At 44.1% G+C, this 139,035-nt stretch overlaps 2 protein-coding genes across 5 annotated transcripts; both read left to right on the top strand.

Moving 5' to 3' along the window:
• Window positions 1-36,644: 36,644 nt before the first annotated feature.
• BUB1B (BUB1 mitotic checkpoint serine/threonine kinase B) lies at window positions 36,645-74,839 on the top strand. The gene is made up of 23 exons (XM_037900493.2): window positions 36,645-36,802; window positions 38,012-38,162; window positions 39,259-39,318; window positions 39,589-39,733; window positions 42,053-42,249; window positions 42,354-42,532; window positions 43,630-43,829; window positions 47,307-47,401; window positions 49,975-50,201; window positions 52,421-52,533; window positions 53,729-53,874; window positions 54,202-54,254; window positions 55,060-55,144; window positions 55,570-55,672; window positions 58,824-59,110; window positions 59,657-59,835; window positions 64,164-64,307; window positions 65,230-65,342; window positions 65,613-65,774; window positions 66,878-67,020; window positions 68,475-68,646; window positions 69,227-69,333; window positions 74,250-74,839. The coding sequence occupies exons 2-23, from the start codon at window positions 38,023-38,025 to the stop codon at window positions 74,437-74,439; spliced, it is 3,240 nt and encodes a 1,079-aa protein (XP_037756421.1). The 5' UTR covers window positions 36,645-36,802; window positions 38,012-38,022; the 3' UTR covers window positions 74,440-74,839.
• Window positions 74,840-76,157: 1,318 nt separating this feature from the next.
• On the top strand, window positions 76,158-138,344 carry PAK6 (p21 (RAC1) activated kinase 6). Of its 4 annotated transcripts, none has more exons than XM_043549860.1 (11): window positions 76,158-76,224; window positions 108,160-108,484; window positions 109,585-109,659; window positions 122,979-123,187; window positions 126,578-127,201; window positions 131,123-131,614; window positions 131,938-132,071; window positions 133,160-133,286; window positions 133,590-133,715; window positions 134,652-134,786; window positions 137,123-138,344. In XM_043549860.1, the coding sequence occupies exons 4-11, from the start codon at window positions 122,984-122,986 to the stop codon at window positions 137,288-137,290; spliced, it is 2,010 nt and encodes a 669-aa protein (XP_043405795.1). In that variant the 5' UTR covers window positions 76,158-76,224; window positions 108,160-108,484; window positions 109,585-109,659; window positions 122,979-122,983; the 3' UTR covers window positions 137,291-138,344. The 4 variants fall into 4 exon arrangements, with proteins under 4 accessions (XP_043405795.1, XP_027687309.1, XP_027687307.1 ...); XM_027831506.3 differs by lacking the exon at window positions 76,158-76,224 and adding an exon at window positions 89,165-89,454; XM_027831508.3 differs by lacking the exons at window positions 76,158-76,224; window positions 108,160-108,484 and adding an exon at window positions 87,877-89,454.
• The last annotated feature ends 691 nt before the right edge of the window (window positions 138,345-139,035 follow it).

The following is a 139,035-nucleotide window of genomic DNA, read 5'->3' as shown; positions in this document are numbered from 1 at the left end:
GAAAAGACTTTGGGATTTGGGAAACAGTCAGCAGTTTACTATTGTTTTACTTGCTTGTAGGATTGCTTTCCTGGAGTGTGCTCCTGCTTCCATGGAAGTCAATAGTAAAACTCCTATTGATTTCAAAAGTGCAGGATCAGACCCTTAGATACAAAATGACCGTGTCATGCTGTCTTTAAAACCTAGGTAACAAGATCACTTGGAAGGGAGATTTTAAAACCCAGCTGGCTGCTGAGTAATGTTAATTGCTGTCAAGACTGCCACAGAGTTATTGAGGTTTGTAATCTAAACTCAGGAGACGGGTTAGATTGGGAACCGATTACCAGAAAGGTGAGGCAAGTTACTGTGAGATCTTAATATAACATTCCCCCTGACTGGGCCTTGTGATCCTCTTTAGTTTAACACTCCAGACTCTCAGTGATTTTTGAGAGGCTATTTACAAGTGACATGGCTAGATCTATGTACTAATAATGTGCACTCTCTCCAAGAAACACTGATACATTTCTTTATGGCTCCAGTTCCAAAGTCCATTCCATAGTCTTTTATTTGCCTGATGAAGGGTTGATCCTGCTCCTCATTACAGAGGGATTAAGGCACCTCTGCTTGGGTTATGTATCCTTATCAAGTGAGAAAGAGAAAGGACTGATTCCTTTTATTTTCAATAAAGGACTGAATCCTAATTTAATTAAGCCTACTTCCCCACTTTAGAAAATCAGACGACCTGGAGGAAACTGCTACAAAACAGCAACATAAAGCTTTTTATTTATTAGAGATGTACAAATTTTGCGAAACCAACGGTCGGACATTAGCAACTTGCCAGACACCTGAGGGATGGATCTAATTTGCATGTGCAGTGATATAAATAAAAAATGAATCCACAATTCCCATAGCTTGTATCTTCCATGATAAAAAATGCTTGTTGATTGTTCTTATTAGCAGTAAAAAACGGTATCAATCTACTTTACCCTCATCTTGTGGGCGAAGGCGGTTAGGGGGCCACATTTTAGATCCCCCAAGGCTGCACTTTTGAAACCCCAGCAGTGCAGAAATGTATGGTAACTGAAATTCATGTCTATAATCCAGCTAGATGGTTATAAAGCTCAGGAAGGATATTTGTGCCTTTCAGTGATTTAAAAAAAAGATATGGCAGCGTATCTGAGAGAATGGACTCAGAGGGATTCCTTGAGGAAATTAGACATTGTTAAGAAATGGCTCCGAGTAAATAGACCGAAACCAAGACAGAGACAGAGAGTCTGAAATGGAAATTTGTGAACTGAGGGCAAGTTATACCAGTGACCTTGCTGCATTCTGCTAATAGAGCTGCCACAATAGCACTGAGACAAACTCCTTACCTGGGAACTGGACCCCCTGGGGTAGACATTCTGTCAGTAATTTCTGCTCATTAACGTACATGATGGTATTTTTATACACGGAGGTTTATCTGGAATCATATGTGGTGGCGTCCCTGAGACATTTGTAGGAAAAAAATGTCCCAAAATTCCATTCTGATCAGTGGAGAACAATCATTCAGTGGTAGACTGCTGTGACGCTTAGAAAAGTGGTGGGAGAACAGCTTTTTTATATATCTACTGCCCATATCTATTCCATGATGTGTCTTCAGAGCCATTTCTGCTTATTTTACTACAATAAACATGTTGATACTACTGTCAGCACAAAATAATTGCAGAATAAGTTGTATTCTTAGGCCCCAGTCCTGCAAGCTTCTCTGCATGGGTGGATCCTTACTTCAGTGGGGCTCCATGCAGGCACACAGGTCCTCTCACTCAGGTGAGCTTGCAGGAGCAGGACCTGAAGCTGTCAATGCCATTTGGATTGGGCCAAACTTATTGGTGCTTTATTATCTGTTAAGTAATAAGTAATGTTATTATTATATTATATTAATCAGTGTGACTAAGTTTCATGTTTTTATTGCACATCTTGTGATTTGGTGTTTATTCTTCAAGCCCCACCTACTGGAATCAAGAGATTGCATGTGCATCTCAGCTTCCATTGACATAAAGAACTGTTTAGCCCTCACGGCTGTGGTGAGAAGCTTGAAAACATGAACTGAGTGTAGCTTAAAGCACTCAGAAATCAGAAGGCAAATACCGCCCCATTATTTTTTTAAATATCTCTTGATTTTTAAGGAAATTTCATGATTTTAGTGGGTCTGGACCATGATTTTTGATTGCTTGGGGTTGGCAAATACTGTTATGCTCTGCCTTATCACAATCAAATTGCCATCTGAGTTCTGTCACTACAGAATCTTTGTTACTTGTGTTGTGGGAAGCAGAAAAAACCCAGCTTGATTTTCAGGCTTTGACCCTGATCATGCAATCCTCACACAAGCTAAACTTCCATCCCAGGTAAGGGAGTTTGGTCTGTATTAGACTGCAGGGTTCATTGGGTTCAGCATGGCTTGCTGATAGATAGAAAAAAGTGTTGCTCACTTTGAACTGAGCAAGTTTGATAATGAAGTCATTTACAGAGAATAAGCATTCACTGAGATGGTGTTTCTGTTGGGCCTTTTTCTGAACGTAGCCACATTTTAAAAGACATAGGTCTCAGGGGCTTCTGTCTCTTTAAATGTTTCTGACAGCAAAATAAAAACACTCTTTTCTTCCTAGGGGGGCCAGGCATCTGGTTTTTGACCAGAACCCTGTCAGTTCTGGTCAGCACTGCTGACTGGGCCGCTAAAAGTCCAGTTGGCGGTGCAGCGGGCTAAGGCAGGCTCCCTGCCCTCTCTGGCTCCGCGTGGCTTCCGGAAGCAGCCTGCAAGTCCGGCTCCTGGGCGCACAGGCGACCACGGGGGTCCGTGCGCTGCCTGAGCCCTGAGCGCCAGCTCCGCAGCTCCCATTGGTTGGGAATTGTGGTCAGTGCGAGTTGCAGGGGCAGCGCCTGCTGGCATGGGCAGCGTCTGTGGGCGTGGGCAGTGTGCAGAGCCCCCTGGCCCTTCCACCTACGAGCTGGAGGGGGGACATGCCACCACTTCCTGGAGCCGTGTGGAGCCAGGGCAGGCAGGGAGCCTGCCTTAGCCTCGCTGCACTGCTGACTGGGAGCCGCCTGAGGTAAGCACCATCTGGCTGGAGCCCACACCCTGAACCGCCTCCCACATCCCAATCCCCTGCCCCAGGTTGGAACCTCCTCCCGCACTCTAACTCCCTCCCAGAGCCCACCCCAACCCCTGTCCCAGGTCAGAACCCCCTCCCGCACCCTAACTCCCCCCTCCAGAGCCCTTACCCCACCCCCCCAGCCCTGAGCCCCCTCCCACACCCAAACTCCCTTCCAGAGCCCACACCCCTCATCCCCTCCCACACCCCAACCCGCTACACCAGCCCGGAGCCCCCTCCTGCACTCCGAACCCCTCAGTCCCAGCCCGGAGCCCCCTCCTGTACTCCAAACCTCTCATCCCTGGCCCCACCCCAGAGTCTGCACCCCCAGCTGGAGCCCTTCCCCCCCCTTCCCCACTCCAACCCCCTGCCCCAGCCTGGAGCCCCCCTCCTGCACTCTGAACCCCTCATTTCTGGCCCCACCCCGGAACCCGCACCCCCAGCCCCCTGCCCCAGCCTGGTGAAAGTGAGTGAGGGTGGGCGAGAGCCAGCAAGAGAGTGAGGGGGGATAGAGTGAATGGGGGTGGGGTCTCAGAGAAGGGGCAGGGCCTTGGGGAAGGGGTGGGGCAAGGGTGTTCAGTTTTGTGTGATTAGGAAGTTGGCATCCCTAATTTTTCTAAGGCCATGGAAATCCCCTTGAAAAGCCATTCATTCTGTCCCAAGGAAGGCAGAAAGCCCTGTGATAAATGAGACCTGAGGAGTGGCCCTCAGTTTGTATTGTCAGCTGGGCAAACATAAGCTTGTATGTCCATTCAGCATTTCTCTTCTTCTTTTGCAACAGTGCAAGCTCACAGCCTAAAAAGTCTAAAAGCAACTTGTTGAAGGAAGTTATACAACTCTGATTGTGGTGTGTGTGTGTGTGTCAGGGTGGTACATGTCATTCATTGCCCCCTGCGGTCAGATTGATTTCCCTCCTCTGCCTATTCTTTCTCTCCTCTCTATTCTCACAGACTTCTGCTGTAGAATTCCATTTTCTATAGGGAACTGGCCCAATTCTGTAGAGACTTTCTATAGAGAAGAATTTCTATAGCATGCTACTGATTTCTGTAGAAAGTAAGGATTTCTCATCATTTACTTCACCTATGGAAAAAATCTGGAATCAGAAAACGATTCATTTACATTTAACTTACTGTTATATAAACTGCAGTTTATTCTTCCCCCTCCCCTTTCTCATCTATCTCCTTCTGTTTCCCATCTCCTGTCTTTACCTTCTGCTTCTCTAAACCTGTCTCATCCTTTTTTACCATCCCACTTCTCCTTCTTACTAGCTGTCATCTCTTTTCTCATCTGACAGCCTATTCTGTCCCCACCTTGCTGTTGCCTGGACCCAGTCCCGCAAGCTAAATTCATTTTATGCCCTAATCCTGCAAACACTTACATAAGGGTTTAACTTTGCTACCATGATTTCAAAGAAACTACTTCTGAATTAAAGATAAGCATGTGCATAAATGTTTGCAGGATTGGATCCTCCCTCTCTAGGTGCCTGATTAGATGCTTATTAAAGTCAATGGAAAGACTCCCGCTGCTGTCTGTGAGTATTGCATCAGGCCCTAACTGTGGTACTGTACAACAAATAATAATAAAAAATTAAAAATGGGAATTGTAGGTGCTTAGCACTTGCCAGAGGCACTCTGCACCTCTCAGGATCAGGCTCTTTACATCTGAATATAGAAAAATACATTGGTGTTAGGTGTCATATTTGGACAATGCTTAACATATGGGGCCTGATGCTGCACCCCGGACTTTGATTTCCATGGAAGTTTTGCCTGCATAAGCTCTGTAAAATTGGGGGCCCAAAAATTCTTCCTAACTGAAAAGCTTGTTGGAGAGAAAAATCTGGTTTAAGAACAGTGACAGGCTTAAAGGGAACAATTGGAATATTTTAAATAGATTTTTTAAATTTCCCCAGTTTACTTTATTTCCCTCCAGGTCAATTAACAATAATAACAGTTAATACTTTGCATATCTATAGCACTTGCCTATAAACACGTATGTGGCTGCTTAACTTTATGCATTTTGATTAGTCCCAATACTACTCACAGTATATAAAATACGTAAGTGTTTGAAAGATCAGGGTCTAATGGATTAAACTTCACCTCACCCCCCCGTTAGGGTAAGGAAATGTTATCCCCATTTTACAAATCAGGAGAATGGTAGTATTTTGCTTTTTTTGGTAACCATTTGCTTTCAGATTGACTACGATAACATTCATACCAGAATATATATTTTGGTTTTTAATGACAGCATTGCTGTAGATTCCTTCTTGTAAATTTAAAATTAAATAATAGAGGCTCGATCCTGGGAAGTGCTGAGTACCCTAATTTCCTACTGAAGTTTGTGAGCACTCAGGGTATTCAGCACCATGCACAATTAGGTCCTAAGACAATAAAATCAAAGCCAAAGTGAGACAGCAAAGTAAAAATAGAACCATTATTGCCCAGTCCTGCTAATATTCTGAAGGAATCATCTATCTCTGATACCTGCCAGATGATTAACATTTCTGGTCTATTTCTTTAAAGTGAATATGAAAAGAAATATGTCATGGTTTGATTTTGTTGCAATGATCCTCTGTTTTCCTGACAATTTCACAAAGGAGGGCATCCAGCCTGTTGCATAGTCTATGGGCCCGATCCTGCAAACCAGTCACAGGAGAATTTGCTTAAGGCTTTGTAGGACCTATATTTGTCCATGTAAAATTATCTTCTCTTTTTCCTCACCTATGGGCATCCCTTAGAACCTTTTTTTAAAAGTGTCTATTGCTTTTAGCTAATTGCAGTATTTACTCTATGTAGTGTAGAAAATTTTATTATAATAGAGGTTTTAAAGGTTGATTATTAAGACACTATATCTATTTCTGAAGGGGCATAGGGAGAGATTCTCATTTTGTTCCTTTGAATTTTTGTGTACAATAATGATTTTATCCACCTTTTTCAATGTAAATTGAGTATAATTTTCTCTCAGACAGATCATTAATAGGATTAGCAAAAAACTAGGGGCTTAATCCTGCTCCCACTGAAGTCTCCCCTTAAACTTCTATGTGAGAAGGATCAGACCCTACATTTTTAGAGGAACTGTTTTCCTACAAAAATCCCCAATCCTGGAAAATAAACTTGAAAAACAAAATTAAAAAAAAAAAACAGATCAAAAATGAAATCTCAGAATTCTCCTGCCTGTATGTTTGCAGCTAATATTCACCAACTCCTTATGAAACCTTTCCCCCCTCATGAAAACTTCGAGCCTCACACAGACCAAGAGGAATAAGCAGCAGATTTGCTGGAAATTTCAAAAAGTTTTTCTTTGGATTATAATACTGAAGCTTCTTATCAGCAGCCCCTGTGCTATACCGTATATATAAAGGGAAACTGGATATTTCTTACATGAAATATGCTAAATATCATAGCTTACCTATTCCCCTCTGTACTCAGGTGCTGCACTTCTGATGCCGAGATCCCAATGGCAGCAATGCTTTCATCGGGAAAAGGTCCTTCGCTTTGGCTCCTTTCTTCCTCTTCCCTTTATACTACCTGATGTTTCTAGGAAGTGGGTTGAAAGGCTGAGACAGATTTTCATTTTTAATAACTGAGCTTCAGGTTCCCAGGGAAAAAATGTCCTCCATTGGAGACAAGAAGGTCCTGTGTCACCCAAATTCTTTATTTATTAAAGAGACGAGGAGATCCTCTTACAAAACCCAAGTAAAGACTCCTCCTTAAATCTGGCGAGAGGTTCACTGGGCCTGCTTCTTTCTTTCAATCTCTTTTCATTTCCACATCTCTGTCATGCAAATCTTAAAACATGTCCAGTAATGGAAGTGAAGTTTCCCCACGCAAGAAGCATTGTCCGTTGGTTAAAACACAGGGCCCCGGAGTCAGGAGATGTAGGTTCTGTTCTGCGCTTTGCCACTGATTCGCTGTGTGATCTTGAAAAGTCACCTATTTGCTTTGTACCTCAGTTTTGCCATCTGTAACATGGGGCTGATAATAATACTCCAAACCTCTGCGTGGTACAGTATAGAACACTGCTGATATAAAAGCACATTGAGGATCTGATGATAGGTCTTATGAAAGTACAAAGTATTATTGTTGTCATCGAGATTTACCAAATGTGGTGACTGAGGAATGGGAGGTGATCTTCATTTGAACTCCTTCCCTTCTTACTGCTCACTGGTGTGGATGTACAGATCCAGATATATGCTAGTAATTTGAGAGGATTATAGAATCATGTGGAAAATTCACAATGAAATGTGAAACCCTCCAAAGTGGTTTTCATGTTTTGATCTGAATTTTAAAAATGATCCATTTTTGTGACAAGAACAATGAAATGTTGAGGGGTTCTTGCTTAAAAGTAGGGCCATCTTGGAATGGAAAATGAGCCTACCACCACTCAAAAAAGGGAGTTTCATTTAGAAGAAAACATGACATTTTCAAAATATACATTTCTAGGCAAAAAACATTTTGCAAATGAAAACCTTGCTGCATTTGCAAAGAGCCACATCAAAGAAATGTAGCAAAACCCAAAAGGTCATATTTTCAAATATGCATGTGCAAATTGCCCAGCACATAGGTGCAAAAATGTGGGGTTATATGAGTTTTCAGGTGTGCAGTTTGGACACGTACAAACATGCACATCCATGTTTGAAAATCTGGCCCCGAACTTCTAGGGCACGAATGGCCTAGAACAAAACAAGAACATTTTTGTCTCTTTTCTACAGTTCAGAGGAAGGCTGAAAGCTGCATAGGCACTTGTGGGCAGCATTCACTAAAGCCTTGGCAGGGGGCTTTACACAGACTGTGGAGTTACAGCTGATTCCAAAGGAAATAGGACAGGAAAGAAGTGATGCCAAGGAAGAAGTCAAATCAGACGGTGTTTTGAATCCCACTGCTAGGTGGTAATGTTGGGGGCAGAGATAATTGTAAATGACAATAAAAATGTAGAAACTTCTCCTTCTGCTTTATTACTCACAAATTGTTTATTCCGCTTGCCTGCCTTTTGTGAAGCAATCTGGCTTCTCTGCTTGCTCCTGCACTTGTTGACACCTGACCTCATCCATCATGAAGCAGAACTACTCCTGGGGACTAACATTAGGGGCTATTTCTGGCCAGATACATTTTCACATTCTTTGTTCTTTCTCCCTTTTTCATAGAGTTTTCTCTCAGTTTTTCTCTCCTGTGTCTTTTCCTCTGTTTTCTCCTGCTGTCTCTCTTCTCTTCTGTAATTTTTTGTCCTTTCAACCCCCTTTTTTCCTGGTCATCTCCCTTTTCTCCCTCCATCTGCTCAATTTTTCACATAACCTTTCCCTTACTCCCAATAATTTTTCCAGAGATGAGGTTGGGAGATGCTCACTTCCAATGTTACTCTCTGGGTTAATGATAATACTTAGTGCTTTCCATCTTCAAAGCACTTTACAAACATTAGTGAAACCTCACAGTGTCCATGAGAGGTAGTGATGCAAATATCTTATCTCCATTTTACAGATGTGGAGACTGAGGCAGAGAGGTTAAATCTTCAGTAGTGGCCACTTATTCTGGGCCTCCATATTTGGATGCTTTAATTGGGCACCCAAAATAGTTAACCACTTTTGAAAATTAGGCTGTATCTATCTGAATTTTTTTAAGGTTCCTATCACCTTAATATCTAAGCACCATAAGTGATTTAACTGACTTGACAACTTAATGGCTCTGTGGTAGAACCAGGATTAGAAAGTAAACAGTGTTTGGTGATTTCCCTTCCTCTTGCCTCTATCTAGGATTTGTCTGTCCCTAGATTGTGAGCTTCCAGAAGCAAGCACTCAAATGTCTGGAAAGCACCTAGCAAAGTCTGAGTGCTACCAAAACCAAATAAATAATAACACTAATGTAGGGATTTCTGGCTCGCAGCCCTGTGCTCAGTTCAATAGATAATGCTGCCTCTAATATTAAACCTTTAAAAAAATATTCCAATAGTCTACTGGTCCAAGCTTCTGTAGCAACACTATTGTAAGCTGGAGTGTTTGGATCTTTACTGTAGAATAATATATTTCTTTTTAAAGGGAAATTACAATTGAGCGATAAGATGACTTTTGTCTGAAACCCCATTAAGATGCCGGGTACCTGTAGAATCCTACTTTCCTTTGTGTTGCATAGTGTTCTAGGAAAGCTAAATGACAAAAATCCAAAAGCACTTGCAGTTTGATTCAATAGTTCCTTCTGATTCACATGAACTTGGGGAGCATTTACTAAGGAAAGGGGTGTGTTTTAAGACTGGAGGAAGGTTAAGCTCTCTCTTTGTACTGAGTCAGTACTGTAGCTGTACCCCCTAGTTTTGGAAGGTTTGTTGTCCTCCAAATACATGCGTAAATCCTTTTAAAATAGTTATAAACCACGTGCTCTTCTTGGAGGGCCCAATCCTGCAAACCCTCTGCATGGCTAACTTCCACTGAAGTAAATGGAGTTCTGCATGCAAAGACCGTACAGCATCTAAGTCCATAGTGCTTAGTACTTTATCTTAATGTACAATAACTTGGGGATGATTCTGAACAGTCAGATATGAGGTCACTGGTATAGGTGAGGGGAGAATGAGGCCTAGTGTATCCAATGGCTAGAGCAAGGGAGTGGGAATCAGGAGACCTGGGTTCTTTTCTGAGCTTTGTTACTGAACCTCTATGAGATCTTAGAAAAGTCACATCACCTCTTCAAGCCTTGGTTCCTCCATCTGTAAAATGGGGATAATTTTACCTACCAACCTTTGTGAAGCTCTTTGAAATCTAAAGATGAAAGGTGATATATAAGTACAAAACCTTATTGTTATGATTATGTCACTGGAAAGGTAATTTTTCCTAGATTTGGAATAAAGGGCCTGATAATCTTCTCACTTACCGGAGTTTTATAGCAGGGTAACTGTACTGACTTCCGTGAATCCTGATTTACACTAGTCTGAAAGGAGAATCAAGCTCATGGTCACAGATTTTACCAATGAATGCAGTGCCACAATAACACATGCATTCTCACTCCATCCCTTTCACAGATTAATACCTCCATTAATTCTATGTAGTCTTTGTGCAAATATTCTACCTAAATTCCATTAGAGTCACAGCCTTTCTAAGCTTAAATAGTCTTACAACACTTATCCTCTAGTCCCCTCAACTTGTATGCTCTATTTTGAAGTTCTTTTTCAGTTTTCACTGTGTTGACTAAAGCTGGGAGAATCTTGCAAAAAATAAATAAATCTACAAATATTCACTAATATTTTTAAACAAATTCAATTTGGTTGTGTTCGTGGCCCATTTGTGTCTACTTTCTTTATCTAATTCTTGTCTGCTAATAGTTGTATGATTCAGTTTTTCTAACACAAAAACTCTCAGAAGATGAAGCTCATGCATTTGAATACTCATGGAGAGTGGATTATAATTTCCTCTTCTCTGAGAATTTATACCAGAAACCTGACTACAGTAGATGACTTACACTCATGCAGTCAAGAATAGAAACCATACCATGTATCTTTGGGAACCAATCACAACTAAGCAACGTAACTCAAGTACCACGCTATGGAGTAGAGGAAAATTGTGGAAAATGCTACTGAATAATTTCAAATAACAAGTCCATTTGAGGCCATTGCAAAACGACATCCCCTGAATAGAAAAAATGACATAATGCATCACATTATAGGTTATGAATTGTTTACTCAGTTTTAGAGTTGGTATGTTCCAGAGGGAGCTTCCTTCTCCCCTGAAGAGCATGAGCCTTAGAGTGAGCTGGGAGATCCTTGGAGGATCCTTGAGGGAGGTGAAAAAACTGGCATTCTAGTTAATGGGTTCAGGACTTGAGAGGCTTATCACTAGTAGAAGTCTTCTAAATATGGGGGATTATGATCTTATGATGGATAAATAGGATTTGCATAAACAAGCTTTGATAATATACTGTAGACAGACACACTGAACTAAATTCACCCCAAGTGTAACTCCCCTGCCTTACACCAGGGATGAATTTGGCCCATTATGTGACCTCATTCAAAGTTACCGCTGCCTCCTCTATTAACATTGTATTTGCTCCCTGCCTGTATTATACATAACTCTTTATTTTTAAGTGGGTTTATATAGCACTGTGCCTTCCAGAATATATGAGCTAGGATTTTGTGTATTCACGTGTGTACACACGTGTGTACGTGCAGCATGGCACAATCTATGCTCTCTGCATGTCTATATATGGTAAGTAAATATAAGCATCTAGGCAGAAGGGGCGGGGGAGCCCTTGGCCCTGATCCATTACACCCAACCTTTCTAGAACGCTATTAAAATTTTATGTTGTTTTCCTCCTGTATCTCCTGAGTTCTTTGTTCCACTCAGGCCAGTGCTGACCAGCACGACTCCCAGACTAGACAGATGAGGGGAGGGGGAAAGAGAGGGAGACAGAGAGAGAAAGAGATGGTCTGTAGTTTGGGTTTCGCCGGTCTTGCAGTTTCTAATGAGCTGTCAATCAAATGAGCTGTTTCTCTAGAGCTTGTCTGTGACTGGTGAGAAGCGCCAGCACGAAGGATTCATTCTAACCAGATAGAGAGACATGGACACAGATGGTGCATTAAAACACCTTTTAGCTTCACAACCAAGATTTCTCTCAGAATTCTGGTCATGTTCAGAGTCTCACATTAAGAATATTTACGTAGCCTTATAGCATATAGACAAACTGTGTGCCCGTATCACAGAGAATAGGACCAGCGTCCACTTTGCCACAGAATTGGGTAGGCAGGATTGATTCAGGCCTTTTATCAGACAGGCTTGCAGGTCAGGGCTGGGTTGGCTCACCTTTTTGGTAGTCACAGTGAGGAAGCTGATTTCTACAGATGAGTCAAAACTGGGACCGTTTTGTGAATCCACAAAAACTTTGGAGGTTTGATTAGAAAACAGGACCTGGCTCTACATTACTCTGGGGTTTGGTTTTGCAAAGCAAAATCTCAGTTGACAGATTTACAAAACCAAAGCTCTGTGGTTTCCTTCCCTTGCAGAACACAGAGTGAACTGTTTGGAGGAGTAATGCTATAATATAGCCCTGAGCTCAGTGAAATAGTCATCACTTCCCAGGATCAGCCCCTATGGTTGTCAAGGTCTGTTGGCATTTTTCCTATTAGCCTTCATTAAATTTGGTATCTTTTGAAGCCATACTGAACCATGTGAACTGACTATTGAAATCTTTTCTCTCCACATCCTTCTTCACTATATAGTTGTAACCCACAATCATTACTGACTCTTGAGGGAAGAGAGGTAAATTGAGAGCCCACCAATTCGCATCAGCCCTGCAGCTTTACACTACACCTATTGTAGCTACTTTACATTTGTAATCAACAATAGAAAAATATTTCAGAACAGAATATTTTTTAAAAGACAAACAAGTTTTCCTTAAAATTCATTGTAACATATGTTTCTTGGATATTTTGCTGCATTTTGATCTGTGCTTTCTCTAACATTCTGTCCCAACCATTTTCCTTACTCTCTAGAAGAAGAAGGGGCCTGAGCAGGGTGACCAGTGGGGTGACCACATGTTCCAATTTTATAGGGACAGTCCCGATATTGGATTTTCATACTTGCTATCTGGTCATCTTAGGCCTGAGTCTCTTTCACTTATACTAGTATAAATCAAGAATAACTCCACTGAACTCAAAGGAGTTAAGAACATAAGAATGGCGTTACTGGGTCAGACCAATGGTCCATCTAGATCAGTATCCTGTCTCTGACAGTGACCCATCCAGGTGCTTCAGAGGGAATGAACAGAACAGGGCAATTTCAAGTGATCTATCCCCTGTCATCCATTCTCAGCTTCTGGCATTTGGAGGTTTAGGTAATCTGGAGCAAGGGGTTGCATTACACTGGCTTTACATTAGTGTGAGTAAACACTGAATCTGGCCCAACAAGTAGATCCTGCCCCGGAAGCAATAACCATCTGAGACACATGGCAACCCATTACGAAGCCCATCAGAGCTCCCAATGTTTGGCAGACTTTACTAGCTGAGATTTTCTTTTGCATTAAAAAAAATGAGTGCCTGTTATTTTGTGGCTTCCTGAGTCATTTTTAACATGAGGAGCAGTTTTTGGTTTAGATGAACATCTGGAACTTTTAACGGTCAGTTATTGAGTCTGTGATTGCCTAATCTAGCCAAACCCTGAGTCTCCACATCTTACAGTAGGATCTGAATTACTTGCAATGTTTAATGTATTGATCCTCACAACACTCCTTATGTGGAAGGGAAGTGCTATTATCCCCAGCTTACAGATGGGGAAACTGAGGCAAACCTGTTAGTTGTCTGATGTTACACAGGAAGTCTGTGATAGATGAGTGACTTGAAGCCAGGTCTCCCAAGTGTGAGGCCAGCATCCTAGCCAGTGGACCATTCATCTTCTTATGTTACTTACACCTATGTTCTGATCCAGTATTATTTTATACCCACTTTGTACAGACGTAAATGGCTATATAACCTAGTAAGCAGCTACACAATGTTGTCAGCTCTCATGATTTTATTGCAAGTGTAACACTGACAGACCCCAGTCGTCAGCAGCCAGGATCGAACCTGGGACCTCTGGAGCTAAATGCATGAGCCTCTACTGCATGAATGAAAAGTCATGTGACTATTAACTAAGGCTGTAGCAGACTCATTAATCTGAAGTGGTCTAGGTGCCGTTAGAGGGGGACAGAGCATCACACCCAGGAGGTGTGTGGTTACATACTTCCCCTAGCTGAGGAAGCACGTCCTGCAGTTCAGAGACTTCCCAGTTGAGCCCCCACTTGTAATGTCAACAGACCTCAGTTGTCGTCGGGAAAGATCAAACCTAGGATCGCTGCAGCTAAATGCACGAGCCTCTACTGCAGTGTTCTTCACTGCAAGGCCCATGAGCCAGTGGCAGCTCCCATAGACCCTAAGTCCGACTCCTTGTTGATCCCACTCTCCGGCAGTGCAGTGGCCTGCAGCTAAGGCAGGCTCCCTGCCTACCCCTGCCCCACGCCACTCCTGGAAGTGGCCAGCATGCCCATGTGGGGTAAGGGGGGGAGCAGAGGTCTCCGCGCACTGCTCCTGCCAGCAAGCACCGCCCCTGCAGCTCCCATTGGCCGGGAATGGGGAACTGTGGCCAATGGGAGTTGTGGCGGCGGAGCCTGCAGAGAGGGGCAGCGCACAGAGCCACATGCCCCCCCAGGGGCCGCAGGGCCACATTGGCCTCTTCCAGGAGAGGCGTGGGGCCGGGGCTGCACGAAGTAAGTGCCTCCCCCTTCAATGGGCAGGTTCTGAACAGCTCTTCTACCACCCAACCTACAGCCTGCCAGAGCCAGCCCCTCATACCCCTACTGCACCCCAAGCCCCTGCCCCAGCCCTGAGCCCCCTCCCATAACCCGCACCCCATAACTCCTCCTGCATTCCAAGCAATATTACCAATAACAGTAATATTACCATAACAACCAACAAAGAACTCGGAGTGTCTGTGTTGGGTTGATGTGGCTCTCACATTGAAGGTTTTTTGCCTAAGTGGCCCCCACTTCAAAAATAGTGAAGAGCACTGCTCTACTGCATGATCTAAAAGTTACATGCCTGGTAGCTAAAGCTGTAGCAGACTCATTAATCTCAAGTGGTCTAGGTGCCACTAGAGGGGGACAGAGCACTACTTCCAGGAGGTGTGGGGATTAAAAAAGTCTCATGATATTTGGTGTTTTTCTTAAAGGTCCCCTCTTGGAGTCAAGTGATTCTGTGAGAAGCTCAGCTTTCATTAAAAAACAGTAAGTTTCTAGCCATTGTGGTTGTGGAGACAAGCTTGAAAATATGAACCCTATAGGTGCAGACACTGAAAGGCAAATAAAAAGATCCCCACATTTATTTTTTAAAATCTCACGTTGTTTAAAACAATCTCATGACTTTTTGTGGCTTGACTCATGATGTTGAATGCTTGGGGTTGACAATACTGTTTTTCCTAGATGTAGTCCCAGTAAAACTTAACTGTTTGAGAGAATGGGCCCTAAATTGAAACAAGAACAACAGGAAGAGAGAGATTCATAAAGTCTAAGGCCAGAAGGGACCATTGTGATCATCTAGTGTCCGACCTTCTGTATAACACAGGCCATAGAACTTCCCCAAAATAATTCCTAGAGCATAGCTTTAGAAAAACATTCAATTTTGATTTTAAAATGGTCAGTGATGGAGATCCACCATGACCCATGGTAAATTGTTCCAATGATTAATTACTCTCACTGTTAAATATTTATACCTTATTTCTAATCTGAATTTGCCTCGCTTCAACTTCCAGCCATGGAATATGTTATATCTTTTTCTGCTAGATTGAAGAGTCCATTATTAAATATTTGTTCCCCATGTAGGTACTTATAGACTGTGATCAAGTCACCTTTTAATCTTCTCTTTGTTAAACTAAATAGATTAAGCTCCGTGAGTCTGTCAGTGTAAGGCATGTTTTCTAAACCTTTAATCAGTCTTGTGGCTCTTCTCTGAACTCTCTCTGATTTATCAACATCCTTCTTGAATTGTGGGCACCAAACCTGGACACAGTATTCCAGAAGCAGTCACACCAGCACCAAATATAGAAGTAAAATAATCTCTCTACTATTCGAGATTCCCCTGTTTATGCATCCCATTACAAATATGAGGGTAGGGTGGCAGAAACAATCAGATTGTGTGATCAGTTGGGTAAGCAAGACATGAATCATGGGTGTTATACAATATTTTGTTTTTTATTCTTATGTCCAAAGCAGGCAGGGTGGGCTGGGTGCACAGATTTTGAAAAGCTGGAGATTTAGAAAGAGTTGCTCTAAAAATCCCAGGCTTCTACCAAAAGCAACATTCCTTCAGTTATTGGGCAAGTTCAAGTAATGCTGGGCAGGAGGTGTATATGAGAGTTGAGCTTTACTTAGTCTGGGAAAACTGAGTTAGCAAGAACTTCTGTTCCAAATACAGGAAAATTCCTGCTCCACCTCATGTTATTCCAATATCATTGTCTATACACAGTTTTGAAGTGAACTCTACTTTTATTGGACTCTCCTCTGAGGTACTCTCATGGGAGCTAAAACAAACTTTGGTTGGAGGTCTAGGGCTGTGCCAGATCTGTGAAGCAGATGTGTGCTGCTGGGATTCAAGCACACTGTACCATATGCTTCAGTTTACCCTCTCTGTACCTCACAAGCTGCTCCCACAATGCTGTCCTCTTATTGACATCTGTGATTTGATCTGAAGTGGACCTTTGGTCCCACTGCTGCTCTCCTTCAACAGCAGACTTCATCTAGAATAGAACTGGACATTCCATCGAATCAATTCTCTCAGTGATCCCTGTTCTACTTGGAGCTTGTATGTGTAGAAATACACCTTCTTAGTCTACAGAATATGATCCCAGTTTTCATGAGAGACTTACTTCACTGACAAAAGCAAGTTTTAGTCCTGGGGGAATTCTGCGACCCTGCGCAATGCAGAATTTTGCAGAAATTAACATAGTGCATGCAGAATTTCCTTTTCCCCGGACAGAAATGAGCTGCAGTGTTGATAGCTGCCACTAGGGGCCACTGGACTCAGCAGAGCCCAGCCCGAACATAGAAGACACAGCTGTGGGGAGGGAGAGGGAACTAGAGGGTTCCCAGCAGCTGCAGTTCCCAGCATGCCCTGAGGGAAGGAGAGGGCGACAGGCAGGAAACTCTGCGCAAACCTGGGACTGAGCATCAAGCTGTTTCTCCCTCTGGATCCCTGGGCTCTGGGAGTGGGGGAGGGGTGTCTGGGCAAGGGGGGCCCTGCAGCGGACTTCTCGGGGGGAGGGGATGTGGGTATCTGGGCTGGGGGGCCCTGCAGCTGGGCTGTGGGTAGAAGGGGTGTGGGTGTATTGGCTGGGGGGCCCCCGACAGGTGGGCTCTGGGGGGGGGGAGGGGTTGTGGGTGTCTGGCCCCCCAGCTGGACTCTGGGGAGAAAAGGGGGCAGAGAAAGAGGAACTGGGTTGTCAAAGGGGTTTCTTGAACTCTCTACTCCGGGGGGAATTTTTGTGTGTGTGTATTGTTACAGACATACTTGCTGATAGGTATTTTGAAATAAATTACCAAAATAATTGAAACTGACTTGATTATGTAGTGTTATTTTGACAAATAAAATTTGCAGAATTTTACAGAACTTTCAAATATTGTGCACAGAATTTTTAATTTTTTGGTGCAGAATGCCCCCAGGAGTAAGTTTTTACCCATTAGTCTTGCACAGCTGAAAGGGCTAGGGGCATGTCTGCATTACACTTTTTTGTGTTTGAATGCAATTGTGAAGAATCAGGTGAGCTGACATGATGATGTCCATGACTGAATTATCAATATAGACCTGGACAAATTGCATTCAGTGTCACGTTAGCTAACTAAGAATACTGTAGGTCAAATCTGAGATTTTACTGGGAGTCCACGGAAAATCCGCTTTTGAATGTCATATATCCTTATATGCAGTGTTGTTTAGCCATGTGGGTCCTAGGATATTAAAGAGACAAGGTGGGTGAAGTAATATCTCGGACCTAGTTGGTCCAATAAAATATATTACTTCACCCACCTTGCCTCTTTAATATATCCTTACGACCTTCAACATCTAGTAGTCAAGGAGGAGTCCTAATCTGATTATTCATACATTCAGAAACCCCCAATTCTGTCTGCCATCAGTGTTACTCAGAGCCTAGGTTTGGGGAATCTGCTACTTCTGGTTTAGAATCAGCAATATGAGTTATGGATCCTCTCTGGTCTGGGGAATGTTTGCTTATTCTGTGTGAGCATGAGTGTGACACTTTTATAGAGGTTCAGAAGTAATCCTCAGGGTGCTGAAAAAGAACTTTGAATAGTTCTGTTAGGAATCTTCAGGTAAATGAAGATTAATCCTTCATATCTAAAACAAAGCTTTATGGACATAGGATTTTATACTATTATTTTAAATGTAGAGCTGGGCCCAAGCCTCAAAGCTCAGATCTGGAGCCTAATGTCCCCAAAGGTTGGGGTTATAGAGAGCTGAAGATTTACTCCCATTTAACTGCTAAATACTGTGAAATGGAGCAAGTCTCTTCTCTTGCTATTCTTTAACAAAACCATCCTTAGGAATTTTATAGGAATTGTCTCTGATCCCTTACAGTTCCAGGAGGTATTTTTGAAAAGGGGTAGGAAACAGAGTCCCACTGAGGCCTGGTCTACAGTACGCGGTTATTTCAGAATTAGCCGCATTACTTCGAAATAAAACTGATTCCGTCCACACGACCAAACCAGTTTTTTCGATTTAAAGGGCTCTTTAATCCGATTTCTGTACTCCACCTCAGCAAGTGGAGTAGTGCTAAAATCGAGATCGCAGTTCTGGGTTACAGGTACTGTGGACGCAATTCGACGTTATTGGCCTCTGGGAGCTATCCCAGAATGCTCCCTTGTGACCGCTCTGACAACACTCTCAACTCCGATGCATTAGCCAGGTAGGCAGTAAAAGCCCCCGGGAACTTTTGAATTTCCTGTTTGGTCACCATCAGCACAGGTGACCATCAGCACAGTCCACCATCACAGGTGACCATGCAGAGTCCACCATCACAAGAGACCATGCAGTCCTGGATTCGCAGATGAGCTCCAGCATGGTCCAAACGGGAGGTACTGGATCTCATCACATATTAGGGAGACGAATCTGTTATGGCAGAACTACGTTCCAAAAAAAGAAACGCAAATACGTACGCTAAAGTCTCCAAGGCCATGACGGAAAGAGGCTACTCCAGGGACACAAAGCAGTGTCGTACAAAAATCAAGGAGCTCAGGCAAGCATACCAAAAAGCCAGGGAGGTGAACGGGCACTCTGGGTCACAGCCCCATACATGCCGCTTCTACCGTGAGCTGCATGCAATTATGCGGGGTGACACCACCACTACCCCACCATTGTCCGTGGACACCTGCAAGAGGGGAGTAGCACGGAGTGAGGAGGATGAGTTTTTGGAGGACGAAGAGGAAGAGGAGGAGGAGGAGGAGGACAGTGCACAGGCGGCAAGTGGGAAATCCATTTTGCCCCCTAGTCAGGAACTATTCTAAACGCTGGAGACAATAGCCTCCCCCCACTCCCAAGGCATGCTCCCGGACCATGACCCTGGAGAAGGCACTTCTGGTGAGTGAGAGCTTGATCGGAGCCATGCGGTGGGGGGTGGGGGGAAACCCAGCCGCGCTGGGCTGTTCGTGTTTAGTTTAAAGGGCTCATCCCTGCTCAGAGCCTCATCGGAGCCACGCGGTGGGTGGGGGGTGGGGGGAGGGTGTTGTGTGAAGCAATCATCCCAGAGACCCCGGCAGTCTGAAAGCATTGAAATGAATGCAGAAGAAGCAGAACCCCGTGTGCCCCTAGGGCTTACCATGGCTGCCTGCAAGTTGAATTCTGTTGCCCGGCCGCATGTGATGGCTTACTCGCACCAAAGTGGCAGGCACATCAGTATAAGAGGCAAAATGCGACCTTGTACACAAAGAACATGTGCTGTGTACTATGAATTGCCTGTTTCACTGAGAAAGAGTGTCCCCTTTGTATTCTAAAATGTATCTTTTAAAATACTACCCTCCCTTTTTCTCCTCCCGCAGGTGCAAATGTTTCAACGTGGCCCCTATCTACTCCGTCCCAGAGGCTGGTCCAGATTAGAAGGTGGAAAAAACTAACTCAGGACGACATGTTCACCAAGCTCATGCAGTCCTCCCGCACTGATAGGGCCCAGCTGAATGCATGGAGGCAAACAATTGCGGAGTCGTGTAAAGCGTTTCATGAATATGAAGAGAGGAGGGACGCACATGATGAGAGCAGGCAGGATGCTATGGTCAAGCTCATGGAGGAGCAAACTGACATGCTCCGCTGTATGGTGGATCTAATGAGGGAAAGGCAGCAAGACCACAGACTGCCGCAGAGGATTGCACAAGCAGCAGAAAACTGGCATATCTGAAATTTTGATTTGGTTTCTGGACTTGTCCTTCCCTCCTCCTCCACCCCCCTAACCAATGCCCCCCTGTCCCCCGTCTAGCTTCTGATTTCTCTCAATGTTTTGTGCAACAATTAATAAAGAACGTTTTCTAAACAATTGTGACTTTATTTCCTTTAATATATATAGGGGGCGGGTAACTTTAAGAGAAACAAACACAACTGTCACACCATATTCTGGCCAGTCATGAAACTGGCTTTCAAAGCTTCTCTGATGTGCAGTGCGCCCTGCTGCGCTCTTCTAATTGCCCTGTTGTCTGGCTGTGTGAAACTGGCTGCCAGGCGAGTTGCCTCAACCTCCCACCCCGCCATAAAGGTCTCCCCGTTACTCTCACAGATATTGTGGAGCACACAACAAGCAGCAATTACAATTGGAATATTGGAATATTGCTTGTGCTGAGATCTAACCGAGTCAGTAAACTGCGCCAGCGCGCTTTGAAACGTCCAAAAGCACATTCTACCACCTTTCTGCACTTGCTCAGCCTATAGTTGAACTGCTCCTTACTACTGTCCAGGGTGCCTGTGTACAGCTTCATAAGCCATGGCATTAAGGGGTAGGCTGGGTCCCCGAGGACAACTATAGGCATTTCAACATCCCCAACAGTAATTTTCTGGTCTGGGAAGTAAGTCCCTTCCTGCAGCTGTTCAAACAGACCAGAGTTCCTGAAGATGCGAGCGTCATGCACCTTTCCTGGCCATCCCACGCTGACTTCAGTGAAATGTCCCTTGTGATCCACCAGTGCCTGCAGCACCATGGAAAAGTATCCCTTGCGGTTTACGTACTGGCTGCCCCGTCTATAGGGATATGCGTTCCGTCTATCACCCCGCCGCAGTTAGGGAACCCCAGCGCATTAAAGCCATCCACAATGGTCTGCACATTTTCCAAAGTCACTACCCTTGATAGCAGCTGGTCAATGATTGCGCTGGCTACTTGCAGCACAGCAGCCCCCACAGTAGATTTGTCCACTCCAAACTGATTCCCGACTGACCGGTAGCTGCAAGCTTCGGGCATTGCAAGCTTCCACAGGGCTATGGCCACTCGCTTCTCAACTGTGAGGGCTGCTCTCATTTTGGTGTCTTTGCGCTTCAGGACAGGGGACAGCAAGTCACAAAGTTCCATGAAAGTGGTCCTACACATACTAAAGTTTCGCAGCCATTGGGAATCATCCCATACCTGCTACACTATGCGGTCCCACCAGTCTGTGCTTGTTTCCCGGGCCCAGATTTGGCGTTCCACGGCATGAACCTGGCCAACACCACCATGATCTCCCAATCGCCACATGCCGTGCTTCTAGGAATGTCTGTGTCCATGTCCTCATCAGTATATCATTGTGCTGTCATCGCTTCCTCGCCCGGTTTTGCAGGTACTGCACATACTGCTGGATAATGCACTAGGTATTTAAAATGGTCAAAACTGCAGCGGAGATCTGAGCGGGCTCCATGGCTATGGCACCTGCATGGGTAATCCTGGAAAAAGGGCACGAAACGTAGGACAGCAAAGTGGCAGCGGAAGAGGTGCTGTTTGGTTCACGATAGCCGAAAAAAGGCGGGAAATTGTTGTCTTCTGTAGTTTTCATGGAGGCAGGAGCCCAGGACAGACAACATGGAGAAGCTCGGTAGCGCGGCAAGAGCAGGAGAGCAGAGTTGGCGGCGGAAGCTGTACTGCTCGGTTCACGATGGCCGAGCAGAGTTGGCAGCGGAAGCGCTCGATGAGGAGAAAGAGTAGATACTAGAGATTACATAGGAAGACGAGGGGAAATGTGAGGTGGATTCATAGTAGCAGGAGAGCAGCGGTGCACCGTCTGCTGAAAGCAGTATCGCATCTGCATTCCAAAAAGGTGCGAAACGATTGTCTGCCATAGCTTTCAAGAAGGGAGGAGCGACTGAATACACACCCAGAAACACCTGCGAGAATGTTTTTGCCCCATCATGCCCTGGGACCTTAACCCAGAATTCCAATGGGCGGCGGGGACTGCGGGAACTGTGGGATAGCTACCCACAGTGCACCGCTCCGACATTCGATGCTAGCCTCGGTACTGTGGATGTACTCCGACGAATTCACGCGCTTTAGTGGGGCACAGAAGACCGAATGTATAAAGTCACTTCCGAAAATTTGAATAGAATAAATTTGAAATAATTTCGTACTGTAGACGTACCCTTACAGTAAATACATGTCAGTCCTAGAAACCTTTCTCTGTGGTTAGACCAGGTCTTATTTAAAAGAGAAGTGAGAGAGAAACTATCTGAGGGAAATATACTGCAGTACAATCCCAGTGTGAATAATTGAAGTGGAATCTGGAATGCACACCATCTTATCGGGGAGTTCTGGAGACTGCATCTGATCGGAAGAACTGACTGTTACCTGAGAGGTAATGGAGAAGTTGCTGGCCCAAAGCTCTGTAGTCTCAGTCCACTGTGGAATAGAGATGCCAAGGTCAGGGGAGGCACCCCTTAGTAGCACAGCAAGTATATGGGATTTGAAAACCAGGCACCAGTCCAAGGCCTAAACACAACCTCACAAAGCGATTGTTCAGTGATGCCAAGGGCAGCAAGAAAGCTTCCCTCTGAGGAAAGGATGCCAGGATTTCTGAGACAGAGATGGCACAGGAGACATGAGAATCCTGTAATCTCCTCTTACACCCCCCCGAACATCTGAACATACCTTGAGCAGGGCTAGCTGACACGGCATTGGAAATGCCTGCATCCTGCTACACACAGATTAAAATGTGACAGATACCCATGCTATACAACTATGAAATAGAGCTCTGCAGTACTCTGGGGTGGATGGGGGCCTTATTATTGTAATGGAATTGCTGTGCTGGTTGGAGGAGAAGCTGTTTCTTAGTCCCCTAAAGGTGTGGCACCTCCCTGCTGGCAGAGGGAAGTACCTCTGAGAGGATGTTTGCAGGGGTATGTGCTTCCTGCATGTGCAGAAAGAGGAATTGCTGGTATAGCAGTACTACCAGCAGCAGGAGGGGACAGGGCTGTCCTTAGGCATATGCAGCATATACGGCTGCGTAGGGCACCCAAAAATTTGAGGCACCATTCCCCTCGCTGGCCGCGGCTGGAATTCTCTCTTCTTTGGCCCCACTCCCACACTGGGCTGGGGGGCTTCTTCCCGCCCCCAACCCCGGCCCCTCTCTCCCTCTCTCCTCAGCCCGCCAGCGGATGGCTCCAGCCTCTGGCTCTGCTGCCCCAGTCCCAGGGAGCCCAGAGTGGTGCAGCCGGTCACTGGTTGTGCAGCAGCCCAACCCACCGCCACCCGGAGCAGAGTCCCTCCCTGTACCCTGCCTGCCTGCATCACTTGATCTCCAGCGGGCGCCAGGCTGGGGCCAGGACAGGAGGAGCAAAACTTCCACGTGAGTCTGCGGGGGGGAATGGAGGCGGGGGGGACTTAAAGTGACAGTCTGCTCACTGTCTCTTACACTTCCCAACACACACACACACTGTCTCTCACACCCACATACACTCTGCCTCTCACGAGTCACAGTCCCCCATACAGATTGTCACACGCACACAGTCTCACACTCCCCAACACACACGCTGTCACATAGTCACACACACTGGCGCTCTCTCTCTCTCTCTCTCTCACACACACACACACACTGTCACGCATACACAGAACACACTTGTATTATTGTTGTTGTTACTGTTTGGTACTTCCTGTCAAAATGCTCGTGGTGAGCCAGGAATGGCTAGGGGCTCCAGGAGGGCCATGGGCTCTGGCAGGATGCAGCCCCCTTGTGACAGCGCAAAGCCAGCCTTGAGCCAGTGCCGCAGCATTTGCTGCGTACGAAGCTCGGAGTGTGTTAGCAATGGGCGAAGGTTCTGGGGGTCCGCGGGAGGGGGTGGTGGCTGTGTCCCATTGACACACTGAGGTCAGCGGCACCAGCTGGGGACCGTCTTCAGTGGAGCATAGGGGCACCAGTTTAATAATACTGCGTAGGGCCCCATAAATCCTAAGGACAGCTCTGGGTGGGGAACTGCCTTTGTATCCTCTGCCAGTAATAAATAGAGATGATTCTCTTGCTTACTGAGCTCTGCCTGCATCATCAATCCAGGGACTGACCATTTTTAAAAATCAGTGTTGAAACCTGTTTCCAAACACTGCCAATTTCCCACTGTGGGAAAGGCCCAAGTGTTGCAAGAGGCCTTGGGTATTTTCTTGCAAGTGAAAATGTTGTTAATCCAACATTGTCCCTGAAAGCAATGTGGAAAGGGGTTCAGTTGTCATTTCTTCACACATACACTTCGGTACTTTAGACCTGGGCTGCAGGGCTGAAGCTATGGGCCCTGATTCTGATCTCAATCTGGTGCAACTCAGCAGCAATTCCACTGAAGTCAGTGGAGCTACCTCAGTATAAAATGCACAGATTTGTAGTTTTTAGGGCCAGAAGGGACCATTATGATCATCTAATCTGACTTCCTGCATAACACGGGCCAGGGAATTTCTCCCAGTGATTCCTGTCTCTAGGCCAATAACTTGTGGCTGAACTAAAGCACATCATGCTAAATAGCAGGATTTGTTTCGCATGAAGATACTGCTGCTGAGGTACAGAGTTCAGGTCACCAATACAACTGCCGTCAAGTCAGCCAAAAACTGACCAGTGATCTATGTAGTAGAACCCAAAACAGTATCCCCAGCTGCTTACTGATGTGAGATCAAAATCAGGCCCTCCTGTGTTTGAGACATAACCATATTGGTCTTTTCTCAACTCATTAGAGACTCTTTTCTTTTTTACTCTTTCCTTTCCTCATTCAGCCTTCTCTAGTCAGATGACGTGGCTCTGGGAAACTTTCCCACTGTGTAGATAGTTACTCCATTACCTCTGTTACCGTACATTTGTTTAATTAATTGCTCATTTTGTTCCTGAGCTGTCGTGCTGGCCCAGTGCGTCTAAGGTATGCATGAGTGCCTAAAAGGTGACGAGCCTCCGAAGGATGACTCTGTCCCTTTCATTTATTTATAGGACTTGGGCACATGATCCCCTATTAATTGCAGGCACTGTTAGTTTAGCCTGACTTGAGATATTGTAGTGCTGGCTCCAGGCCCCTTTGGCTGACGCTGCAGCAAGTTATGAAGTAAGTAACACCACAGAAATATTGATCAACCCATTTCAGAAAGAGAAATAGTCAAGTTTATGTGATATGAAGTCTGGACCTGAAGCTGTACTGAAGCTTCTGCCAATGAGAGCCCCTCTTCAAATCCTTTGACCGCTCTTAAAGGGAATACTAAGGGTATACACCAAGGGTTTTATTATTTCTTATGAGGCTTAAACACATTGGGGTCTGCCACTGCACTACCATGGAAGAGCTTAAAATGAATCTGAACCATGAAAATGGAGGAACACTGCCTGGCGAGTGACCCCCTTCCTTGTCCAACAAGAAGACCAGGTTAAGGAAGCTGCAACAGGAGATGAAACAAGCAGGCATCCCAATGCACATCAGTATATGGGAGCCCTGGAACCAGATCCTGAGCCCACTGACAGCTCCTTTGCGCCCTTCCAGCAACACACAGCAGTCTTGGAGTTAGGCTAAGCAGGCAGCTGGAGATTTCCCTGGCTCTAGGCGGCCAACACCCTCACAGTTGCTGGTGTAGAGGATACCTAGGGAGTGCTCTCCTCTCTGGTGATTCACAGTTCCCCTTGGGGGCTGTTACACATGGCCATCAGAGTATCACTGAGACTTCTGTAACTTATGTGGGGGGCCAAACTGGCCTCTGTGGCAACCTTGGGGATTGAGGAAGTGCCAAGATAGCATAAAACCACGTTGCCTTCTCCCCTCAGGGCCTGTACTGACAACAGCTCATCCAGGCCCAAGGACTGGGGCCCTGGCTCTGCTACTGACTGGTTAAGGACTTTGGCAAGTCATTTGGCCTGTAGTTCAGTTACTCGATCTGTTCAATAGGGATGATACTTACCTACCTGCCTGTAGGAGGTGCACAGCCACCAACAGTGCTGCTTAGTGATCATGCAGGGGTTGGTTGGTCATCTCCCTGTGGAAACACAGTCCTGTCCTTCAGTGCCTCACCTAAAGGGTTTCCAGTCCTCCCCTTTAGCAAAGGGATTTGGGGGACTGGGCTATCAAACAGTCAGTCTTTTCCAGCTGGCCTCTCACCCTAGGTAAAGGCACTTTGTCACTGTAACATCCTCTTGGAGTGGGTAGGGGAGCCCGGGCTACCCTCTCCACTGGTCTACGGTCCAGGACCCAGTGGGTGGGTGGCTCCAATCAGCATACTGGGGTGCTAAGCAGCCTCTCCCCTGGACCACTTCCTCTTTTAGCTTCCCAGAGTAAATCACTTCAGTCTAGTCTCTGACCTGCACACTCAGTCCCCAGCCTCTCCTTTGTAAATTGGTACAGGTCTGTGGTGTCAGGCCTCAGACAATCAGCTTCTGGGAGCACTTTCCCCTCAGAGCAGCTGTCTGGTCCATTCCACCCCCTTCCTCTTTTTGAGCTTTTCTCCCCTTTTTAAAGCCCTGCCTCCAGCTTGTGCAGGCTTGACAGGTGTGTCTGAGTGGGGCTGCCTGAGCCCAGAGCTGTTTCTTAACCCCTTGCTCTCCAGTGTGGGATTTGTATACCCCATCACATATAGACCCCCTCAAAACAGGACCTGGCATCTTGTTCTCCAGCCCTGCGACCCCACCCTTGTGGGAAAAGGAATCTATATTCTGGTGGGTCTTCCCAGCACAATGAAGTACCTGAAAACTATACAGTTGTAATGAAAGGTACTACTGCATAATCCAGAGGTTGATGTCCTTCAGCCAACACAGAAGGGCATAGTCCATCACTAATGAGAAGGGATTTCCCACTAAATAATATCTATATCCCATTTCACAGCCAAAGCTTCTTTTTCTATGAGTGAATAGGCCATCTCCCAGGGGAACAGTTTCCTGCATTTATAGAGGACAAGTTGCTCCTCTCCTTCAACTTCCTAAGAAGGGATTCCTCCAAGTCCTCCTGCAGAGATGTCAGTTTGCAACATAAACTTTTTTTCAAAGTCTGGGTGAAAAAGTACCAGGTCCTGACACATACGGTTCTTTAGAGTCCTAAATGCCCTGTTGCACTCTTCCAACCAAATGATCTTTTTTGGGACTAGTACCTTCACAACATCTGTGTGGGGCATTGCAATAGCATCGAAGTCTGCTATGAATCTTCTGTAATAGCGCACTAGATGCAAAAAGCTCCATACCTGTTTTCTGGTTGTTGGGGTGGAAAAAGTTATAAGGCCTGAACTTTGCAATTAGTGGTCGGAATCTGCCCTGCCCCATGGTGTAGCCAAGGTATGTGACTTCCCGGTTCGCCATCCTACACTTGGCCAAGTTCACCGTGAGTCCTACACGCTCAAGGGCTTGGAGGGTGGACATGACATGACGCACATGGTCATCCCAATTACGATTGTAAATCACTATGTCATCTATGTATGTTGCCACATTTTGGCTATGTGGCCGCAGCACTTGGTCCATGACTTTCTGGAAAGTGGCTGCTGCCCCACAGAGGCTAAATGGCATAGTGCAGAACTGGCACAGACCTAATGGGATGGAGAAAACTGTCTTCTCCGGAGACTCTGACATCAGAGGGATCTGCCACACCCCTTCATGAGGTCTAGGGTGGAGATATACTTGGCCGCTCCCAGTCTTTCTAGCAACTTGTCAACCCCAAGGGTTTCCAGTCCTCCCCTATAGCACAGGAATTTGAGGGACTGGGCCCTTGAACAGTCAGTCTTCTCCAGCTGGCCTCTCAGCCTAGGTGAAGGCTCTTTGTTGTTGTAATGTCCTCTTGGAATGGGTAGGGGAGCCCAGGCTGCCTTCTCCACTAGGTTCTGGTCCAGAGTCCAATGTGTGGGTGTCTCCAATTGACACACTGGGGTGCTAATCAGCCATCCCATGGACCACTTCCTGCCCCAGCCTCCTTTAGCTTCCAGAGTAAATCACTTCAGTCTAGTCTCTGACCTGCACACTGAGTCCTGGGCCTCTCATCTGTAGGTTGGTACAGGTCTGTGGTGTCAAGTCTCAGGCAATGAGCTCCTGGGCAGCACTTTCACCTCAGAGCAGCCTTCTGCTCCCTTCCACCCACCTGCCCCTACTTCAAGCTTTTCTCTCCTTTTTAAAGCCCTGCCTTCAGCTTGTGCAGGTTTGGCAGGTGTGTCTGGGCAGGGCTGCGCAAGCCCAGAGCTGTTCCTTAACCCCTTGCTCTCCAATGTGGGATTTGTCTACCTCAGCACACTGTCCCACAAGGGTTCTGTAAGGATTAATTAGTATTTGCACAGAGATTTGAACATGCTGAGCCCTATATAAATGCTATTATTATTATTAATGAATTATTATTTTATGAGCATTAGAACTCTTGCACATAAAACAGTGTTCCTTTTCTGCACACAGGATATGCCATCCACCATCTGGCCAGCTGCAGGGGTGGGTATAGGTGAATCATGAAGTACCCATTTGGATTTCTTTTTTCTTTAAACCCTAACTTTTATTTCACACAGAAAGAAGATTCCAAGGAAGGTTGTTGACTTCGTGTAATTTCTGTGAGGCACTCAGATACCATGCTGCTGCGCATGCTATTGATAGATGAGATTAGATAAAGGAGAAGGAGTGAGATCAAATAGCAGTTTTCTGTTACTAGCTCCCAGACAGCTGAGATGGAGCTCAGATATGAGTGGGATGGGCATCCTAGAAACACCTAAGATAGGCATGTCATTGAGAAGCAATGAAATAAACCATCCTCTTCCCCCACAACTATGAACTTTATAGTTGCTTCCTCCAGCCCCATTAGATTCTTCTCCATTCCAAAGAGGCAGCAGCTTTCGTCTTTTAGTTGCAACATTTCCAGCTGCTTTGATCTCTGCCTGTTAGGGTTCTTGGGATTACCTCACACCATTCAAACTCATTCTTTGATATATATTTGGGTAAATTAATGGGTCCATCCTACTGAGTAGAGACAACTGATACAGTAAAAAATACCTGAGCTAAAAAAGCCCTAGAAGAGCTCTCCCACATTTGAGGTGAGACTTTTCCTCCCACTGATTACAGGTCCTGCTGCCTGTGTAATTAACAGTACGTTATTCAGTAGTTTGAAAAATATTACAAGCTGCTGGGCACACTCACATGGGGTTTATCATGGGCACTGTTCTCTGAGAGGTGCTTGACTGGGAATATTAATGGGGATGGTCAAATCCACTCCATCCACAGAAAGCCACAATAAGTAGGTTCTGCATGGGGGAGCGTAGGGCACCTGGGAAGAAGAATTCTACCATCCTAATCCAGATCCAGTGAGTGGGTCCTTGTTACCCTGCCCCTCCTCCCTCAGCTATACTGGAGTAGCATCCCCAAAGACCCTTCCACACCAATCCCATGGAGCGTTGGGGCCACTGGATCCATGTAAACATGGATCACATGGGCCCTCCGATGGCCGGTTTGTGCCTCCTCCCCTTCCAGCCTTCTACCCCAGAGGATGTGGAGGCTTATTCTATTGCATATAAGGGTCTGGAGAGCTTTGCGCTGGGTCCCTATATCATGGGGGAGAGGGGTAAATATCATCAAGGTTGTATAAAGGGGTCATGCAGAGGGTGTAAGAAGCAAGCAGCCTGGTGCCTCAGTGTTTTGGACAGACCTGAAGATCTGGGCCAGGGGCTGGCAACCTTTCGGAAGTGGTGTGCTGAGTCTTCTTTTAGTCACTCTAATTTAAGGTTTTGCGTGCCAGTAATACATTTTAATGTTTCTAGAAGGTCTCTTTCTATAAGTCGATAATATATAAGTAAACTATTGTTGTATGTAAAGTAAATAAGGCTTTTAAAATGTTTAAGAAGCTTCATTTAAAATTAAATTAAAATGCAGAGCCCCCCGGACCAGTGGCCAGGACCTGGGCAGTGTGAGTGCCACTGAAAATCAGTTCATATGCTGCCTTTGGCACGTGTGCCATAGGTTGCCTACCCCTGATCTGGGCTAATAATACTACTCACACAAGTAAGCATTTGCAGAATAGGGCCGAATGTTTGGGTATGGCATAAAATATTATGTGACCTTGCAGTCTACTTCTTGGTGGATTAGCACAGCCAGGGCTAGATTGAGGGGCAGGTGACCTAGACAACCACCTGGAGTGCCAGGCTTGGGGAGCGCTGGGCTCGGGGTGCTGTTTATGTTGTTAGCGACAAAAGGGAAAATAGAATATTTGAAGTAACATGGTTCAGGCATTCTGTATTTGCTTATATATGGCATGAATAAATACAGATTTACAAATCCTAGCATGCAAATTTATTGTCTTATATGATAGAGATAAATCATGCATGCAAATCATGCATCCAAGTCGAGAAATGGGCTACAAATGCAATAAAAAATAAGGTATTCAAAAGTTTTAACAAATGGGGTTGGGGGCGCCATTTGGACTAGGGCTGGCCGTGAGCACAGCCAGACTGGTAGAAGAAAGTACAGTCAAATTTTAAGCAGAAAAGAAGCATGGGACAGGAAGTAAAAGGAAAACATACAGAAAAAGTCAAGAGGGAATGGAGGAAAAAGTAAATGAGATAAAACAACTTCATCAAAGCAGAGCATGTGGGATTGGTGGCATATGGGTAGATCTGGCTGGGCTTGGGTGGCAACCTGTCACAAAGCGGAGGAACCAATCAGAGAAGGTTGGGGATCACTGTGTTAGTCTGAGCTGCCTGTTATGCTAAGAATAGAGACTAAGGTCAGCAAACCAAATCAAGGGAACCATCTCTGTGTTGTAATCTTCTCCAAAATTAAACTTAATGGCCTTCCTAATAATCCTAGTGAATTCACATCACAGGCAAACTGTCTTGCCATTGCTCCTTTGTCTCATGAATATAAAGGGAACATGTGACTTTGATTTTCATTTTCCCCACACAATTACTGTACAGAGGAATGGCAGTGGAGACATCTGGTTCAGGATAACATAAGGAAGCCCAATGTACATGTTTTTAATTGCTCCCCATGATGGACAGTATGGATGGTGGGGACAGGAGGTTAGATAGAATGATAGCCAAGTGTGCTTTGCTGGGTCTTATGGGCAAATCAGTAAAATGGCAGTAAAATTTGGGAAATAATGAAAAGTTGAGATACTGGGCTATGTGAATGCAAAAGCAGGAGAAACTGAGACTGATTCCTAGCTGGTGGAAACATATGTACTCCATTGAAAGCACCAGTGTGAAGCGCTCTCTGTGTGGCATAATGCTTAATTAGCAGGAAGCCCCACTATACACTAGCCCCATGTAGAGTGCATTAAAATAAATTAAATTCAAGGTGACAAAGGTCTCGATAATTGTAGCAAGGTTCCACCTCTGTCAAGAAAAGCTGCACTCTTTATGCCAGCCGGAGCAAAGGGCCGTTGGCACCAATTGCTAGTTAGAAACCCAGAAGAACTCAATATCTAATAAGGCATCCAAAGGTCAAATTAATGATCCAAATGGAAGTCACATTCCCAGCACAAAAGGTGCTGATAGAGGGCCTGACTCTCCACTATATTACTCCAGTTTTATGTTGGGCTACACCAGTGCAAAAATGGATTAACACAGTGATGAATCAGGACCATAATTGCAAGCTCTTCTGTGTGCTTCTCTCAATTCCCAACTTTATCTGATTTAATATGACCACTTATTTTTATAGGCAGAGCAGGTAGCGACACCTCTAGTTTAGATTCCTGAACACTTTCCATGATAAGAACTTGCTTTCAGCTGCTTACAACTTTGCCAAACTTAAAATGTTTGGGCTGACATTCTACATGCCAAGTGTCTGCCAAAGCCTGAATTTTTTTTGGAAAGTTTCAGCTACAAATGATACAGCCATTGCCAAGAATGAGGTTGGAGAAAAATACAGTGTTTGCCCATGTTAAAATATTCTTACTACTGCTTTGGTGAGAAGCTTTAGTGACTCCAGGATCTGGATCAGGGTCTTGAAATTCGGCAAGGCAGTTGATGTCAGGTATGTGCCTTTTGCTGCCCCAGTGAAATTTCACCTACGTTTGGCCAAGTCATAAGCCTCAAAAAAAAAAAAAAAAAAAAAAAAAATCCCTCAATTTGCATGTATGAAGTAGAGACTTCTTAGAGTTTGGCAGCTACATTCTCCACAGATTCCATCTGCACTGAGAGTGCTCCATCCCCTTATAGTGCCCCGTGCTGATCAGCCTATGCATGCGGCTGCCTGCCCACAGTGTGACTGAGCATACTCCACAAGGCTGCAGGTGCTGATCAGAACTTTCCTTTTGTTCCCCCCAGCTGCTGTGGACTGGAACTAAAAGCAGGGTGACTCGCTCTCCGGTGCTCAGTGCTCCTCCTGCTGGCACACAGGCAATATGGGGGGAGAAGGATGAAGCTGTCTGTTTTGAATGTTAGAAGCATAGGACTGCAAGGGGTCTTGAGAGGTCCTCTAGTCCAGTGCCCTGCACTCATGGCAGGACTAAGTATTGTCTAGACCATTCCTGACAGATGTTTGTTTAACTACCTCCTAAAAACCTCCAATGATGGTGTCACGGAGTCCCCGGGCGATGCTCTGGAACTGCTCCCCATGAAGCCAGTCAGGACTCTGGGGCAGTCGCCTTCCGGTGAGCAGCCGGTCTGCAGGGCACAAAGCTCACACAGCTTCCACCTTCCTGGGTCTGACCTCGGAGCATTCAGCATCCTCTGCCCCTCCGTGTGCTTCCCACAGCGAGTCCGCTTAGGCGGGGCTCCTGGGGAAGCCAGAGGGTCCTGCACCCCAACTTCGCAGTCAGACGGGACTCTCAGCCAGCCAGTAAAACAGAGGTTTATTAGACGACAGGAACATGGTCTAAAACAGAGCTTGCAGGTGCAGAGAACAGGACCCCTCAGCTGGGTCCATTTTGGAGGGCAGTGAGCCAGACAACCACGTCTGCACTTCACTCCATGTCCTAGCCAGCCCCAAACTGAAACTCCCTCCAGCCCCTCCTCCTCTGGGCTTTGTCCCTTTCCCGGGCCAGGAGGTCACCGGATTCCTTTGTTCTCCAACCCTTTAGCTCTCACCTTGCAGGGGGGAAGGGCCCAGGCCATCAGTTGCCAGGAAACAGGGTGTCGGCCATCCTCTGTGTCCAGACCCCTGCACACACCTGCCCTCTAGGGCTCTGCAGTGATCATACACCCTTACCCCACCCCCTAGATACTTAAGAACTGCATAGGGGAAACTGAGGCACCCCCACAATATTCGGAGGAAACATTAAGAACAGTCCCACTTCGTCACAGATGGATATTCCACAACCTCCCTAGGCAATTTATTCCAGTGCTTAACCACCTACTTGACAGTTAGGAAGTTTTTCCTAATGTCCAACCTAAACTGTCCTTGCTGCAGTTAAGCCCATTGCTTTTGTCCTATCCTCAGAGGTTAACGAGAACAAATTTTCTGCCTCCTCCTTGTAACAGCTTGAAAACTATTATACCTGTCCCCTCTCAGTCTTCTCTTCTCCAGACTAAACAAAACCAATTCTTTCAATCTTCCCTCATAGGTCATGTCATCTACACCTTTAATAATTTTTGTTGCTCACCTCTGGACTTTCTCCAATTTGTCCACATCTTTCCTGAAATGTGGCACCCAGAACTGGACACAATACTCCAGTTGAGGCCTAATCAGCACAGAGTAGAGTAGAAGAATTACTTCTTGTGTCTTGCTTACAACATTTCTAATACATCCCAGAATGAAATTTTTTGCAACAGTGTTACACTGTTGAATCATATTTAGCTTGTGATTCACTATGACCCACAGATCCCGTTCTGCAGTACTCCTTCCTAGACAGTCATTTCCCATTTTGTATGTATGCAACTGATTATTCCTTCCTAAGTGGAGTACTTTGCATTTGCCCTTGTTGAATTTCATCCTATTTACTTCAGGCCATTTCTCCAGTTTGTCCAGGTCATTTTGAATTTTGATCCTATCCTCCAAAGCACTTACAACCTGTGTTCCCTCTAAACTGTGTGCCTGTGCAGCCACACAAGAGGTCATCAGGGGCCGTGCAGCTGATTAGTACAGGTGCGCACATAGGGTTGTAGCCACAGATGGGCCTGGAGAATATGTAGGTAGGTAGATCAGTGGGGTGAGGTGGGGGGATAGTGATGGGGAAGCTTGGGGTATGCAAAGCTGTGGTGGGGAGAGACTCCTCTTCCCCAGCTCTGGGTCTGCAGTGGGGAGAGTCACCTCTCCCACAGCCCCGGGGCTGCAGCAGGGAGAGAGGGCTCTCCCCCAGCTTGGGTTGCAGCGGGGGGAGAGGACTCCCATCAGCCCAGGGCTGTGGTGGGGACAGACACCTCTCTCCCAGCTCTGGGGTTGTGGCAGGAAGAGATGTCTCACTCCCCAGCTGAGGGACCCAGTTCTCTTGGGCTTAGCCAAGCAGTTTGTTTCTCCTGCAGTCCAATCAGTACTCATCAGCTGGGGATGACTGGCCGGCTCTGATGCAGCAGCACCCTGGGTGGCTTTTTTTGATCTGATACTTTTTAATGTAAAAGGCTCAGTGTAGCAACGTGAAAACCTCAACTGTTAGGGGGCTTATTCCTTCACCCACTTACTTCCCTGATCCTTCTCGCATGAACAGAGAGCAACAATACCTGAAGTCCAAAGGTGCAAACAATTCAATGTTTATTGGGGTGAACTTCCAGCAAGCATGATTCCAGTTTCCTTCCTTAGTGTCCCCCTTCCCAGCTCTGACACCACAGAGCCTTACACCTGTGTCCCTGTTCCCATTCTTGCTCTTAGCCAAACATGATTCCAATTTCCCCACCCCCATTCCATGTTCCCAATTCCCCCTTTAGCAAATCATGATTCCAATTTCCCCACCCCCACTTCCTGATTGACTGCAGACTATACAGTAAAACTTGAGTTCTACTTAGCTATACCTTAACCAATCATTTTCCTGAAATTTAACTAACCAATCCTAACATATTGTAACATGATTATGTAACCAATTATATTCCACCACCTTAATTAGTTTACACCCAGCAAAATTAATTATACAGCAGACAGAAACAATCACAGAACCAGACAGAGATTATACAGACAATAGGGAAATGGGGACTACAGTGATAGAACAAAGAAATGAGGATTTCACATCCCAGCTATTGATAAGTGAGTTCTTACCAGACAGGATGCTATCCAACTAAGTTTCCTTTTACATTTTCTAGGCACTTCCCTTTCTCTGGAGGTGATAGGCATTATCCGGACAGGAGTGTATTCCTAACAGCGCAATAGCACTTTCTTTCAATGTGACTAGTTTGGAATGTGAGGATGTGACCTGTCGCTTCCCAGCTTATGGCTGCCTCTGTTGCTTAGCCAAAGATCTTAGCCTAAAAACAGGGCCTCAGACTGTCACAGTAAGAGAAGGACCTTACACTGGCAGACAGTGATTTTGATTCTTTCTTTTATACCTCTAACTAGCCAAGTGATAAGAATACACCTAAATTCTTAGAGTATAGGCTTTTACAGACAGGCCTGAATATCTATATCCTAACATCAACCACATGAGATCCCCCTCTCTCTAAATTTCCCTTTTGCCCTTATTTAAAAAAAACCTGACAGTATTCTACTGAGTAATTACCCTGCACACTGTAGTAGCACTGTTGCACGATGCAGCACTGTTGGCGAAATAGCGTGGCACTTTTGCATAAGGAGAGCGTAATGGTTCTGTCATGGTGGGAGGGATTTGAATGCAACTCTCAGAAGTTAATTTCGAGCATGAATGAAGGGAACTGGTTACTCAGTCAGACTCTGAGAATCAACCAAACACTAGGTATATGGTTGTTCCCTAGACCTACTCTTTCCTCTTTCCCCTCAGGGTTTGCCACTGCAGGTAAGAAGAGCAAAAGTATGGTTGGAGGATGTAGGTCCACCTTGAGACATTCTTTGGGTGGATAACCTTAACCAAGCTTTCCTGAATGTCCAAATATTGTTTTTGTGTTGAAGGCTGGATAAATGTTCCTGTGCATGTGGATTCTTTGGTGTCCCTTGTAACTGATTGCTTAATTATTTGCTCCATTATCTTTCTGAGTACTGAAGTTAAGATGACTGGTCTGTAATTCCCTGGGTTGTCCTTACTTCCCATTTTACAGATGGGCACTATATTTACCCTTTTCCTCTCCCATTTTCGCTTCTGGGAGCCAGCCAAGGTAACCGCCGCCAGGTAGGAGCCCAGACGCCTCACCCCCTCCTCCATCCCCATGCCCTGCCCCAGCCTTGAGCTCCCTCCCGCACCCAAACTCCCTCACAGAGCCCACACCCCCTCCTGCACCCCACCCGCCTGCCCCAGCCCGGTGAAAGTGAATGAGGGTGGAGGGAAGCAAGGCAGGGACAGTAGGGAAATGGAGAGGGCGGGGGCCCTGGAGAAGGGGCAGGGTAAGGGTGTCTGTGCGATTAGATGGTTGCCAACCCTAATGCTGTCCCTGCTGGTTGAGGGCCAGAGCGTGACCAGCGATTTTGTGGGCTAAGTTACGGGCCGAGGTCAGCCTGAGCCCTGTGACGCCAGGGGCAGCTATACCTCAGCCCCACTCGGACTCCCGCTACACGGGAGCTGGAGCCCGGCCCTAGGAAACGGGCCCAGCGGAAACTATGCTTTTACTCACGCAGCTTCCGGCGGGCCGCGGGACCAATCACACGCGGCCGTGGAACTAGGGACCGGCCAATGGGGCCGAGGCTGGTGGCGGTTGAAGTTTAAACTCTCGAACGGAGAGGGCGAGCTGGCGGCTGTTGGGACTTAGATACGGAGGAGCAGAGCGGAGCTGGTGTCCGTGGCCCGCAGGCCTGCGGTTGCCGCACTGGGTGGGTGAGCGCGGCTCGAGCGGAGGATGCCCTGGCTGGGCTCGGCGGGGCGGCGGCAGCCTAGGGGAGGAGGGTCAGGGCGGCCCGGGGAGCGCTGTTCCCGGGAGCGCTGAAGGCAGAACGGCTCCGGGGCGGCTCCGCCATTGCTGGGTCAGCGGGGTGTCCCGGGGCCGTCGGGAAGGGCCGGGCCTTCGGACGTGCCCCAGCGATCTCAGCGCCTCGGGCTCCCTCCTCCCTGCGGGGGCTACAAACCACCTTGTGGCAGATGCACCAGCACAGACACGGCCCCGCCCGCCCCGCGCAATGGGGGCAGCTGCTGAGCCTCCCTCCCGGCCCCCTTTTTTGGCCTGGCAGGATTAGATTGTTATGGGTAAATGTCAACTCGCCTGGATTTCACCCTGCACCGGCCAACCCACAGAAACCTCTTTCTCTCGATCGTTCCTGCCCCGTACGGGATAGGCAAAGGAAGAAAAACACAACCCGAGAGCTTCTGATGCAAGGATATTTAGTTTGTATGGTTTTGTCCTGTGATGTTGAGAGATTGTGTTTCAACGGTTATAAACCTTTACCTTTTCGAACCTCCATCTCTGCTGTCACTCAGTACTTATTGTCCTGACTGTCACTCCCCCACCCCATCATTTCCTGCAACTGTGAAAATATAAATTGATAAAAATCAAAATGCTTAAAACCCATAATTTAATGCTACTGTGAACATTTAAATAGAAAAAATGCTTAAAATAAGCATCTATATTATCCATCAAAATGATAAAACATGGGATTCTGCCAAGTCTATGAAAGAGCCACAGTGGCTGTGCTGTTGCATCCAACACTTAAGGTTGGTGGTTCATTTAGTTAATACCCCATCAAGGTCCTCTATCTCATAATCACTTTTCTCAATTTGCAGCTTTAATATAACAGGAGTCCATGGTATTCTATCTGTCTGGCCCACCCCCTTTTACTGTAGCATCTAAGTGCCTCACAATCTTTAATGCAGTTATCCTCATGACGCCTCTGTAATGCAGGAAAGTGCTGTTATCCCCGTTTTATACCTGGGGAACTGAGGCACAGAGAGAAGTAAGTGACTTGCCTGAGGTTGTGGGAAGTCTGTGGCAGAGTAGAGAATTAGGTGTGTGAAGTAAGTCCCAGGCTAGCACCCGAAGCCCTGGACCATCCTTTCTCTATTGTTTACTCTCTTGTGCTGTGTTTCAGGAGAGGTCACCATGTCGCAGGAGTGGAATGAGTGGGAACTGAGTAAAGAGAATGTGCAGCCCCTGAGACAGGGGCGAATCATGTCTACCCTGCAGGAAGTCTTGGCTCAGCAGGAGACTTCCAGCCACACAGCTATTCAGCAGCAAAAACAGTGAGTAAAATGTTGACCTATTTTCATCAGTGTTTCTGTACCTTCTGTTGAGTTTCCACTATTAGTCTCCTGGCTAGAAGAAGAGCGTAGGGAGCAGAAGTACAATCCGAATCTTTACTAATGCTGCTGTGTATGGTTGTATCACACTAAAGCTGTCAAAGGCAATTTGCCTTTTATGCAATGTATAGATGAAGGGCTGGTGCCAGAGGGAATTCCTTTCAGGGTTCAATAGTAGAAATTTGAGAACCCCTGCCTTAGTGCTTGCAGTTTAAAACTCTGGGGGTCAGGACCCCTCAGGGGGTCGTGAGGTTATTACATGGGGGGTTGCGAGCTGTCAGTCTCCACCCCAGCATTTATAATAGTGCTTTGCTTCCAACATTTATAATGGTGTTAAATATATACACAAGTTTTTTAAAATGTATATGGGGGGGGGGTCGCACTCAGAGGCTTGCTGTGTGAAAGGGGTCATCAGTAAAAAAGGTTTGAGAACACTGCACTAAGGAGAATCTCTTGTGTCTGAATATTCTTCTAAAGATGAATATACAAAAATTACAGGAGGATGTCCTTCCGCCCCTTCCCCACCCCCCCTCTGCTTTACAGTAATCTTCCAAATGAAAGTACTGAACAGGGAAGGCGCAACTCCTACCATAATCTAGTGAGGGAAGCTATTTGTCAGGGAAAAATACCTGTCACTATAATAATCCATCAAAATGGGCTACCTGTCAGTTCATTATCTTTCCCTCCCTAGTAACTTCCTATAACAGGGTACAAGAATTCTCTTTGATGGGACCATATGACTCTCAGGATAGTAATTTTTGGAAATGCACACTGAAAGGCTGTTCCAATGCCTCCTTGTTGTTAAATGTCAGAGTACTCAATCTTTTTGTGTGCAAGGGTGGTTTAAGATCCTAATTTGGTTCCTTTGACACCAGTGGGAGCACGATTGGGTCCTGCTGCAGGAGAAATAAACAAGTTTGTCTCTGAAGAAATATTCACAGTGATCTGAATAGGAGTGAAGATCTTGTTTTCTACCAAGTTAACAATATATTTGTAGTTACTGAGCTACTGTTTACGTATCATTTTATATCTTTTCTAGGGAATTTGAATCTGAAATCCGCTTTTACTCTGGAGATGATCCACTGGATGTCTGGGACAGGTAGGCTATCTTTATCTTGCTAGAATGGGGCAGTAAAATCTCTAATAGTTGGAAATTGTAGAGTTTCACGTAGGAATGTCACAAGAAGTGAAAAAAGTGCTTTCATTTTGTTAACAGAAAAGTCATTGACGAGGGGGTAAGGTGTACAAAGAGATGTTTTTTGTTGTAATAATCTATGGTCTGTCTTTTCTCAATACTATAAACTTAATTTTTCTTTTCTCCTCATACTATACAGAAATTAAGATGCCTCTCTTTTTATGCCATCTCCAGGTACATCAAATGGACAGAGCAAACATTCCCTCAAGGTGGAAAAGAAAGCAACCTCTCAGCAGTGCTGGAGAGAGCTGTAAAAGCACTGAATGAGCAGCAGAGATACTACAAAGACCCTCGCTATCTCAGTCTCTGGCTCAAATTTGTAAGTATCTCTCTGATGTTTTCTTAGGTACTTTCTTAAGCATTTTCTGAAGCTTTTGGATGTCCCTGAACTGCTTTTCTTTGTACAGTGCATTCTGTGACTCTGCTACCAGTGCAAATTTAGGATTAGCTCTTCACACTTCTGTCAGGCACACGACAGCTGTTCACAATGTAGGATTCATATACTAATCTATCATTCAAAGACTGTTCTTCCGATGGAATCTTCAGGAGTCTTCTGGTGTCATTCAGCCTGGACAGAAATTGTACCTTACTTTCTTCAGAAGTATTCATTTGAAAAACTACATATTTCTTTAAACTGATGCAGCTTGATTTTCTGATCAGTTAAACAGAGCAGAAGAAGCTTAAAGGATTGCAGCTGACTTGAAATCTAGTCAATTAAAAAAAAAAAAAGTGAGGGGTAAATGAAGTGTCAGCTACTATATCTGCCCCTAAGCCTCAGAACGACTTATCAAACCTTTGATGTTTTTCTTCTCTCCTCTGTTGCTGCATGGAAGGCACACACAAACAGAGGAAACTGATGGTGAAACTGAATACACAGAATAAATGGAATGAAGAAAATTTTCTCCTGTAATCTTTTTCTAGTCCTCTCAAATGTCACTTAAAACAATAGCAGGCAAAAACATTTCAAAAATATTTTGTTTGGTTTTTTTTAAAGGCACAAGTGCACCGTATGCAACAGCAGTCCACACGCTTCTCTAGATGGCTCATTTTTCCACTGCATATGCCCTGTGTGTTGCCAAGAGGCAGCACATACACCGGACCCTTGCTAGAACATGGGATTTGGGATCCATGCGCGGTACTGCATTAACGTGGGACTGCGTTAAAGTGAATTCCAATTAAAGTAATTACATTTGGGATCCATGGCCGCGACCGCATTGTGCGAATTCGCACTATATAGATGCGCGTTCTAGCGAGGGTCTGGTGTACTTTGAACTGCTTGTTACTTCCCAGAACCAGGTTCTTTCTGCCTAGTATCCTCTCTCCTGCATCACCCCAGTAGGGGGAGACTAAGTCTTCTGTTAGGCAGGATCCTTACTCCTGGAAGACACGCAATGTCCTCTGGTTCCTACCACACATGGACACTTCATAAAGTTCATATTCTTTTCCTTGTCCCTCAGAGTGATGATTTCAATGGTCCCTTCAAGTAGGAAAATGAGTGATCCTGAACTGTCCAACATCTATAGTTAAGATGAAGTGAGAATCCTGCATTGTGAGTGGCTGCCATTCACCTGCCTTACAATGAAAAGTAGCTAATTCAAAACTAATGTCAGATCTTTATGGCAGGGACTATTTCTTTTTCTTTTTCTTTTTTTTTTTTTTCGGTTGTTCTGTAACTACAGTGCCTAAAACAGTGGGGGCTTGGTCCATAGTTAGGTCTCTTCGGTATTACAGTAATACTAACAACTCTGCTTTCCTTCCAGTGAAGATCAGACCAGTAAAAAGCTTTGCTTGCTTCTGAGGCAGAAGGAAGGGCTCTAATTTTAGTGTAACTTCTCTAACCCAAGTTGCAAAATATGAGACCTGAAATAATTTAACAAAATAAATGTTGATTAGCACTGCTCTGCTGGTTTTACAAGGTGCATTTGTTGTAGTGACTGCATCTGGACAGCTTGAAGTTAGTAATGGTGCCTTGTAGGTCACCAATCTGAATCTAGCCTGGTTCGGGAGTGATTTTAAAGTTAATGCTATAGGATGCCCATTCAATTACACATCAAAACTACCACTAATTTGCATCTTAGTTGGTACCAAATTGAGTTTGGTACCAACTGAATTCCCTAAACCCTAAATTCCCTTCTGAATGCTAGTTAGTCCTTATTCTTGCTTCTCTTCCCATTCCCCAAATGTCAGGCTGTTGTCAGGGTAGTGTGCTCCTGTTCTGAGGATTAACAGGACTTTTTCCTCCAGGGCCATTAGTCTGGCACCGTACACCATTCTTAAATGCTATTATAAAGAAAAATTAAAGAGAAAAAATGCCCATCTGTAAGTTTATGGGCTGGAATTAATTGAACAGTATTATCACCCATGAAGTATATGTATGGAGTCATAGGTAAGCAGTCATGCTTTGTAGCACTATATCTGAATCTTCTAGCAATTGCTTTCCTCATCTTGTGAACTTTGATATTTCTCTTAAATGCGAAGAGTTACGTCTAACCTTGGGTCTGCTCCTGTGGAACTTGAATTGAAAACAATGGAAGCCTTGCAGGTGCATCAAAGGGCAGCAATTGACCCAGAGTCTTTATTTTTTATTTTATTTTTTAACTTGGTGCAGTAAATCACTGAAACTTCTGGGCTATTGCAGGGAAACTACTGTAGTGAACCATTGGACCTCTACAGTTATCTACACAGCCAGGAAATTGGCACATCGCTGGCGTTATTCTACATCACATGGGCAGAGGCGCTTGAGGCGAGAGGTAGTTATAAGAAAGCAGATTTAATATTCCAGGAAGGGCTTCAGCGCAGGGCTGAGCCTCAAGACAAACTACAGTCCCATCACAGGTAAAACTTGCCCCTGGAATGAAGAGAAATGGATTTGTTTTGTATGGCTCTGAATAGGCAACCTGCATAGTGAAATTCACACTGACTTTTTTGCATTTCTTCAGGCAGTTTCAGGCCCGGGTCTCTCGACAGACCCTGCTGGGACTTGAGCAAGATGAGGAGGAGGAGGAGTTGGATCTTCCTGTTATCACTGAAACCCAAAGGAGCTCACTGGCGGAACTGAAAGGCAAGGGGAAGAAAAATGTGAGAGCCCCAATCAGTCGAGTAGGAGATGCTCTTAAAGGTAAGTTCGGCTGGTCAATCCTTATGTTTATTGGAAAAACAGTAATCTTGTGATGTCAAAAATACACTTGAGTATAGTATGCAAATAGCTGACACTGGTAGTTAAGTGTTCCTGTTATACCAATACAATAAAAACCAGCAGGATCTTATTAAAGGGGAAAAGGCAAAATGCCATATTGTGAATACAGAAAGAATCATAGAAAGCAGTTAGTTATAGCTATAACATTCCATTCAATTTCATATTTATACACACGCGCACACACACACACGTTCTGCAAGGTTGTTATCATAGTTACCAGCCTTAGAGTTGCTCATGCCAAGCCACTGGCCAGGTGGCCTGGACGTGAGGAGGGAGCAGGGCCTTGTCAGATGCTCATCTAATGCTCCTGGAAGTTGGTTTGCAGAATCAGACCCCAAAGTTCTCGCTTTCTAGAGTCTGTTTTTATAGGAATTTCTTCCTATGCCAGTCTATGGGAATTGCTTCATCATGCTGTTGCTGAATCAATCAGCAGGTGGCACATTCCTGACAACTCCGTGCTGCCAGAAGTTATCTTGTTCTTTGGTTCTCCCATTCTTGAGGCTGTTGGGTGGATTCCAGTCTGCCCTCCGGGGGTCCTCTGGTTGTTTCCACTTGACGCCTTCTTCAGCCGATGGACACTGGATTCTTAGGCTGGCACCTCCCTGATCATTCAGTTATTATCCACACCAAGCATCCATCCACATACATCCTCTATCTCTATTTTAATCACAATTGTTAACAAAGCGAGATGAATACAACAAAAGGGTGGGGAGTCTCTGGGTGCTGTTCCTGTTGTTACAGAGTATTGCTTTGAGTCTCTCTCTGTGTGAGTAGTTGTTACAAAAAATTTCTTTGAGAACAGACTCTTCTCGGCCTTCAACACAATTAGCAGCTTGCAAGTTTCACACACAGAGGGAGAGAAACAGTACCAAAAACCAAGAGACCTCTTAATTAGCAATAGCCTGGAATTTAAACAATGGGGAACCAAACTCATTTGTGATTTTAATACAGAACTTCTTTAATATGATCCAACATTCCTAACATTATTCATATACAACTTGTCTCCTTTTTACATCTAGCTGCAAACCGAGGCCGAAGCTTCCAGAACTCAACATCTCAACAGGTGTCAAATGGCCCAAATTTTGCTGTGTTTGATGAAAACACAGCCTCAGTCTCCAGAGCTGAGCTTCCTGTACTTACACCACAGCCATGGGCAGCACCCCCAACAGGAAGGGCCAAAGAAAACGAACTGAAGGCAGGACCATGGAACTCAGGCAGAGTAAGGAGTGGCAAGGCTGGTTGGCTAAAAAAGGAGGAGGGAGGGTATAAGAGTAGGTGATTTTTCCCAGTTTCTTTCAAATTAAGTCTACGCGTGCTATATATGAAGTCAAACTTACCTCCCTCCTTTAGGATTTAGCTTTATTGTAACTCGCATAACAATAACAAAAGCCTCAACCTAAGATTTCTTCATAAGCCAGGCTATTTCTATAACTTCCTATCTCCACATCTCTGCTTCCAGCCCCTTAACTTCACTGATTTATAAGAAAGCTCCCCTCGCCACTGTGAAATCAACAGATATCTGCTGAGTCTAATCCTTGCTAATAAGAAGGTGCAACAGAAGAGACCTGGTACCCTATTATGGAGCTAGGGCAGTGTGGAAAGGAGAGAGAGAGAGAAGCTGGCCAAGGGTGGGGTAGGAAAAGGGATGGGAGGAAAGTTTTTTTTTTTTTTTTGGGGGGGGGGGGTGTATCTATATATATACACAAATTTTGGTTAGTCCAGTGTATGAGATGAGAGCAAAGCAGAAGATTAATTAGCTGCAGCTAAATTGGCTTAGTGCAGCACAACCTGTGGAACAGCTTGAGGATGTGGTTGTGCAGCCTTATATACATGGGAAGGTGGTCAGAAACATTCCACAGGTCTGGTGTCTGGAGAACTGAGACTTAGAGTGGTGACAGTCAAGAGGATGCACCAAAAGCATCAAGAAGATATTGAGAAGAAGTTGCATTGAGGCAGTACTCTAGCAATGTAGGGAGGCTTGCAGACAGACAGGGAGAGGTGGGTGGAAAAGGGGTTGTGCTTCAGGCTGCTCCTCTTTGAAAAGAAGCAGTTTAGTTTCAGATGTTAGCTGAGAGCAGCTGAAATGAAGTCAAAAGTTTGTTTATATAGGTACTTATGGCCTCCATCGCTCCAATACCAGAAAGAAAAGGAGTACTTGTGGCACCTTAGAGACTAACCAATTTATTTGAGCATAAGCTTTCGTGAGCTACAGCATCCGATGAAGTGAGCTGTAGCTCACGAAAGCTTATGCTCAGATAAATTGGTTAGTCTCTAAGGTGCCACAAGTACTCCTTTTCTTTTTGAGAATACAGACTAAAACGGCTGTTACTCTGAAACCCGTCCAATACCAGAGTGACTTGATCAGAGCAGATGGAGAGAATAGATGTGGAAGAGTCAAAGGGCAGTAGAGAATATGATCACCTGAGTATCATCAGAGTGAAAGTGGTTAGAAATCAAACAACTGAGAAGGAAAAGTAGGAAAGAGCAAAGGACACAACTTATGGGAACCCTGAGAAAAGAATTGCCACTAGTTAAAGGGCAATTTGATTAAGAGAATGAAATGTGCTTGCATAGCTAGCATGTTGGTCCAAGTGAATGGAGTGTGGTTTACAGTATCTGAAGTTTTTAATTAGGGCTGTTGATTAATCACAGTTAACTCATGCGATTAACTCAAAAAAATTAATTGTACTGTTAAACAAAGAATAACAATTGAAATGTATTAAATATTTTGGATGTTTTTCTACATTTTCAAATATATTTATTTCTATTACAACACAGAATACAAAGTGTACAGTGCTCACTTTATGTTGTTATTTTTGATTACAAATATTTACATTGTAAAAATGATAAACAAAAGACAAAGTATTTTTCAATTCACCTCATACAAGTACTGCAGTGCAATCTCTTTATCCTGAAAGTGTAACTTCCAAATGTAGATTTTTTTTGTTTTGTTTTGTTACATAACTGCACTCAAAACCAAAACAATGTAAAACTTTAGCGCCTACAAGTCTACTCAGTCTTACTTCTTTTTCAGCCAATCACTAAGACAAATAAGTTTGTTTACATTTATGGGAGATACTGCTGCCTGCTTCTTTTTACAATGTCACCTGAAAGTGAGAACAGGCTTTCTCATGTCACTTTTTTGCAGCCAGCATTACAAGGTATTTATGTGCCAGTGATGCTAAACATTCGTATGCCCCTTCCTGCTTCAGTCACAATTCCAGAGGTCATGCTTCCATGCTGATGCTCGTTTAAAAAAAAAATGCGTTAATTAAATTTGTAACTTATTTGTAACAAATTTGTAAAGGAACTCCTTGGGGGAGAATTGTATGTCTCCTGCTCTGTTTTACCCGCATTCTGCCATATATTTCATGTTATAGCAGTCTGACCCAGCACATGTTCATTTTCAGAACACTTTCAGTGCAGATTTGACCAAAGAAGGTACCAATGTGAGATTTCTAAAGATAGCTATAGCACTCGACCCAAGGTTTAAGAATCTGAAGTGCCTTCCAAAATCTGAGAGGGAGGAGGTGTGGAGCATGCTTTCAGAAGTCTTAAAAGAGCAATACTCCAATGCGGAAACTAGAGAAACCAAACCACCAAAAAAGAAAATCAGCCTTCTGCTGGTGGTATCTGACTCAGATGATGAAAACGAACATGCATCGGTCTGCTCTGCTTTGGATCGTTATCGAGCAGAACCCATCATCAGCATGGATGCATGTCCTCTGGAATTGTGACTGAAGCAGGAAGGGGCATGTGAATGTTTAGCGTATCTGGCACGTAAATATCTTGCAATGCCGGCTACAACAGTGCCATGCGACCGCCTCTTCTCACTGTCCGGTGACATAAACAAGAAGCGCGACTGAGAGGTATTGTAGGTGCTAAAGCTTTATTTTTGAATGCAGTTATTTTTTTTTGTACATAATTCTACATTTGTAAGTTCAACTTTCATGATAGAAATCGCAGTACAATACTTGTATGAGGTGAATTGAAAAATACTATTTCATTTTTTTTACAGTGCAAATATTTGTAATAAAAAAGGTGTACTGTACACTATCGTACTACAAATCAATATATTTGAAAATATAGAAAACATCTGAAAGTATTTAAATAAACAATAGAATACTGTTTATTTAAATACTTAACAGCATGATTAATAGCGATTAATTTTTTTAATTGCTTGACAGCCCTATTCTTAATTGTCAAGGGAAATGAGAAGGAAGAAGGGTTGCTAACTTGATGCTTTCTTTGACTTCCTGTTCATAATCTGCAAGGGAGGAAAATGGGGAAGTCAGGAAGCACTCAGATGAGAGTAGAGATTATGCTGCTGAAGTATTGGGGCAATCTTAAGCGAAAAGTGGGTGGAAGAGGAGGAAAAAAATAAGATACTGACTGGGTAGTGAGGATTCTCAGCATCTCTGGAAATGAGATAGGAGTAGAAAAGAAAGGGCATGTGTCATTGTTTTTCAAGGCATTGATGGCCATTTGGAAATTTTGTAACTTGACTGCATAGCAGAAGGAAACTGAAGTGCTGGAGAAATATGGAGTTTTATGGAGGCAGGATTTTTAAGGACTAAGGAATGAGTTGTCATTGCGGACATCAAAAAGTCTGGGCAGGGAAGGAGAACAAATCAGCCTGTGGGGGTGTTTAAGAATGAATCTTTAAGCTGCTAACATTGGGTTTCTGCTCCCTCAGCGTCCTCGCAGTAACATGAAATCTGGTGTAGAGGTGCCCTGTATGCTGCCCAGTTTTACCCCATATGTGGAAGAGTCTGCACAGCAACAAGTCATGTGAGTTTCTATCTCCTCAGAGGGCTTGTACAGTAACTCCTCACTTAGCATTGTAGTTATGTTCCTGAAAAATGCGACTTTAAGTGAAACGATGTTAAGCGAATCCAATTTCCCCATAAGAATTAATGTAAATAGGGGGGTTAGGTTCCAGAGAAATTTTTTTCACCAGACAAAAGATTAGATTATAATATAATATATGTATACACTGTATACGTTTTAAACAATTTAATACTGTACACAGCAATGATGATTGTGAAGCTTGATTGAGGTGGTGGAGTCAGAGGGTGGAAGACGGTGGAATATTTCCCAGGGGATGCCTTACTGATAAATGATGAACTAGATCTCAGCTGAGTCCTCAAGGGTTGTTAATGTAACCTCATGCTCTACAAGGCAGCACCAATGGAGGGAGGGGAGACAGCATGGCAGAGACACACGCCCTGTGTGTGAGAAAGAGAGAGAGATGTGCATTGCCCCTTAAAGTATGCTGACCCCACTCTAAGTATACTGCCTTTTTAAGTAGATCAGGAAGTTGAGACACAGGGAACTTAGGGCAGTGGGGAGCTGATACAGGGGCTGCTGGTACACCATGGTTCCAAGCCCCCACCAGCTAGCTGCAAAGGGCTGCTCTTTCTGCAAGCAGTGGACAAAGCAGGTGGCTGCCAAACAACATTATAAGGGAGTATTGCACAATTTTAAATGAGCATGTTCCCTAATTGATCAGGGACGACTTTAAGTGAGGAGTTACTGTAGTGGGAGCTGGCAGAGTTAGGGAGAAGGACACAGCTGCCTTGAATTCTCAAAAGTCTACTTCATAAGTCTATGGCCTTTTTGTCTGTATGGTGGTAGGGAGCAGCCAAGTCTGATTCAGGTTTGTAGCTATGTTTCCTAGTGTTTTTTGGAACTTCAGAGTCGGCTTAAAAGGGAGTTTTCTTTCGAGAAAAGCTTTTAAAAAGTTTGCATGACAAGTATGGAGGAGTATGTTACTTGGCTTGAATCTAGCTTCCTGCTTGTGCATTGCTCACTAAAATGCCTGTAAATTGCTCTGTTTTTCTCACTTCATAAATCAGGAAAAAAATAAAAAAAAAATGTTGACATTGCTTACCTCTTTCTGGAGAAGGTGACTGGTGTTAGTTATGCTTGCCACAACTATCTTGCAGTGGGGAAAGTGAGTGGAACATTGCTTCTTTTTGAATATGTATAAAATACAAAAGCAAGAGCATCAAGGGCTTGATTGCAGCACAGCTTTTCCCTAATTCAAAGGGCTTGTCTACACAGTGTGAACAATGCTGTATTAATGCTCTCTAGGGAACTTTTAGTGTCCTCCATCAGAGTCTACACGGGCCAGTTAGATTCCATGCACAAAATGTTGATGCACCTTAGAATTCACACCCCACTGTTGTGCATTACTGCACTGTGTAGCTAAGCCCATAGTTTTGTATATTGTGTATGGAATCTAAGCCATGCCCTGGAACCATGCTACCTAGCTGTGTCCAAAAGCGTATCCTAATCCAGGAACACGTTTATAACAAGGCAAGGTCCTGTCTATGCTAAAGACCTAAACATATCTTACCTGTTATGGGAGTCGCCTGGTACTATATAGTTGGGTCCCCTGACATGATTGTTTTCTATAGTATAGGTTGAATCTTTGCTGTTTGCAGAGTATGGTCCTGTCTACACTTAAAGGGAAAAGAGAAATATTTTAAATATGGTTCCACCTAAATTAGCTTTTTAAGTGGTTTGGCCAGTCAGTCTGGATGAGGCTATACCTTATGGGAACAGTTTAGAAAAGTCTGTCTTGTTTTGTCCATGCTGTGGGCATTGGCCCACCCCAAACTATGCTTGAAAGAGTTTAACTGGAATGATGTTTACAGAGTGAAAAATAGAATGTGAAAGCTTGGGGTAGAAGGGTCCTAAATAGGTTTAGGTGACTCTTTTTAACAAATTGGCCAAACCCAACTGTGAGGCCTATATCTTTCATGCTTCAAAATCTTCATGCTGGCCTCAGGATTCTCTCAGTTTAGTACTTTCTTAATGTGAAAACGTAAGTTTTAACTTTCCGCATTAGGATCTTTTCCACAGAACTCTTCACTAGAATTTCAATAGCATCATCTTACACAGAGTTAAAGAGGTTTCACAAATTCAGTTGTTCACAAGTCTGCATTGACTGTGTGGTGACGGTTGGAACTGTTGTCCTAAGGCTGGCTTTTCTTGCTTAGATAATAAAATGAGAGTGGTGGGAGGTGATTGGTGACAAGAAGATGCAGATGGCAAATGCATCCATAAGGGTCTTGGGGGCTAAAGGCAAAAACTCGCACTCTAGAACATGTGTTACATAGCAGGTGTATACTATTTGACTGGGGCTTGTGTTCATTACCACTTACCCATAGGTGTCTACTTATAAATTTTCTGACATTCCATTCCTTTCTGTTGCCTTTCCTGTTTCATGAGCTGATTTATGTTGCCCATAGGCTGTCCTGAACTTAAATGGATCCTTTGAGATTATCCATAGTTCCACCCATGCTCCCCTCTATGGGGACTATGTGCTGAATGTTAATTATCTTTTGTTCTCTTAGTACTCCCTGCAAAATTGAGTCCAGCATAAATCATGTTTTAAGTGCTCGGAAGCCTGGGAAGGAAGTGGATCCACTACAACGGGTGCAAAACCATCAACAGGACGCTCAGGAGAAGAAAGAGGTTGCAATGTATTGTAAAGAGAGAGTTTACGCTGGAGTAGAGGAGTTCTCCTTGGAAGAGATCCGAGCTGAAATATATAGAAAGAAAGCAAAAAAGAGAAGGGAAGGTATGTATCAAAAGGGATGACCTGAAGTTGCTTCAGATTGATTCAGAAAACTACACTTGCAGTTCCCATTAGGTGTGGCAGCCTTCCTTATTGCCACTGGTGAAGAAGGCAAAGCATCAGGTAGGACTGTTGCTTCGCACCTGTTGATACTAAGAGTAGAAAACCAGCAACCAGGGACTGAGAAGACTTATGTGGAGGTCTATAATGGGAAGGGCAGTGGGGAGGGGAAAAAGAGGTTCAGTGGCTCATCAGTTTTAACAGGTGAACCATTGTGAATGAGAGCACTCCTCCTTAAACTGTTCCTAGAAAGGAATGTGTGCTGTCTGCCTTGACTATAGGGGTTTATCCAGGAACAGCAGGGATTAAACTGGGTCTGTTTGGTGAATGGGCCTTTTTACCCTACCTGATCCTCTTTGGTTCTGTTAATAGTAGGGCTGTCGATTAATTGCGATTAACTCAAAAAAATTAATCGCTGTTTTAATTGCACTGTTAAACAATAGAATACCAATTGAAATATTTTGGATGTTTTTCTACATTTTCATATATATTCTATGTTGTAATTGAATCCAAAATGTATATTTTTGATTACAAATATTAGCACTGTAAAAATGTTAAAAGAAATAGTATTTTTCAAGTCACCTCATACAAGTACTGTAGTGCAACCTCTTCGTCCTGAAAGTGCAACTTACAAATGTAGATTTTTGATTTTATTTTATTTATTTATTTATTTATTTTTGGTAACATAACTGCACTGAAAACCAAAACAATGTAAAACTTTAGAGCCTAGAAGTCCACTCCGTCCAGCTTCTTGTTCAGCCAATCGCTAAGACAAACAAGTTTGTTTACATTTACAGGAGATAATGCTGCCCTCTTCTTATTTACAGTGGCACCAGCAAGTGAGAACAGACATTTGCATGGCACTTCTGTAGCTGGCATTGCAAAGTATTTACATGCCAGATATGCTAAACATTCATATGCCCCTTCATGCTTTGGCCATCATTCCAGAGGACATGCTTTCATGCTGATGACTCTCTCGTTTTAAGGGGGAAAAAGAAAAAGTGTTAATTATATTTGTGACTGAACTCCTGGGGGGAGAATTGTATGTCCCCTGCTCTGTTTTACCTGCATTCTGCCATATATTTCATGTTATAGCAGTCTCGGATGATGACCCAGCACATGTTCATTTTAAAAACACTTTCGCTGCAGATTTGACAAAACGCAAAGAAGGTACCAATGTGAGATTTCTAAAAATAGCTACAGCACTCGACACAAGGTTTAAGAATCTGAAGCGCCTTCCAAAATCTGAGCGGGACGAGGTGTGGAGCATGCTTTCAGAAATCTTAAAAGAGCAACACTCCAATGCGGAAACTACAGAACCCGAACCCTCAGAAAAGAAAATCTGCTGGTGGCACCTGACTCAGATAATGAAAATGAACATGCGTCAGTTTGCACTACTTTGTATTGTTATCGCGCGGAACCCATCATCAGCATGGTCGCATGTCCTCTGGAATGGTGGCTGAAGCATGAACGGACATGAGAATCTTTAGCGCATCTGGCATGTAAATATGTTGCAACGCTTGCTACAACAGTGCCATGAGAGTGCCTGCCTGTTCTCACTTTCAGATGACATGGTAAACAAGAAGCAGGCTGCATTATCTCCTGCAAATATAAACAAACTTATTTGTCTGAGCAATTGGCTGAATAAGAAGTAGGACTGAGTGCAGTTGTAGGCTCTAAAATTTTATATTTTATTTTTCAATGCAGTTTTTCTGTACATAACTCTACATTTGTAAGTTCAACTTTCACGATAGAGATTGCACTACAGTACTTGTATTAGGTAAATTGAAAAATACTGTATTTTTGATTACAAGTATTTGCACTGTAGAAAAACAAGAAATAAAGTGAGTACTGTACACTTTGTATTCTGTGTTGTAATTAAAATCAGTATATTTGAAAGTGTAGAAAACACCCAAAATATTTAAATAAATGGTATTTTATTACTGTTTAACAGTGCAATTAGTCATGGTTAATTTTTTTTAATCGCTTGACAGCCCTAGTTAGTAGCCTAAATAAATACCACTCCCCAGGAAGTAGGATGGGAAAACTTTTTCTTTACAAGAGGATCTGGTGTCTGTTACTGGGGGCGTGCAGCGTTTGGGCTTGGCTACAGGGTTACTCATAAGGAATACATAATACTTAATTAAGCTTTCCTTCTTTAGATGAGTTTCATGCCATAGCACAGCAGACAGCAGAGATGCAGAGGCGGATTGAAGAGCTGGAGAAGAAGCTGAAGGAGAAAGATGATGACCAGCAGAAGAGAACATCTGAGCAGGTATCTTCTTCCTTGTTCATTTGTGCTAATGGCCTACCTGTATGAAGGCAAATGAAAGCTCTAATGGAATAGTGACCCCTCTGTTTTTTATCTGGCTAGTACAGTTTCCTCCCTCTTACTCTGAAGGGATATTTAAATATTTGGTATAAATAACTCATAAGGCCACCACCCTAATAACTGAAAGATGAGAGAAATATTGTTTTCTATATTTTTTTCAGTTTATTTTAACTACGAAGGATAAAAATTAATGGCTTTAAAAAATCTGACTCTTATTTAAATCTGATTTTTTATTTTATTTTATTTTTTCCCCTTTTAAAACTAAATTTGACAACCTACGTTAAGGCCCGAGCTTCTATTAAAATTTGTGTAAATAAAAATATACTAAATGCAAGAGCCCACCTCAAACTTATTTACTTAAAGGCTTCTTTTTACATATTGAATTTTAAGAAAACATTTTTCACTTCTGATGTCAACCCTTATAAATGTGGCACAGTCTGTCATATGCTGCGCTAAATTTCTCTCTAATTTTCAGTCCTAAAAGTGAAGTGAATGTTGGTGTTTTAACTTTTTTCCAAATGTTAGTAATTTGCTGGAAAGTTTAGCTGAAATACTTTTCTTATGTATCCACTGCATTAAGGTAGTTTTTAACTAGAAATAAAAATGCTGTTTAGAATTCTGTTTGGGCATTTTTAATGTCCATCCAAATACAGCGAGACACAAATTATGAATAAACAGTTAATTATCTAGTAAATACACTTTCTAACCATGCACTTTATTACATTTATTCACACTCTTAATTTCTATACTAAGCTATGTAATTGCTCAAATAAATGTGTGTAGTTAGGCTGTATCCTCCTGGCTAACCAAGTACCAAATTTAGTGTGAAAACTAGATGTAATTGTAAATAATAAAATCAGCACATTGTTATTGTACCAACCAATGAGAATGAACCTTTCTTTAGAAAAATAAGGTGCATACAGGAAGCATGATTGAAATTTGTTTCAAATAAGTTATCTGCTTTCTGATTTAAATCATCATTGAAATCGGTGATTTAAATCGGTGATCAATCTACCCTGACTCTAACTACACACAGAGTGCTATCCCATACAGTTTTGGAAGTCGGTAGTATGGCTTGCGAGTTACTCACTGAGTGCTGTCTCTCTCCCCTCTGCCACTCCCCCTTTCATGGTCAAAGCCAACAGAAGAGAGGGAGCCTGCAAGAATGGAATCTGTTTTGGTGGGAGCTTCAGAGCCTCTTGAAGCAGAAGGAGAAGTTGCTTTCCCCAGCGCAGTAACACTCACTGCAGAATCTCTTGTGAAAAAACTGACTGGATTGCAAAGGTAGTGCGGGATTTGCTTTGGCAGCAGGAGGTGGAGAGTCTCTGCCTCAGTGTGGTTTTCTTCGCTTTTTTTAGTATGTGTCACTTTCTGGGAAGCCTGTTTTTAGTTTTTCCTCATGTTTTTTCCAAAAACATCATACCTCAAAATATACCCTGATCTCGGTATTGGCCTCTGAACAGAATCAGGTATCTGTCTTCAGAGGATTTTAATAATTTTTCTGAGAAGAGTAATGTTTAGCGTTATAGCTGAGTTCAGCTTGCTCATCTACTAAGTATAGTTGGGGGGCTGCATGCATGTATTAAAAACTTGCCTATATTTTGTTCACAGTGAGTCCCAGTTGGCAGAAAATGCTCAACAGCACGAACAGCTGTGCTCTAAGGGTAAGTTCTGTTTGCATTGATACCATTTTGAGAGACGGCTATGCTGATGGGAAGTAGTCATTCAAATGAATAGCTGAATTGTGTGGATTAGAATAGCGAAAAGAACATGCTTAACTGGCGTTGGTCTTGTTCAGGAGTCTCGCATGCTCATTGTGCTGTTGATTATTTAAAGAGACTTTCAAATCTAATAATTTTAATAGCTGAGGATCCTTCCTTCTTTTCCTGAGTTCAGTTCTAGAGTTTCATACTCTCTTTGAGACTGATATCAGTTTAGAGTGCCTTCTGGAGGAGCTGGTAGTATTCTATAGTTGGACTGCTGTAGGTGAGAAAGCTTTTTCTCAGACCTTGTGTACTCTACTTGTTCCTGAAAGGGCGTAGGCTGACTAAATTATCTTCTTGATGGTCAGGTATGAGATTACTATTCCTTATTGACAGAAATAACCCAGCCTCTAGCTGGGCGCTCAGAAATCTAGAGAGACAATGTGTTTTTGGATGACCAGGATGAGCAGAAAGTTGAGATCACGCTTAAGAAAAAAGGTACAAGCTATAAAGAAAATTCCAGACAGAGCACACTGGCTCGTGAAGAACCATGCTTTTACTCTCTGAGTTTCTTTAACATGGCAAAACCAAATGATTTTAACGCTATAAGCCACTATTGTGTTTTAAATGGGATGCTTTTAAGCATGAGTCCAAATACTTCCTGCTAGGACAGGCACTTTGAGCTGTCTTATATGGGTCTGAAGCACCATTGTATGTGCTGTGCAGGAGTATTTGTCTATTACCCAGTCTTTGTTTTTAATTCCAGATGCAGATCTCCCTCCTTCACTGGATCCTACTACATTTTTCTCCATATTTGATGAATCGTCTGCTTCAGAAAACCAGAATGTCAGGTTATAGAATCACTGAAACATATACATAGTAAATTGCCTAGACTACCCCCATACCACTTCCTCTACAGCACAATTATTCATGACAGTATTCCTTTTTATGTATTGTCTAGTTTTGTCTCACTGCTCTTGGGAGACTCCACAGCCTCATGGTCAGGAAAACAATTCCCCAATATTCATCCTAAATCTTTCTTTTATTGATTTCACACAATTATTCTTTTCTCTTCTCACGGTGCATCTTCTGTCCATACCCCCACCCCTACTACCTTAACAAGATTGTCTCCATTCTTGGTAAGTAGTTTATTGTGTTGGTTTGTAGTTCTAACCTAAAAAGGAAGCAAAGTGGTCTTGAAGTGTTGAGTGAATTAAGTCTCTTGAGGAGAAAAATTATTTTTATCAATATTTAATGCAATGTCACTTTTGTTTAGTCATCCTGCAGGCCACCCACAGAAAAGTGCCCGACGTCCCCTTGCTGTTCGTAAACCTTCAGATAGTATCACCGCCAAGGAAAACATGCCGCCAGAAGTCTGCGTAAGGAGAAATTTCCTCTGTCAGCTCGAGAAGGAGGTGTAGAATGCAATATTGCCAAACTTGGTGATGGTATGATAGAAGGACTAATGAGTCCTTGATGGAAACAAGCAGTACCATACCTTTTCTGAAAGGGATCCCTAGCTTTTCTTTTTCATTTGCGAGCCATTTTCATCTGTGACTTTCAGATCACACTGCAAGACTTGGGTTTTTTTAGCTTTTTCTTAAGATGTAGCTGATCAGGAGATGAGTGCAGCTTTTTTGGGGTGAAGGGATGCTTTAAAAAACACTAAAGCATCATGCAGTTATGGCATGTTAATGACTATTTCTTATACAACCTTAACAGACCCAGTCCTTGCTTCAGCGTTTACAGTCTAATTGGACAAACATGGAATGCAGACAAAAGGAAAGAAGGATTGACGTGAACAAAAATCACTTGTATAGCAAGCAAATCATAAAAGTTCTGATGATTTTTAAAGTAGGGAGTGAGATGTGGGGGGGAGGACACTGCACAGAAATGGAAGTTGGTGACAGAAAATAAGGCTATAAAAGTGGGCATAGTGAAGATAACTGATGCGTGGTTAGAAACAGAATGGAAAAGGCATTAAGATGAGAGGGCAAGACGGGAAACAGTTTAAAAAAAAAAAAAAAAAAAAAAAAAAAAGCAAGAGGAGACAAGGTACAAATTGGGGAGTGAAGGATAACAAGTCAGAGGGCAGAGTTGAGCAGGATCTTAGCAGTCAAGGTGAGTTTGAACTTTATGCGGAAGTAGGTAATGAGCAAGTGAAGGGATTTGAGAAAGGAAGATAAATTAGGATGGCCAGAGATGTGATTAAGGGTGAATGCTGGATAGATTGAAGAGGAGAAAGGTGAATATCAGTGAAAATGGAGTAGATGACTACAGGAGTTCATGTGATACATAATCATGATGTGAACCATGGCTTGGCTGAAGAGAGGATGAGGAGGGGCATTTTTGTGTTTTTGGCAGTGTGATAGAGAAAGAAGCATTTAGATTTGGTGAGCGCCAAGATGTCGAGGGAAGAGTAAAAGAGACCCTCAAAGTTGCAACTTTGAGCAATAGGAATAAGACTGGATTTGTCACCAATGATGGAGAAAGTAGGCAGGGCAGCTTCAAAAGAAAGATGAGAAGTTTAGTTTTTGCCATGTGTAACTGGTGAGACATCTCTGAGGAGGTATGGGAGCCTGTACAGAAAAGGTAGAAGGGTAAAAATAACAATGGTTGTACATGTAGGCAACCAGAAGGCTAATGGAAAGGAGAAAAGACTGGCCTTTAGGGCACTGTTTCCCGCATCATGGGTCATGTGTGTCCTCTTCTGCTCCCGCTTACCCTGAGCAGCAGGCAGTGACAAGAGCAGCAGGATCCAGATGGAGGCAGCAGCCAGAGCCAGTGAGCAGTCAGTCAGCAGCCTTTCTCTGCCCTGCACATTGCCTGGAGGCTGCTTCCTTCATGCGGCTGCTGCCTGGATCCTGTTCTCACTTCCAAGGGGCAGCAGAGCGGGGAGCAAGATCTGGGAAGCAGCAACAGTACAGAGGAAGCAGCTGGAGCTAGCAAGCAGACAACACCCTGGTGGGGACAGTGGCCTGGCCATGAGAGAGAGGGGATCCAGCTAGGGGCTGCAGGAGGGGGTAGGGTTGAGGAGAGTAAGGGGTTGTGAGGGGGAGCAGGGGCTGGACGGCTGTGAAGGAAGGTGGAGGAGGAGGGGATATGAGGAAGTAGGAGCAATGGGGGCCCTCAAAAGACAAAAATGCATTTGGGTCACCTTTATTAAAAAGTTTAGGAACCACTGCCTTAGGGCATGCCCAAAAGGGAAGACTGAGGAAATCTTTCTCCTGAGGCAATTCTAATTACAAAGGCTTGGTTAGCAAGGTAGGAGAGCAGGGAATGGACAGTCCTGAAGTCCAAAGAAACTGAGGGTCTCAAGGAGAAACGGGGAGAGTGGTTGTGTCAAAGGTTCAGGGAGTTGCAAGTGAATGATTGTTAAGAAGAGATCTTTGGGATTTGGAATGCGGAAGTCATTAGTGGCTTTGAGGGCTGTCTGTCTTGAGTTGGGAAGGATTTTAATGTTTGACATACTTTTGATTTTTAACTTTTTATAATGTGCCTACAGAGCATACACAGCTTTAGATGGAAATAAATTTTATTCCATGATCACCTTATTAGACACTGAAATTCACCCGCTTCCCAGGTGAATGGTAGTAAGCTTTAAACAGTTCTCAGCAACACTATGTTAAACAGCTCAGGACAGAAAGAAAATGACATAATTCTAGGTAGGCAGAACTCAATTACCCAACTGAAACTAAAAGTATGATATAGGAGGAGCATCTGAAGCCTGTGCCAGAGATACCTTTTATCCAAGATCAGAAGAACCAGAAGGGAAGAGAAGTACAAATTTTGATGATTGTGCAGGGGGAAGAAGGGGATGATCAGATGATTCGACCGGCTATGGGAACAGTATGAACTGGAAAAGGAGTGAGAAAGGGGACAGAGCATTGGAGGAAGTAACGTGGGTTTAAAAATTAAAAAGTGAAGACCAATTTTAGTCTTATATTTGCGTATACAGTATAACCTCCATTACGAACACCTCAGGAATGAAAGTTGTTCGTAACTCTGAAATATTCATAACTGAACAAAACAGTATGGTGGTTCTTTCAAAATTTTGAAACTTTACTGTGCGGAAGAAAAATGCTGCTTTCCCTTTTATTTTTTTTAGTAGTTTAACACAGTACTGTACTGTATTTGCTTTTTTTTGGTCTCTGCTGCTGTCTGATTTTTCGTACTGCTTGTTCCAAATGAGGTGTGTGATTGCCTGGTCAGTTCGTAACTCTGAGGTTCTACTGTAAACTGTCAGAAAGCAGAATGATATACAATTTGCATTATTAATCAGCATAAATACCAAGGACATCCAGTAGTGTGCCATGTGGAAGTTTTCAGGAAGGAAGCTAAGAATGAGTAACAAGTTATGTTACTTCTTGTGCTTTTTGTGTTGGAGAGTAGGGGGAGGTAGATATCTTCAGAGGTTTTTTATATGTGACAGGCTTTTTAATAGAAACTGTTCAAGACCAAAAATAAAACAAAATCCAGAGGCCGGGTGGTAGCTGTCACCTAATTTGTTCTGCTTTCTACTTGTTTCAGGATGAGCTCCATGGAATTGAACCCTTAGCTGAAGATGCAATTTTGACTGGCTCCTACAAGAACAAAACCCTTTGCCCCAGCCCAGAAGATACCTGTGACTTTGTTAGGGCTGCCCACTTGGCATCCACTCCCTTCCATGGTGTAGTGGCACAGAGAATCCAACCTCCTACCAACCCAGAGAGTACCCTGAAGGAAGAGTGTCCAGAGCCTAAGAGCACATCTCTGAGCCAGCAAATCCCTATTTGTGAGGGTATCTACAATGAAACTCTTTGCATTAAGAAGCTGAGGTAATTCTCTGTGGATCACATCTCCATCAAATACCTTATGCCCTTTTTTCCTGTTTGAGTCTTTGGTTGCTGGGAGTCTCTCTCTCTCTCCAAAGATTAGATGTAACAAATATTCTTAGTAGAGCCAGGTGTACTTAACACACCATTTTTCCAGCTCAGTCCAGGATTTGGATTGCATTTTGCCATTCTTTGAGATATTACACCAATAAAATAGAAGTCAGTGTTCAGCCAACAGTCACAGCATTGCTGAAATGTTTAACTTCATGCTCTGTGTATCTAAATTAAAGCTGAGTAAAAATTTTAGCCAAAAAGATTAGAGAGAATAACCAATTCTTGTTATATTTCAGGGTTTCCTACTCTCTTGTTAATATATTAATGGTTTGGCTCATGAGAACTTGTCCAGTCTCCATTTCAGGATGAAAAGGGGATTGTGAATTCATTCAGTGTTTATTGGGGATGTCTGGCATATTTTTGTAGTTAAGGGATTGGCATCCAGGCACCACAGCAGCTGGAAAGTTGAGTAGCTGATAGTCTTCTCATTTACAGCCCAATTATGGAAGCAAGTCAGGAAGACACCCGTTCCTCTGGTTCATCTGTTTCCTCAGCCTCCTCTCTTACACACATCTCCACTATTAAATACCTGCATATTCCTGAGAAACTGGAATTGGCTCAGAGCCTGCCTGTTGAAATGGTTAGTGACACTGGAGGCAGTGAAGACACTACTAGTAAGTACCAAGTCTGAATTTCACTTGAGACACTTGGATTTGAGCTCAGTTGCAGACTCTTCAGTATGTATGTCCTGTATTCTTCTGTACTTTGTGTAAACGTCTCATTGGCTTTATGGTTTTATATGCTTAAGTCTATGCAGTGAGCTGTGATATCCTGTCTTATAACTAGGCTAAGCAACAGTGTGAGGGATATAAATAAAACAAATTTGAAGAATGTTAATATTAAATGGATAGAGGGATCATTTAAGGTAATATAATGGAATATAATTGGATGAAATTAAGAAATTGGAAAAATTAGGGCTCTTCTACACACAAAAACTAATTCAGAATAAGGTAGGGTCTAAATTTAAAGCACATTAACTATTCCTGATTAACTCCTTGTGTGGACGTTTTTAGTCTGGAATAACTCTCTGTAGACAACCATTAGCTTGAATGGCAGGGAAGGCTTCCTTACAGGAAGATCTTTTTGGGTGCAGAACAGTCTTCTCAGGAAAGTAGTCAGTGTCATAGTTTGGGATATTGAAAAGGCCATCATCCAACTTGAAATCTAAACAGATTTTGGAAATGCCTTAAACTTGCCCTTTAAGTTCTGCTTCAACTTTTTTTGCTTTTACAATCACAACTTCCTGTTTTCTGAATGTCTTTCCTCCCTTGTTGGTGTGGAAAACGCAAACTATGAGGACTGATTGTATAGAGTCACTTCGATTGCTTTCCTCTTCTAGTCGAAATGGCTGCTGTAATTGAAAGAAATTTTTCTTCTACAGACAAGGTGAATAAGGTAATATCTTTCAGTGGCCCAACTTCTATTTGGTGAGAGAGACAAGCTTTCGAGCCACACAGAGCTCTTCTTCAGGTACCTTTCCCAGACCTGAAGAAGAGCTCTGCGTGGCTCGAAATCTTCTCTCTCTTCCCCTGCCCCCACCAATAGAAGTTGGGCCACTAAAAGATATTACCTCATCCACCTTGTCTCTCGTGGGGACTAACATGTCTACAACTACACTTTTCTTCTAGAGTCAGAGTAATCTCATATGTTGTAATAAGCCAAAATTTGCGATATTGTGGGTATGTATAGCTATGTACCTAAATCCATATTAAGTGGCTATATTTTGTAGTGTTGAGCATCCATATCTCCCATTTAATTTCAGGAAGAAGCATGTACGTTGACTGTTACCCTTCAGTTAGTGGATAGTAAATTTACTAGCATACTAAGTTGTAAACTGGGAATGATCCTTCATTAGCATAGGTCATTTAGGGTACGTTTGGAACACTCTGAGCCAGTGTTCCAGCCCAAGCCCGAACACCTATGCCTCAATTAAACAGCTCCTTAGCCTAAGTCAGTTGGCACAGGCCAGTTGCAGGTTTTAACTGTAGCGTAGGCGTACCTAAAATCTGTTCCCAGTAAGCCTTTTGTGATAACTGTCCGTTTCTAGAATTAGGCATCACTGTTTAAAAGGTATCCCCAGGATGTGAGATGAAAGTGTGGATGGGAAAAGAATCCTGTCAAGATAAGATATTTTTGAAATGTTTCAAATGGATCCATGAAATACCAATCTTTTTGTAAGGAAATCCTTTGTACTTACATTAACAGGAATGCAAAGGTTGCAAGGCTTGCTTGGGAATTTAAAGCTAGATACTGTTTTAAGCCACAGTCCTGCAAATTAGACTCACAAATTAGATTCACACAAGCAGTTCTTTCCACTTGTGTGGAATCCCTGGTGAAGTCGGGGGTTCTGAATTGGCACAGGGGCTCATCCATGCACATTCAGTATGCAGGATCAGAGCCTAAATCTTTATATCTTCCCCTGGAAAAACTGCCTTATAATGAAGGTACAAAAGGTGAATTTTACTCCAAATGACTGAGGTGTGGTAGCTCCTGAATTATACTAATTGCTGAATAGTTATTGAGTAAAAACCCAATCATTTCCATAGAAGTTTAATACTCCTATAAAATTGGGCCTCAATAGTTTTCTTCATGACAGTCTAATTTCAGAGTGATCAAAGATTGTTTTTGTTTTTGGAAGCATAAATTAGAATTGGTGCCAGTGAGCTCAGTAGAGCACTGGAAAATATTAAATGCCCTTCTGAAGTGTAATATTTCAGAGGCCGTTTGGATCTGTATGACAATGCATGATTATCAGGAAAGACAACTGTATTCAAAACCGTCTAGTTCTGTCTAGTTCTTCTGTTGTATAGAACTGTTCCTAATTACAGGTGGTCAGTTTTTCTCTCCATGGTTCTCTCAAACGGTTTCAAAACTATTTCTCTTTCAGCTAAATAGAACTATTGAATAGACTTTTTTTTTTCCTTCAGAATTTACTCTTTATATTCCATTAAATAGCAGTGGGTAGAGGAATCTCAGCCCATATCTTTGCACTTCTCCTGTATACTTGCACTGTAGAATGGAAAATGTCAAGATTCATGACCAAGACTCAGGCAGCCACTGTTCCAGGTGCACCGGCAGCTGCTGGGGCAGTCTAAAGCCACTGTGGCCCTCCCCTTTCCCCCCAGCAGCAGAGTTTGGGTTTGGCAGGGGGTTGGGGCTTTGGGCGGCACTTACGTGGGGGGCTCCCCAGAAGCAGCGACATCCCCCTTGCTCAGCTGCTAGGCAAGGCGGAGGCTCATAAGAACATAAGAATGGCCATACTGGGTCAGACCAAAGGTCCATCCAGCCCAGTATCCTGTTTACCGACGGTGGCCAATGCCAGGTGCCCCAGAGGGAGTGAACCTAACAGGTAATGATCAAGTGATCTCTCTCCTGCCATCCATCTCCACCCTCTGACAAACGGAGGCTAGGGACACCATTCCTTACCCATCCTGGCTAATAGCCATTAATGGACTTAACCTCCATGAATTTATCTAGTTCTCTTTTAAACCCTGTTTTAGTCCTAGCCTTCACAACCTCCTCAGGCAAGGAGTTCCACAGGTTGACTGTGAGCTGTGTGAAGAAGAACTTCCTTTTATTTCTTTTAAACCTGCTGCCCATTAATTTCATTTGGTGGCCCCTAGTTCTTATCTTATGGGAACAAGTAAATAACTTTTCCTTATTCACTTTCTCCACATCACTCGTGATTTTATATACCTCTATCATATCCCCCCCTTAGTCTCCTCTTTTCCAAGATGAAAAGTCCTAGTCTCTTTAATCTCCCCTCATATGGGACCCGTTCCAAACCCCTAATCATTTTAGTTGCCCTTCTGTGAACCTTTTCTAATGCCAGTATCTCTTTTTAGAGATGAGGAGACCGCATCTGTACGCAGTATTCAAAATGTGGGTGTACATGGATTTATATAAGGGCAATAAAATATTCTCTGTCCCTTTTTTAATGATTCCTAACATCCTGTCTGCTTTTTTGACTGCCGCTGCAAATTGCGTGGCCATCTTCAGAGAACTATCCACGATGACTCCAAGATCTCTTTCCTGATTAGTTGTAGCTAAATTAGCCCCCATCATATTGTATGTGTAGCTCCCATTGCCCACCTCACCCTGTTGCGTGCCCCTGCCCCCTCCTACATCCAAGCTCTGCTGCTGCTGGGGGGAGGGGGAAGGCATGGAGCCAGGTAGGGAGCTTCTCCCCCACCCCCAGCACCTGGGCTGCCCTCCCCCAGTACCCAGGAGCCCCCCACCCCAAGTTTTATTCACTGGTATTTTTAGTAAAAGTCATGGACGGGTCATGGGTCCTGAATTTTTGTTTACTACCCGACTTTTACTAAAAATACTCGTGACTAAAACGTAGCCTTATTTGTGACCATTCAAAGTGGTTTAGTGGCCCCAACTTTACTATAAGCTGATTAACGCTGTTATGGGTAAATGTGGCTGGATGAGTTCATCTGTAACCTTTTAATTTTGTCATGGTCTGGAAGAGGGGTTACATTCCCAGTAAGTCTTTGAGTAAAAAATTCACAAATTTGATCTACTCTAGAAATGGGTCAAAACTGGAACATGTCCTGACTGGATTTTGTAGTGTTCAGATAAATACACCTAAATCCAAATACCCACTAGTTTAAATCTTGGTTTTTAAGAAGTACAAAACTTGACTAAGTCTTAATTTAAATGGTCTGCACTTATTCAGTACCTTTCATCCCAGAATCTGAAAGTATCTTCAAAGGTGAGTAAATGTTACTCTGTAAAAACTTAGCAAAAGAAGAAACCATAAGTAAGAGGTTAATGGACTTGCCCAAAGTGATACTGCAGAAGATCAGTAGCAGAATGGGAATACAAGCAAGGTCTCATGATATCCACATGCTAATCTAATCACACATGCTGGCTTCACAGATGGAATCCACATCTGAATCCTGCCTATCTGTAACTCTTACTTTTTTGTTTCTAGATGACCCACCTCAAATGTTGTGGAGTGCAGAGCAGCGCAGAAGGCTGTTGGACCCTCTGCCAGATTCATTGAGTAATTCTCCAGGTTTTTGTTCAGAGAATGGGCCCTTGCCTGTGATGGAGCTGGAGAAAGAAATAGAGCTGGGTAAGCAGTAAGAGACCCTAGTGTGCTGGCATTCTATTCAAACTGGCTTAGGTTTTTTCCTTCAGAATGGACTCCAAACTGTAAATTTTGAAAAATAACCTGGCAGTTAGATATTGCAGTTAATGTGATAGCATGTTGCCTCCAGAGATCTTAATTTGGACATGCCACGGATCCAAAGGGCAAGCTTGCTTCTGTCCTTTGTGCAGTCTCTCTGGAAGAGTGCCCCATTATCACTAGCCTCTACACCCCCACTTTTTTGTGAGAGAGAGACCCACAGTTCTAGACTGGGCCCTCTGGCTTCAGCACCTCTTTGTCACCATTGCTCCTCCAGCAGGTCTAAATGAGTTTAGACTCCTATCAGAGGCTTATCCGTGTTGGAGCTATGCAACCAGCAGATATTTTCAGCAATGCAAGGCACTTTTCAAAATAAGCCAATATTTATTAGTCAACTGCAATACAGTATTTTAGGGTCCTTAAATTCTAATGAAAAAGCAAAACATATGTGCATGTCTCTGCTGGCAGTCCAAACTGCCTTTCTTGCCCAAGCATCCAGGATTCAAATCTCTCCCACTTCACTGGGCAGCAGAATTATAAATACAGTTTAGACAACCCAAATCATCATAATTAGAGCTTGGAAGAGTGTCTTCAGATGTTTTTTTTTCTTCCTTCCTTGGTTAATGTCCTGTCACTGGTCTTCCATTGTAACTCCCATTCATATGTTCAGTTTTTTCACACCAACCCAGATATGCCTACATGGCCAACACCAGTCTCTGGCCAATCTCTTCAGTCCCATTAGGTCAAAACTCAAAAGTGAGTGGGGAAACCAATACACATGTTTTTCATAAAGATGATACAGAAATTTGTCACATTCTCCATATATGTACTTCCTGTGATCTCTTCTAAACGTAAACATTCACAATAGGGAATGAGATTTACTGCATCAAACGGGAATACTGGACCAATGAAGACTACAAGATGTTCTTTGGTATTCTATCCAGCTTTGCCGAACTGGATGCAAAGGGGTTTGCAATAAAGGTAAGACTTGTCACCATATGCACATCTGAACCTTAAAGAGTTAAAACTATCAGCTCATCAGGGTAAAATCTGGTCATGGCAGTTGAATGAATTTGGAGTATAGAATTATTTAAGATCTTGCACCTTGCTCTTGCAATAGAATAGCAGTTCTGGCCCTGTGTAGTCTGATTTCTCAGTAAAATGGGAAGAGCTTCCTGAGCTGTATGTGAGGATAAGCATTTAGGTTTACTCCAATAATAACTTTTTTTTTTTTAATGTACTTTTTTATAGGTGTATTCTCAGCCTGTGCCTTGGGATTTCTATATCGCATTCCAGTTGCAGGAGCGTCTGAGTACTGACTTTGACCAAAGCTTCAGTGAGAACTGCAGCTGTTTCTTATACCTGGATGGCTGTGCTATTCTGCATAGGGAGATAAATCGCTTTACTCTCTGGGTCAGTGCAAACAATCTATGTACGATATAGGAAGATGAACTGTAGCATAGATACTAGCAGTTAGAGATGTTGGTTCTTGCTGGATGCGAAGCAGATTCAAGGGGCCTGGAATGTTAGATTAAACATAGGGCCCTATCTAAATGCAATTTTGATGTATGTTAGTAAGAAGTATGTTTGCTATAAAGATTCTTAGTTTATAAAGGTGGTATCTAAGCAGCATTCTCACTCCTGGGTTTTGTGCTTCTCAGTATGAGACAAGGAGTTCCACAACTTCAAAGGGCTTGTCTACATAGAGACACTCAGGAAAGTAAAGGCCAGGTCAGCTAAAGGTGTGACACTAATGTGCATAAATTAAAGTGTGTGTTAAACTCTTGGGTGGATGCTCTCATTCAGAAGTAAAGTGGCCAGGGGTTTTGCTGTAGCTTAACCCTGCAAAGGCCACTTTGGTCCTGAATGAGAGCATCTACAGAAAGGTTTATCACACTTTAATTTATGCACATTAATTTCATGCCTTTAGTTGACCTTTCCTTAACTTTCCTGAATGTCCCTGTGTAGATGTGGCCTAAAACTTTTTGGTCGCTAGAGGCATCAGCAGTGACTTGAGGCATGAATCACACCACCCCACCCCTCAGAACTAGTGTCATCCAGGTCTTTTAGCTGCAGCCCTGAGAACTCTCAACTAGATTTCCAGTCTGCTCTGGCTAGGGGGAGTAGTGTTAGCATCTTGCTGGAAGGACGCATGTTTAAATTCAGTTTTGACTTACACAGTTTGAGCTTTAGCATATACAGGGCTTAAAAAATAAAGGCCAACTTCAGCCTTCAATGAAACTTTTTTCCATACAGATTCTTCAGCTATTTATCAGTAGAGTCTGCTGGGAACTTTTGCAGTCACTTAAAGTCTGCTGGGTTTGTTGTCTGGTTGGAAAACTGATCATGTATGTGTCTGACCAAGGAGGGCTGAACTGGAGAAGCTTCCTGGCTTCTCCTTAGAGCTGTCTAGAAAAAGTGAAAGCTTGTATCATAGGATTGTTCCTGTCTGCTGCTCTGTCTCTTGGCAGAAGAATGGTTCGTCAGTGGTTTATATTTGTTCTCTCTGTCTTCAGGATATGATCCAGTGCTGTAAAGACATCCCTGAGGAAGTGATTATGCTGGTTGTTTACAATATCCTGGATGTGGTGCAGAAGTTACACAAAGCGGAGATTGTCCATGGAAACTTGTGTCCAGAGGCTCTCTTCCTGGGAGACAGGTTGGTAGCCTCTTTTCAGAGATCTGGAAAAATGCATTATATTCAAGCTCTGTCCTGAGCCTTGTGCTGTTGTAACTCCCTTTTTCCTATGCAGGTGAATAGTGACATGGCTCACTATTTCAGGAGTAGGAGGGCAGCAGGCTCGGAAAGTTGATGTGGAAATCTATAAAAGGCATATATGAAGGAAGGGGGTATTCCTGAAGAAAATACTCCATTATATAGTTACTATTTTAAAATTAGCAAGTTCACATACAAATGTATTAGAACGCTACAACAAATCAAATATGTGGAAGTAAAGTAACTTGCCATTGAGATTAAATATCTGAAAAGAAATGTAGAAGGCTGAGGTTTAAAAACATGAATATTCTAGTCTGGAAATAGATTAGTCAGTTCTCTTTGCAGCCAGCTTCTAAAGCCTGGCCTACACCTAAAATTAGATTAACCTAGCTACATCGCTCAGCGGTGTGAAAAATTTTGCGCATAGTGCAATGTAGTTAGGTTGACCTAACCACCAGATAGATGCAGCTAGGTCAGTGGAAGAATTCTTCAGTTGACCTGACTACCTGCCTCTCGGAGAGGTGGATTTACCTAAGTCAGTGGAAAAACCCCTTCCACTGATGTAGGAAGTATCTACACCACATTGCTACAGCAGCAGAGCTGTAAACTGTGCCACTGTAGCATGCAGACATTGATTCAGAGGACATCAGTTTTCCTCCTTAGGCTCTTGATGGAGGAAGCCTCTCTTTCCAAATGTATAGCTCCTTCACATTGTTGCTGAGGTCGCTTTCTTGCACATTGCTCAGCTCATCCCCCTCAATGGCCTTGCTGTCTAGATCCCACATAAACTCAGAAGCAGGGAGCTAAGGAGCAACATCTGTACTTTTATAATGACTCATACAAGCTACTTCAGTCCTTGTCCCTTTCTCTCCTCCCCAACTTCTTTAGGATTATGTCCTTGCCTAAACACAAGTTCACCTGTGAACTGGTGGAACTTTTGTTTTTTTTTGGTTGCAGATAATGATCTCTGCATTAGCATAAATCCTGAATAGGCTCACCAACACATTGAAGTAACTCTGGAGCTACACTAATAAAGTTTTCAGAGTAGCAGCTGTGTTAGTCTGTATTCGCAAAAAGAAAAGGAGTACTTGTGGCACCTTAGAGACTAACCAATTTATTTGAGCATAAGCTTTCATGAGCTACAGCTGCATCCGATTAAGTGAGCTGTAGCTCACGAAAGCTTATGCTCAAATAAATTGGTTAGTCTCTAAGGTGCCACAAGTACTCCTTTTCTTTTTGCAATATTATCAGCGTGAGCCCTTTTTAGTAGCCATTCCTAAACTAACCATTAGAGGGAGCCATTGGCATGGCTAAGATTCTTACCTGCAGCACAAGATAATAAAAGGAAATTGTACTGCTTCTTTGTCTTTTATGTTTCCTTGGAATTCTTTCCTTAGGATCTGTGATCCATTTGCTAATAATGAGATTACCACTGCTTTGAAGATAGTGGACTTCTCTTACAGCCTGGATGTGAGGTTGCAGCCTAGAGTGAGTTTACTCAGCAGCTTCCCAATAGCTCAGACCCAGCATGGACAACAGATCCTAGCCAAGTGCTCTCTTCCTTATCAGGTAAGTACATATTAACCCAGGGTGATTGCTATGAATGCCCCTTGGCAAGTGTCTTCCTTATCTGAAGAAACGAGATGGAGACTGAGAGAGTTAATATTTTAGGCTGAATGTTGTTGGATATGTGTCCTGTGTTTATAGATCTTATCTAATTAAGCAACATCTTTCACAACTGCCATAACTCTTCAACAACAACCCTTCAGCTGGACCCTGTGTATTCTACATTAGCTGAAGAAACTGGCATTGTTAATTTGGGGCAGTTGTGTACCTACATTCATCTGACAGTTAGAGTTCATTATAAATGGCTAGACTGTGTCTCCATCTGAAATGCTAAACAAGGATTTTGCTTCCTATAGTCGTTTGCTTTGCTTTCCTTTGATTAGCTTAATTTAGCTTGCTGGAAAATCTTCACAAACACCACAATACAGGGTTAATGGGTACAGAAGGTGTTGTAGGACATCTCTAGTGGCACTATTGCTATTAAAAATGCTTTTGTGCTGTATTGAATGGATGTGGAGGAATGGCGAAATGGCTGCAGAGATCAGCAGAAGCAGTTTTCTAACACTGATTGTTGTGGTTTCAGGTAGACTTGGTTGGTATTGCAGAAATAGTGCATTTGATGCTGTTTGGGGAGCACCTCCAGGTTTATCAAGAAGATTCCCTCTGGAAAATCAGTCAGAATTTCTCCAAGTAAGTGTTTCATCAGGAATCTCTGGGTAGGTAAAGGCAGCTGTAGCTTTCTCCCTCACCTCTGTGTTGCAGCTTTTGTCAAAGCTGGAGCATAAATTCAATGCTGTTAGTTGGTAACAGTAGTGCTACATTATATTGAGAATTCAGTTTCGAATCTAGTGGACTTGTTTATTGTAATAGAACTAGATGGACTCATTGATGCTTTCTTGACTCCCTTACATCTATTTACACCCCCTTACACTTTAGACTCCCTCACACATTAGTAACTTATTCACCAAAGAGCTGAAAGAATGTGTAAATTAGAGTGTGGTCTAATTTGTTACATAATTTTATACCCCTTTTCTGTCCTCTTAATATGAGTTACACCGTCTTAGACTCCCTCTGAGTCAGCAGGCAAATGTGGAGCTGGGGAGGCAGGAGGGGATTACACATTAATAAGTGGGCATGATTCTGTGTTGTAACCATTTCATTTTTCAGCTTTTCACACTGTGCTGTGTGCTATGCTGTAGTGTGGGCAGGATGAAAGAGACTGATTCAGGGGTCCTTTCAGGGCGGGAAATAGTATAATTAAACTTAAAGATTGCATCATGCATACACAAAAGGGGCAGAATTAAGGTTGCATGGGCAGCTCCCCTTTGCACACTAACCTGTTAACTTCCAGGCAGCAAGAACCTGCTTTCCTCCTCACCTCCTGTAGTCAAGTGTCTTGGGAAAGGGGCAGCTTATGCTAAGGCCTTCAATCCTTCAGGGGAGTTTCCAACTTGCTGAGCCAGCCATTCAGTCTTATGGGCATTGGAGCTGGTCCCAGGCTGTCACTTCCAGTCTTCTGCATCAGCTATGGTTTCCTGCCTAGGTACTGTCTCTGAGTAGAGATTTCTCAACATTTTGAACTAAAGTCCATAATGGTTTTTCTTTAGTCTGTGTTCTTCAGTGACTTGTCCTGCTCCTCCTATATTGGGCCTGGTTACTATTAGACACACAGTTTGTTTCCCATACTGTAGACATCTAGTTTGTCACTGTTTGGTCTCCGACCTTTGGTGGAATCCTAATCCATCTGACCCTTCAAAGAATTAGGTGAATTAATCAGCATTGAGGAGCTGTAGATCCTCATGCACAGTGCCCAGCTCACAGTGAGTCTTCTTTATTTGGACCTCCTTGTGTCTGGGGTTTGAATTTCAACTTGACCCAAAGTTTCTTTTTTTCTGTTTCTGTAGCGCCACCAGTAATGGTTGTTCCCTTTTTCTCATCTCCCTGCTGCTTTAGAAATTGTTAATGAGAATTGGGCACAGGTGGGCAGAAGACTTAATGTCCCTACTGCCACTGCTTGTAACTAATCAGCAACAGAACAATGTTTTCTGTAACTGAAGTGTACACTTACATTATTGCCTGATGTCTAAGTCTAACTTTTTCCTTAGATTCTACTATCTCCTCTACAGATCTTGCTGATAAGCAGCTATCCACTTGGAATTCTTGACTTTTTCCACTAAAATGGATCCAGAAAGGATTTTTTCTGCTATACCTTGATTGTGTCCTTTTCTGGGCATCTTCAAAGGGCGCTCCAAAGATGACTAGAGGTAGCCATTCATACCAGTATGCCACAAATTTTGGTGAACTGAGTTTCCCCCTCCTAATATCTCATTCTCCCGGACATTATTTTAATGACTAGTTTGGAGAAGTTACTTCTGTGGGCAGACTGCTATTCCTTCATCTGCCCACTTTCTCTGTTCTGAAAGTACATCTTTGCTCATTGCATCAGTTATGTCTTGGGCTTCTGCATATGTTTATACAACCATTGCTTAGATGCAGTATTGTCATGCCAATTGATATGTAGTCTACAGGAACTGCAGTACCTGTTCACAGGTTGGGAGTTGCCTCTAGCCACCTAGATTCTGTTTGTGATGCCTCTTAGTGTACATTGAAAAATCTGTCCTTTGAGTTGTACAGCAGAAAAAAAGTTTTTTCTTTACTTTGTATATAGTGATTTGTCAATAGATTGATACATTTCAAACACTCCTTCTGTTTTCCTATATATTGTGTTAGTGTTTTCACATTGTACCCCTGAAGTTATTTAATCCTGAGGTGGCAATTTATTGCACCAGTTTTCATATGAGACTATTACTTGGAATTCTTGTTCTCTGAAGAGAGAGACATACTGTGGACCTATGGGTGCCACTTACCCACCCACTGCTCCTTCAGGTGGAGAGGAATTCACTTCTTTGAGTGTTTTAGTTTCAAAAGAAACCAAAAGGGAGTTACTGACTGAATCATTGATGCAGGTTGACTTTTGCTCTCTGCTGTCAGACATTCTGGCAGTTCAGGTCTTTGAGCTAATTAAATCTGACCTGCCATGAGAGACTTGTGGACAAGTGCTCTGTTGCATTTATGTATCTTCCAAGAACAAGAATTACAGTAATATTTTTGTAAACCATACTAGTATAACTATATATTCTTAACATGAAATATTAAATCAGTAGCAGCAGCATACCTTCAGGAGTGTGGCTCATAGTGTGGGAGTGAGGAATCTGCAGTGAGTCTGGATATTAGGATCTGCCAAAGAAGGCAGATTCAGCTTTTAGTGTGTCCTGCTCTTGCATACAGACTGTGTAAGTCTTTCTCTGGTTATTTGGGCCATTCAACACATTCTATGGTTGCAGACTGCTGTTGACAACACCAGTTTCCCACTGCAGGGACCCTTTGCCCTCAGAAGGTATTGCACAGATGGAAAAACTTCCATTTAGTAAGTTTCAGCAGAGGGATATTGGTCAGTGTTCAGTATGGTCCCATGTGCCCATTCAAGCATGGGTCAGGAGCATTGTGGTAGTGATACTTGTAATTCCTGTGAGGAGAGAGCTTATGCTAGTGCTTTTTTACCAGTTGCATGTGGCTTTTTGAGGAAGAAGGCATTATTCTGTCCTGCCTACCAAAGGTGCCATAAGTGGTTTTAGAACCTACTTGAGAGGAATAATTAGAGGATTGCTTTCCTGGAAAAGTGCTCTGGGCATGTAGGGGAGTAGGAAGTAAAAGGGGAAAATGACTTACTTACACAAAAGCTTGTGGTGAATGCTGGATACCTTGGCCCTGCAAGATCTCAGAGTTTAGTTCTCTTTTAAAAATTCACTGTGAGAGCTATTTTGATAAAGAAAATTTTGGGCTGAATAAATGGGTGAGTGACTGGTGATAAAAATGTTGAGTTGATGGAGCTACTTTCTCAAAGTACAGAGATGTTTGGAATTCCAGGACCACACGCAGAATTTAGACTTGGAGGAAAGATGAGATTGAAACATAAAGTAGAAATCTCTAAAAACTTAGACAACTTGAATTCCTAACTTGCTGACTTGATTTGGTAACAAAGGTGTGGGAAAAGCTGGAATCTATTATTTTGCTAGAGTGTTTGTCTAGATAAGGAGTTATAGGCTTGAAACCATTTCTTCTCCTGTCATCTTTAAGAAACCCTTGAACTGACTATTAACATACTAAAATCTCCTGCCCTTATGGTAAGCACAGTTGGTGCTGTTTTTATTAAAAGCATCTTTCAATTGCATTTCTAGTTCTGGAACTTATCTCTGAGGCCCATGAATCTCACAGAATTGTGTGTACCATGTCCTCCCACTATGGGATTCTGGGAAACTGGAAATGTCTAGGCTGATATTGGTTGTCATGTAAACCTGTTAAATGGATCATTAGGGTAGAATGTTTGCCACTGATCTTTTTCTAAAGATCCCAAGTTATCTGATCTCCTCAGCCCTACCTACTGGGCTCAGTCTGCCTATAGATTTTTTTTTTGGGGGGGGGGGGGGTGGTTTGTTTTAGAAGACCCCATATCAATTCACAGTTGCATGACATAGTGCTGTTCAGACTGCTGCTGCTGATATGGCTGCTGTAAACTCTCTTCTAGCCAGCTGCTTGCAGCTGAGCTGTCTCCTTTGAACAGCCAATGTAATTTCTAGCTTGAAGGAAGAAATGCTTCACATGAGGCAGCATTCTCTAGTGCAGTTCTTAACTGGGGCTCTAAGTTTTTCAGGGGGCTCATTCCTCTTCTCTTCCCCCCCCTCCCCCCCCGGGTGGGCCCTTGAATTTTTATAGCATGTTGTGGGGGGCTCATGGGGATAAAAAACCATATACTTCCTCACAAGACTGAGAAGCAAAGGATTCCTTTATTTGAATTACAGCTCTGACACTGATCCTTCTTGGCCTTAGTAAAGTCACTCAGCCTTTTGTTTTTGTTTTTAATATCTATTTTACATATGAGGAAATTACCCCATAGGGGAGTTGACAGCTAGTGTTTCACAGACAATTGGCTGCGTAGAATGCACACACATTGTTCTGGTAGATGGGCAGAATGGAGGCTTCTAGCAGCAACCAAGCCATTAGCTTATTTGGACAGTTGTCCCTTGCAAAGCTCTCTTTTAAATGCTGGTAATCATACAGAGACCTAGCTGGGCTCTGCTGCTCCTGTTACTGAGAGCTGGGGAATATTTTAAGGGTCTTCAATATCCATATCCAGCCTGTCTCCATGAAAGGGATCTGCCAAGTTTGGTGATGCCTCAAGGAATTACCTTGCTAACTTTTTCCAAAATCCTCAGGCTAGCCCTATGTAAAATGGTAAATAGGTGTTAGATATTTTGGGGTAGGTGGTGGTGAAAGTGTTTCATTGGCATGCACAGAAATGCTAAGGTTGGCTCTGTCTAGTTCCTGCACGTAAGTCCATTTGTGAAGGGTAAAGAGCCTGCATATACAAGCTTCACAGCACCCCTCACTGTTTCCTTACACGAGCTCATTGGAGAGTGGAGCTGAATATTATTTTAGACTGCCAAGCCTCCACAGGGCTTGCAGAGCCGAATTGAAGCAGGAATCGTGATGGAGCTGTCATTTGGGTGGATGCTGTTCTCATTGAAAACTGTTTTGTATGTTTTTAGGACTGTTGACAGTGATTTGTGGAATAAATTCTTTAGGAGGATTCTGAATGCAGATGGTAAGTCCACAGTGCCTATGCTGAGGGAACTAAGAGAGGAAATGAGTGGCATGTTTAACAGCTCTGTGCAAGAATGGTTTTGTGGCGCCTTAGCGAAATTGGAAGAAACTTTCAGCTTGAAGAACTTCCTCTGATCCCATGTAGAAGGGCAACCAGCCGCCCCTTTTTACCCATCTCAGGGGGAATTTGCTGTTAATACTGGGTATGCAATATATCTTCAGTGCTAAACGTGGAAATTGGTTGCAACTGTTTCTTCAATACTTTAACTCATAATAAACATTTAACAAGTTCTATATAATATCTAGATGTCTCTTAAACCTGGTGCACTAACTAGATATGTAAAGAAGATGTTTTACCCATTTTCTTTACCAAACTGTTCTATGCCAGCCAGCCTCATGTATGACTGCTAAATGTATGTTTTAATACCTAAAGCACATTCATGAGTTCCTCCACCTTTGTCCTGTTTTTTTGTTCTGTTCTCTACACATGCTGTTAATCACTGCTTAAGTAATAAACCTATGTTTTTGTAAGCAACTCTGTCTCGTGAAATTTTACTGCCAAGTGGCCTTCAGAACGTATTTGACTTGGTTTCTGGAGTCATAGGACTGAGTCTGAGTGACATTTCTGACTAATTGGGGGATTGTTCATGGTTTTACTAGATGCATATAGCTATCCTTTGGGTGGCTTTTACAACCATCCAGGGATTTTTTAACTTGAGCTGATATCCCAGTCGGAAACACTCATGGGTCATTGAAATAGAAGAAATGCCTCACATATAGTAAACATCCCACTAACCAAGTTAAAATACAAAATTCATGAATTATTATAAAGCAGCCTCACTTCCTTCTCATCATGTTTGTAGAATGCCCAGCAAAATGAGGCCTACCATGATCTAAAAGTTAATATAGTTCATGGTTAGGTTTCCTTTTAAAATGTTTTGCTCTTCCCTGGACATTGCAGCTATTGCTTTGGCACTTGGCTCCATTGGGTCTGCTCCTCCACCCCCCCACCCCTCCCCTTGCAGGTATGAGGCCTGCACAGCCTCCAAGGCATCACTGGCAAAACTGGTGCTCTCTTGCTTTGAGCCAGCCCTATTGTTGATCTGTGGTGTCTTGGTGAGGCACCTATCCCGGCATGTTCTGTCTTTCACCACCAATAGTTAAAAGTACTATGATGACTGCCTCAAACTCCTAGGGATTGGAAGTACTTAGGACCCATTTGACTGGCGCTGAGGCCAAGGTCTCAGTAGTGTTTTGATCTTGAATGGATCAGATAGCAGAAAATGGCTAATGTCCAAATCAAGGATTCAGGACTCTGAATTGGAGGTGGATCAGTCTGGCCACACTCAGCAAGAATAAATTTTTTCCACCTAAATACTTCAATAGTATGTGCAAACTGGTGACTAATACCATTGGCCTCCAACTAGAGTTGCAAAGTTGACTCATAACCCCAGGAAAATAACATACAATGTAAATCTGACACAACCATTCCCCTTCATTCCTCGTTCTGTCCCACCCTTTTCTGTGAGGTGAAGACCTCAAAATCTAATAAAAAAAAAAAAAAATAGTACCAAGCCGAGTTGGAATCATCTTAATGCTAACCTAGTTAAGTAAATTAGTCGTCTACTCCGTGGGAGAGTTTTAATGTAATGTGTTGGGTTCTCCAGCTATGAATTGTATGCTGCACATGAAAGTGAAATAGTGTTCAAAGTGATTCTGGGTCTATTTCCATTTCTACCACTGACTGACTCATTGTATGATCTTAACTAAGTCATTGACACTGTCACTCATTTCATGATACCTCTCTTCCTCTTCCTCTTCCCCCGCCACACTCAAGGTGCATATATGTGATATAAGGCTTAACTGATTTGAGGACCTTGGATGAAAGGTTGCATAAGCAGAAGTCATCCATTGGATCTGGTAAATTTGTGGTAAAATTTCAGAATCTGAACACTTCTGTGTGGTCTGTGGTCTTGCACAGTAAGTACAGGCTGATGGAAGTAATGCTAATGTTTGAGTTTATTGGAAAATCAGTAACATTTTTGACTCTTTAAAAGCCCTCCAAAAGTATTCCTTATAATTGGCAAAATTCTTTTGAGTTGTTTGCAGAAAAGTAAGTTGTTGTCTGCCTGAGAGTCTAGCCGTTGCAATTGTCTGCTTCTTAGCTTACTTTACAATAAGTATCTTAATATTTTCACTTGTTCATTAGGTTGATTTTATATACCACAAATATACTGCTGGCCTCAGACACTTGTGCTCTTGTGTGGGCACTTGTGCCAATAGGTGGAATACTAAGAAACAAATTATCTTTATTGAATTTACTAGGTTGAATATAGTCCAAGTGAATTTGTGCTAAGTACTAGAAGGTGAGTTGGAATTCTTCAATATGAAGAAATTTTGAGCAGCCTACAAAACATTGCATTTGGAATAGTAGTATATTAAATTCTAGTTAACTAATGCATTTTTCTGTTTACCTTGCTAGCCAATGATAGAGTTATATATTTACACATAGCTTTCTTGTTATACTTCCCGAAGTCTTTCAGCAATATAATAAGTGTTTGACATAACAGGTTAGTGCTATGGAATTATTTGCAATGGTGGAAAGAGCAATGACAAGTGGATTTCTCATGCTGAATCCTTACTCCACATGTCTGTAGCAGTGCTGTTAATGCCGGCCCTACCCGCAGAGCCCTGATTAGTTAGAGGTTGGACAGATAGACGCTAGGTTTCCCCTTCCACTGTGCTGGTTGTTAAGCAGGAAATCCCACCCTTGCTTCCTGCTGCCAGCTCTTCTCCTTTAGAGGTTGGGAATGCTACTGAGGAGACTTCACAGGGTCAGGGAAAGGACATGTGTTGATACTGCAGGAATGCAGCAGGCATAGAACCTGGACTATTGGGTTGGGAGACAGCCCTAGGGAGCAGCCTAGGTACATGTCCACTATAAACTTGCACCATATTGCATGCAGGAATCAGCCAGAGCCCAAAGGGAAGCAGAAGCCCTAATCTCTGACTAAGGAATTGATGTTAGAGGAGCATTTAGGCTGTTTGTTCTCTCACAAAGTAATTCCTGGGTGCATTCTGGCTTTTCTTTACACAGCTGCCAACTTCTCTACCCAATCTGCAAGATTTACTCTATCAGAATTAAAGACAAATTCTTCACCCAAACTTCATATCTGACGACCTAGAATTTGGCTGGCTGAGCACAACGGGGGGGTTGTTCCATAGAGATCCTGATACAGATCAAAGTGGAAGAGATTTTTCCGCCTGGGCTTCACAAGGTCTTGACTCATTGCAAGCTTCTATCCCCGAGATTCTGGATTACATCCTCCAGCTCTAGCTATCAGGCTTCACCATCAGTTCTATCAACCTCAATTTAGATGCCATTTCATCTTGCCACCCTCTTATTCAAATGTATACAGCGTGTTCTCATCTGACTTTTTTTTTAAATTTCTAAAAGAATTGGTTGATGCCTCTCCCTGTTCAGGAACCTCCCCCATCCTGAAACCTTACTGTAGTTCTTCCTGGGCCTTTATGGAGTCCCTCTTTGATCTCTTCTCTAAGTGCACTTCTGCATATTGCAAGCAAAACTGCCTTCGTGATGGTAATCGCCTCAGCCAGGAGAGTTTGTGAAATTCAAGTACTAATGGCAAACATCAGTCCCCCCGTCCCCCCCCCCCCCCGGCTTCAAACTGTCTTCCACAGGAATAAGATGATGCTGAGACCACATTCCTCACCAAGATAGTATTTGTTTTTTTTCCATTCAAACCAAACTCCCTATTTTCTTTCCCAAATCACACACAAACCTGGAGAAACCCAAGCTCCTTTAGATGCCTCCAGAGCCTTCCTTTATTACTTAGGCAAGACAAGGCCATTCAGGAAATCATCCTGTTTGCCATATTAGGGAAGGCTGTGAAAGGATAAGCCATCCCTTGCTAGCAGTTCTTCAAATAGATCACTCAATGCATTGCAATGTGCTCCCAACTATTCCTCAATGAGAGCCCAGTCAGCTTCTGCAGCATGCTGAAGAAATATTCCTGTATCAGAGATCTGCAGGGCAGCCACTTGGAGCTCAGACCATACCTTTATCGAGCATTATGCCCTGGATTTGGTGACGAGTTTGGCGACCAAATTCAGGAGAGCACTTTTGCAGTCCATATTTAGCTAATTGTAGCTCAACCCCTTTGTTAATTAGGGAACTGCTAGCTAGTCACCCAAAGTGGGATCCACATAGACAAAGACTGAAGAAAACATTTACTCCTCAGTAATCATGGTTCTCTGAGACGTTTTGTCCATGTGGATCCCATGACCCACCCTCCATCCCTGTTCCTTCAGAGTCCCTCTCTGCAGTGATTCTGAATTAATGAGGGAACTAAATTGGAGCCATTCTACCCTTCATGTCCTTAGTGGGAGGGCACAAGGACAGGCAGAGGCAGGCACAGCCCCAATAGGCACTGCAGTTCAAAAGATTCCAATCGAGAGTGCCTAAAAGCATATATGCCCCATAAGTGGGATCCATATAGACAAAACACCTCCAACTGTTATTGCAAGGCAAAAACTATTCTTCAAAACTTTCTTCTTTGGTGGATTTGAACAAGGCTTTAAAGAGCTGGTGCCAAGTCTTTAAGAAAGAGTACAAAATAACTTCAGTATTTAAAACCACAAGGATGTTTTTTCTTTCCTGGAACTTTGATGCTTTAGTGAGGTCCTTGAAACTACATGACTGCCACAGTCTCGATACCATCTCGCTGAGCTAGCTGTCTTGCAGCTGTTGCTTCCTCTTGAAAACTGATTTGGACTCTGTGCTCTGAATCTGCTCGGCTATTGTTTAAGAGTTGGTCCTAAATTTAGGCAGTTGCAACTGAGTTAAAAGGTGCTGTTTTCACCCTTTCTAGGACCTATCAAGGTTATATCCTTGCATTTGCAACCAGGTGAAATGATGTTGAAAAGATTAGCTTGCCAACATACAAATATTGCAGAAAATCCCAGTATGGTATTATGTATTTATGACTTCCAACTGATAATCTCAGTATGAATGAGTAAAAACATGGACAGTTACTGAGGAGCAGAACAGAAAAGAGATTAAAAGGAGCTGTATTAAGCCAACAGGGTGGGAGAGCTTAGAAATCGTCTAACAGAAAGTTTGCTTATAAGAGCACTGAAATGGATCTTTTCAAAGACAGCCTGCAAGCAACCCCAGAAACTAGATTGTTAATGCTTCATATCCCAGAAGCCTTCAAACACAAAAATCTTGTTTAGCTAGTAGTACTCATCTATTGCATGGTTTGAAAAGAGATTGTATAGTTCAAGTGTGTAATACACACACCAAAAACTCAGATCTTGATAAAGCTGCAAATTCTGTCCCTCTGTCATATGCACAAACTCAGTGATCTAAAAGCATTGGTGTTTGAGATCTTCAGTAGATTTAGGAGTATAAGGTAATGAAGCAATTCAGCAGCAGAAACATGCAGCTATTGCTTGGTACTTTGTCAGGTGTGGCTGTGCTTGGTATTGTGGAATAAATCAGATTAGTTACCAAACAAGCTTTAGAAAAGGTTAGGAAAACTAGGCTCAGTGCCTATTCGCCTATGTTACCTAAATCGTTGCCTAGTATATAAATTCTATTGATGGATAAGGAGACGGCATTTTATGAGGGTTGATGCATAAAATTCCATGTCACATATGTACAGTCTCTTTTTATAGAATGTGGTAATTGTATACACTCTGTTATAGATTCTTGTAACTCCAGTAGTCTATTCAGTAAAAATTTAAAATACCTTTATCTGTTGCTAACTTAATTTAATTCGGTTGACTAAATTGTAAGAATATATGAAATATATATACGAAATATACGTATATACGTATGAAATATACGAAGGTGATCAGTAAAATCATTTCAAGCCAAGAACCAAAGACGACCGCTATGCTCATTGTTCTCTCAGGCCTCAATCCTGCAAAGATTTAAGAACCTGTGTAACTTTACACACATTTAAGACTTAGCAGGATCAGGGCCTCAATGAGTACCTGTTTGGATAAATCTACTAGAGGCAGCTTTCTATTGTTTTAAAAGAGACACATTCTGGATATCACAAATACTGGTACTTATTTGAGTCTGTGTGGTAAAAAGGTTTTGAGTTTAATAGAGAGACATTATTCCCTCTAAGACAACAATTTTATATCTCTAACTATTAATTGGTTCCTTATTTTTCCATTTCCTACCTATTGAGTTTCATTTACCAAACTGTACAATAATTGTCTTTTTGTATGAGCACAGTCTATTCATCAGCACCACTGAATTTTTGCTATCTTAATTGCAGGGATACAGTAAAGATAAAAACCTTTAAAAAAATTAGGTGGGTTACTAGTCTCATTTTTAGATTAAAGCTAAAACCAATTGTAAAATTTACTTTTCATCCATTACACTGTCTGTTTATATTTTGCATGTCACTCAGTTTGGTCAATGAAACTAGACTGGCCCTTTTAATTGTGGTGGTTCTTTGCCTGTCCTCTGCATATTTCCATTCATGGGATGTGCAGCCTACATAAGGGAACCTTCTCGTAGTAGTGCTGTTAGAACACTCACTCACACCTCTTACCCCTCCATTCTGAGAGTGTAGCTATAAAAGGGAGTGTCAGCATAGCACTCCCTGTCATCTCACTTCCTTCCAACCACAACAGCACATGGGCACAAACCTGTTTAGATCTGATCCTTTGCTTAGTAGTGCCTTAGCTTAGTATGCTTCTAAGAATGGGTGAAGAGTGTATCTGAACAGTCTATCCGTTTGAGATCATTGACATTTTCTAAGAAAGGCACTATATATGAATGTACCAGAGTTGAGTTGTCTCCCTAGCTCTTAAATATTTCCTATTTCACATTCAGAACAAAGCAGTTCAGGTCATCACAGACAACATGGTTGCAGTGGGCACTACCTAAACAAGCAGGAAGGAGCTCACTCATCCCAGATGTGCAAGGAAGCAATAGCTATATGGAATTAGTGTATCCACTACACTATCATCCCAATTGTCCTGCATTTAGCGGGCAAGGACAACATAGTAGATCATGTCATCAGAGATCTCCTACAATTACATGTATGGTCTCTAAAGGAGTCAGTGATATAAAACACTTTCATCCTGTGTGGGTTTCTGGACATAGAACTCTTCACCACCACATAGAATGTGAAGTGTCTCTATTTTTTACTTTGGGGGATAGAGACGCTTAGTCCACACTGGATGCTTTTCTAAGTTGGGGAATGAGGCTGTCTATGCTCCACCATCTAGTCATGGGGTACTGCTTGCCAAACCATCCCAGGAGTAGGAATACGCAGAAGGAACTTGAAGAAAAGCTGGAGGTTACTTGCTTGTAACCAGAGTTCTTTAAGATGAATTCTGCATATTCCCACTCCCCTGCTCACCTTCTCTTTTATTCAGAGATCTTTAAAATCCTGACTGAGGAAGTGGTGAAAGGAACTGAGGTATCAGGGAGCATCACAGCGCTTCTTATAGCTTTGCTGTCAGGGCGTTGAGGAATGCCAAAGGAAGGAGCAGGAGGGATGCATGAGCACTCTTAACAGGCACTGCTACAAGAATGTTCCATGGCTTAGGCGGCAGAGCCCATCTTGAAGCAGACTGGTTACAAGTAAGTAACCTCCATTTCTCATGCGTTAGCACTGCTCTGTTTTGGTTCATTACACTATCACGGTGTGTTTACAATAATATGGTTTCCCTGAAATTTAAAAAAACAAAACAAAACCCTACTATGAATATATTCTATTAAAAAAAAATACCAAAAAAAATCTAACCATAGGACCTAAATCAAATGGTTTCTTTAGTTTGTAAAATTATGAAAACTTTAAAATGGGGCGGGGGCTTTACCTCCCATACAATGCTCTTCTGTCCCTGCCTGTGCAACCAGCTAAAGATTCTAAACCTATCCTCAGCGCTGCAGCTGATTTCCCAAATAATAAATAGGCCTAACTGGCTTTTGGGCTAAGCTCCAACCTTTGATGCGTAGCACTCTATGCTACAACACTAAGACCTGGCCTACGCTACACGGTTAGGTCAACACAAGGCAGCTTATGTCAACCTAGCTGTGCATGTGCCGACACTCAGATTGGTCTCCCAGTGCTGTAACCACCCCGCTATGCCCACATAGTAATGCCATGGTCAATGTACTTAGGTTGATGCAGTGTGAGTGTAAACACAAGGTTAGTTATGGCGCCCTGTCTTCCAGCAGCTATGCCACAGTGCCCTACACTGACCGCTCTGGTCACAGAACCCCACGGCCCCCAGGGGTCTCAGAGACTGGAAGCCCCCCCACTCCATTTAAAGCCCTGTGAATTTTTGAAATTTCTTTTCCTGATTGCCCAGCTTGGTGAGCACCTCTAGCAGCTCTCCAATGTTTGCTGCAACTGCCCAGCTGAGCACGCCGGCTACACACTCCAGCTGCTCTCCTGCCTGGAGTAGACAGGAGATATTGGTTCTCCTGGTCTGTGGGGAAAATAGGCTGTGCAGGCACAGCTCCTATCCAGCCATAGAAACGTCAACATCTCTGAGCAGATTGCTCAGTGGGTGCAGGAGAGACGCTATGACAGGGACCAGCAGTAGTGCCGCGTGAAAGCCAAGGCGCTGCGGCAGGTATACCAGAAGTCCAGAGTGATCTGGTGCTGAGCCACAGACCTGCCGCTTTTACAAAGAGCTGCATGCCATCCTCAGTGGAGACCCCACTCCAACATGAATATTTCCTGAGGACCCCAAGTCACAAGCCTCTGCTATGAACAAGGAAGAGGAAGAGTATGGGGGACAGGCAACTGGGGAATTCAACTGCACAGCGAGCCAGGACCTGTTTTTGATTCCAGTCAGTCCCACCAGTCAAGCACAGGAGTGCCTGGTTCAGGGAAAGGAACCTCAGGTAAGTGTGTAGATAAATTTTCAATTCCAGGGATGGCACCCCCAACGTAGTAGGACACAATCTTTTGACTTTTCATTAATTTACTCATGCTAGACGAGGTAGTTGTACAACCAAGAGAGGCAGAGCTGCTTTTCATTCCCCTCTAGAGTTAGAAGGTGGAGGGATGCAGAGCAGCGTGTTTATAGACAAAGAAATGTTCCTTGTGTCCTCCTGAGATCCATGGAGCTACTCTACATTCCTCTGCCAAAGGTTTCTAGGGAGGGCTGCCTTATTTCTTTTTCTGTGGTAGGATGCTTTCCCGCGCCACTCAGCGATAATTTCAGCAGGCACCATTGCAGCACACAGGCTAGCAGCATATGGGCCTGGATGACTTCAGAATGCCAGCTACAGCTGTGTTGTCTTTGCCTTTGTTACCCTCAAGAGTGAGATATCAGCTAAAATAACCACCGCCTGTGGAAAACGGTGCCAATATTCAGTGACAGTGCCCTATACTAGTAGAATCCTGCAACTGAGCAATTCCCTCCTCATTTCCTCAACTGTTGGTGGGCCATATTCACCATGGCTGATGCTGTGACTGGCAGTGTGCTGCAAATGCTAAAACTGGGAAGGTGTCATCTACTCTTACCAACAAGGAGTCCAAGCAATTGGACATGTTTGGCAGGAAGGCATATTCCTCTGAGGTCTGCTAACTAATAGGCTGTTATGGGCAAGCATAACTTTTCATTATAATCTCGGATGACCTTTTGGGCCCGATTCATCCCAGAGGACAACATTTTCAAGGAGGGCTGAGAGGTCTCTAAGCATTTCCTGAGGGTCTCCTATGATGTATCTGATATAGGTATTTGCAGCTATGACCTTTAGCAAACAGTTTTGACTGTGGAGCTCAGGCCTCTTTATGGAGGGCTCCTGCTAAAGTGCAATACTGGGCTAGATCCTCAGTCCCGTTAAGGTTGCTTTGCACTCCTCCAGGAAAGCAGCCTTAAAGTTGGCTTAACTGACCAGTGGAGGGCTCCCTTGTTCAGTGGGCAGAGCTTTGGGAAAGGGCTCTTATTTTAGGAGCTCCTAGGCCGTGGCAATCCTTGGCTGCCAGAATAGCCCTTTAAGGCTGCTCTCCGTTATGCCAGTGGACTAGATCGGTAGGTTAGCGCAAAGACTGAACCCCACAAACCAGGCCATTGTACGAGCAGCAGTACCCTTAGCGATTTATAGCATCAGCACAGAGCAGTGCTGCTCTGATTGTCCCTGTTGTAACTGGGTTAAACCTGAAGGCAATTAACTTTCTATGGCTTTTCGTTCTCTATGCTACCACTTTCCAAGGAACAAGCCATCCCTTCTCATTCGTTCAGTTGCAGGAAGAGATGGAACTTTCTCTTTCTGTAGGCTGCCATAGTCTCAAATATAACTGGATCCCTGAATAATATTATGAACTGGTAATAAGAGCGGTCATGTTACACTGGAAGAAATAGTGTTTGTGGTCACTGAAGGAGATTTGCAATCTTTAAAACACCATGAACATTCTTCCAAGGCTAAAAGAGACTTTCATGTTTTTCTGTGACCTTGTTTTAGCTTTCATACCTGTCCTTGAGCACTGTGTGTAGTTGTCTTTAAGTTTTTGACCTGAATATTGGGGTAGGTTGTAATTTAGAATAATAGAATATCAGGGTTGGAAGGGACTTCAGGAGGTCATCTAGTCCAACCCCCTGCTCAAAGCAGGACCAATCCCCAACAGTGGATTGCAGTGCCTTGGCTCCACCCACCACTTCTTGCTGGCCCGCACAGCTGAGCTGATACAGAGGGGTATCATCATCCGCTGCTGGAACAGGTTAGCAGCAAATTACTACCTTCCACTAGGCTAGAACAAAAAGGAACTGGACTCAAAGGTGTGTATCTGAGTACAGTGCTGCCTGGGGTGGTGCAGCTTATGTGCCATCCCTTGCTCAAGGCTGTGCCAAAAGGAAAAATCTACCCCATTATTTGAATAGCATATGTATCTTTTATTCTTATCTATTTATTATTTAGATAGCACATTGTGAATACTACTGCAGTTGGTTTCCAAACAAAGGAAGGCAAAGCCCTGCCCTAAGAGCTTACAGTTGCTTTGTGTCTAGAACATACCCAGTTTTGGCTACTTTGTATTTGTCCAACAATGCTTGAGATAAAGGGCCATGGTCTTTTTTTTTTTTTTTTTTTTTAAGTAAAGGAATAAACCTATTACCTGAAGCACAGACAGACTACTATACAACAGACAATACGAGGGAACATTCCAGACACACATCCGTTGTAAGCTCTTAGGGGCAGGGATTTCTGCAGATTGAACCTGTGGTATAAATGACATACATGAAATTTTAATTTGAAAAACTCAACTTTAAGAAGTAGCTAGAAACCGCGTCATACCCTCCTTCATATGATCAGGCAACAAGAGTTGGGAATATTCACCCAGAATCACCTTGATGTTTCATTGATTGGAAGAGCTCTCATTGGATATCGGAGTGTTTTGGAAGAGCCCACCTAACGTCTGCAGCACACTGAGTTAAACTCTTACTGGGAGGTAACATAGTCCAATGGATAGGGCACTGGATTAGGAATTGGGAGACCTTGGTTCTTTTACCAGCTCTGACTCTCGGTAACACAGGGCAAGTCATTTAACCTCTTGGTTTTCTTACGTGTGAATCTGGAATAATAATGCTTACCCACCTTTGTGAAGTGCTTCGACCTCAGTGGATAAAAAGTGTACATGCTCATTTTCTAGTCCTCCTCTGGCCTCTTGGTTTCTGCTCATCCTAACACTACAGAACCGCTGAGCAATTAGCATGTGCAGTGCATTCAGTGACATTTCACAACCAGCCATGTGTTTTGCTTGTGATGTTACTTAGCATCCAGAGAAGAAATTCCAAGGTTTAACAGTCTGTCCCCCTCTGTCGCACCCGTTTGTTGTGTTGGTATCTGAACCTTGCTTTTTTTGTGAATAAAGGTATCTGAATGACCATCAAATAGTCTGGTAACATCAGGCCAGGCCACCCCAGCTTTGTACACTTTATCCCAGGGCCCTGAAATTAAGTTGATTTCATTCATTTATTGGAATTTGACTTCTAAAATTCATCTATTCCACGTGTATAGATGTTACATAATGGAACAAATCACTCAACAATTGGAAACTCTTAATTTAGACTGACATTTGATAGAGAGCACCTGCTCATTAGATCAAGTGCTTTTTTTCTTTGGGAGGCTGAATGGTATCCCTAAGCTGGATGGGGCTGTCACCTCCTCCTTCCCCCCACCAAAGAGGTGGAGGGGTGTGTACGAGAGTGGAAAAAGTATGATTATATAATATATATGTGGAAGGACTTTCTCATGTAAATTAGATGTTCAGGATTTTGATCATTGGTATGGAAGGGTGGAGATGCAGAGAGATTCTTTAGCATTAACTCTTCTGTCTGCATGAGTTTGAATGTTACTGTTGTGTTCATAATTGACTTCCATACAGTTCCTTCCCTCCACCCCCACTTTTGGGACCTTAAAATCAAAGCTCTTATCTGCTTTAAGCGCATATTATTCAAGGCTAAATTTAAGATCTTGATATCCTGGTTGATATCCTTGCTTAGACAGCGCCCAACTTTCAGGGATCCCACCATCACGTTACATATGAAGTTGGCAGGTGATTGCACTTTTGTTGTGAGCCTTAGGTATATAAATCTCAGCCCCTTGACATCCGTCTTAGCCCCTCCTTCCATTTTCCTGTTTTCAAATTATTCCTTATATCTTCCAATGCACCTCAAAGTGTCCTTTAGAATGAACTCAGTCATGCCCCTAATGTATTACCCTCCCATCCTTTTCTCCCTGGCATCCTGGTATTTGGATCCTTTCTCTCTCTCTTTTTTTAAATATTGTTTTAATTTGCTACTAGTTTGTATAAATATTGGATAGCACCTCACACAAATAGGGTAGGGTGAAGAATTGCTTTATAGATCCTGTGACGCTTTCGGATAAGAGAAGATATTTGACCCAGTGGCCTTGTCAGAAATTTCCTTTCTCTTCACCGTTGTGTAACGTGCAGTGTACTATTTAGCTGCTGCTCCTCGCACCAGAGGTGGCTACGTTTTAGTGGTGCTGCATGGATCTTTTAGGTGAAAAGATTCATTTCTGAGATTTGCTGACAGGAACATGTAGAATGGAACTGCTGCCTGCCCTTCCTCCTCCACTCCCGCACAGAAGAGGGAAAAAGCAGTTCTTTATAAATAGCTCTGTTCCTGTCGTATTTGTAAATTCAGTGCTTTTTGTGTCACTGACATCACCCTTCTTCTCCATGGCAACTCCCTCCGATGTCAAAATTTCCAGGCACTATTTGAGAAACTTAAAGCGCTAAATGAACAAGTTGATTCAGGATGTTCTAATTGAAAATAAAACAGAGCAGGGGGCGGCAGGAGGGGGTGTGGATGGGAGAAAATGGGCTTCTCTCAGTTCTAATCCTCTGGAAAACTTGCATCTGTGAATGCATTTTAGAACTCTGCTTGCCCAGTCACTCTTCCTTTTATAACTATCCCTGTCAAAAGGAGGAGGTGGGTGGACATCTTCTTTTCCTATCTCCAGCAGCCTGGAGAGAAACACTGCAGGTGACTAAGCAGCAGGATCCAGACTGACTCACTCCTGAGTTATTTTCTCTTTCGTTGTTTGTTCTTACCTTTTGGCCTGCAGCTTATATTTTTCCCCAGGCCCCAATGAGACAGAATTAGCAGCCGGCTTTATTGTTCCCTAATGTTCCTGAAAATATGTGCTTGTGGTTATACAGGTGAGGAAATAAAACCAAACCTTAATGTCAAGAAAATTAATCATCGTCTTTCTCTTGGCAGCAACATTTTTATTAAAAATAGTTTTTGCTTTGAGTTTTGTCCAGGAAGAACTAATGTGTCTGACACACCGGTGAACTGAAAGATTTCTTTGTAAACCGACCTGTGGAAAATACATCATTGCCCCAGTGGCAGGTCTACTGGTTTTAACTTGATTGCTGCAGTAATTGCTCTAAGTAGAAGTTGTTCTACCTGGAACCTTGTTTATAGAATTGGATTGTGTTGGGTTTGAACTGGGCCTCCTATCGTGGGATTGAGTGGCTTCAACTGAAATGCACCAACCTGAAGATCTGCTTTCGTAAGTTAATGTCTCCCCAGTTACTTCAATGGAGCTGTTCTGCTTTACATCAGTGGAGGATCTGGGTCACGGTGTCTAAGACCCTGGGAAAATATCCCTTCCTTATATTGCAGTTTTGTGGCATTCCAAGCTCTATTGCTGAAATTCAGCTTCGTGAAATGTCAACTCCATATTGCGTGTCTGATTTTAAAAATTGCTGGGGACGGATGCAGGACAGTTACACAAGAGCTGATGTCCGTGATGTCTTTCCCTGGATATAAGAACCCAGGAGCACTTAGTGAAATGAAAAGAAACCCACCATCTCCCCAAGGAGGGTAATGGAGCCCCATTCTCTGTTTTAGAAGAGCAAGCTACAAGTGCTCACGTTCTCCACTTTTCCAATGTGCAAGGCAAAGGAATCTATAATCACAGATTCTAGAAGTGTGAGGTCATGTTCCACCAATTAACCCTCCTCCACTTGGAGTGGAGCACAAGTCAGCCATCTTCTGATTTCAAGGCTTAGCTGAACGGAGATGCATGAATAATCTTTATATCCATGAATCTTGATTAAAATATTGTCCTTGCTTCTGATGCACAAAATGTCACTCAGCCCCTACTCCCATCCTCTCTTCTGAGATCACAGAATCAGCACATAATACAAAGGAGTCCCAGCAAATGTCTATTCATTGCAATGCAAACCTTAATAGGAGCACATATCTACAATGGGATCCATTCAGTTTGAGCTGCAAGACTTTAATGGAATTTGTCACTATGGTCTCATCCATGCTCCAGTGTGAGGACTTTATAACTTCCTTATATTCTTCAAACACCTTTGCTTATTGCCAGGCAGAGGGGGCGTCTGGCACTTTCATATACTCCTCCACAGCAGCTGGCATCAGGCTAGTGCCGGTGAGTAAGCAGCTGCAAGGATGATGTGTGTTTGCGTGTGTGTGTGAGACACTGAACCAGGATCTTTCTGAAGAAGCTTTGAGATGAAATTGCTGAGAATTTTTGCCTGAAGCGAGGGATGTTTCCCTAATCTAAGACAAGCAGCAGCCTGCAATCAGAGAGAAGCAGTGGCTAAAGTCAGTCCAGAAGAGAGACTTTTCACAGATCTTCTCAAGGTAAGACCCCTTTGGGTGCTGCGGTAGGGGGAAGTGGGCAGTAGGGTCCAGCATGAGCTTCCCCCACATACGAACACTGGGTGTGATGAGATGATTTTAAAGCTTGGGGAGGTTAGAAGATCATAATACTGAGACAGATCTAAGCCCTTGTCTGACACTCCCTTTTCAGGCTGGAAATTTAAATCAACCAATAGGAACCATCTTCTCTGGCCTGAAGCCACAAACAGGGAAAGACTTTTAACCCTAGAGAGTCTACCTTCAGCCTGGGCAAATGGTGAACAATACTGGCTAACTACACTTCTAATTCAAATGCTAGGTACCAGGATTCAGATACTAGGGTCATGGAACTGTAGGATTCAGAGAGAAAATATAATTTAGCAAACAGACCAGCTCAGAATTTTTGTTTATTAATGTATTTTGTGTTTTTTAAACACGGGCAGGGTGCTTGGTGCTCTGCAGAATGCAAAATTAAGATGGTCTCTGCCCTGGGAGCATATGTCTAAAAGATTTTTGTGACGCTAACATAAGGTTCTTAATTTGAGACTATAACGTGATGAAATGCTGCTGAAACAAGAGCTTGAAAATATGTATTTGTACACCTGACTTAGCATTTAGCTGTGCTGACAACTGTTTGTGGAGGGGCCAGTAAACACTAGAGATCTCTCTGTCCCAGCAGAAGGGGGCTTTTGCAGGGACAGTTTGTTTTACTATCCCATATCCTTATTTCAAGATGGAACAAAATGGGTTTTGAATGCACGGAGGTAACTCTCAAAGAAGAACCAGTAAGCAATGGTACTTTATCTCTAAAATACCTTTCCTAAAAGCATGTTTTGTATTTCATATCCAAAAAAAAATTAAAGCTGAAAGCTCTCCTACAACAGAAGACAGGCTGGGAAATGTATGCTGTGGGATGTGGTTGATTGCTGCCTTTTCATAAATTATAATCCTGGATGAGACATCATGCTCTGCTGCACTTTTTCAAGGTGCCAGGGCCATTAAAGAATACACTTGCTGAGCCTGGAAAGAGAGCAGAGTGCAGGAGCATTCTGTTTTTTCTGTCTGTGGACTTGATCCCTATGCGCGTGCACACACATCTGCAAACAGATCCAATTTCGCTCTTGGACACAGTAAAGAAAAAGGATCTGTTTGGATCCAAAGAAGTTAGTATAACTGGCTAATTACAGTAGCTAAAGTTGGGAAGGAAGAAACTGGCTAAAAAAGGACATCCTCAGAGACAGCTTTGCAGTCAGTTTTCTGTGGGGCAATGTCAAAGTCTTTCTTCGTTGCCACTTCTCTTCCCCCAGCTTGTGTGTGGTGAGGTAGGGAATACTGCCCAGAGACAAGGTTCTGTGCACAGTCACGTTGTATATGGTGGTGTGAGGGCGTTGGGTGAGATTGCCAAGGGAAGGGATCTTGTGCCCAGCTTTCTGGTAGGGAGTCTGATGCCTGTTTGGTTGCTGCTGTTTGCCAGTTTGATTCCACTGTGTGCCCATAGTTAAGACATTGTAATTACTTGCCAACCTTAGAATCAGGAAGAGTCTATTTGCGGGAGATTGAATGAATGTACACTCTTAAGCATTAATCCAGGGCAGCTTCCAAGTATCCTGTTCACTGGAAGACTGGTTAGAAATAAACCAGGGCAGAATGATGGCATAAGGCGGCTGAGATTTCAGAAAAGCAGAGATGTTCAGGGTATCTCCTTGTTGGGTGTGCTTGGAACATTTAAAGGAATTCTGCCCTGGTAATCTTTTTATTTACTTTATTATAGAATATTCTGCAGATGGACCCATCAGGAGCATACTTAAGGCAAGGGAGCACTGACAATTGCAGTCAGTCAGAGGGACAGTATAGAAGGTAGACACCACCACTAACTCTATTACTTGACATCTTTTAAACCTACTTGAATTCTGCATAAATAATTTCCAGCACCAGCATTATGTTTCAGGTGAGATTTCCCTTATTCGGCAAAATTCTCTCTCCATTTTTGTTTTTGGTGCCAGCTTTTATTTCTGGCCTTTTTCAGGGCCTTTTGCTGAAAGAGCTAGAGTAATTAAAAGGAAAAGAATCCTATTTCTAGGGAATATAAATTGTGGTAAGCCTGGAAAAGTGTCCTTTAATTAAATACTGATCGTCCTCCTTAATTAAAACTGCCACTAAAAACTAGGCAGTCCGGTAGTTAAAGTAAATAATAACAGGACATGAGGAATACCTCTCAAATGAACATCAGAAACACAATTACACAAATGTAATAAAAGGGGTGTATGTGCAGTGGCTCAGAAATGGAACAGAGCTTTTCACAGCTAATTTCAAACATGGTTCAGGGCAAAAATGGAATTGAAATTTGTTACATCTTGGTGACCCCAGACCATTTCCTTGTGAACAGTTGTTTGGATCACTGAAACCACTGCCAGAAATGGCACCCTACTTAGCAGTCTCAGAAGAGAAGCCAAAGACTGAATGGGCCATGGGGACTGAACTCCTCCCATGCACTAGCAGTTGTCCTGTTGTCCCAGAATTATGACACGAGTGGAGCGATATGGAGAAGCTTGTACTACTACTGTTCAATCTGTGCATATTCTGTGGATAAAATAGAGATGATTTCGAGCCCATGTCCTGGGTTGTGCACGGTGCAACTTGGGGTGTGTAGGGGCATTAGGCCACCTCCCTTTCCCTCCTCCCTGCAACCTACTGAACCTGGGGCCATGAGGCCATTCCCTGGAATAAAGCAGGGCAGTTTCAGAGCTGCTCTGCCCTTCTTCAAGTTCAGTCTCAAACCCACCTCAACCATGATGCCCACAAATGGATGGGTGGCAGAGGTTCATTAACATCGTGTGTGTGTGTGCGCGCGCGCACACATAATGTATAAACATAACCTCAAAATCTGCAAATTATTCCCACAGTTGGTTTATGATGTTCCCTGTGCTCCTGTTGTTGCTACTCTTGCACCCTCTCCTTCATCCTCTCTATTGTGTGCTCCTTCCACCTGTTTATAAGACTAAACTCTTCAGAGAGGGGACTGTTTCCTATTATGTCTCTACAGCACCCAGCATAGTGGGGCCGGATCCTCAACAGGGCCTCTGGATACTACAGTAATACAAATAATAAATCATCATAATCATACCCTATTTTGTGCTGGGCATGCCAGCAGCTTGCGTGTAGAGACACTATGCCACACCCCCTTTCTCTCAGGCACACCCTTTATGCTGGGGGCCAGAATAGGGTTGCCAACTTTCTACTTGCACAAAACCCAACACTCATGCTCTGCCCCTTCTCCGAGGCCCCCCTCCCTCTGTCACTTACTCTCCTCACGCTCGCTCACTCACTCACTCACTCATTTTCACTGGGCTGGCTCAGGGGGCTGGGGTGAGGGCTCTGGCTGGGGGTTCGGGGTCTGGGGTGGGGCCAGAAATGAGAGGTTTGGGATGTAGGAGGAGGCTCTGCGCTGGGGGGTGGAGTCAAGGGGTTCAGAGTATGGGAGGGGGCTCCGGGCTGAGGTAGGGGGTTGGGGTGTAGAACGAGGTACAGGCTGGGGGTGTCGGTTCTGGGGTGAGGCCAGAAATGAGGGGTTCAAGGTACAGGAGAGGACTCCAGGCTGGAATGGGGGTGGGTGAGGGCTCCGGCTAGGTGTATAGGCTCGGGTGGAGCTGGGGAGGAGGGGTTTGGGGTGTAGGAGGGTGCTTTGGGCTGGGGATGAGAGATTTGGGGTGTAGGTAGGTGCTCCAGGCTGGGACTGAGGGGCTTGGAGGGCAACAGAGGGGCTCAGGTCTGGGGCAGGGGGTTGGGACCCAGGAGGGGATGAGGGGTGCAGGATCTGGGAGGTGCTTACCTCAGGCGGTTCCTGGAAGCAGCGGCTTGTCCTATCTCCGGCTCCTATGCAGAGGTGCGGCCAGGTGGGTCTGCGAGCTGCCTTGTCCGCAGGCACCACCCCGATAGCTCCCATTGGCTGAGGTTCCTGGGTGGCCAATGGGAGCTGTGGGGGCAATGCTTGGGGCGGCAGCAGCAGCATGTGGTGCCCCCTGGCTGCCCCTATGTATAGGAGCTGGAGAGGGGACATGCTGGCTGCCTCCTGGGAGTTGCGCGGCACAGAAGCTCTCAGGGAGCCTGCCAGTCCAGCTGCACGATGCCGCCAACCAGACAGTCAACAGCCCAGTCAGCGGTGCTGACTGGAGCCGCCAGGATCCCTTTTCAACCGGGTGTTTCTTTTCTCCTCAGAATCTGACTAAATTAGACTGTAGCATCTGTGTTGTCTTATTGACAGTCTTCTAGTTTTCAGACTTTCCTCTCTCTGATACACAGTGCCTCCTAATATGCAGTCTTTTTTGTTTTTATTACCCTCTGTTGCCTTTTTAATTAGTTGAAAGAGAACAAATTCCACTCTGATCTGTGCTTGATCCTATTAACGTTGCATGTGCATAGAATGATTGAACAGGTTATATTTTTCAAAGGGGGATGGGAGCTCAACCCAGCCTCCCACATTGTGGGCATGGTTTGCTTTCCAGGCCCCAAACCTTCCACTGGTGTGTGTGTGATGGCTGACATCTTGGCAGACACTGCGATTGACCACGGACTCTCCAGACTTAAAATAAAAGTCTCTGTATCTTGCGCTAAACAATTGGGGACTGTAGCAGACTTGCATCCTCTGTGGATCAGATACGCTACCCAATAGGTTCTACATGCAGTTCAGTTATTTTTAGTATCCAAATAATCTACACTTAAGAGCTAACAGCCTTGTACTGTTTTCTTGTTACCTGGGCCAGTAAAATCAGTGGTGGTCTTCCCATTGACTTCAGTGAGAGCTGGATAGGAGCTGATCCTTCAAGATTGTGGCCCTGGCCTTGATCCAGGAAAGATGCGCACATGTTTAATATTAAGCACATGGACAGTCCCACTGAGGTCTTAGAGACAGATTTCCCCCCTGTCATGTCCATCTTGAACTAGAGATCCCTGTTTTAATGCTTACTGAAGTGTCAGTGGAAAGACCCCCATTGATTTCAATGGACTTTGAGTCAGGCCCTCAGAGCAGACAGTGGCCGGAAGTACCTCTTTGTGTGAACAGTCATTCCTGAGCTCTAACTGCTTCAGTAAACTGCCCAATTTAGGCACGCAAATGTAATTCACACACACAAATCAGAGCTCTTGTGCGTGCAAAAGTGGGTCTGGAAAATTGGTGTGCACAAATTTAGAGGCCACTATTGAAAATTTGAGCCCTAAAGTAACAGAGAAATGTCTTTTTGTACATTTTACTGGCACAGATCTATATAAAGTAAGGGTATGTCTTTACTACCAATGTTAAAGCGCTGTCATGGTAGTGCTTTAACATGGCTGTGTAGTCACGACACCAGCTCTCTCCCAGCGCTGTCTACACTGTCACTTTACAGCGCTGAAACTTGCATTGCTTGCGGGGGAGGGGGGTTCACACCTATGAATGAGAAAGTTTCAGTGCTGTAAAGTGGCAGTGTAGATAAGGCCTAATTTTACAGGGACTTTGGAACCTGAAATACCTAAATCAGCCCTAGGACTATGTTTACAGGATAGCCTGAGAAAAATATCTGGATTGTGACGGTCACTGGGGAAATTTTCCAACTTTAACACATATATTTTTAAAATAGGTACTGCCAAATTTAAAAAAGAATTTTCAAGATGGCCACCCTAATATTTCTAGAGGGAATCTTTGCTCAGTACTCGGATGTAATCCATGATGATTTGCCAGACTTTCACTTTCCATGAACATTCTGCAGAACAAAAACAATCTCTCACTTGTTATGAATGTCAGTGACAAACAAATCTAAAAGTGTCACAAATACCACTGAGGCAAATTCATGTTATTAATTTAAACCAATTTTTGTGAATATATTTTTATAATATTCAGTGCTACTGAGGATGTACAAATGAACATGAATTTTAAAAAATGGTTACATACTTATTAGGTGAAACACTTTATCACTCTCCTAACTAAATTAGTATTTAGTTAGCCACAAATTAGCCACAATGAGAACTTCTAGATCAGCAGAACATGTTGCAGGTGTTCCCATTCATAACTCACACTGATGACATTTTCAGAGCTGCTACAGGTGTTTTCAAATGTGATTTATTCTGAACCTGATTATGTTCTTGTAATATAAATATTTACCTGGAGAGAATCCAAAGGGGATTTAGTGGTTGTGCTCTGTACTGTGCTGAAGGAGATACTGGTTCAATTCCTGTACCTAGCCTCTCTCCCCACAGTAGGCCAACAGGGTCCAGAATTGCTGCAAAGGAAGAATACTTTGCCTCTTGGGGGAAGGAGCAACTAAAGGCATTAAACAGTGATTGCCACAACCTAATAGCTAATCAACAACTAGCACTGGTGCATTCAGTTTTGTCCCGCTCAGCAGAATGCTATGCTCATGAATACGCATACTTTATTCTGGGCCATACCAATTGGGGAGAACATCCAGACATACTCTGTATAACCTGTATGCACTTACTATATCTATGGAATCTGACAATACATACACCTAAGGTGAAGGTGCCAGAGAGTCTTTGTTTGTCTTGGCGTAGGTTAGGTTAGAACTCAACTATGCAACAACCAGTATTGTGCTAAAGTAATGGGCCCTGGAGCAAGCAGTGTTTGCTGTATTCCAGGATTTAAACTTCACAGTTGGTAGCTTGGATGGGAGTTGGGGAAGAAAGGAAGGGAGAGGGTAAAAAGCGAGCAAAGGGATTCTCAGGGCTCCAAGGTGAGACAGAGAATTCCTTAGTGGCAATGGAGGAGAAAATATTTGCTGGAAGGACCAAAACTTCATATAAAGAACATAGGTTTTACGTAGATCTTATGCTTATTCCAGAGCAGACAAAAGATGTGTACAAAAGCCCCTTGAAATGTAATTGTATATACAAATCTTTAAGTGATGAGTGCAACCTATGCATCCTTTGCAAACCTACCATTACTGAATTAAAATGTATTCTCTTAGAGATATGTGGAGTGATCTCAAACCGAGTAAGGCCTTGTCTACACTGGCAAGTTTCTACTCAGTGAAGCAGCTTTCTGTGCTGTAACTCCCGAGGTGTACACACTGCCAAGCCACTTAGTGCGCAGAAACCGCGCAGTTGTAGTGCTCTAAAAAAACCACCCTGACGAGAGGTGTAGAGTTTTCTGCGCTGGGGCTACAGCTCTGCGGTGCCAGTGTAGACACTGTGGTGATTACAGTGCTGTGATTGGCCTCCGGGAGGTGTCCCACAATGCCTGTTCTCGCCTCTCTGGTCATCAGTTTGAACTCTACTGCCCTGCCCTCAGGTGACCAACCATCAGCCCCACCCCATACATTCCTTTGCACATTTGAAAGTCCCCTTCCTGTTTGCTCGGTGATGCATACAGTACTCTCAGTGCATCTTCTAGGTGGCCATGCCTGCTCCACGCACCAGGTGATCCCCTGCTTGGAGCAATGCCAAGCTGCTGGACTGTATCAGCATTTGGGGAGAGGAGGCTGTTCAGTCCCAGCTGCGTTCCAGCCATAGGAATTATGATACCTAGGGAGAGATTTCACGATGCATGACAGAAAGGGGCCATGACCGGGACACACTGCAGTGCAGGGTCAAAGTGAAGAAGCTGCAGAACGTCTACCACAAGGTGAGGGAGACAAACTGCCGTGCCAGTGCTGCGTCTATGAGCTGCCGGTTCTACAAAGAGCTGGACACGATACTTGGTTGCGACCCTACCGCCACTGCGAAGGCCCCTGTGGATACTTCATTGGCTCTCCAGTTGAGAGTGGACCGAACCAGGAGGAGGAAGTCTTGGATGAAGAGCGGGAGGGGGAACCAGAGGCAGAGGATGACTCGGAGGCCAGAGACGCATGCAATCAGGAGCTCTTTTCTACCCCAGAGGAGGCTAGCCAGTCACAGCAGTCAGATCTTGGTGAAGTGCAAACAGGAGAGGAGGCCCCTAGTACGTGGATCTGATTTTGGGAATTGCTGAAGCGAGTTGTTGGGAGCAGGAGGGTGCAGAAATCAGGCTTGTCTCCCACCGCATGCCTAGTCTGAGTGGCAGAACAGGCTATTGATAGACTCCCTCACTTCATGGGAATCTCCCTCAGAGATCTCCTGGAAACTCTCATGGAGATACTGGGCAATTCGCTACCGCAGGTTCCTTGGCAGAGCTGCTTTGTTTCTTGCCCCATTAACGATAACTTTCCAACGCCACTTTGCCATCATGGGCCGGGGGATGGGACGGACCATTGCTGCACACAGGCAAGCCGCACAGGGGCCAGGGCGGAAGCTGCAGGCTTGGAGAAGACCCTCCCTGGATTCCCTGTTCACCCTCAGCAGTGAGAAATCTTCCATAATGATCACATCCTGTGGAAAGTGCGGGGACAGGAATGATTATCAGGCCCCCCCTACAGTGCTGGCTCTCCCCAAGAGCTAAGTGCCCAGTGTACAGCAGGGTCCAGGAAGAGTGATTTACTCTGCTCCTGCGGCTACTCACCATTTTGGAGGTCTTGTGGCTCATGTGTACTTGCCTGGGGTCAGCCAGTTAGTGACAGGTGTGAGAGTACTGGCTATGTTTTGAAGCATTGAATCAGTGTTGTCTGTGTTGCAAACAATACTGCTTCTGTAAAATGTTGCATTTAAACTTCACAGAGATGACCTTGGAAGCCCAGCCTCCCTCTTTGTTATCAGCAGCAGAATGGCTGCGCAGAATTAGAAAGCAGCCACGAAGAACTAAGGAGGACTTTCTCTGTGAGGTTATGATGCACTCTGCCACTGAGAAACAGCAATTGAAGGAGTGGCAGGATAGCGGGAAGAGGGACCAAAAGGAGAATGTGGCACACCAGAAAGAAGCCATGGCGTGGCTCTTAAACGTTATGGAGCGCCAAGTGGGCACGCTCCAGGCAATACTAGCTCTTCAAACCGAGCAGCTCCACACCTGCCCTCCCCTGCAGCCGCTGTCAGAAAATTTTCCCATGTGCTCCCCATGAACCGCCAACACACTCTTATCAACCTCCTGGCTCCACTCTCTACCCACAGCATTCCACTCCTCCCTCTTCATAGTCCAGCACTGTGGACTCCCACTACCCACTGCACTCAACACCATCCCTCTGCAGTTTGGCCCTACTGAAGTACAGCACCTTCTGCACTGTCCTCCAAAGGAGAAGATTGGGTATGATCCCTGGACCTACACAAATCTGTAGCTGTCCTGGAACCCCTCCTCCTCTTGAGACCTTCCCTTCCCCCTTCTCTCATTCCCCTCCCTACTGATGAATTTTTTCGTTTGACTCTCTCCTCCAGTGGTTGTCTTTTAATAAAAGAATTGTGTTGGTTTGAAAGCAATCTTTATTCTATTAAGTGAAAGCAAAAAGAGCACTGCAAAGCAACATACAATTATGTTAAGGCTCTTTCTTGTATCGTGTGCACCAATCACCTCCTAGCATTACAAGCACTGCAATCCTGAGCATAGCAACCAATATTAGTGGCTTTCAGCTTCAAGTTGATGCCTCAAGGCATCCCTGATCCTTATGGCCCTGCGCTGTGCCCTCTAATAGTCCTGGTCTCTGGCTGTTCAAACGCAGCCTCCAGGTGCTGAGCCTCTGCCGTCCAGCCCTGAGTGAAGCTTTCACCCTTCCCTTCACAAATATTATGGAGCGTACAGCACGCAGCTATAAGCATAGGAATATTGTCATCGGCAAGGTCCAGCTTCCCATACAGGCATCGCCAGTGGGCTTTTAAACGGCCAACTGCACACTCAACAGTCATTCTGCACTTGCTCAGCCTGTTCGTTGTTGAACCACTCCTTACTGCTGTCAAGTTGCCCCGTGCATGGCCATGGCATTAAGGGATAGGCGAGGTCTCCTGGGATCACAATGGGCATTTCGACTTCCCCTACGGTGATCTTCTGGTCCGGGAAGAAAGTCCCTGCTTGCAGCTTCTTGAACAGGCCAGTGTTCCGAAAGATGCCTGCATCATGCACCTTTCTGGATCAGCCTGTGTTATTGTCTGTGAAATTCCCATGGTGATCCACAAGTGCCTGGAGAACCATTGAGAAATACCCCTTGCGATTAATGTAGTCGGTGGATAGGTGGTCTGCTGCCAGAATTGGAACACCTATCACTCCTCTGCAGTTAGGGAAGCCCATTTGTGCAAAGCCATCCACAATGTCATGCACGTTGCCCAGAGTCACGGTCTTTCGGAGCAGGATGTGATTAATGGCCCTGCACACTTCCATCAACACAACTCCAATGGTTGACTTTCCCACTCCAAACTGGTTTGCAACCAACTGGTAGCAGCCTGGAGTACCCAGTTTCCACAGTGCAATCGCCACGCGCTTCTCCAGTGACAGGGCAGTGCTCTCTCTCATGTCCTTGCGCCGCAGGGCTGGGGTGAGCTCATCACACAGTCCCATGCATGTGGCTTTCCTCATGCAAAAGTTCTGCAGCCACTGCTCGTCATCCCAGACGTGCATCGTGATGTGATGCCACCACTCAGAGCTTGTTTGCCGAGCCAAAAAGTGGCGTTGCACTGTGGTCAGCACCTCCATGAAAGCCACAAGCAATCTCGTGTCATAGCCACTGTGCGTGGCGAGATCAATGTTGCACTCCTCTTGACTTTGTAGTTTAAGGAATAACTCGACTGCCACTCATGATGTGTTCTCAGAGTGAGCAGCGTACTAGTCAGCGGTTCGGGATCCATTCCTGCAGCCTGAAAGAGGCAGGGCGCACAGTGCACAAACCGTTGAAAGATGGTACCAAATGCAGATGGAAGCACAGGGTTTGCTGGGATGTAAAGCAATGCATCACGGGGCATTGGGACAGGACCCAGGATGCCCCATTCCCCCTCTTTGCCACAAGTCTCTGTGGCAGAAGAGAAAGAGGTGCTCTGTGGGATAGCTGCTCAGAGTGCACCGCTCCGAATACCACTGCAAGTGCCACAAGTGTGAACACGCTATTGCGCAGGCAGCTGTCAGTGTGAACACACAACAACTGTTTCCCTTCTGAGTGGCTCTCTGAGTGGCGCTGTAACTCTGCCAGTGTAGTGGTGCCCTAAGAGAGACACAGAGTGGGATTGACTTGGCATTAAACGTTGAATGTAGATGTTTGAAATATGGCCAGCAGGAATATTTCATAAGCAGATGTAACTGTCCAGCAGCCCATGTAATGTTTTATATGTACCAGGGAAAGGTGTAGGCCAATCGTATACATGAGCAAAAACTCTCAGATGAGTATTAAAAAGCAGCGAAGAAATTAGGGTTTAAGTAGAAGTTGAAGCTGGAGGTTGAATAATAAAACTAATATGTTATAGCTATTAGCAGACTGTTACCATTTTGCTGGCTAATAAAGTAGATAGATTATACTGTAACTGAATTTGATTAATATCTCTACTTCAGATGATTGACCTAGAATAGATGTTCTGAACAGAAGTTACTATAATCTGTGTCCCTGTTTCCTCTGCGAAAGATTTCAGTCTGTATTTCTGTAGCATCCTTAAGGATCTCCAAGCACTTCAAGAAACATGAATTCAACATGAAGTCTAATATCTGGGTGGGGTAGGAGTTAATAGAATCATTTTACAGATCTGCACACTGAGCAACAGAGTAGAAGGGATTTGCCCAAGGTGGCACAATGAGACTATGGGAGAGCTAGAACATACTCACCCTCTGTAGTAACTCTGGCAGTGAAGGGATGATTTACCTGGTAGTTGGGGGAAGCATCAGATATGCCTTTAGTGTAACTCCTGCCACCCATATCTGGCGTGTAAGGCAGCACTGATGTGGTTAAACCTATTGGAACATTTTTGGGACTAAACGTTACATTATTTCTATTGCATCCAATGAAGTGAGCTGTAGCTCACGAAAGCTTATGCTCAAATAAATTGGTTAGTCTCTAAGGTGCCACACATACTCCTTTTCTTTTTGCGAATACAGACTAACACGGCTGCTACTCTGAAACCTGTCATTATTTCTTTTGCAATTCAACCAGCCTGTGAGTTTATTTTAAGGGAAAAGATGTTGAACAAGTGCATGGAAGTGATTTAGAACCAAACTGGGGCAATATTATGTACAGGAACCATTTGCCGAGCTACTGGCATTTTACCAATAGCAAAATGCCATGTATGCTGTCCTAGTGAAGGTCTCAAGCTTTTGCTTGAGTGTCATGTCCAGGCTGGATGGAGTAAACAGCTCTAAAGTGAAGCTGGTTACTTTCTTGTCACTGCTGAAGCAAATCTGTCTCCTTATCTAAATGCTTTGTGTTCCTGATGGGGGTCCTGCTGTGTCAGTACAAGGGCCCAAGCCTGAATAACTCTCAGTAGTCAGGTGCTCCAGCTCCTCTGTAAATAACCTTGGGGGGCCCCCAGCCAATGAGACTGCTGAATGCGGATGTCTTGTGGTCTCCAGACAGAACTCAGTTCTCCAACAGGGATGAGCAAACTCTGCTAGACTAAAACAATCCCCATCCTTCTGCATTTCAAGAAATGGAAGCAGGATTAAAGTGTAAACTCTTAGCCACAGTCCCTGCCTTGTTCTGTGTGTTTTTACTGCACCAAGCACAAATAGGGCCCTGTCCTACTTGGGACTCCAGGGCACTACTGTAATACAAATAGTAAAGAATTAGATGTGGATGGTCTTGCTTAGCTAGATGCAAGTGCTGAAATAGCTTAGGAGAGGCTGTTCTTACACTATTTCTAGCTGGAACTGAAAGCAAACGTGCAAAAAATAATATAATTAAGTAAAATAAATGAGAACACGGTGAGAGGCTCTTCTTGTGAGATTCCCTGCCAGCTGTACAGACTCAAGGTCTGCATGGTTCAGATAAGCCTTGGGTAAGCACCTCAACTTTAGAATGCTTATCTAAATTGCACCTGAGCTCCAAACCTGCTGCTGGATTTGGAGCTCCCAGTCTCCAGCACATATCTGGGGCCTGCTGCAATAGAAAGCTCCTTGAGTCTGATCCACCAAAGATGAGAGCGTGGGGGCGGCAGCAGGTGGTGAGTACTGGTGCTGGTTTTTGTGCTGGGCTATGCAGGGAGAGAGATAGAAAGGAGACCCACAGCAGCCGATTGAAATAAGGCAATGAGTTTCTCCCTTTTGGAGACATGGTGTGAGGTGGTTCAGATAATTTGCTGTATTTATAAATCAAATAACCAGGCTGAGCCAGTGAGGGTAACCATTACACTCTGTAGTCTTGTTCCCTCCCCAGTTATGACTGCCATAGGGGAGGCAGTCCTGGGGTTGGGAGAAGCAGTCTGAAAGAGCAACTGGGAAGAGTGATCAGAGGCAAAGGGACAAATTGTAATTGGAGGGAAAATATAGATAGACTTTCCCTTGGATTGAAGTTATTTTCAAAAGTGCATGGGATGCTAGGAATCCAAGTCATACCTAAAAAACCTGGAAAATGTCCTAGTCTTCCTCAGGGGCACCACTTCAGATTTTGGTGTGGGGGAGGGGCAACCTTAACCGTGATTCCAGGGGCTCCTTAGGCCCTTGAAAACTGTAGTTTTTTGGCCGATAACCTAACAATTAGCTGACGGGCGCATTATATCTAATTCCTACATAAAAGAAAGAAAATTAAATAAATATTAGACCCACTCAGCTTTAATACTAACATGTTCTGACATCTTGTAGCAAGTCACTTAAGGGACACTGGTTAGGTTTAAAATTTTAATGTATATTCTTACTTTCCTAAGTATCAGAGGGGTAGCCGTGTTATTCTGTATCCATAGAAACAATGAGGAGTCCGGTGGCACATTAAAGACTAACTTACTTTGCTACTAACTCTGTGGAGAGAGAGAGACCCCCATCAGGACTCCTGGGCTCTGGGAGAGGAGTGGGGTCTAATGGGTTACAGCGGGGGGGCAGATACATCTGGGTTCTTTATAAGAACATTAGAATGGCCATTCTGCCATGCTGCATAAGACCAATGGTCCATCTAGCTCAGTATCCTGTCTTCTGACTGTGGCCAATGCCAGGTGCTGCAGAGGGAATGAACAGAACAGGCAATCATCAAGTGATCTGTCCCCTGTCATCCACTCCCAACTTCTGGCAAACAGAAGCTAGGGACATGAAGAATATGGTGTTGGATTCCTGCCCATCCTGGCTAATAGCCATTGATGGACCTATCCTCCATGAACTTATCTAGCTCTTATTGGAACCCTGTTATAGTTTTGGTCTTCACAACATCCCCTGGCAAAGAGTTCCACAGTGAAAGAAATGTTATTTTATTTTTTTAAAATCTGCTGCCTATAAATTTCATTGGGTGACCCCTAGTTCTTGTGTTATGTGACGGAGTAAATAACATTTCCTTATTCAATTTTTTCACACCATTCATGATTTTATAGACCTCTGTCATATTCCCCCTTTGTCATCTCTTTTCCAAGCTGAAAAGTCCCAGTCTTTTTAATCTCTCTCTATACGGTAGGTGTTCCAGACCCCTCATCATTTCTGTTGCTCTTCTCTGTACCTTTTCCAAATCCAATATATCTTTTTTTGAGATGGGGTGACCAAATCTGCATGCAGTATTCAATGAGCGTACCATGGATTTATATAGAGGTGATATGATATTTTCCATCTTATTAGCTATCCCCTTCCTAATGATTCCCACTATTCTGTTAGCTTTTTTGATTGTCAATGCACATTGAGTGGATGTTTTCAGAGAAATATCCACAATGATTCCAAGATCTCTTTCTTGATGGGCAACAGCTAATTTAGACTCCATCATTTTGTATGCATAGTTGGGCTTGTATTTTGCCATGTGCATTACTTTGCATTTATCAACACTGAATTTCATCTGCCATTGTGTTGCCCAGTCACCCAATTTTGTGAGCTCTCTTTGTAACCATTTTCAGTCTGCTTTGGACTTAACTATCTTGAGTAATTTTGTATCATTGGCAAATTTTGCCACCTCACTGTTTACCCTTTTTTTCCAGATCATTTATGAATATGTTGAACAGCACCAGTCCCAATACAGAGCCCTGTGGGATACCACTATTTACCTCTCTCCACTCTGACCCTTTATTCCTACCCTTTGTTTCCTATCTTTTAACTGGAGTGCCTGGCAATGCTTTCAGGATCATCTAACGATCCTTAATTTAATGACAAGGCTTTTGTTATCTTAATCACCCTGCTTCTGTTTATAAACAAACTCCCTGCCGCAAAGGCGGAAGCTGGGAGCAGTACAGAATTCATCACATATCACACTCAAGATGTGATGCAATTAAGAGCTCCCAGCTGAGGTAGGGCATGCACTGTGAGGAGACCTCGGGTACAAAACTCAGAGGGGGCCTAGAGCTGTCCCCTGCCCACCCTAAATGACGCTCCTGGTCTTCATTTAAGATCCAAGACTGCTGAGGTTCACATCAGGCTTTGAGCTGCTCTGGCTCCAGGCCTGCCGACAGGGGAGGGCAAAGAGGGCAATTGGCCAGGGGCCCGGGTGATTTAAAAGGCTTCCTGCCCGCCCTCGCTCCACACCGCTCCTGGAAGCGGCCGGCATGTCCCTGTGGCCCCTAGGGAGGGAGTCTCCGTGCACTGCACCTGCCCTGAGTGCTGACTCCACACTGGCCAATGGGAGCTGCGGGGGCAGTGCCCGCAGGCAGCAGCGCGCGGAGACCCTCTGGGCCCTCCGCCTAGGAGCTGCTGCCAGAGGGGTGTGCCAGTTGCTTGTGGGAGCCGCCTGAGGTAAGCACCGACCCCCTGACCCACTCCTGCACCCCTGCCCCAGCCCAGAGCCCACACCCCCTCCTGCACCCCTGTCCCAGCCCAGAGCCTGCACTCTCTCCTGCACCCAAACTCCCTTCCAGAGCCCACACCCCCTCCTGCACCCCAGCCCCAACCTAGAGCCCTCACCCAAACTCCCTCCCAGAGCCTGCACCCCAACCCTCTGCCTCAGTCTGGTGAAAGCGAGTGAGGGTGGGGGAGAGTGAGCAATTGAGGAGGAAGTGGGGATGGAGTGAGCAGGGGGTGGGTCTCAAAGAAGGGGTGGGTCTCAAAGAAGGGGCGTGGTCTCGGGTCAAGGGTCTTTGGGTTTGCACGATTAGGCAGTTGGTAACCGTACTGGGCAGGCATGTGGAAGCCCTGGCCGTGCGGGAAGAGTGCGCCCAGCAGCGCAGCTGGCAGCTTGTTGGACACCAGCCAGCAGAGGCGCAGCACCGCCCAAATGTCAGGCGGACCACGTCTGCATGGGCGTGGCTTGTGCGTGTGTGGGGGCCCAGAATTGCTGTCGGCAGGCTTGTCTGGCTCCATCCAAAGTCCTCATTCTGGCAAGTAAAGCCAGGCTCTTCCGTCTGTGGCAAAGCCTGTCTCCATGACTAAGATGTGCTTCTTGTTTTAGGGGGCTTTGTGCAATGCTCCCGAAACACTTAAAGCCGTGGGGGATCAGTCTTGTGTAGATTTAAAGGCAGTCCCAAACCTGGGTGACTCCCTGTACAGTATAAGTGAGATTTCTTTGTGCTACTCTCCCAAACTTACCCATATAGACCGACACTCACGGCCTGGCACAGTGGAGATGCATAGAAGTAGCAGATGCTATTGACAGTATGCAAGAGCGTAACAGACACATCTCAGCAGCAGGCACATCCATTGCCAACCTGGCAAACAAGGGATCATGCTCTGATCCTCCACCTGGCAGCACTTTGCAGCTCAAATTGCAGTCTTCTGAAAAAAACCCAGGAGTACTTGTGGCACCTTAGAGACTAACCAATTTGTTAGAGCATAAGCTTTCGTGGGCTACAGCCCACTTCATCGGATGCATTGAATGGAACATATAGTAAGAAGACAGATATATATGTACATACAGAGAAGGTGGAATTTGCCATACAAACTGTAAAAGGCTAAGTAATTAAGATGAGCTATTATCTTCTGAAGGGAGAGCTGCTGGGAGGCTAATGCTGGCCCTTCTCTCTTCTGAGCCCTGTTTGGTGTTTGCCATCACTAATAAAAATGTTCCCTTTCTTGGATACAACGGCTCATGGGACTCCCAACTTTACATGCCCCAACAGGAGCAGGCAGGCTAATCCGCAAATAGAAAGGGTCTTGGCTAACTTCACTTCCTAGACACCAGAGAGGCTGCCATAGGGAACCAGTAGGAAATCTCCTCGGCAGGCCTCAGCAGACAAGGACCTGTAGATAATGTAGGGAAGCAATGACTGCACTTCCTGTCTCCAGCAGAAAACCTCCTTGTGAGTTCTTGGCAGACTGCCAGAAGCTGTGAAAAGCCGAGGAGAGAATATTGGTCCCAGTCATTGTAACACAACATCAAACTTTATTCCAGTACAGGCCACAGTCCTACGTACACATCCTCACTCTGTCTAAGGGCAGGTCTACGCTACCACTTTAGTTGATCTAACTTACATCGCTCAGGGGTGTGAAAAAGACACCCCCCTGAGCGATACGAGTTACAGCGACCTAAGCGCTGTCCATACCCGTGCTGTATCAGCGGAGATGCTCTCCCGCCAGCATAGCTTCCGCCTCTCATGGAGGGGGAGTAATTACGCCGACGGGAGAGCGCTCTCCTGTGGGCATAGAGTGTCCTCACCAGACACGCTGCAGCGGCACAGCTGCATTGATGCAGCTGTGCCAATGTAGCGTTTCCAGTGTAGACCTGCCCTCGGTATTATCCTTATGATTCTCTGTACTACAGTCGTTCCTATAGATCCCAGCTGAGATCCTGGGCCCATTGTGCTGGGCACTGTACATACACATAGTAAAAGACACCCTGTCCTGAAGAGCTTGTAATCTAAATAGACAAGTGAAGTAGGGGGAGGGGAAACTGAGGCACTTGGAGGTGACTTACCCGAGGGGACACAGCCAGTCAGTGGCAGGGTCAGAATTAGGACCCAGGTCTCCTGAGTCCCACTTCTCTGCCCCATCCACTGGGCCATGGTATCTGTCCATGGTGCCCATGTCAGTTTAATTAATCAGGGTTACTTACATCATGGATTTTTTTTTTAAATTTAATACCATGTTAGCAAAACACACACACACACACACACACACACACACACACAAAAGGGAGTAAATTACACAGTGTGGGCTGAGGGTATTTTTATCTTTGCTCTTTGGACCTAATCACCTTGGTGTTTAGACTGGCATTGTTTGCAATAGACTGTTGCAATAAGGCAAGAGTCCCCTTTATTTGCTCTAGGAAAAGAGCTGTTGATGGCTTTGGCAGACATGAACTCTGACCTCCTCCTGTTCATTATCCACGTTCCACCTCTTCCCCTCCCCCTCTGCTGGCTGATGTTCCAGCAGACAGAAGTCACTGACGCAGAAATGTACATTTCCAGGGGTCAATAAGCCCCAAGCCACAGCACAATCAAAGCAACAGGATTATAGGGTGATACTAAACAGTAAACCACACAGCACTGACTCCTGGCAAGCTACAGAGGAAAAGTATTGGTACCAGGTCATGTGCTGCACATCTGCAATGCAAATTAATTATCATCTATCCAGACATATATCAAATGATCAAAGCTCCACCTGCCAGGAATGACTAGGAATTTGTGGCAGGTCCTGAAATTCACAGCGCAGCAGGAGACGTCGGGATTCATTAGGAACTGCAGCAGCTCTAGGCCCCAAGGCAGTGGAAATGAGAGAAGTGCGGTAACAGCAAGTTGGAGCATTAATAGGTCAGCCAGTGAGGAGGGCTGCAAGGTGGCGACCTTGCAGAGGTTCTTGTCTGAGACCCAGCAAACCTCATTGCTCTAGTGCGACTCTGAGCACCTTCTCTCTTCTGTCCCTTCCAGAGCCCAAAGGGAGATGGTGATGAGGAGGAGGAAGGAGGATCTCATGAGGTCCCAGTGTCAACATTCATCATGCTCTTTGCAATGAGAGCCTGAAACTTTCCAGCGCTGAACATTTCTGTGTCTCATCTACCACCACACCCTGAAATCAAATTCACAGCTAGGTGAACCAGGCACTGTACAAACATGTCAGAGCTGCCTCCGCCCCCTTCTCTCCCGCTCTCTCTTGCCTTCTCCTTTCTCTCTCAAGTTTCTCGGAGAGTCAACGGATTCCAGCGTGAGAATATTTCCACCTCACCACTGGTTCCGGAGCAGTGAGAAATCTGGGGTAAGCTTCAGATCGCAGGTCTGGGGACGGTCACTGGGTTTGCTTTCTGTATTTAAAACAACAACATTCTAATGGCTGCTGTTTCATGTGATTTGTTTCCTCTGTTTACAGAGGACTGGGTTTGTCAGTTTAAACTAACCTCTCAGTGGCTGTGCTTCTATGGGTTAACCCCTTCTCTTCGGAGCTGCATTTTCAATCTTAGCAGTGCCAAGAATGCATGTGCTGAGCTCTTTTGTGTTGGCAATACCACTTTAGGGCAATGTGAGAGGAAAGCAGTGGGGTTTGTGGAGCTTTTCCCTTCAGGTCTGGTTCTGGAAGGGAACGAAAACTGGGAGCTGGGCTCCTTTGGGAAGGAATTTACTCCATCTTTGCTCCTATAGCCCAGCAACACCGTCCACCAATCGGGTTTGCTGGATGGCAGTGGTAGTTTCCCTGTAGCCCTTTTTCTTCTCAGAATTGTCCTCTACTGGCATTCTCACAGTGGGACAGTCAGTGAGATCTCCTTTCTTTCACCTCCCCATCCCCTTTAGACAAGCAAGAATGTGTCTCTCTTACGGGGACGTGGCATTTGGGACCTGTTAGTGTAAGCTGTCAACAACGTGGAGCATGGAAAGAAAATGCCTTGCTGGACTTGGCAGTTGGTGAGGAAGGTTAAAGTCACCCCTGATGATGCTTGAGAAAGCAGACAGCCCATGTCAGGAACATGCCTACTGGCTCTCTGTATGCAAGATGTAACAATATCTCCAGGGAGCCCCTTATATCTGCAGGGACCCTCACCATATCTATCAGAGATACTTATTGATTCACCAGCTAAAACCCCTCATGCCCATATCCCTGCATTTCTTCCTTGCTATGTCAGCTAAGACCCTTTCAGCACAGCTGCTGACATATTGTGTTGTATATCTGAAGTATCAGGAAACTGGCTAACTTCATACTGTTTGAAAACCATTTGTCAAATTTACATTGGCAATGTACACACAATCTCTTTTAACCAAGTGATCTCTCTCACACACGCGCGCGCACACACACATGGAGAAGGTAGGTCTGTGTGGCAATTGTCCAGTAATATTTACTGATCCATTTCTCCTCTTGTTTGCCAGGATATTAAATGACTTAATCTACTGGAGGACCGAACAGTGAAGTAGTCTGAGAAGAAGAAGAGAAGCACATAGCTGGTAAGTGAGTACTCAAAGGTGGGGCTTGGGAATATGTACAAAATGAGGCATTTGCTGAAAAGATAAAAGGCCAATCCCCCTTTCTGAAGCCCATCCTAAGACAATGCCCAGTGCAGCTGAATCCCTAAATTGCTGCTTGTGAAAGGGGTGCTGCTGTACTGGCACTGTATAAATTTCTCTCCCCTAAGCAGTCAAGTCATTAATCATGTGGTAAGACTGTGTATTGATGCTCACATTGTCCAGCATATTGATATGTATGAACAATGGCTTATAAATAAGCTAATAGTAAATAGAGCTGGTCAACTAGTATAAAGACCTGTTTGTGATATTAGCAACTGGGCTTCAAAGCAGCCTGTAAGTGCCCCTCTGTGGTGTGCTGCCTGTGACCATTCATGTGAAAAACACTTTGTGTGTAAGAACATTCATGAGAGAGAATCTGGGGCCCAGTAGGTGAGATTCAGTTAACTGAGAAACAAAATTTGTTTTGTGACTAAACAAAATTCCTTCCAGAGGAAAGCGTATGTACTTGGTAAAAGTTCAGCATCCTACCATGGAAAAGAAACAACAGCATGCGAGCTGGGTGACCAGTCCCAAACGTCAAATAACGAATTCTCAGTATCCGTTCCTAAATGGAGATTTGCTGTGAACAGTTTGTGAACAACGCACAGGTCAAATATGTTTGTCAAAACTATTTGATGTGTTTGTAAAAATCACAATCGGTTCAAAGACAATTCATGAGCAGCGAGAGAGGGCTAAATACGTCGAGTAAACTGTTTGAAACAATTAGACAGATTAGCTCTAATTGTAAGTAAAAATGCATTCCACATACTGCAATTTCCACAGTATGCATCCGATGAAGTGAGCTGTAGCTCACGAAAGCTCATGCTCAAATAAATTGGTTAGTCTCTAAGGTGCCACAAGTCCTCCTTTTCTTTTTGCGAATACAGACTAACACGGCTGTTACTCTGAAACCCGGCATTTAACTACATACATCCCATTCCCCTGGATCATACAATATTTTATTTTCAGACCTAGACTCCATGATTTTTGTTCCTGATAATCAAGGTTTATCCATCTTTGTAGAAGGATGGTATCTAAGGCCCCATGTCACCATAACGCTCCCTTGGTCTGGCTCAGACATAATGCCCTGGGAATCCAGTTAACACTCCTCTTCAGTCAGTGACAGAATCTCTGGTGGTTAACATAAGATGCTACCCTCGTCAGCCCCAGAGGTTAGGGGAGAGCACATTTATCATCACAGCAATTTCAGACCCTGCCAGATCAGGATCTAAACCATGGGACCAATTCTCCACTCTATCACATCACTTTTGCTCCTGTGCATTTCTGTTAATATGAATGGGTTATACCAATGCTGTCAACATTTGTTAACCTTTATGCTGAAATGTTCCCAATTAATACTGAGTTGTTAAACATAAAGGTCCAAGAAAACCCAGGTTGGTTTTCAAATTCAAGCTTCTAGGTTGGTTTCAGAAAAACTGTTTAGTAGGATCACTAGGCAACACTTTGAATGATACAACCAAACTTTATTAAAAAGTAGGGTGACCATATTTCCCTCTGCTGAATATGGGACACCTGGTAAAATTACTCTGATTGCCATTGAACTCACTTGAATACATCAGAACTATGCAGTACAAATGTTAAAATTAACATGAAGTTGACTGAGCCCCCATTAAAAAGAGATACTGCATAGTTAGATTCTTTTTACTTACCTTCTTATCTTTAAGGCTTTAGGGTTCACACAGGGAGGGGTGACACACACACCTCCTCCCCCTCCACGGGGAGAGGTGACACACACACTCCCGTACACCTCTCTCACACGGGGGGGTGGGGGGGGGGAAGGGTCACCAACCCGAACTTCTCTGCCCAGCGCTCTCTGCCCTCCATGCCTGGCTGGGCCCCTGGGATGGACCTGCCTCTCCTGGTACATGGCATTGCATCTTCCCAAGGCAACATGGTGCGGGGGGGGGGGGGGAATGAAGGCCTCCAAATTCTACCACCGTTTACAGCAGAATGTGGCCAGCAGCAGCCTTTTGGCACTGTTCAGGAGGGAAGGGATGGGAGCTGCTTCCAGCCGCAGGGGAGGAGGAGAGGAGGAAGGGATGACCTGGCCTGTGTCTTTGCAGAGCTCATCTCTTCTTCTCCCCCGTCCCCCTCCGGCTGGAAACAGCTTGTTCCTTCCTGCCCGTACAGTGTCGAAAGGCAGCTAACACCTCCAGGCTGCTGCTGGCCACCGACATAACCCAGCTGCCTCCTGTTGCCACCACCTCCCCACTGGCTACAGGAAGGAAGGAAGGGGCAGGAAGGGGTTAAGCCCTAAGGCTGCATTGTGCACCAGGGCTCAGGGAACCTGACTGCAGGAACTTCAGAAAATGGGCCAGAGAGGTGGCTCAGTAGGGAAGGGTGCCTAGGGGATGGAGCAGCCCCGCGCTCCCTTGGGCAGGACCCAGGGCAGGGGAAGGGGGGTGAAGAGGGTGCTAAGCTCCTGCCCCAGGGCTGCTGTGGAGTCAGCAGGTTCGGGGTGTGAACAGGCTGGAAATCACTTCCCCTACCCCACTCCAGAGCTTAGCTGAAGGGCGGAGAGGCTCCCCCGTACCAGTGCTGTGCGGGGCTTTGGCACATGCAAGGCTTGGCTCCCCCTGGCCAACATCCCAGGCTGGAGGGTGTTGGGCTTTCCCAGGGTGCCGGCCCAGCCAGAGGCAGTGGGGGAAGGAAGGAGCCTGCCAGCCAGGCCGCTGGTGAGCTGAGCGCTCTGACCAGAGGCTGGTTCCCTGCACAGCTCTGGGAGCGGGACACGCCCCGCCAGGGGGTTATGAAGGAACAGCGGGGCTGGGGTGTAGAGGCAAAGGACCAAAGCAGGGAGAGGACAGCAAGAGGGGGAGCAAGTAAAGGGCTGATGGGTGGGCAACAGAGGCAACACGTAATGGCTGCTGCCTAGCACCTGCCCATTCTCACCAGCCACCAGAGCTCGCAGTGTGCAGCCAATGCTGGCCAGAAACAGGATGCAGGGCAGGGCCCTGCTAGCTGAGAGCTGACTTGGGGTGTGGGCTGCGCTGATGGACCAGCATGAGGAGCGGCCGACCCTGCGTGCTGCATCTTCACCCCGCCACCAGCCTTGCACACCCACCCCCATCGTCGGCCACTGGACACCCCCTCCACTCACTGCTGGCATAATGGTATCCTTTGGATGCCAACTGCAGCTCTCCCTTGCAATTTAGCAAAACTACTCCTTTTATACTCTGTTATAGTACTCATTAACATTAAACTGTCCTTTACCATAATTCTATTTCTTCCACCTTCTTATTGGCTCTTTACACTGCACATTATTTAAATTGACATCTGCACCAATGTCCTTCGCATACTAGCAATATAGATAACATTTTAATAAACCATTCACAATTTTCATAAACACTTATTAAAAACGTTGCTTAAACCAGTTATCATCCAAACATAATGGTAACAAAGCCCTGGGTCATGTCCTTGCTAACTCTTACTTTCCCATAACACACTGTCTCCAACTTATCTTTGCCTTTTCTCACACTAGGAACTTCAATTTCCCCTACTCCTCTACACCTAGGGTTTGGACCCACGTTAGCCTAACTTCTCCTTCGCTTCTTAATCCAAACTATCCTTTTGGTTACAGTGTAAACCAGGTGTAATGGAGGGGAGAATCAGGCCATATCCGTTTAACGTAGCTCTTGTACGGTATCTAAAGGGCAAACTCAGGTTCCTGGGTGGCAGCATGTTTGTTGGTGCTACATTGCTGAATTAACCCTTGAGCAGTATTGATATTACTTTTGTTTTTAGATTGATTGCCTTGGTCTTACATAAGAGTCAAACATTAACATAGTTGGATAAAATAAAAATCCAGGCTTCTGTTCCCTTCAAAACCCTTTATAAGAAATGTGTCTTCTCCCTATATATGATGATGTTGTTGCCCTTACAAATCAGAGGCTCCTCCCATTCCCATCCCTTCTATAGCCTAAGAACTGGGTGACAAAATAACCGATACCTGAGAGGAGGTGTGGTCTGAATTGTGGCTGCAGGGTCATTTTAGTGTAGTGGGTACAGCAGGGGGCTGGGGATCAGTCAGGGTCTAGGTTCTAAGCTCAGTTTATATGACTCACTGTATGGTTTGGGTAGGGTTGCCAATTTTCTAGTCACACAAAAAAAACCTAGACCCGCCCCTTCCCTGAGGCCCCCGTCCCCCACTCACTACATTCCCTCTCCCTCGGTGGCTCCCTCTCCTCCACCCTCACTCATTTTCGCTGGGCTGGGGCAGGGGTTGGGGTGCAGGAGCGGGGTGAGGACTCCAGCTGGGGGTGTGGGTTCTGGGGTGGGGCCGGAAATGAGGGGCTTGGGGTGCAGCAGGAGGCTCCAGGCTGGGGGGTGGAGCAGGGGGATTTGGAGTGCGGGAGGAGGCTGCAGGTTGAGGCAGGGGGTTGGGGCTTCGGGTTGGGGCGTGGGCTTACCTCGGGCAGCTCCCAGTCAGTGGTACAGTGCGGGGGCTAAGGCAGACTGCCTGCCTGTCCTGGCACCACACGGTGCGTGCCCCGGAAGCAGCCAGCAGGTCCGGGTCCTAGGCGGAGGGGAGGGGGCACGGGCAGGAGGCTCCACACACTGCTCTCATCCGCAGGCATCACCACCACCCCAGCTCCCACTGGCCAATGAGAGTGCGGAGCCAGTGCTCAGGGGCGGAGGGGGGGCCTGTGGACCCCCCGCACCTAGGAGACAGACCTGCTGACTGCTTCTGGGGCGCAGTGTGGTTTCAGCCAGGACAGGTAGGGACTAACCTGCCTTAGCGCTGCAGCACCGCTGACCGGACTTTTAACTGTCTGGTCGGTGGTGCTGACCGGAGCCGCCAGGGTCCCTTTTCGACTGGGCATGCCAGTCAAAAACCAGACACCTGGTCACCCTAGGTTTGGGGTAAGTCACTTTACAGCTCTGTGCCTCAGTTCTCCATCTGTAAAATGGGGATAATACAATTGACCAGTGTCACAGGCTGGTGGCAGGTTTAGTGTTTTCATAAAGCACTTTGAACTGCGTGACTGCAAAGCATGCGTTATTACCTACTTTATGACAAGTGGGGAATCAACTTGTCTTTATTATTGTTTGGAAGTAGTTAAAATTGTCTCCAAAACCTTGCTAGCCTAGCTGCTGGTGTCATCATGATCAGGTGGCACGCTCCTGCCATCTCAGCACATTTCCACCACATTGCTAAGGCACGCATCCTGAGGCCGAGTCTTCATTGTGTGGGCAGTTACATCTGGGCACAGTGAGTGTAAAATGCTACCATTTTGATTTGGTAGCATTTTTCACCCCCTTTGCACAGATGTAGATGACTTCACAAGGTGCAGGACAAATGGAGAATCAGGGCTTGGGATCTTCCTGCCCTTATATAGTGAGTCCCAAGGAAGGGCAGGCTTAGCAAATGTCTCCACAGTGTCTTGAATTAATGAGCAGTCTGTTATGATGGCCAGTGGAGAGCATGTGAAAAAACGTGATTTTTTAAAAATGAAAACAATCCATCTTCATTTTTGGATGCACCTCAGGGAATCTACAGGTGGGCTGTGTGGTGCCTGGAGTGTCCACTGTGAATGGAATGGGACTGTGAATGTAGGGAAGTGTCCATCTGTGATTCGAGGCAAGTGAGAGAGGTGGCTGAAAGGTGCCCCCCTCTCAGCAGAGCGAACTGAGGGTGAGTCCTGTGGATCGATCTCTGAGGCTGGGAAAAGCAGTGCTGCTGCTGGTGTTACATTGGTATTTGCTAACCCTAATCCTCCAGTCGATCTAATAAGAGGAACAGAAAGGCTACGTCTACACAGGGATAAAAAACCTGTGGCAGGCCTGGGTCAGCTGACTGGGCTCGCGGTGCTCGGGCTCAGGGGCTAAAAAGTCGCTGTGTAAATGCAAGGGTTGAGAGTCCCAGAACTCAGCTCCAGCCTGAGCCTGAACGTCTACATCTACATCGTGATGTTTAGCCCTGCAGCGTGAGCCTGAGCTCAAAGGTCTCCACAGTGATTTGTAGCCCTGCAGCCCAAGCTCTTCCAGGCCGAGTCAGCTGACCTGCGCCAGTGCAGGTCTTCTATCCCTGTGTAGGTGTACCCAGTGAGGCTACTCTTCTAGATCTTGCAGCTAAAGTACTGGGCTGTGACTCAGGAGATCAAAGTTCAGTCCCTGGCTGTGCTACAGGCTTCCTGTGTGAACTTGAATAAGTCATTTAATCTCTGTCTCATCTGTACATGAAGATGACAGTAGTTCCCCTCCTCCCAACTTTTGTCAGTCAAATACAGCCTGATTATTTCATAAAGAAAGAAGCTGGCTAACGTTTGGGTTGTGATAGTATTAGATTTGCACAGTACAAAAGCTCCTTCCTTTTGAAGAGCTTTTATGTCATCAGATGTAAATTTGGCCCAGTATGTCTAAAAACCACAGAGGAGCATGACAATAAATACTGTTCACAATAAGCTCAGGAAAGACATATTTATTATGTGGCCTATTTTGCTCTTAATGGATGAGACAAGAAAAGAAAAAAACCAACAATTTAGTTTCATGGTCCTTCCCATCCTTTTGGTAAAAGCCATGTATCAAATGTTGGGAATTTGCATTTCCTTTCTCATCTGTCACAAAATAAACCCAGCAACATAACAGATAAGTCTCTCCTAATCTTATTTCTAACAGAATATTAATCTGTACGCCTGGGTATGTGTTCACACAGGATTTAGAGCATTACATCAGTCTGCAGTGCTGTTAGGTTGCATGGTGCACCCATCTTGCCAGACATGCAGCTTTATTATCAGAAAAAAATGTAGGACTTGAAACACTGAAAGTTATAGTGCAGCAGCAAACGTAATCTCTTCCTTTAGGGAAGCAAAGCACCCAAACCAACATTTCCAAAGCCCAGGGCCTCAGATCAAGGTGCAGAGAGGGATCACGGCAGGACACTGCACTCTCAGATCCCATTTCAAATATAGAATCATAGAAATGTAGGGTGGGAAGTGACCTCGAGAGGCTGTCTGGCCTCCTGCCATTAGCCCCCACCTTTTTCCCCTCCACCCACTCTTTACTAGTTGTTATTCCTGGCTGTATAAAGTTTCATTTAGATTTGAAAACTCTTAGGGAAGGAAACTGACAGTTTTGTTTGTCTGCAAAGTGCTATGAAGGTCTATGACATGGAGTAAATAATGATCATGTCAGGTCAGTAAACATTAGGATTCTATAGGGCTTGGAATGCAATAAAATACTTTGTGTGTATTATACATACCCAAACACATGGATAATTATCTAGTTAGCATACACCATACTTGAAATGTATTACACTGTTGTGACTTGCATCTCAGTGAGTTTTAATGGGGTTTTCCTTTTGTTTGGGGGGTTCTCTGGGATCCCTCCCTGTGCTCTCTGACTCCAATTTCAACTCCCCCCTCCCGCCCATCACAGTGACTCTGCCTGCAGCCTGGCTGGACTGGATGAACTCCCACAGCCCCTCTTTGTAGTCCTTCAACACTTTTCAGAGCAACAACTGAGGAGTCACTTGGGGACACTGGGTTGATACTTTTCCCCATCTAGTATCTAAGAGTGCTGTGTTCTTGGTCCAGGGAAGGCATGACCCACCAAGCTTGGGAGCAGAATGGTGATGCCCACAGGGTAGAACTTCTCAGCCAGATCGGTGTTTCAGTTGCCGTAAGAAATTGTTTTAAATAAAAAATAATCAAGTAAGCATCAGACACCCTGCTACCTATCTCTCTCACTCACGCTGAGAGAGAGAGAGAGTGTGTGTGTATACACATACGCACACATACAATGACAGTCATAGCTTATATACCTGCCCTATGCACCAGTGAAACTATAATTATATCAGGGAAGCTGATGAAATAACAAAGCACAAGAGCAAATTTGCTTTAGTATCTGAAATACTGTGTGATAACAAGGAACAATTCCTGCTACCATTTACTTCCTTCTTTCTTCTGACAGCTGATCATTTTCTATGCCCCTCTGTTTCTCTGATGTCTCCCAATCCCTCCTTCCAACTCTGATTTCCTTTCCTTCTTCCAACCTAATTCCCCCTTCCTCTCATCCGAGCCTAACCCTTCTCTCTGCTTGCCCCTCCTTTCCAGCTGATCCCTCCCACTGCTCTGAATCTGCCGTCTGTGATTTTTTTCTCCGGCTCGCTAGCAGATGTGACAGCTTTTGGAACTATATTATCTGTGAAAAGCTATATCTGGCGTTAAAAAATCTGACGTGGTTTCCCAGGCAGCAGAAATGGATCATTGAGAGAATTTAAATCTCCAGCTGCTTTTGTCTCAGGGTAGTGACTTTTATTATTTATGTTTATGACATTTCTACCAGTAGGGCTATCAGGAGTGAATGAAAAGACTAGAGTCTAGTAGATTACTATGGTGTCAGTGTCCTAGGATATGTATGGCAGATTAAGGGGATGTTGTCTAATAGTTTAAGGCTAAAGTGTAGGTTTTGTGTTTATTTAAAAAATCTAAGTCTTATATCATAAAAATATTCTTATTAATTTGTTTTTGGATAACAAAGGGCATGTTTTAGTTTTTCTTATTTAAACATTCTCCTGATGGAAACTCAAATATTCTAGCCAATACAGAAGAACAACAGGTGTAACTGACCACTCTCATTTCACTGCCCAAGCTGAGTAAAATGGAAAACCTAAAGGATTATTAAAGATGATGGGAATTTAGATACCTATTTTTAATATATGATTTTTTATCCTGACTGTGTTCATTTAAACTACAATCACCTGTCCAATATCAGACTGTATTTATAATCAAAGCAATCAATGTAAAGCAAATGTCATTGGAAACCCAGAGGTACACGTAGGTTTCCAGGGTTGGATGCATTTTATCATTATGATACTCATACTACTAGCCAAAAAGACACAAAGGCCAAATTTTCAGTCAGCTGCTGTAAATGTGACCATGAACTTAATAGATACATATTTCTGCATATGTGAACCATAATTTTGTCTATACCAATGCAGTAAGTTCTCTCTAAAGGATGATTTGCAGGCACAATTATCTAATGTGAATGCACCAATGTTTTGTTTATGTACATGCAAAGTGATATGCTGGGGTAGATCTACTTTTGAAACCTGGTTGAAAATTTGGCCCCAAATGGAAAAGTGAACATTTTAATTCAGTAATTCACACATAAAATCCAATCATACTGAATCATAAAGGAATGCAACTAGTTATTATTTATGGATTTATTTTTACAGCACCCCAAAGTGTGCTAGGGGCTTTACAAACAAATAGAAAGCCATTGTCCCTGCCCTGTAGATCTTACAGTATAATTAGGGCCCTACCAAATTCACGGCCCGTTTTGGTCAATTTCACCGTCATAAGGATTTAAAAAATAGTAAATTTCATGATTTCAGCTATTTAAATCTGAAATTTCATGATGTTATAATTGTTAGGGTCCTGACCCAAAAAGGAATAATGTGTGTGTGGGGGGGGGGTGGGTTTGCAAGGTTATTGTAGGGGGGGTTGCAGTACTGCTGACGGCGGCGCTGCCTTCAGAGCTGGGTGCCTGCCGAACGGCTGCCACTCTCCGGCCGCCCAGTTCTGAAGGCAGTGGAGAAGTAAGGGTGGCAATATTGAAACCCCCCTAAAATAACCTTGTGACCCCCCTGCAACTCCCTTTTGGGTCAGGACCCCCAATTTGAGAAACACTGGTCTCCCCTGTGAAATCTGTATAGTACAGGGTAAAAGCACACACAAGATCAGATTTCACGGTCCGTGACACGTTTTTCAGCTGTGAATTTGGTAGGGTCCAAAGTATAATTATGTATGGGATGCAATGAGGGAGGCTACAAAGAGTAGGGAGGGGGTAGATGAGGAAGAACAAGGGTTAAAACAATACGATCACTTGGTTACTCAGTTTAGGAATGTATGTTTCCATCCTCATGGCTCAGTGAAGAGGTTTTATTTAATAATTATTGACACACTTCTTGTCCCAGCAGAGAGTTGAGATTTAGAGCACTTTATCCAGTCCTTCCCACTTCCTGATTTATGTCAAATGTTGTGGAGCCTCTCTAGTAGCCTCACCTGTCCTCTGAACAGTGCCAAAACGAGTAGCTAGCAGGTCACTTCCCTTTTCAAGGAAATCTTCTGTGGTTCTTCTCCTTCAAGAATTGTCTCCACGATTATTTCTCATTATTTATTATCTGAATTGCGGTAGTATTTAGGAGCCCCAGTCATGGACCAGGACCCCACTGTGCTGGGTTCTATACAGATACAGAACAAAGACAATCACTGCGCCAGTGAGCTCACCGTTAGAGCATATGTGCCCTGGGTGCCATTGGAACTACCTCCAAAGCAGAGATGGTTCTGGCAGCGCACCCTCTCAGGTGCAGAAGTGTGGCCTCACAGTGCTTCTCTAAATGGGCTTTTATTTGTCTGGCTTTTCTCTACATTGCTTCTCTGTTTTTCAGATGGCATAATAAGTCTGGGGTCTCTTGTGAGCATTTTGATGCAGCACAGTAATGCTGTGTTTGCATTTGAAAAGTCCGTATAAATGCCCTGCTGTGATATACAGTGTAAGGCCCCGATCCTGCAAATGCTTAATGCACATGATTAACTTTACTACCGTAAGTTGATTGATTCCATCCCCTCCCTACTGTTTCAAGGGAACTGTGCATGGTAGTAAAGTTAAGCATGTGCATACGTTTTTGCAGGCTCCAGGCCCTAAGTACAGGAAATACAGCAGTATGTTAAATAATCACTTTTTAACCACTGTACACTGCTTTAAACTGTAGCTCTAAATGTAACAATGTGAATTATGTACAGCATTATACCATTAAGAGAGCATGATATTGAAGCATATAGCATGTAAGGAAAATATCACCAGAAATGTTTGTGTCTCTACTGTGAAACAAATTATTTTCACTATATTCACTGTTGTCTTTGACCCATGAAATACTTTTCCCTCAAAATAATCTAAAGCTGAGGTACTGGGAAGGGAGAAAGATCTTTCTGAAGTGTAAGAGCTTGGTGGGGGTCCAAAATCTGCTGTTGGGTAGAGGGAAAGATCAGGAAGTGTCTATGTACACCAGTGGTTCTGTACAGATAATACAATAGTGCATCCAGCATTAATGTAATATTAAGGTTGGGAAATTGAACTGCAAATTTAGGAAAATCCAGAATCTCTACTTTCTCCCACAATGTTAATAATAATATTTATTTATTTATTGTAATTCAGTAGCATCTAGGTGCCCGAGTCATGTGCTAGGCACTATACAAACACATAAGTAAAAGATGGTAACTGCCCATCCTATGTATTTCCTGTATGTATTATCAACAAACAATAATATGTTAAGGTTTAAATTGAACAAGAAAAAGAGATAAAGAAAATTCTATATATGCAACATAATCAACTTCTGGGAATAACTTTAATTTGCAGGACTGATGTCCTTTTGAGTGCTTGATTTTTCCACCTTAACATAGTATTAGCACTATTTTTTCCTTTTAATTTAGAAAAATGAAGAGCTAATAAAATAACTAGATCTGGAGTTCTTTGGCCTAGGAAACTGTAATTGTGTGTCGGTTTCTAGAACCCAGCATCAGAATGCAGTGTTCCTTTGCTGAGGCACCCTAACTTCAGGTGTTAATACTTTGAATAAAGGAACAGAGTAATTACTTCTGACTCATGCTTGTTCGCTCTAAATGGGATACAAGAGTGATCGGGGTGTCTTTCTGAGGGAAAAAGGCAGAGGACCAGGACAGAGGAAGTCCTGCAAGGAAACCCTAGGGACAGTGAAGCTTGGGGAGAAAGTTTAGGCTCAAGTTTGTGTTTTGGTGAGTAACCCTCAGGAACTTTGTTGAGGAACCCGTCAGGAATTTCACCCATTTATTATTTGTTCATGACAGAGTCTACTGTGTGCAAGGCCTTTTTTAGACATTCAGGAAGTGACGGTCCCTGCCCCCAAAGAACTCACAATTTAAGGACAGAATGCCAAGTAGACAGAGGTTACAGGAAGGGGCACAAAAAACAGGGATTTTCTTCAGTGGGGATTATAAATTGCTTAAACTAGGGCTGCTCAGCTTATGCTACAGAGCTTTAGCACTGAGCCTCTGCTGAAGCATTTCACCTAGACTGAGCTATCTAAAATGCTAGGCCTCTGCTGAAGGCTCCCTGGCTGTTTCTCTCCTCATGACCTTTCACAAGCCGCATTTCTAATGGTATCATTCTAACAGTGGCATTCTTGACAGTTTGTAACTTTCTTGAACTGGAGATACTTGATTTATGGAATTTACAGGCTCAAGCAGCTTTAGGAGGACAGTGAAGTGTCCCTGCTAAACATGCCCTTAAAGCCCCAAATAGAAAACACTCTAGGTCGGATACATGAAATTGCTGACTTTAAACATTTGTAACTTTGAAACCAAAGAACCAATTTTCCACTAATTTTTTCCAGACTTGATAAAATCTCCTCAGCAAGTTTGACCTTGCTAGCTATTTGTATTGAGGTAGTCAGGAGCTGCAAGTTTGGGATTCAGCTTTTGAACACCTCAAAGTTCAAAAGTATTGGACTTGTGGCTTTATTCTCAGCCTATTATAAAAATAGGGGCCATTCACAAAAATCAAATCCAGCTCTGGATTTAATACCCTACCTCCCCACATCCAGAAAAAGCCCCTTTAAAAATACAGATAGGCCTGAACCAAAAGCTCAGTTTTATCTCAACTTTTAAAGTTACCTGCAGATAAAAATTTGGCTCAACTTACATTGCTTAAATTAAAAAAAAAAAATCTCTTTGGTCTTCTCTGCTCTCGGGAGAGTAGGAGCAATAACTCGCTGCCGATGCAGCTCCTCTGGTGATGGCAGTGGAGGCAGCTATAGATAGGGCTCAGGCTCTTTTTCTCTGTTATCTAACCTTATTCTGAGTAGATTTAAATGCAAAGTCATAAAAACGGCTATCTACATTCTCCCCCATTACTCCCAACAGGGTAGCTACATCAGTGGTGATTTATGGATCCTAGTGTAAGCTCAGCTATTTAGACTAAAAGACCAAGGCTGGAAAAACTCAGGTGAAAAGGAATTTGTACGAGCAATGGAAAAAGAAGGGTTAGACTGGAAATTCGAATGCAGCTATAACTGTAGGTATGCTTGCCAACCCTCCAGGATTGTCCTGGAGTTTCCAGGAATTAAAGATTATATCATGTGATGAAACCTCCAGGAATATGTCCAACCACAATTAGCGACCCTAATTGGAGCCGTACAATAACTACTGTGAGGACCATATAAATGACTAGATCTAATGCATTTGATCTCTCTGATTCAGGCATCATGTTCCGCAAAAAGAAGAAGAAACGACCGGAGATCTCTGCTCCGCAGAACTTCCAGCATCGGGTCCACACCTCATTCGATCCAAAAGAGGGTAAATTCATTGGCCTGCCCCCTCAATGGCAGAACATTCTCGACACCCTGAAACGCCCAAAGCCAGTCGTAGACCCTTCAAGAATCACCAGGATGCAGCTTCAACCTATGAAGGTAAGAGAGGAAAGTTAATCCTTCCCATTCTCTCAAATGCAGTGCAGCCCAAGTGAAGCAATGCCTGCTATGTTCTTCAGAATAAAAATGTCCTATTAATGTTACAGGGTGATCTGTAAGGAGACCAGGGAAGGTCAAGGTATAGGTTTTGATCAAGTTTTATCTTCTGTGAAGGCAGAGTAAAACCTCTCTTGTTTTAAAGAAAAAACAGGGTCAGCAGTAGAACCTCAGCGATAACTAAAACAACTACACTACTGCAGTTAAACTAACCCAGGGGTTCTCAAACTGGGGGTCATGAGGTTATTATGTGGGGGTCACAGGCTGTCAGCTCCAAAGGAAGGGTGACAAAATAGAAGTTCGCCCAGAGTGCCATTTTCCCTAAGGCCATTCCTTGGACTGAGACAACATTAGAGGGCTTGATTGTTCAGCAGCTGAAGAGCTACATTGAACTGCAGATCCATCAGAACACTGAGATTGGCAAAAATAAACATGTAATTTATAATTTAACAGTCAGACACACAGGCCGGAATGGCACTGGGGGAGGCTTGCAGGGGCTATAGCCACCCCAAAATTTGCCTTCGCTCCCCCTCCCAGTACAAAGGGCAAACATTACAGAGAGGAAAGGGTGGCATGGTATAGCATTGCCACCCTTACTTCTGCAGTTCTGCACTGCTGGTGGTAGTTGGCACTGCCTCCAGAACCGGGCGCCCAGCCAGCAGCCCCGGCTCTCTGGCCACCCAGCTCTGAAAGCAGCACCTGCCGCCAGCAACATCACAGAAGTAAGGGTGGCAATGGGGCGCTAAGTCTGCTGTGAACAGTGATATTGACAAAGTTTCTTCGCCCCCTCTCCCAGTATTAATCAGTAACTATTTAAAAAAATCTTTTCTGCTTATAACAATAATTTGAAAAATGTGTTTTAGTCTTAATTTAAAAGCGGTGAGAAAAAGTAAATTCATTTTAAACAATAGGGTTATAAATTTAGCATTTAAAATAGTGTTAAATATAAAAAATGTGGTTTTTAATTTATAAGTGGGGGTCACACTCAGGGGCTTGCTGTGTGAAAAGTGTCGCCAATACAAAAAGTTTGAGAACCACTGAACCAGTCATTCAACTACCCTTCCGTAAAAAATGGACCTTGGAGAGCTCCCAGCATATCCATAGGGAATATGATCCTAGGTTTGGCCTAACAAATTAGTGAACCACCTGTGCATCTGAAAGGGATGAACGAGCAAGTCCCATATCTTACGGCCCCATTTGCAAGCCTGAGTGATGAGTTTGTACTGTCCTCCCTGTGCTTCAGTCAGGAGGAGGAGGTGAGGTTACATTGACCACAGCTTAAGCTAGTGGATCATTTAGAAACCATTACTATTACCCAAGTTTGCATTGCTGAGGTAAACTATAAACACAGACTGCTGAGGTTTAGGAGTGAACTAAAATGGTAATTTAGGCTTATTCACCCTGCTGAATAGACTCCTGGAGCCGGGTTCCTGACCTTTTTTTTTTTTTTTTTTTTGGCGTGGAGGTGGGGCTTTTCCTTTTCCTTACTTTTGTGTAAAGGTGGTGGAACCAGTTTGCAGTCAATGTCCCAATCCAAGTGGTGATTGACAGAGCAGTTCAAACTGAAGGCAGAACAAGAGATGCATGTACACACGAGAAGATCTATTACCACAGCAGGGAGTGGAGAGATGAATTTGCCTGCGTCTGAGCTATTGGACACGCAATTAAATGAGTCTGAGTGGCCTCAATTCACCTGTAATTGATAGGAACTTTCTCTCCTGTATTTCCTTCCTTAACTCGCAGCGAGCCTGATTCTCAGCTGGTGCAAGTCAGAGTTGCTCCATTGGAGCGGTGTCAGTTTACACCAGCTGAAGATCTGGCCCAGTGTAATTAATTCAGCATGGTTGGAGGAACCCAAGTTGAAATAACAAACAGGAGATTACCTCTCACTCCATGGGAAGATTTCCTCATACAGACTGAGATTCACACAAGGGGTAGGAGTGATATTATACTGTGTCTTCTTGTGGAGAATAGATGGTTTGAGTTCCTTGCACTTAAGCTTTTCGCTTCCAAAATAAACAAGTTGGCTAGGCTGCTGTATTGAGTGTATAGGGTGTGCCACTCATACAGTATGGGTGGTTGTTTGGATGGATGCCTTATCCTTCTTCATTTGCCTACAAGGCAGTTACCAACTGCTGCAATCCTTTTATTTCCAGTAATGTGTTCACCATTTATAATTGCAGTGGCTTGGCAGAACAGAGGAGGGACCCAGAGATAGAACAGCATGGGTTTTACAGGTCAGGATTAAGTAACATTGGCAAAAATTGTGAGGAACCAGAATTAGAAGCAGACTAAGAAAGGCAGGATTTTGAATGTGCATTCACAGGCGCCAGCTTCCAATTTTTCCCGGGGGCGCTCAACCCCTGCTCAGCCCCAGGCCCCACCCTCACTCCACCCAAACCCCCACACCACCCGACCTCTTCCCACCCTGCTCCACCCCCCAGCCCTTCACCCAAAGCCCCATCCCTGCCCCGCCTCTTCCCGCCCCTGCTCCGCCTCTGCCCTGTCCCCTCCCCTGAATGCGCACCATCCCCACTCCTTTACCTCTCTTCCAGCGCCTCCTGCACGCTGCAGAACAGCTGATCTGCAGTGGGCGGGAGGCACTGGGGGGGGAGGGAGAGGAGCTAATCGGCGGGGCCGCTGGCAGGCAGGAGGTGCTGGGCAGGGGGGCAGCTTGGCTGCTGGTGGGTGCTAAGCTATGTGTGCATTGACAGACCTGTAGGAGAAGAGGAGGACCTTGTACTGGAACAGAAAAAAGATTTGTAGGTAGAGATTAAGATGCACTGAGATTTGTTGAGACTCAGTTTTGGAAGTAGTGCCCCAATAAATAAAGAGGAAACTTTTGTCCAGTGCATTCAAAATCAAAGTTCTTAACACCCAACTCTCAAGACTCATTGCTAGTTCAATGCAAAATTTTAAAAGTGTGTGTGTGTGTGTTCATAGCTTCTTTGGCTGCAGTTCACAAGTGAGGTGTGGTTACAGAATGAAGTGGAGCCCAGAATAGCAGCAGGAATAGAAAATTCAGGACTGAAGTAGGTGCCCACTCCTGGAACTAGTAGGAGTGTGGCAGGTCAGGATTGAGATGCATTAGAAAAGCAGTGTGAGGAACACAGTGCCTCCCTGCTCTGTTATTTTAGCTAGTGCCACTCTTTATCACAGCAATATATAGTTCATCAAACTTTAAGAAAGTAAAAACAAAGGAGAAGCCAACCATTCCCCCCTACCCTGAACTTCAGTGACGAGCCAGACACAAAGTTCAACCCGTGCCCTTGACATCCTGATCCTCAGGGGTTAAAGCTCTAACTTTGCCTTTTGTTTCTGTGTGTTTGACAGACTGTCGTGAGGGGCAGCAGCATCGAAGTGGAGGGATATATCTCTGGGATACTGAATGATATTCAGAAGCTTTCTGTCATCAGTTCCAACACTCTAAGGGGAAAGAGCCCGACCAGCAGGAGGAGAGCCCAGTCACTTGGACTTTTGGGAGAAGACAGGCTCCCAGACATGTATCTTCAGAGCCCCGAGGTCGACTGGGAAGACAAATATGGAAACTATCTCAACTGCAATGGTGGAAGCAAAGCCGCCCGAAGGCAGACTATGTGGCCAGATTATAAACCCAGGACAAATGGGCAATCTCATCCCAATGGCATGGTAATGAAAGCAAAGTCCCTTGGGCCTTCAGAATTCCAAGGTGAGGGTGGGCGCTGCATCCAGCTCACTTCAGTTTTGCAGCACCAACAGCGCACCTATGTTCTGGCTGGGAAGAGTGACAAGGCAGAAAGAAGCAGCTCAGAATGCTGGCCCCAGCCTTGCCTGGTGGCACAAGTGAATCCCAGGCCTTCTGGGGCGGGAAGCCCTTGCCCCAAATCGAGGGAAAACAGCTTGAAACGGAGGCTGTTACGAAGTGTGTTGCCCTCATCTGGCGACTCAAATAAGTCAGGTCCCACCCTGCAGATAAAGGTACATTTATTTACTGCTTAAACCTAAATACACTGATGACTTTTTATTGTGCTGCAGTTTACTTTCACATTCAAACAATTCTGAAGAAAAACAACATCCCTCCCGTTAGGTTAATGATGGAGTCAAAGAATTCCTGGCCAAAAATACAGAACCAAAGTGGAAGGAGAGCTTAGTCCATGCAAAGACAAATGATGATGTTCCTCACAAAATAGGCTGCTGAGCATCGCTCAAAGTGACAGCCAGGTATAAAGTGCATTTGCTCGGTATAGCTCAGTTTGATGGGGCATAACTTATACTGGCAAAAGCACTCTCCTGGGAGCTGTATCTACAAGGAGGACTGACTGGGATAGCTGTGTTGGTATATCTGTACTGGCAAACCTTTTCTCAGGGCTTGTCTAATTGAACAGTTAGTGTGCAGGAAGCTGGGGTGTAAATCAGCCTTGCACTAGTGTGCCCACCAGTGTCCGAGTGGACCCTGCTACCACATACTGGAAGTTCTCTAGTGTGCTTTAATTTACTCCATTTTGAAAAGGGAGTAGATCAAAGCACACTAGGGAACTTTTAGCACATGGAAGTAGGGGCCACTTGGACACTTAGTGCACAGCAGACTAATGCGAGGTAGATTTACACCCCAGCTTTTCACACACGGTTGATATAGACAAGCCATAAACGTAGACTAGTCCTACAGATGCAAACTGACCCTTTCCGGCAAGAGAATTGGGCAGGGCTGGGGCTCACATCAGGTTCATATCTTTTGTTCCTGAAGTTCAGGCTTCAGGGTGTCAGCCAGCCACCACCAGGGGTCAGGAAGGGATTCCCCCCGCAGTGTATTCTGGGAGGTTTTTTTAATCTCCTTCCTCTGAAGAATCAGTGATGGCCATGGCTGGAGATGGGACACTGGATGTGGTGGGCCAGGGTTCTGAGGTGGCACCAAACATTCTCTCAGGCGCTTGGCTGGTTGGTGTCCCTTCCTCAGATTCTAACTGATGGCTATATGTGGGGTCCGGAAGGAATTTTCCCTGGTGTCAAATTGGCAGTGAGCTTGGGGGTTTTTCACCTTCCTCTGGAGGGTGTGGGTCACTTACCAGGATTATATGGTATATGTCATTTAATCATCTCCCTGCCATTGCAGGGGCCTTAGGCACTGGTGCACCTTGGTCCCTCCAGTTCTCTGCCTGTGGCACATAATAATCTAGTCTCCTGTGGGTCTCTCTTCCTTTGGTCTCATTTCCATTGCTGGGTTTAGTGTGTGGGTGCTGGATAGTGTTGGTGCCCTTTGATAGACAGGAGGTCAGACTGGAAGTTTTAGTGGTGTCTTCTGACTTTAAACTCTGACTTTAATCTATTTAAGCACTACTGTTGATGGGGATGGGAAGATTTACAACTATTCCATTCCCTGGAAGCCTCTTTGTTTTGAGTGTGTGACTAGAATAAAAAGCAACTGGTGCGATGGCTCAAGGCACTGATAATGGCTATAGAATAGAAAACCTCTAGATCACTGTTGTCAATTCAACTGACATCATTACCATCTAATAACTGTTTGGTGCCTTCTGTAAGATGGGTTGGTTCCCTGCAGGTCAGTTCTGAGTTATTGCTGTGTTCCTTTATTCTGAGGAAGGTGACAAAGGCAGATAGGGACTGGAATCTCTGACCCAGCAGAACTGATTTGCTATAACATGCTGGACGGTGGTGCCCTTCAATCAAATGAGAACGATCACAGGAATGTTCTTCCATTTTCTTAAAGAATGGACACTTAATTTTCAAATACAGCTCTGTGTCTTTTGCTTTCTCTGTCCCTCATTCTGTCTTTTTACAGAACTCTCTCTCTCTCTGGGTCTGTTTTCTTTCTCATTTTGTGCACAAATCTATCTGCCTGTCTGTGAGTGGCACTGAAAGAAAAACAGATCCTCATCTGGTGTAAGTCAACCTAGCTCCACTGAAGTAAGTAGAACTATGCTGATTTACATCAGCTGAAGATCTGGCTCTAAGCCACTGTAAGGAATGACCATCTCTGCCCGCCCCTGTAGAAGGAAAAAGGACCTGTCTGAGATACCTTGCTCTATATTCTCACAGAAATGTAAGTGTGTGGGGAAAAATAACATGTACACCTAGGGAAATGTGTAACTGTGGACAGATTGACATGGGAATACAGTTGGATAAAAATGGGAATGGGTATGCCTAGACAGACAGACAGGGAACAATATGTAAGGATGGAACAGTGTGGGCTTGTGAGCCTCCAGATAGATGGACCCAGGGAACACCCACAGTTACCAACCTAGGAATGTGTGTATACGTGGGGTGATAGAAGGCTGGAGCAGGAAATGTATGTGCATGTGGTTAGACAGACATGTATGAGCCTGTGTGCGTATAAAGGTCTTTTGTGTGCTTTATGTTATAAAAAAACACCCCACCCCTATTTGTGTGTAATAAAACAAGAGTTCAGAAATAAATACCTTCCTGTCAGGAGCATGTCTGTGCTGGAATGCAGGGGTAGAGCTGCTATGGGAGCAGGAAGTCATTGCTAACAGGCAGTTACTTTTGTGTGTATTTGTGCTCTCTGTGTGCCAGTGACTTCACAGCCATGGTTGTATATGAGTGCCTGAAAATGAGTGAGCGAATGGAGAGGTTACACTTCTGTAGTTTTTATTATCAACAGAAATCCTTAATAAAAATTCAGGCTTATATAGTTAAGGTCTAGTTTAGTCTCTCTCTGAGTGTCTTAAGAAGATTTCTAAAAGTGAAGAATTCTCTCTATAGCGGTAACTATTATCTGCCTTTCCCTCTATACCTGCACCATCAGCTTTCAACTCTCCATCTAAATAATGACAGATAAAGGTTTGTTGCCACTGAATATTTGTTTACCTATAAATTGTAAATGATTGATTTGCTATTGATGGGCAATGGAAAGTGTTTTGATTAAGCACTTTCCGGTGAAGCTGATGCTGTGAAGTATAGCTTGAACAGGCTCTCTCATTTTGCAGCTGACCACATTTTATGTTGAATTTCAATTAGTCAACATTGCCTGGGCGACCGCTGATGCTTAGACATCTTAAATCCTATAGAATTTATCCTTTCTGAAGATCTATCCATTTTATTAGTGTGAGTGAGAGTGTGTGTATTCTTAAGCCATATCACTGCAAGCTGTGATCTTATTAGCTCTCATAACCTGAATAGGGTTGTGCATGTTTAGTACTTGAGTGGGAGGTCTCCAGAGAGAGCCCTGAGTACTGCAGGAAAGAGTGTTGGTAATTCAGATTCCTTTTGAGTCAGACCTGAGCCAGTGGCACAGTAAGGTGTCACATGACTCTGTGCTGCTGGGGGTCTGACCTGTCCAATAAGACGCTGCCCATTTACACTATTAAAAATCCCATGGCACTTTTCCCAAAACAAAGCGTGTTAACTCTGATGTCTTGGCCAAATTCCACTTTGGGGAATTACATTCTGCCTACTTAAAACTCTCCCTGCACCCGTAACTGAATACTTACAGAGCACTTTTTATCTATCTACCTCAAGTGATTTACAATGTATGTATGATTCATTATCCCCCATTTTTACAGATTGAAAAAAATGAGGCCCAGAGCAAACCATATTTTTCAAAAGTGCCTCATGATTTTGTGCGCCTCCATATTTGGGTGTCCAATTTGAGACACTTTCTAGGCGCCTGAGTTTTTTCAGAATGTGCTTAAGCTCCTACCCTCTTGAAGTCAGCCCCCTGAAGGTGTCTCAAGATGGAGACCCAAATCCCTAGTTACTTTGGAAATTATTGGCCTGTGTGACTTGTCCCAAGTCATCCCATAGGTCAATGGCAGAACAGGGAATAGTACCCAGCTCTCCTGACTCCTAGTCTGGTGCACTATCCATTGGACCACACTGGCATAACATACTAATCTAATCAACATTTTTTTAATCCACTCTTCTCAGTCTAATGCTTTCTGCAGGCCCCAGCAGTGGGGTTCTCCTCGCAGTCCTGCAAACAAAGCCCAGTCTCTTCCGCCTGACCAGCCAGCACCAGATTTAACCAGGATAATTTCAGAAGCTGGTACCCCCCAGAAGAGCCCAACAACTGAGAAGGCAACTACATTGCCACAGGGCAGGCCATCACCAGCAGGATCCCCCCGAAACAGACACACTCAGACCAGTTCCAGCAACCTTCACCTGTCCCAAGACTCTTCTGCTAAAGGACAGTTGGCCAGTGAGGACCCTGTGGTCGTGACTCATGAGCAGTTCAAGGCCGCCCTCAGAATGGTGGTGGACCAGGGTGATCCCCGGACATTGCTGGAGAACTATGTGAAGATTGGTGAAGGGTCCACAGGTATTGTCTGCATCGCTCGTGAGAAGCACTCTGGGCGACAGGTGGCAGTAAAGATGATGGATCTGAGAAAGCAGCAGCGACGGGAACTTCTTTTTAATGAGGTGAGGATGGTAACAGGTGAGCGGTGGACTGTTCTTTCTGTAATGAAGCAAGGACAGCGATAGGCTCATCTTTTATTTTTCATGGAGGGAAAATGGTAAGGAGATGAGGATAGTAAAAGGAGGAAAGAGAAGGACCATCTTCCTTTTTAATGAAGTGAGTCTGGTAATAAGAATGAGAGGAGGCATGGGAGTGCTTCAGTGAGCCTACGTCACATGTGAGACAGAAAGACAAATGGAGCCCACCTAGATCTTTGGGGGAGGTTTTTGCTTTATGGTTATGGGTGATGTAGTTGTGTGGTGAAACATATTTCCTACTTTCTCAGGTGGTGATAATGAGAGACTATCAGCACATCAATGTGGTGGAGATGTATAAAAGCTACCTGGTGGGAGAGGAACTCTGGGTGCTCATGGAATTTTTGCAGGGAGGAGCCCTCACAGACATTGTGTCTCAAATCAGGTATGAAGTACAAAGAAAAGAATGCTACCCGATGGGCAATAACATGACTGTAAGGCCTGTGTCATGAAATTCATTTGGAGAACTTTTTTTTTGTTCTGATCATGATTGCAATGCCCTATAATTATAAAATTTTATAACTGAAGCCACCAATTCTTTTGAAATAAGTGGTGGTTCCTCTGATCTAGGAAGTGGGAAGCACCTAGGTTCATAAGACCCAAAGCTGTCTCTGCTGGTGACCCAGTATTTGAAATATTGCAGATAAAAAAAACTGTGTGTTTTAATTAGATTTGAATGTAATATAGTAGAACCTCAGAGTTGCAAACTGACTGGTCAACCACACACCTCATTTGGAACTGGAAGTAAGCAATCAGGCAGCAGAGACAAAAAAAACCAAATGCTGTACAGTACTATGTTAAACATAAACAACTAAAAAATAAAGGGAAAGTTTTAAAAAAGATTTGACAAGGTAAGGAAATTTTCTGTGTGCACACGCGCGCGCGTGTGTGTGTATACACACTGAGGATGTTGCCTGGGCCGCAGCTGTGTTCTGACTGGGCCACAGGTTGAGAACAAGTGGCTTAGCGTACCAGCTTAGAATATGAATTTGGGGACATGGCTCTTGTTTAAATCTAAAATCTGTTTTACAAACATGATTTGTCTGAATTTAATGCTTGTGAAAGATTCTGAATTGACAGCCCTTGAGACAAAAAATCTACTTATCAATACAACAGGGATTCACAGGGCAGTGGTAGTACTAGCTTTCCCACACTGTCCTGCTTCAACCCTGAGCTGGAGGAACCACATAGGGGTGAAATTATAAAGTAGTTCAAGCTTCAGGCTCATCTGCTTCTTGGCTTTTTTTTTTTTTTGCAAAAAATTACCCACACAGTACCACTTCCGATCGCGCTCATGTTTTTTGTGATATGGACACTTGGTCATTGTGAACTAAAAGTAAACATCTTGAAAAATTACTGATAACAGAAAGGGAAGTTGATTGAAGGGTCACACTGCACTTCTAGGAGATTTTCATTGATTTAATCTGTGTGCTCAAATGTGAGGCAGCTTTACAATTCTGGGTTTTATTTCAGGCTAAACGAGGAACAAATTGCAACAGTGTGTGAGTCGGTGCTGCAAGCCCTTGGATACTTGCATTCCCAGGGTGTGATTCACAGAGACATTAAGAGCGACTCCATTCTCCTGACCCTTGATGGAAGGGTAGGATTCCTGTGTTTAACTTCCTCAGTGTCCAGCTCACCCAGGTTCTTTCCTTTGACCTTTCCCATCAGCCTCTCCTTCCCTTTCTCATCTTTTCCTAGTCTCACCTTCTCTTTTATCTTCTGCTGCTGTAACCTTATTTAGTCTCCTACCCTTCTTACTGTTTTTCTACTCTTTTGCTTTTCTCTTTGTCTTATCCAGTCATCTTCTCTCTGTCCACTTGGTCTTTATCTTTGTCCCTTCGTCAACTCCCTCCTTTGTTTAAAGATTCCAGTGATCTTCCTTCTTCCCCCTCTCACACAGGTGAAACTCTCAGATTTTGGCTTCTGTGCTCAGATCAGTAAAGATGTACCAAAAAGGAAGTCCTTGGTAGGAACTCCATACTGGATGGCTCCGGAGGTTATTTCAAGGGCTCCATACACTACTGAGGTAATCTACCGCTTTCCTAATGCAAGAGCTAGTAAATAACAGTAAATAAAATTACAGGGACTCACTGAGATAACAATAAGAAAAGGAGTACTTGTGGCACCTTAGAGACTAACAAATTTATTTGAGCATAAGCTTTCGTGAGCTACAGCTCACTTCATCGGATGCCATCTAAGGTGCCACAAGTACTCCTTTTCTTTTTGCAAATACAGACTAACACGGCTGCTACTCTGAAACCTGAGATAACAATCTATTCCTCTTCTCAGGAGACAGTTAGGGCCCATACCAACATAAACAACTATGACAGAAAACTTGGTTACAACATAGTTATTCCCTGACATGGTTAAAATGTGGTTCAGTCTGGTAATGTAAACAGGGTGTAACTAAATTTTAACTGTTACTGAAACTTGCTACAACCCTGCATGTGTGGACAGACTCTAGCAAGGAGAAGCTTGGGACATGAATTGGAATCACTGAATTAATTTATCCTATTTTCCAGGAGAGATGAGGGAAAGGGAACATGCACAAACATGCACACGTATGTTTTATGAAACAGCACTGCAGGTGACAGATTCCAAACTGATAAGCCTTTATTTATCCATGGAACAGATAGTCTGAGCAATGACTATGCAGTTATCTCCAAACTACATCATCATTATGGCTCAGTCCCAGCCTGGGAGGAACAGCCTCTTGGGAGGGCCAGTCTCCATAGTCCATTCAGTCTTAACAGTCTATGCCAAAACAGCATGCAAGGGGTCGAGTTAGTGCTAATCTGAGTTAATATTTCACTTTTTCAATAAGATCAGAGAGCTGTCTGAGATGTTATAGCACTTGCTTTAGAGATACAACCTTTTCTTCACTCGCAAAGAGATCAAGAATAGAGAGCAGTCGGCTGTTGCTATTGACTGTGTTCACAGATGTAATACTCTGCTGCTGCAGGTGGATATCTGGTCTCTAGGGATCATGGTGATAGAGATGGTGGATGGAGAACCCCCCTATTTCAGTGACTCCCCAGTCCAAGCAATGAAGAGACTCCGTGACAGTTCTCCTCCCAAACTGAAAAATTCTCACAAGGTCAGTATGTCTGCAGGCACTTTGGCATCTGATGAATCCCTGATTGCCATGTGGGGACTGAGTAGCTGAGGTCCGGATAGACTGTTTATTAATATATCACATCTGGCCATGGAATCCCAATCCCACCAGGACATTGTTTCTTGGGAGGCACTTTCATTCCTGTTCTATGGAGGCCACAGGCTGGTGGATTTATCTCAGTGCTTCTGCCCAGCTCAATAGACACTACTCAAGGGTCTCTTTCAGATCTCAGTGCCATGGCAAGGTACTGACACCTAGTGACTACTATCCCTAGTAAAAACAACAAGGAGTCCTTGTGGCACCTTAGAGACTAAGGAATTTATTTGGGGAGTCTCTAAGGTGCCTCAAGGACTCCTTTTTTGCTGATACAGACTAACACGGCTACCACTCTGAAACCTATCCCTAGTAAAATACCTTTGGTTACTGTAACACTGCTTGCCTTATATGATTAGATCAAATCCTGGTCCTGGCAAAGTTAAGAGCAAAAATACTGCTGAATTCAACAGGGCCAAGTCATCACAGTAGCGAATGTGAGGGTCCTTGCACCTGGTGTTTTGAAATCTTCCATTTTAATGGCGCTCTCAGCTGTAAAGCCACCTCATGTTTAAAAGAAAGGAATGGTTCTAGGTAAATGATGGCTCATGCAATGAACTGCAGCCACTCTGATAATTAACTTAAATTGATCATTACTTATAGAAAATTAGCACTAATGTTCAGAAATAGTGATTTCCTCTTCAGTCACGAGTTAAATTGCTGTGTTAGTTTTTTGCCTTTGCAACACTAATATTAAAAAATCAGGACCAGATTTTGGCCTCAGAGAATCCTTAGGTGACATACAGCCAGTTCTGGCCTCCTCCCTCTGTGCACGCACTCCTCCCTCAAGAGTGACCCCTTGGGGGCAATTACCAACCAGCACAATTTATAGCCTTTGAGTTCTCTAAATTGTCTTGGGACGGGGGAGTGAACTGATTTACAGCAGACCTTGGGACCAAAACGCGGACCATAAAAATACCTATGATCAGCACTCCCTCCAGCCATGTGAGTGGAGCTCAGTTGTAACTGAGGATTCAGTGCTCCATTACTACAAAAAGAAAAGGAGTACTTGTGGCACCTTAGAGACTAACCAATTTATTTGAGCATAAGCTTTCGTGAGCTACACCTCACTTCATCGGATGAAGTGAGCTGTAGCTCATGGAAGCTTATGCTCAAATAAATTGGTTAGTCTCTAAGGTGCCACAAGTACTCCTTTTCTTTTTGCGAATACAGACTAACACGGCTGTTACTCTGAAACCTGCCATTACTACAATTAATTGTTACTATGATCAACTAGTGCAGTACTGAGTTGACCAGATTAAGCAGAATTCACCTCTTCTTTCAAAATAGACAGCTTTATAGACTAAGTACTAAGGGCCAGATTCTGCCACCCGTATTTAGTTAAGTAATGCCTCACCCCTCAAGTAGCCCCAATTAAGTCCGTGAAATTACTCATGCAGTAAAGTACTACTTAATGCGAACAGGGTTGGCAGAATCTGGCTGTAAGTGAACTCAAACTGTGAAAACGTATCCCTATATGAAAACAAATTTAATTAGTGACATTAAAATAGATGTGTAAGTTGTGATTACTTGTTACCTACTTTTGATGTTGATATAGAGAAGTAAATGTCCAACATGTGACATTAAAGATCCAGCTCCTGTTGTTAATGGGAATTGTACATATCAACATGTCCCCCTATTAGAAATGATTAAAACATTGCAATGGTGTTCAGATCTAATGTTTTTAAGTGTGTGCAGATGTATTCATCTTCAAACACCAGCTGTATCAGATTTCCACTCCAGATTCTGAATTGTTTTCAAATTTGCTACCTTGTGCCATTTCCCCCAGTTCCTCTCTGTGACCAGCAGGAACAAGGCTTAATTTACTAAAATCCTAATTTCTGAAGGGATATATATTGTCACTTCAGAAAACAAGAGTTCTAATGAGTTTTTCCTTGCAATCCACACACAGAAGAGCAAAGAACAGAGGGGCAAAAACTAACACAAATCTGGGGACAATGAGAGACAATCCCATACTCCCCATTTGCCAACTCCAATAAAAATCATGACCTACACAAATGTGAAAATATAGCACCTAGTGTTAACATGAAGTGCTGCAGAATATCCATAAGGGATCCTTCCCCTGTTAAATTTTTGTTTGGGAACACCTGATTTTTCACCTAGAGTTAATCAGATGCAGGAATCTTCTTTTTTTTTAAACCCACTATTGTGTAAACTTTGACCTGATTCCGTAAGTTGCTTGACCTGATTGGTTCTTTTTCCAGACTTCTCCAGTTCTGAGAGACTTCTTGGAACGGATGTTGACACGAGATCCCCTAGAAAGAGCAACAGCACAAGAGCTTCTGGATCACCCCTTCTTGCTCCAGACTGGACTTCCAGAGTGCCTGGTCCCCCTTATTCAGCAGTACAGGAAGCGCACCTCCACCTGCTGACTCTGAGCATGGGGAAAAGCCAGTATCCCAGCACTGGAAATGCAAGTTCTCTGCTGGAAACACTGGTTGTACTTGACCAAGACTCAAGCAGTGTCACTCTGCGAACAGTGCTTAGAACTTGTCAGTATTTTTTTTTTTTTTTGAAAGGATGAATGTGAAAATTCCCCCAAGACCTTTAGCTGCTTCCCTTTTGCTGAAGACAATCAAGTCAGACCCAATATCTTTCAAGAACAAAACAGAGGCATGACATGGCTTCTAGAATCTCATATTTCTCTTACAAGAATGGCATTTTAAAGATGTTTGAATTTGTATATTGAAGTGTCTGCAAACTCTGGAAAATTTTAACTACTGGCTATCAAATTGGAACTGTATTCTCCAAACAAAAATGTGATCTTTGTTTTTTAATGTTAGTTGTACACTGAGTCCTGAGCTGACCCAAAAGAGATGCATTTTGGGGCACCAACGTTCTAAAAAATCCTATCTTAAACAATGCACAAGGATTTCAACACTTTTTTGAGACTTTTCTCTTATTATTTTATCTCATTCCACAAGTGTGAACATCGTTGGGCCTGGAAAAAAGCTACCTGGAGGGCAGATGTAATATATGTTTGGTTGCTTTCCAGCTTCCTCTTTTGCATCAAACTGCTTCATTTCTATGGAGAATATATGTGGTTTAACAAGACAAAAAGGTGGTCTGTCTTGTCTCGACCGCATGATCCTAGATATATGGAGGGATGAGGATCCTTGGCACAGGCCTTCTCTAAGTGTCTCTCTCTCTCTGCTCTATAGAGAAAGTACTGCCTGCCACCAGAATCGTATGGCTGAAGCTTCATAACATGTAACACCACTGCCTTTTCCAGCACTGACTCGAATGGGAGGCAAAATGGTGTTCTCAGCAGGAAGGGTTTAAGAAAGCTTGTCCCAGGGTCTAGGTCCCCCTGGGTACATTGGATTTATATCAAGAAATGCTGCCTTGAAACAGCTGTTAGGTAGGACTTTGTACCATTGTGAATTCTGTAACAGGCTCAATAAAAAATTGAAGATGTCCTGTCTATCCCATTGGAAGATGTTTGTTTTCTTGGTGAGAATGTTTGGCTTCCACTTCCCATGTTTTGTTACAGTGAAGGGTGATGAGGGGAGGGAGCGGTTGTGTGTAGTTTGTAATTGGCATGTCCCCCATCCTTGATATGTCTGAAGGTTTCTGTTTGTGTAAGGAGCCCCTTCAATCTTTTTTAAAGTAAATTTAGAATTTTTGTACAAGCTCATTGATCAGTGAGATAGTCATGGTCACTTTGACTCCTAGGTCAGGTTTTAACATGTACAGTAATGTGTTTAAAGCCATGCAGATATCTGGAACTTAGTCTTATCTGTGAAATTGGGATATCATCTTGCAGCCAAATTATAAAGATCATAGAAATTTGGATTTTTTTAGGGCACCCCAACTGCCCCAAAAAATTAACCTAATTATTGAATTTTCTTTAGGATGTTTTTTATCCTCCTCTTTCCCTCTACCACCTTCCCTGTTACAGATTTTGCAATAGACTTTTAGCTGTAATAAATAACTTGAAATCATCTAGCCGCCTGGATGAAACTTTGATGCAAAAAATTTCTGTATTTCCAAGTATCCTGTCTTTTTATGCAAAAGAGCAGAGCCTTTTTAAAGAGGCCTATAATTTGAAACACTGTCTGTTTGTGAATTGGTTGCACTTGTGTTTTAAATTAAAGTAGATCTTGATCTATTCATT

Source organism: Chelonia mydas, chromosome 6, assembly GCF_015237465.2.
Source record: "Chelonia mydas isolate rCheMyd1 chromosome 6, rCheMyd1.pri.v2, whole genome shotgun sequence".
NCBI classification, from domain to species: Eukaryota; Metazoa; Chordata; order Testudines; family Cheloniidae; genus Chelonia; species Chelonia mydas.
The sequence above is the reverse complement of the archived record's forward strand: the minus strand, read 5'-3'. Positions and strand labels throughout refer to the sequence as shown.

Excerpts from the sequence above, each read along its gene's own strand:
- BUB1B (XM_037900493.2), top strand. The coding sequence starts at position 38,023 with ATGTCGCAGGAGTGGAATGAGTGGGAACTGAGTAAAGAGAATGTGCAG. Across the intron at positions 42,250-42,353 it reads AAACTACAGTCCCATCACAG|GCAGTTTCAGGCCCGGGTCT; the intron begins GTAAAACTTGCC and ends GCATTTCTTCAG. Across the intron at positions 55,673-58,823 it reads ACATGCCGCCAGAAGTCTGC|GATGAGCTCCATGGAATTGA; the intron begins GTAAGGAGAAAT and ends TACTTGTTTCAG.
- PAK6 (XM_043549860.1), top strand. The coding sequence starts at position 122,984 with ATGTTCCGCAAAAAGAAGAAGAAACGACCGGAGATCTCTGCTCCGCAG. Across the intron at positions 132,072-133,159 it reads GACATTGTGTCTCAAATCAG|GCTAAACGAGGAACAAATTG; the intron begins GTATGAAGTACA and ends GTTTTATTTCAG. Across the intron at positions 133,716-134,651 it reads GGGCTCCATACACTACTGAG|GTGGATATCTGGTCTCTAGG; the intron begins GTAATCTACCGC and ends CTGCTGCTGCAG.